Here is a 127473-nt window from a genome sequence, read left to right on the forward strand (position 1 = left end):
ATCAAGAAAAGGGTGGAGGAGTGATCCTTCTCTATTCCCTGTTTGAGAGGAGGCACTGCAGGGTAAAGACCAACTGTCCATTCCTATTGCGCTAGTATGAATGGACAAATCATTTACCTGGGAATCAGATGTGAGGTATTAGAAACTGGTCTGAACTGGCCAGCAAGGCCCTGTGCATTCCATATTCAAGGGAGGGAGAGATGGAGAGGGTATTTGTGATTGAGTGAGGTCAGGATGAACTCACATTCTCTGTCTCCTCCATAATCGCCAAAGTGTAAATGACATGTCAAGGAACATTTTCTTACCCCAGTTCTGTATTACTGATGCCCTGAATTCTTCCGCAGTGAGAGACTAATCCTAGTGACAGTGAGAGTTGTCTGTATCACAACCAAACACACAGGTAATCATTCTATGCAACATCATTGCCATTGTAAATCAGAACAGTGGTTGTCCATCATGGAGAATGGATGAAAAGAAGGGATTTAATTGCTTTCTTTGCATTGATGGCTCATTAACACTTTCACCACCCACTTCCACACCACTTGTCTGCCCGAAATGAAAGAGATAAATTGGGGATGGGGCCTAGCCTGGCTGGGTTGTGATCAGTTCACATGTGCAAACCACAGCATTAGATCTCTACATCAGAGACTGGGAACACACTGGTTGAATCAACCTTGTTTCAACGTAATTTGTCAACGTATTGTGACGTGGAATCAACGTGGAAAAGACATTGGATTTGAAAAAAGTAATCAACCAGTACTGTTTTTATCTCATTTCAAACAGCGTTGTAAACATTGAAATTAAGGTAAAACAAACTTAAATTAATTGGCTTAGCCTGACTAACAGGTTGTTACATCAATCTAATTTCCATATAACCATAAGAACTATGTAGAGTGTGGAGATCAAGTATTTGATACACTGCCGATTTTGCAGGTTTTCCTACTTACAAAGCATGTAAAGGTCTGTAATTTTAATCATAGGTATACTTCAACTGTGAGAGAAAGAATCTAAAACAAAAATCCAGAAAATCACATTGTATGATTTTTAAGTAATTAATTTGCATTTTATTGCATGACATATATTATTTGATCACCTACCAACCAGTAAGAATTCCGGCTCTCACAGACCTGTTAGTTCTTCTTTAAGAAGCCGTCCTGTTCTCGACTCATTACCTGTATTAACTAAACCTGTTTGAACTCGTTACCTGTATAAAAGACAACTGTCCCCACACTCAATCAAACAGACTCTAACCTCTCCACAATGGCCAAGACCAGAGAGCTGTGTAAGGACATCAGGGACAAAATTGTAGACCTGCACAAGGCTGGATTGGGCTACAGGACAAAAGGCAAGCAGCTTGGTGAGAAGGCAACAACTGTTGGCACAATTATTAGAACATGGAAGAAGTTCAAGATGATGGTCAATTACCCTCGGTCCGGGGCTTCATGCAAGATCTCACCTCGTGGGGCATCAATGATCATGAGGGTGAGGGATCAGCCCAGAACAACACGGCAGGACCTGGTCAATGACCTGAAGAGAGCTGGGACCACAGTCTCAAAGAAAACCATTAGTAACACACTACGCCGTCATGGATTAAAATCCTGCAGCGCACGCAAGGTCACCCTGCTCAAGCCAGCGCATGTCCAGGCCCATCTGAAGTTTGCCAATGACCATCTGGATGATCCAGAGGAGGAATGGGAGAAGGTCATGTGGTCTGATGAGACAAAGAGTGTTTTGGTCTAAACTCCACTCGCCGTGTTTGGAGGAAGAAGGATGAGTACAACCCCAAGAACACCATCCCAACCGTGAAGCATGGAGGTGGAAACATTCTTTGGGGATGCATTTCTGCCAAGGGGACAGGACGACTGCACCGTATTGAGGGGAGGATCCATGGTGCCATGTATCGTGAGATCTTGGCCAACAACCTCCTTCCCTCAGTAAGAGCATTGAAGATGGGTTGTGGCTGGGTCTTCCAGCATGACAACGACCTGAAACACACAGCCAGGGCAACTAAAGTGTGGCTCTGTAAGAAACATCTCAAGGTCCTGATTTGATTTGATTCTTTGGCATTTCTGCCAAGGGGACAGGAGCCAGTCTCCAGACCTGAACCCAATAGAAAATCTTTGGAGTGAGCTGAAAGTCCGTATTGCCCAGCGACAGCCCCGAAATCTGGAGAAGGTCTGTATGGAGGAGTGGGCCAAAATCCCTAATGCAGTGTCTGCAAACCTGGTCAAGAACTACAGGAAACATATGCTCTGTAATTGCAAACAAAGGTTTCTGTACCAAATATTAAGTTCTGCTTTTCTGATGTATCAAATACTTATGTCATGCAATAAAATGCAAATTAATTACTTAAAAATCATACAATGTGATTTTCTGGATTTTTGTTTTAGATTCCGTCTCTCACAGTTGAAGTGTACCTATGATAAAAATGACAGACCTCTACATGCTTTGTAAGTAGGAAACACTGCCGATTTTGCAGGTTATCAAATACTTGTTCTCCCCACTGTATGTGTAGAAATTGCATAGAAAATTCTACATAAACGTTTAAAAAAAAAAATCCTATAATCAATTGGGTTGCTGAATTTTAGATTTGATTAGACATCAATGTCATTGTTTCAAGGTCATGCTATAAGCCTCAGCTACAATAATTTGAATAATTCAATGGATGTTTTGTGGCCGTCTATGGGCCAGGCGTCAGTTAAACTGCAGTACAGAAGCAAAACCTTAGGAGCAGTCGAAACCATGCTTCTAGACTGGAACCTTGGTCCACACCCTGCCTCAAGCCTAACCCTAATTTTGGCATAACCCTAACCCATTTGATGAACCCTGGCTCAATCCTTACCCTAACCTGTCATAGGGCTCCCCCACATCCAAATTCCCAATTTAACCCCGAATTACCACATCAATCCAAGAACCACTGCGATGAGACCAATCAGTTCACTCTGGAATCACTGAATCATTTCATTACTTACACCTTTACTTGACCTATCAATTAGTCAACAATGGATAGCTGCAGCCTTAAGGTGGCCAAATGTGAAAGTCCACGTCACTTGCACAATAGCGTGTGCCTTTCTATTATAATTGCATATCACCTGTTGCCACTTTCCCAATGGACGTCCATCATGGCTCAACACTGCAGTCCAGTTTCCACCTTCACACATCTGTGGCTGGGGAGTGTCAGGAAAGTATGAACGTAATTACGCCCTGGTAATGGAGAGGGATCCTTGAGCTAGACCTTCTGCAGTGGATTATAATGAGACCACAGTGATGACAGCTGTCGAACATGTATCTATCAACTGTGATGTTCCCGAAAACGTTTGATTCCGTATTTGACTAAGTTCAACATGACACAGAAATTATTTTCCCAACTGTTTCATACTTAGCACAATGTTCCAGAAAGCTTGTGCTTGTTTGATGCTTCAGCTACGTTCTCTAGCAATCAGTGGGACCATATGATTTTTGCACCTGTTGTGCAATCCTACTTTTGATACAGACCCGGAGGCGAACAGTGAGGACAAGTGGGTAGACGTGTTTTCAATTTATAGGTCTAATATAAGACGGACCCACGTGATGCGCGCGGGAGAAGCCTGAAGCCTCCTTGTACTTTGAGTTCCACAAAGCGCAAGCTGCATTCTAACTCATCAAAGCCATAATGCGAAGAGAGGCCAGTGCATGCATGGTCCCATTTAACGCTCCTCGGGGGTCTAATCCCAAAGCGCCTTACTAAATCTGAGAAACGCACAGCTTGCCCTCATTCTCTGAAACAAGCTGTGCACCTGACACCGGCGCTCTTCCTTCGAGATTTGCTTTGAGGAAACTTTTTTTTAAATTGATTGTAGGCATGTTGTTTACGGACCAGAAATTGCTCAGATATTGTCTAGGCCTAGGATATATCTGTTGGACACCATAAATTGAGCAATTTGACATTTATGGTGGACCTATTCTCTAGGTAGCCTTGATTGCCCATAAACACTAGCAGATAATTATTGGATTCAATCACACTAGAATAACATTAAAGAAAGAGAGAAAATTCCACAGAGAGGCAATAATTCAAGCCTTAACGCCTAGAGTGGTGTCCTCATCTAGCGAGGGAGCCATGCATGAAGTATCCCAGCAAATTACATATGGGAGAGTGTCACTTGCTTTTGTGCTTTAGGCACTGTAGGAAGAGTCAGTCACACAACATTGAGAAACATCCATAAACCCCTCATGTGCATTTAGGCCTAAATATTGAAAAATAGTTTGGCATTTAATTGAATCATGTCAGTTAAGCCTATTTTAAAGATTGCTATTGGTCACAGGTGTAGGTCACTTTTTACTGACAATGAGCTGATCAGTAATCTCATATTAGACTATATTACACAATCTCGTCCTATTCGTGATGGTATTAGAAGGCAATTTATTTCCAAGTGTGCACAAGTTAATTAACATACTTATTCTAACCTGTTGCAAATTAATATGCGTTTATACTAGCCATATTGCAGTTTCCTTCATTCGGGCTGATGCCTATTGAAGAAATGAGAACACCATAAATCATAAAGCATTATTCAGAATGTTGACTTCTCTTATCTAATGTAGCACCATAGCAATATGGTAATATGACAACTTTCAACCTGGACTCAGGGGTAGGCGCAACGTAGTAAATGTAAATCGCTCTCCCTACATTTAGTATTGAGTTTTGTATGGTATGAATTAATTTGTGGATGTACATCATCCATTTCGTATGATATCTTACGAATTACAATTCGTATGATACAGTATGTTTACGAATTGCGATTCATATAATATTTTACGAATTTGCAATACATATAATATATTCCAAATTCCAATTTGTTGTGGCTAGAGTTAGCTAGGTGACTAGCGTTAGCTAGGCAAGGGGTTAGGGGGTTTATAGGTTAAGGTTAGGTGTTAAGGTTACTGTTAAGTTTAGGAGTTAGGGGTAAGGTGAAGGGCTAGCTAACATGCTAAATAGCTAAAAAGTAGTAAGTAGTTTCAAAGTTGCTAATGATCTAAAATTGTCTGTGATGTGATTCGAACACGCAACCTTTGGGTCACTAGATGTTCGTTTTATACGCCTGTCCATCTTTCCAGACAAACCTCCCTCTTTGTTATGTATCCATAACAAAGTAACATACACTAATTTAAGTGGCAGAGATTTACATGTACTATGTTACATCTAGTCTTTGAGGCCAGGCTGCAACTTTGGAGGCACAATATAAACCTGGTGGTCAAGTAGGGTAGTGCTGCAGCACCCCCTGAAAATCATAATAAAAAAATATAAACTACCGTTCAAAAGTTAGGGGTCACTTAGAAATGTCCTTGTTTTTGAAAGAAAAGTACATTTCTTGTGCATTAAAATAACATCAAATTGATCAGAAATACAGTGTAGACATTGTTAATGTTGTAAACGACTATTGTAGCTGGAAATGCCAGATTTGTTATGGAATATCTACATAGGCGAACAGAGGCTCATTATCAGCAGCCATCAATCCTTTGTTCCAATGGCACCTTGTGTTAGCTATTTCAAGTTGATCATTTTAAAAGGCTAATTGATCTTTAGAAAACCCTTTTGCAGTTATGTTAGCACAGCTGAAAGCTGTTGTTCTGATTAAAGAAGTAATAAAAACAATCCTTCTTTAGACAAGTTGAGTATCTGAAGCATCTGCATTTGTGGGTTTGATTACAGGCTCAAAATAGCCAGAAACAAATCACTTTGTTCTGAAACTCGTCAGTCTATTCTTGTTCTGAGAAATTAAGGCTAATCCATGCGGGAAATTGCCAAGAAACTGAAGATCTCGTGCAACGCTGTGTACTACTCCCTTCACAGTACAGCGCAATTTGGCTCTAACCAGAATAGAAAGAGGAGTTGGAAGTCCCGGTGCACAACTGAGCAAGAGGGCAAGTACATTAGAGTGTCTAGTTTGAGAAACAGACACTTCACAAGTCCTCAACTGGCAGCTTCATTAAATAGTACCAGCAAAACACCAGTCTCAACATCAACAGTGAAGACTCCGGGATGCTTGCCTTCAAGGCAGAGTTCCTCTGTCCAGTGTCTGTGTTCTTTTGCCAATCTTAATCTTTTCTTTTTATTGGCCAGTCTGAGATATGGCTTTCCTTTGCAACTCTGCCTAGGAGGTCAGCATCTCGGAGTCGCCTCTTCACTGTTGATGTTGAGACTGGTGTTTTGCGGGTACTATTTAATGAAGCTACCAGCTGTGGATAAGATCGTCTACTAAAATGGAAAATAATATAATAGACCATTTTAGTTTTCACATACAAATAAGTTGCATTGGCAAAGTATTTTTAAAAACTGGAAAACATACAGTACCAGTCAAAAGTTTTCACACCTACTCATTCAAGGGTTTTTCTTTATTTTTACTATTTTCTACATTGTAGAATAATAGTGAAGACATCAAAACTAAGAAATAACACATATGGAATCATGTAGAAATGAAAACAGTGTTAAACATATCAAAATATATGTTATATTTTAGATTATTCAAAGTAGCCACCCTTTGCCTTGATGACAGCTTTGCGCAATCTTGGCATTCTCTCAACCAGCTTCACCTGGAATAGTTTTCCAACAGTCTTGATGGAGTTCCCAAATATGTTGAGCACTTTTTGGCTGCTTTTCCTTCACTCTGCGGTCCAACTCATCCCAAACCATCTACATTTGGTTGAGGTTGGGTGATTGTGGAAGCCAGGTCATCTGATGCATCACTCCATCACTCTCCTTCTTGGTCAAATAGCCCTTACACAGCCTGAAGGTGTTGGGTCATTGTCCTGTTGAAAAACAAATGATAGTCGCACTAAGTGCAAACCAGATGGGATGGCGTATCGCTGCAGAATGCTTTGTGGTAGCCATCATGATTAAGTGTGCCTTGAATTCTAAATAAATCACCAACAGTGTCACCAGCAAAGCACCCCCACACCATCACACCTCCTCCTCCATGCTTCTCTGTGGGAACCACACATGCAGAGATCATCCGTTCAACTACTTTGCGTCTCACAAAGATACGGCGGTTGGAACCAAAAATCTGAAATTTGGACTCCAGACCAAAGGACAGATTTCCAACAGTCTAATGTCCATTGCTCGTGTTTCTTGACCCAAGCAAGTCTCTTTGTATTTTTGGTGTCCTTCAGTATTGGTTTCTTCACAGCAATTTGACCATGAAGGCCTGATTCACACAGTCTCCTTTGAACAGTTGATGTTGAGATGTGTCTGTTACTTGAACTCTGTGGAGCATTTATTCGGGCTGCAACTTCTGAGGCTGGTAACTCTAATTAACCTATCCTCTGCAGCAGAGGTAACTCTGGGTCTTTCTATCCTATGGCAGACCTCATGAGAGACGGTTTCATCATAGCACTTGATGGGTTTGGAGACTGCACTTGAAGAAACTTTAAAAGTTATTGAAATTTGACTGGCCTTCATATCTTAAATGAATGATGGACTGTCGTTTTTCGTTGCTTACTTGAGCTGTTCTTGCCATAATATGGACTTGGTCTTTTACCAAATAAGGCTATCTTCTGTATACCACCTTGAACTTGTCACAACACAACTGATTGGCTTAAGAAGGAAACTAATTCCACAAATGAACTTTTAACAAGGCACACCTGTTAATTGAAATGCATTCCAGGTGACTACCTCATGAAGCTGGTTGAGAGAATGCCAAGAGGGTGCAAAGCTGTCTTCAAGGCAAAGGGTGGCTACTTTGAAATATTCCAGGTGAAGCTGGTTGAGAGAAAGCCAAGAGTGTTCAAAGCTGTCATCAAGACAAAGGTTGGCTACTTTGAAGAATCTAAAATCTAAAATATATTTGAATTTGTTTAACACTTTTTTGGTTACTACATGATTGGATATGTTTTTTTCCATAGTTTTAATGTCTTCACTATTATTCTACAATGTAGAAAATAGCAAAAATAATGAAAAACCCTTGATTGAGTATGTGTTCAAACTTTTGACTGGTACTGTATGTATGTCAAGTATTTTTATATTCCTTAAGCATTATCAGATTAAGTGTTTTGTACATATACTTATCAGACTTGAGTTACACATTTCTATTTATTTAACCTTTATTTAACCAGGTAGGCAAGTTGAGAATCAAATCAAATCAAATCAAATGTATTTATATAGCTCTTCGTACATCAGCTGATATCTCAAAGTGCTGTACAGAAACGCAGCCTAAAACCCCAAACAGCCAGCAATGCAGGTGTAGAAGCACGGTGGCTAGGAAAAACTCCCTAGAAAGGCCAAAACCTAGGAAGAAACCTAGAGAGGAACCAGGCTATGTGGGGTGGCCAGTCCTCTTCTGGCTGTGCCGGGTGGAGATTATAACAGAACATGGCCAAGATGTTCAAATGTTCATAAATGACCAGCATGGTCAAATAATAATAAGGCAAAACCGTTTAAACTGGAGCAGCAGCACAGCCAGGTGGACTGGGGACAGCAAGGAGTCATCATGTCAGGTAGTCCTGAGGCATGGTCCTAGGGCTCAGGTCCTCCGAGAGAGAGAAAGAAAGAGAGAAAGAGAGAATTAGAGAGAGCACACTTAAATTCACACAGGACACCGAATAGGACAGGAGAAGTACTCCAGATATAACAACCTGACCCTAGCCCCCCGACACATAAACTACTGCAGCATAAATACTGGAGGCTGAGAGAGGAGGAGAACAAGTTCTCATTTACAATTGCGACCTGGCCAAGATAAAGCAAAGCAGCAAAGCAGTTCGACATATACAACAACACAGAGTTACACATGGAGTAAAACAAACATACAGTCAATAATACAGTAGAAAAATAAGTAGAAAAATGATGTGAGCAAATGAGGTGACATAAGGGAGGTAAAGGCAAAAAAAAGGCCATGGTGGCGAAGTAAATAAAATATAGCAAGTAAAACTCTGGAATGATAGATTTGCAGTGGAAGAATGTGCGAAGTAGAAATAGAAATAATGGGGTGCAAAGGAGCTAAATTAATAAATACAGTATGGGGTAGAGGTAGTTGTTTGGGCTAAATTATAGATGGGCTATGTGCAAATGCAGTAATCTGTGAGCTGCTCTGACAGCTGGTGCTTAAAGCTAGTGAGGGAGATAAGTGTTACCAGTTTCAGAGATTTTTGTAGTTCGTTCCAGTCATTGGCAACAGAGAACTGGAAGGAGAGGCGGCCAAAGGAAGAATTGGTTTTGGGGGTGACCAGAGAGATATACCTGCTGGAGCACGTGCTACAGGTGTGTGCTGCTATGGTGACTAGCGAGCTGAGATAAGGTGGGTGCTGCTATGGGGGGCTTTACCTAGCAGGGTCTTGTAGATGACCTGGAGCCAATGGGTTTGGCGACGAGTATGAAGCGAGGGCCAGCCACGTGCTACAGGTGGGTGCTGCTATGGTGACTAGCGAGCTGAGATAAGGGGGGCTTTACCTAGCAGGGTCTTGTAGATGACCTGGAGCCAGTGGGTTTGGCGACGAGTATGAAGCGAGGGCCAGCCAATGAGAGCGTACAGGTGGTATGCTGGTAAATGCTGGTAAACACTCAAATACATTAAGTTAAAAAATCATAAAAAGTAGTCCACTGGGCATGCTGTTCTTACCTGCATCCCTACCCCCCACCCTGAAAAATCGCAGCACCCCCAAACTACATCCCACTACTATGGATCGGCTCCTAAAGTTTCACCCTGGTGGTTGAATTCCTTGGAGTGGTGGGAATGTTTAATATCATTGACCGAGATACCCATCTCACCCAATCCGTGCAAAACACGGTCTGAGGAGACCAAGGTGATGACGTTCGAGCGAAATGGGAGCAGCACCGGGCTGGTTCTATATAAATAGAGAAAGTTTCCAAGCAACAACAGAAGCAAGTGCAGCACCCATGAGCAGAAGAGTGAGGACCTGAACTGCAAAATAGAGAGGGAGAGAATAACACCAAAGTCACAGATAGTTGCCAAGAGAACTTTGCTGAAGTACGACTTGTTTCTCATCCACTCAGTTCAAGCGGAAGATTTTCAGCACCATGGACAGCATCAGGGTCCGCGCAGTCTTCTACCTGGGCGTCTGTCTGTCTGTCTTCAGTGTTGATTGCCAGGAGCAGATGTCACCCGATAACATACTCTCTTCACAAGAGGAACAATTTCCACTGGGATATGTCACCAGAAATGTGGTGTGTCAAATGTACTAATTTACTTATTTTTCTGTCCTTTTTGAGGATTTTTAGGAAAAAACAGTTTGTTTCGACTCAAACCAATCCAGAACTTGTTCAAGCATTTATTTATGTTGTACCATCAAATGATGTGTAACTATTCTGTGATGGAGATTGAGGACAGTCTACTTTTACCTTATGTGTTCAAATTAGCTATGTAAGACATCTATTATGTACATTATGCATTTGCGCCCATTCTTGCCCAATGTCAAGTAGCCGATTATATCGTTCCGCCTTCAAGCTAATGTCGAGAAATAGATGCGATGCAATATTTATTTGGGTTGATAGTGAAGATGATTCTAAATATCTTTATTGGCGACTTTTTTCAGGCTGATGTCCTCGAGGGGCTTCTAGAAGGCGGGCAGCAAGACAACATGATAGGTCTATCAGTGGAGAAGAAAGCAAGTCTCATTCCACGGGTAAGTCAAGAATAACCTACGTTCTTTTACATCTACCTTACATATCTCAGTTCCAAAACGCACCTAACGCAAAACTGAATGAGCGCAAAAGGTCGTCCGAGAGTCATATATTTGGAGTGCCAGCAGAGCCTACGGTGCTGTCAGAAGTTGTCTGTTACATTGAATGTGCTTTTATTTGGGAACAGAAATGTGCAAGTAGGACCTAACGAATTTTGCTAACACTCTCTCTCCTCTCATATTTACAGTGTGATGTTGGAGAGCGGTGCGCTATGAAACACGGGCCGCGCATCGGAAGGCTTTGTGACTGTCTGCGAGGCACCGCATGCAACACATTCTTCCTGCGTTGTTACTGACCCCGGTCACAGACCTATCCCCTCAGGCGCACAACATTTCCGAGACCCAGGCTTGTGATACGCCCATGCACCTGTACCGTTACCAATGTAAATGTCAGTCTGCATGTATGACTGTCTTGAATTCCTTTGTCTTCTGGAAGTATAAACAAATGTATTTATTTTCATTTAATAAAACATCTCCATAAAGCTCTACGCATCCTCTTGCATTGTAGACGGGCCCTTTTTGATGTGTCATTAAATCAAAAGTTCACTTCTTATTTTCCTATTGCATTTGTAGCCCTACAGCTGCAATTAAATCCGTTTATTTAGGTTAATCTCCAAATATGTTGCTTATAATGACATTGAAAGTCGAAAAATTAGATGAAGTTGCACACATCAGAAATGCTATCTAAAAAGACGTTTTCATTCAAACACGTTGTCTGAAGATTTCTCACATTTTAGTACGTTGATAAAAGACCAAGGTGATAAACTATACGTTTGGAAGTAATTTTACATTAATGCAATAGGCCTTAATCTTGCCGAGTGATCCAGTCACTGCGTCTTGCTGCAGATGTCTTCGCTCCATAATGACTATTCATATGACTAATTGTGCTGCCATCATTAAGACTTTCCAACCAAATATTAATCCATCTCTCAAGGTTTGAGTTGACCTGGGTGGACAAGTGGTGATCTTTAATACCAGACGGATTTGGAGCCTGACTCCGTAAATGGTTAAGGAAGCGGGTGTACATTAAACAAAATCTATGACGCACTTTTCTATCACATCTTAGATCACCCTGTCTGACCTTTTCGCTGAGATCATACGAATAATGCGTGCGATATGAAGATGAGATATGGCTTTTTGAAATACAGATTTCAGATATTAAAGGACCAGGGCAGTCAAAAGCGCGATTGACCTGTATTTTCTATATATTTCCATACTACAAGGTTGGAATAATACTGTGACATTTTTAAGATGATGATAATGCCCTTTTAGTCTAAGAGCTGTTTGAAAATACCACTTGTTTTGGGTTCACCAGGGGGTAAAATCAGTGGACAGATCAATAAGAAACAGAGTCCTAAACCTCTCTGCCAATTGACAGCTAGTTTCCCCCTCCCCACTCAGACCACTCCCACACAGTCCTAGCGAAATTCTTGCTCTTTGCTAAGCTATTTTTGTTTCTTTTCGGCCATTTTAATTGAAAACAATCACAGAAACCAGGTTTCCATCCAACCTTTTTATGCGAGTAAAGTACTGTGCCTTCAGAAAGTATTCATCCCCTTTGACTTATTCAACATGTTACTACTTTACAGCCTTCAAAATGGATTCAATTGATTTATTTCCTCAACCATCTACACACAATACCCCACAATGACTAAATTAAAACATGTTTTTAGACATGGTTGCAAATGTATTGAAAATGAAATACAGAAACACCTCATTTACATCAAGTACCAGTAAAAAGTTTGCACACACCTACTCATTCAAGGATTTTTCTTTTGTTTGACTGTTTTCTACATCGTAGAATAATAGTGAAGACATCAAAGCTATGAAATAACACACATGGAATCATAGTAGTAGTAGTAAACAAAAAAAAGTGTTCAACAAGCCAAAATATATTTTATATTTGAGATTCTTCAAAGTAGCCACCCTTTGTCTTGACGACAGCCCTTTGCTATGACACTCCAAATTAGAGTTCAGGTGCATCCAATTTCCTTTGATCATCCTTGAGACGTCACTACAACTTTATTAGAGTTCTCCTGTGGCCAAATCAATTGTTTGGACATGCTTTTAGAAAGAAACACACTGGTCTATATAAGGTCCCACAGTTGACAGTGTACAGTATGTCAGAGCAGAAACTATACCCTGAAGTCCCAAGGAACTGTCCATAGAGCTACATTTGTGATGAGGCATACTGTATATCTGGGGAAGGGTATAAAAGTAATATGATCACATTTTTTGGTATTTTATTTTCAAGAAATCTGCAAAACTTTCTAAAAACATGTTTTCACTTTGTCTTTATGGAGTATTGTGTGTAGGTTGGTGAGAAAAACATTTTTCATTCAGGCTGAAACACAACAAAATGTGGAATAAGTTAAGGGGTATGACTACTTTCTGAAGGCTTGTCTGATATTTTTTTTTTACGACAGCTCTGACAGAAAATGCTAATTTGTCTGTAAACTGTCCAACTGTAGACAAAACAAAATATGCTAGACAAGGTAAGATCTTTTAGTGTCAGTAAAATGTATAATGCGAGAAATAGCAGTGGAAACACCTTTATGTGCAAATATTGATATAATAAATCAAAACAAATTGCATTAGTCACATACACATAGTTAGCAGGTGTTAATGCAAGTGTAGCGAAATGCTTGTGCTTCTAGTTCCGACAGTGCAGTCATTTCTAACAAGTAATCTAACAATTCCCCAACAACTACCTAATACACACAAATCTAAAGGGCTAAAATGAGAATATGTACATGTAAGTATATGGATGAGCAATGGCCGAGCGGCATAGGCAAGGTGCAATAGATGGTATAAAATACAGTATATACTGTACATGTGATATGAGTAATGTAAGATATGTAAACGTTATTAAAGTGGCATTATTTCAAGTGTCATTGAATTAAGTGACTAGTGATCAATTTATTAAAGTGGCCAGTGATTGGGTCTCAATGTAGGCAGCAGCCTCTCTGAGTTAGGGATTGCTGTTTAGCAGTCTGATGACCTTGAGATAGAAGCTGTTTTTCAGTCTCTCGGTCCAAGCTTTGATGCACCTGTACTGACCTCCTCTTCTGGATGGTAGCTGTGTGAATAGGCAGTGGCTCGGGTGTTTGATGTCCTTGATTTTTTTTGCCTTCCTGTGACAATGGGTGTTGTAGGTGTCATGGGGGGCAGGTAGTTTGCCCCCGGTGATGTGTTGTGCAGACAGCATCACCCATTGGAGAGCCTTGCGATTGAGGGCGGTGCAGTTGCCGTACCAAGCTGTGATACAGCCCGGCAGTATGCTCTCGATTGTGCATCTGTAAAAGTCTGTCAGGGTTTTTGGTGACAAGCCAAATTTCTTCAGCCTCCTGATGTTGAAGAGGCGCTGCTGCTCCTTCTCAGCTCCTTCTCAGGTGGGTGGACCATTTCAGTTTCTCCGTGATGTGTATGCTGAGAAACTTAAAACTTTCCACTGCTGTCCCTTCGATGTGGATAGGGGGCTTCTCCCTCTGCTGTTTTCTGAAGTCCACGTCCATCTCCTTTATTTTGTTGACGTTGAGTGAGGGGTTGTTTTCCTGACACCACACTCCGAGTGCCCTCACCTCCTCCCTGTAGGTTGTCTCGTCGTTGTTGGTAATCAAGCCCACTATTGTTGTGTCGTCTCCAAACTTGATGATTGAGTTGGAGGCGTGCATGGCCACACAGTCATGGGTGAACAGGGAGTACAGGAGGGGGCTGAGCACGCACCCTTGTGAGGCCCCAGTGTTGAGGGTCAGCGAGGTGGAGATGTTGTTTCCTACCTTCACCACCTGGGGGCAGCCCGTCAGAAAGTCCAGGACCCAGTTGAACAGGGCAGGGTTGAGACCCAGGGTCTCCAGCTTGATGATGAGCTTGGAGGGTACTATGGTGTTGAATGCTGAGCTGTCATCAATTAACAGCATTCTTACATAGGTATTCCTCTTGTCCAGATGGGATAGGGCAGTGTGATGGCGATAGCGTCGTCTGTAAACCTGTTTGGACGGTATGCAATCTGAAGTGGGTCTAAGGTGGCCGGTAAGGTGGAGTTGATATGATCCTTGACTAGTCTCTCAAAGCACTTCATGATGACAGATGTGAGTGCAACAGGGCGGTAGTCATTTAGTTCAGTTATCTTTGCCTTCATGGGTACAGGAACAATGGTAGCCATCTTGAAGCATGTGGGGACAGCAGACTGAGATAGGGAATGATTGAATATGTTTGTAAACACACCAGCCAGCTGGTCTGAGCATGCGCTGAGGACGCGGCTAGGGATGCCGTCTGGGCCAGCAGCCTTGCGGGGGTTAACACGTTTAAATGTTTTACTCACGTCAGACACGGAGAAGGAGGGGGGGGAGCACAGTCCTTGTTAGCAGGCCGCGATGGTGGCACTGTATTCAACCAGAGTTGAATGGTTCTCGTCACTGGTACATTCTGTTTGAGTTTCTTTCTATAAGACGGAAGAAGCAAGATGGCATCGTGGTCAGATTTGCAGAAGGGAGGGCGGGGGAAGTCCTTGCATGCATCAGGGAAGTTAGAGTAGCAGTGGTCAAGGGTATTGCGCATGCGCATGGTGCAATCAATATGCTGGTCGAATTTACGTAGCCTTATTCTCAAATTTGCTTTGTTAAAATCTCCAGTTACAATAAATGCAGCCTCAGGAAGTATGGTTTCCAGTTTGCAAATAGTCTAGTGAAGTTCCTTGATGGCCATCTTGGTGTCTGCTTGAGGGGGAATGTACCCAGCTGTGACTATAACTGACGAGAATTCTCTTGGTAGGTAAAATGGCCGGCATTTGATTGTAAGGAATTCTAGATCGGGTGAGCAGAAGGATTTGAGTTCCTGTATGTTGTTATGATTACACCATGAGTCGTTAATCTTAAAGCATACACCCCCCCTTCCTCTTCCCAGAGAGATGTTTATGTCTGTCGGCGCGATGCATGGAGAAGCCCGGTGGCTGGACCGATTCCGACAACATATCCCGAGAGCCATGTTTCCGTGAAAGAGAGAATGTTAAAATCTCTGATGTCTCTCTGGAAGGCAACCCTTGCTCGAATTTCTTCTACCTCGTCAAGAGACTGGACATTGGCTAGTAGTATACTCGGAGCGGTGGGCGATGTGCAGGTCTACGGAGCCTGGCCAGGTGGCCGCTTCGTCTGCCCCTTCTGCAGCGTCGTTGTTTTGGGTCGACTACTGGAATTAGATCCATTGTCCTGGGTGGTGGTCCGAACAGAGGATCTGCTTTGGGAAAGTCGTATTCCTGGTCGTAATGTTGGTAAATTGGCATTGTTCTTATATCAAATAGTTCTTCCTGGTTGTATATAATAAGACTTAAGATTTCCTGGGGTAACAATGTTAGAAATAATACATAAAAAAACAAAATACTGCATAGTTTCCTAATATTCCGAAGTGAGGCGACCATCTCTGTCAGCGCCATCTAACTGTAAATATCGAAGTAAACTTGGAGGAGTCTCTCGATGATATGTTGTGTGGTCCCTCCCACTATGACTCAGAAAAGCATGCAGTTTTTTAGGCTACAAATTAAATAAATGATAATGAACTTCCGAGTTTGATGAAAGTGCATGGTGATGAGCTTGATGCTCCTTCTTCTGGTCACATAATGATCGATGCTTGGCTGCCATTTGACAAATTATAACACCCCCGATATTTAATCTCATTATGTAACAGGTTATACCGGCATTGTATCTGCAATCTGTTGGCTAGAGCGCACATGCCAAGACCAGAGTGGGCACATTCACTATATAATGCCAAATTTTTTTGGTGCCAAAACCATCAGTAGAGTTGATAATGCAATGGGAATTTAACTGCAACGCATCTTCATGTACACTATGTCATAAAGCTTTAATCCGCAACAAGTCAATTTAATGGAAACACTTGGAAAAATGCACATATTGTTTTATGCAGATGTTTTAAACATTCGCAAGAATATTGAATCGTTGCCAGTTGGAGGGAAACCTGGCTAATAAGGTTGTTATCCAGAAATTATTTGGTTTTGAGATAAAAACGGCTGTATTGGACCTTTAAGAAAATTATCAGACATGTACATGAAGGCGCTGTAGATTAACTAAAGGAAATTGTGTGATAGGCTAATAGGCCATGTTTGCTCTGTCTTGTGGATATAGTCTACACCGTGGTTGGTTCATTTGAGCTAAACGCCAAGGCCTACAGCTTGTGTCAACCTGTCAAAGTGTAATTTGCAACGGACGTCATGTGATCATTAAACCCGTTTAGAAAAGGAAAGATTACCGTGCATCTAGGAGAGTGTTTGCGCACACTGGGCAGTGTGCTTGTTAAAGAGGCTCGGCAATAGCGTCTGCTATTGACTTCGAGACAAAATATTGTTTGTGGACATCGGAGTCAAATTGGTTGAGCTGAAATGCGCTCAGCACCTTGGAGAGCTCTCGCGCGTAGTGAATCACTCGGCCACTCATTCTGAAGCGTACAGATCAAGATCAGCAGTGCCACTGTCAATTTAGTGGAAATCAATTTAGTGGAAATCACGCTATGACGAATTTCACTGTGCTGTTTCTGCTGATGTGTTGTGTTCTATGTGTGCACTTTATGTCTGTCGGAGTAGAGGCAAGATTACCGGACGTTCCGTCGTTGGAAACACGAGACTCACGCAAGCATAAACAGGTGAGTTTGGTTAGATATCCTGGCTATGATTTAAACAGCATAGTCATTTAATATAAGGCTAACTTTATTATATGAATCAATTCCGTCTAGTGAACATAATTGTTTAATGGTACTATGGACTATGATGATTAGGCCTTTGGTCTCGGCCCCAATATAGCCAAGTCATTTTCACTCTTCTATTCTAGTTGGGTGTCCCTGTCCATGATAGGGGACAGCTTCAGAGGGAAATATCTTCCTCAGTTTTGAGAAACAAGTTCAACCGCCTTCCGGGAGTATGTCAACGTCTACGCAGAAGGAGAATCACAATTCTGGTACATTATTGGCTGTAACTAACCACCATTTTTTAATGCTTCCTAGATCTGCTTTTCTGTTGAGCTAATTTGTCAAAAATGCAGTTGGACAACTTATTTTTAGTAGTTGGCCCTTTTTCTAATTTTAGTATTTTATAAACCACGGGCCCAATCAAAACCCAGTTAGGACTACCAGCTTTGATTGAGTAGGGCCCCGAGTTACTCTTGTTAGCCTTCAGTTTGATTGTGGTACCAGTGCGACATCTAGTGGTTAATTGGAAACCCTCAGCAACTACACAGTGCCCTTGTTTGGCATCGGTGCAATCTAGCACACACAAATCAACAATGGAATCAATTTTGTCATGTACTTTTCTTTCAGTGCAATTCCAACGTGGGCAAGTACTGTTCGGTCAAAGATGGAGCTCAACATGGCCATATTTGCCGCTGTCCAAGAGCATCAAAGTGTAAATACTTCTTTCTGAGGAGTCTGTAGAGTTCAATCTAGATTGTCTTTGTCTGTTGTGCTGTTTGTGTCCCATCAAACTGTTTTGACAACTAAATAAATGCACATTTTCAAGAGAAAAATATAAGGAACACTTTCCCAGTACATCACAAATTGTGTCTTTTGACACAAATACAAGTCCAAGTTGACTCTGGGAATCTTCTTTTTCATATTTTATGTTCAACTTGTATCTTACATCCCTGAAAAGTTTGCTTATTTAAGGTAACACTTACCACGCATCATTACACATCATAACCATGCCATAACAGCCTGTCATAATAGGGTCATAAAACTGTCATGAGACCTTTTTGGTCCTGTTGTGACAGATTGCATTACTTTATGACTGGTTATGACACCAACATAAGTGTCAAATCCCACAAAAAAACCTACCACGGTAGTTACTTAATGGCTGGTTATGACACCTACATAAGTTTCAAAACCCATAAAACATACCATTACACCATAGCCTACTTGTCAACAATATGTTTAGAACATTTTCTGAAATTTACCATACTAAATAATCATTGTAATTGCACACACATTGATGTCAGACATGCACCTACCCCAATGCTCTGTTGCTGATGCTGGGATGAATGCAGGAGCAGATATCAGGAGCAGGACAAGACACTTTTTTTTGGACTGATGATTGACATAAGGGCATGTACGTGAGAGGCCCATCTGGCTTACAGCGGCGGTAAGAACTTTAAAGTATTTTTACTTAAGTACCACGTAAGCTGTTTTTCTTTGGGGGGGGGGTCTAAATTTCTAGTTCTACTTTCACTCCACTACATTCCTAAAGAAAATATGTACTTTTTACTCCCATACATTTTACCTGACACCAAAAAGTAGTCATTACATTTTGAATGCTCAGGCAGGAGAGACTTATGATCCAATTCACACACACACCTATCAATATAACATACCTACAGCCTCTGATCTGGCGGACTCACAAAACTCAAATACTACATTCGTAAATGGGTGTTGAAATGTGCCTGTCTGTCCGTAAAGGGGGAAAAAAGGGAGGGATTGTGCCATTAGCGTAATATGAGGAATCTGATGTATAGCTTTTACTTTATACTTTTAGTCAAGTATTTTCTTAGTCCAAGTAAAGTCACACAGGATGGTCATAATGCTTCAAGACAGTGTCATAAAGTGTATTATCTGCAAGTTATTTCAAATGGAGAAAAAAAACACGACTAAAGAATTCATTACAATGAAAACAAAGGACTTAAGAAACAAATGAAAGAAATTCTTGGCGGGGAAAGAAAAACATTTGAATAAATGTGGGTTGACACGTGTCATAACCAGCCATGCAATGTCAGGCGTAAATGTATGCGTCAGGACAGTGTTATGACCATATAACAGATAAACTGTTATGACCGTGTCATGTCGCTGGGTGTGAAGTGTTACCCTATTTAATTACAACAAAAACACAGATTAACTGTTGTCCGATTTTCCATTTATTCTTGCAGAATTCTCAACTCTTTGAGAGCTGCTGAGGCTGGAAAACACATGTCACATAATTCCTAAAAATACATTATTTACAGTTGAAATGTAAAACCATGATGAAATCATGAAAATACTGGCAATCACTGAGCTCAGAGACCAATGTTACTAGGAGCCTACTAGGGGAGTCGATAAAAGTGAATCTCCATCAGCGGAAATGCAACTAAGTTTTTAAATGAATGAAAACAGAAAGAAATATGTGCAGTGTGTTGTTTGTGTGTATTGGATAATGCTATACTCCTATGAAAAAGTAGTCAAAGGTCAGTGTTTGTGTTTAGAACCATGCCTGGAATCTCCAAACACACAAGATTTCACCTTTCACAACCTAGTGATTATAGACTTTTGGCAGAACACCAGTACTGAATCTTGGAAACATGAATCCCATGGAGTTGAAAAACAGCACTGCAGCATGAAACTCATACAACAGTACACAGTAACACTGCAACACTCATCCCCCTATAAGACAGATTCTAGATCCACTTGAGTGACAGATCTAGTTATTAGGCCATGTTTCCAAGTCAGACAGGGCATTTGACACTAGATGAGATTATTGGTTCTCTCAGAGAACAGAAACATGTGCCAGAAACATCTCTGGCATTTGTCAGACAATTCTGTATATTCAAGACAGGTTTCAGTCCACTTTATAACCCCCCACCCAAAAAGACGTCAAAGAAATGTATGTGGCTTGAACTAATCCATCAGTTGTCTGCTACTTAGAATGCAGTCAGTTCCCGTTCATCACTTTGTCCAGATCAAAGTACTGCAAGTTGCCTCATTCCCTTTAGGGTTATTCATTCCATTGACAAAACGCCAGACACTGTTCACCATTTGTGCTTTGGCGGGTTAAAATTAGAGCTGGAGTTTCACTGTCAATCTTGATTTTATAAGCTTGTTACCGTCAGGCCTAATTTCTTCAACAACACCCCCCCCAAAAAAAGTGAAACCGTTTTCTAGTAAGTCTGGCCCATTGAACATTACGTTCTCCAGACCCCCATGCTGTTGAAATGGAGCGGCTGTGGTAATTCTTAACAGTTTGAAATGTTGAGATGAGCCACCGTGGTGAGTTTTACTAGTCTCTTCACTCTAGTGTACTGCGCTAGATGGACTCGATCTGCCTGCGGACTTTCTCGGAGGCAAGCCGGTCCAGCGAACGTTGCCTAGCGACCACTATGAGCGCAAACAGTATGGTGAGGCCCAACGTGGCTCCTTCAAACTTCCAGAAAAGGTGTTCCTCCTTCAGTGTAGAGCGGCAGCTACGAGCAGAAGGGAAACAAGAGTATACATGATGGAAAGCTTGACAGAATCGTTATTATCATGTGTAAAAGCAAACCACAAAAATCTTTATTCAACCTTAAAAATCAGTCTGTGCAGTAGTCTAACATTTGAGCTTGTCTCCTGTAATCTGTTATGAAAAAGCGCTTCATAGTGTTTTCTTAAGATAAGTTCTCTAAAATCTGGTTAATGACATCCAATTCACACAAGATCTAGGTTCAACCTATGAAATCAAGAGACAGCTCGGCATCACAAGATCACAACGAAATGGCAATAGAAGTTGTAGGGGTGGGGACTCACCTCTTGTACTCATCTTTATTAGACTTGGTGCAGTTGATCCTCTCCACATATCCCGTCTGAATACATGCTGCCCACGACTTCTAGAGGGAGGACAGGATGGTTAAGGGCGTCTAGTCTACAAACTGTCGAAAATGATGTATCAGACACAGAAAACAATGTTTTCATGAGAGTAACATGTTGGTGGAAGGGAATTTGATGGGTTTACACTGGATATACAAGCCCAACAGAAAAGTTGGAGAGAGGGTTTGTGTTTAGCTTGGAAGTGTCCTAAACCAGGTTATAATAACAGACTGTGTTTTTCTCTTTCACTGGGCTAGCTTAAACCTGCCTACTTTAAAATCAGATAAGAGTATCCCAGTATTCTCTATAGCTTACAGTTAAAAGGGCTTGTTGCAGCTTGAAGTCCACTGTCATAAGCAACCACGGACTGTGAGGTAGCATAAAACACGACTACATTAATAGCATACATTGAATATACTGCATTCATGTTTAGAGAGATATTCACATCTCCCAATAATAAACTGTCTATTAACCAGATAACTATTGGCGGAAGAAAGGAAATGTAAGGAGAAGTGTGGGGAGGGAGATGACAAAGAGAGATCTCACCGACTGGAAAGTGTTGCACTGGGAGCATTCCACTGCAACCACAAACTCCTCCATCTGCCAACAAGGTGTGGTTACCGGCCTGGCCACTAAAACACAGGCGAAACACAATGCCTTGAATCAGTGTCTGAAAAGGACTGGGAATAGTTTTGACAGAAATTATGGTGAATGACATGACCAGTGACACACTTTTGTTTATACCCCTGACACGAGTGAAGTAAACTGGAGCTTCTATCAGCCCCACACACAAACATGTGCTTCTCTGTGAACTGTGTTGCTAACTTGCTATACAAACGATGTATGAGCAGTCACTGGCATTTATGTTTGCAGCACCACATCAATCCTGTACTCATGTTCTCCAACTCATTCTTATCAAATACTGATAAAGTATAGCACCTGTGGTCTTCTCCTCACTCAGCAGAGCTGCACCAAACACTCTGAAAGAGACAGTAATGAGGGTTAAGCTCTGAAGCAATGTCGAACATAAAGGCTTATCAGCAAGAAGGATGACACCAGCACACTCACCTGAGAGACACCAAAACCCAGAAGAGTGCATGCAAGGCCAGGATTCTGGGCCTCAAGCACGACATGGGGATCCTGCAATCGCTCTCCATCCTCCCCATGCAGGTGCGTGTGGTGTGTGCCACAATTACAACCAAGGCCTGAAGCTTGTCATCGTGGAATTATTCTCTATGGTCCAAAATGGCTGAAACCTGTTACACAATCAAACCACTACCATAATAAGAGACTGAAACATTGGGCAACGGGGAATGCCCATGTTCAACAACCAAACATCAATTTAGCCCATTTATAATTAGCAACCACTAAGACACTTTAACAGAGGTCAAAGAAGCTTATCTAGATGCCACTGTTAATCGCATTAACGTTACATGTTCAATGGAAGCATGCTGGTTCAAGTTCAAATGTGTTTTCCTCCCTAGCCTAGCGCTGGACCTCATACGCGGTCTTCCAGTCATTTAAACTACTCCCCCCAACAGATACGCCATAGGTTGACTGTGGACACCTACCTATGTGGGCAGGGTCTGCTGAACAAGGCATTACGCTAACTAGCTAAACATCTGTAACTGACTTCATGATTAAAAAACGTATCCAGCCATTTCTCTCTGTTCACTCAGCAGTGAATGAGACAATGCAGCAAACCTTCCGCCAGTCAACTGGACTTCAACCTTTATCTCATCTTTCCATTAGTAATAGTAGGTAATTGCTGCATAAACATATTAACAAAGCAGACAATGCGGGTCGCTTTTAGGGAGTGTTGTTGCTAACTAACTAGCGAACAGCTGGCAACAGTTCTAAATCAAGTTATGGAACTTAACTAGCTAACTGTTACCTTAGTTAAAAGGAAACTTAAATAATAGGTTCGTTTGATATCGTGCCACTAATCATTTGATTATAGCTAGTAACGTAGTACTATCATAACTTGGTTTAGGCAATAACTAGCAAGCAAGTTAGCTAGCTACATGACATAGAAAGCAACATGATTAACAGCCGGCTATTTTGTTCCCAGTAGAGTCGCTAGTCTCGTTAGCCTGGCGGGGGTTTAGGTTTACTAGCTAACATAGCGAGAAGACGGCTAACGTTAGTAGCATAACTTAGTCACCGGAACCCCTTCTGATTAGCATGCTGAAAGAATTGACCATACAAATGTAATGTTAGATATTACTCGTTGAAAAGCAAACCTTAACAGATGTCTCACAAAGACTTAGTGTGATTTTGTTGTTTTCGTTCAGTCCCTGAATAGCCGTTTAGTGGAGAAGTGCACCGCCATTTTGAGTCATGTTGAAAACGCTATTGAATACGTAACGGTACGTCTTCAAATGCGTTGCATCCTGGTTGACCCGGTGTCATTAGCGATCGCTCCCTAGTCTAGCGCTTGTCTACAACGCAAACTGACGAACTTGTACACAATCCTGTGTGTTAAACCTATCTGTTCAGGGAAAATAACGTGTGTCTTAGGTCTGCTGATAGTGAAAGAACTGAAAACCTATTTAAATGCCAGAGTCTGGATAACTGAAATGACAAGGGTCCGGTCCGCCCAGGTCCACCATGCCCTATTTTGTCTATATTCTACCTGGCTCTGAGAATAGTGCATTGAACTGCTCACAATATACAGAGAACACTGCAGCACTCCACCCCCTCCAATGAAAATCCTTATAATTCAACAAAATCCTAGCTCACTGGTCCCAGGTCCTCCCTATTGCCACATTTGTTGTCTCATTATCATGTTGACCTACTACTTTATTTCACTTTTGTTCAAATGTATATTTTGGGCTTATGTGTAATATGGTTCTATAGTATCTAACCTGATATTTGTTCATGTCAGATCAAATCTATGCCTACTTAATTTCCAGTTGACTGTAGCCAATGCATGTCCCCAATACCTGATATATAGGTGGGTACAGGAGGGTATTGGGGATACAGGTATACTGTGTCCCCAATACTGTTATTACAGTATAGATACTGGTAGACCATTGCTGTGTCTATTCATAAACAATGGTAGATACACACTTCTATCATACATTATGATCAACACCATCATCCCGGCAACACTAGACCCACTCCAATTCGCATACCACCCCAACAGATCCAAAGATGACGCAATCTCAATCGCACTCCACACTACCCTTTCCAACTGGACAAAAAGAACACCTACAGTGGCAATAAAAAGTATGTGAACCCTTTGGAATTACCTGTATTTCTGCATAAATTGGTCATACAATTATATCTGATCTATATCTAGGTCACAACTATAGATAAACACAGTCTGCTTAAACTAATAACACACAAACAATTACACGTGTTCATGTCTTTATTGAACACACCGTGTAAACATTCACAGTGCAGGGTGGGAAAAGTATGTGAACCCTTGTACATAATAAATGGTTGACCCTGCTTTGGCAGCAATAACCTCAACCAAACGTTTTCTGTAGTTGCGGATCAGACCTGCACAACAGTCAGGAGGAATTTTGGACCATTTTTGGACCATTCCTCTTTACAAACCTGTTTCAGTTCAGCAATATTCTTGAGATGTCTGGTGTGAACTGCTCTATCACCAACAGTGTAACCAGCAAAGCACCATCACACCTCCTCCTCCATGCTTCATGGTGGGAACCACACATACAGAGATCATCCGTTCAACTACTTTGTGTCTCACAAATACACAGTGGTTGGAACCAAAAATCTGAAATTTGGAATCCAGACCAAAGGACAGATTTCAACCAGTCTAATGCCCATTGCTCGTGTTTCTTGACCCAAGCTTGTCTCTTTGTATTTTTGGTGTCCTTCAGTATTGATTTCTTTACAGCAATTTGACCATGAAGGCCTGATTCACATAGTTTCCTCTGAACAGTTGATGTTGAGATGTGTCTGTTATTGAACTCTGTGAAGCATTTATTTGGTCTGCAATCTGAGGCTGGTAACTCTAATGAATTTATCCTCTGCAGCAGAGCTAACTGGGTATTACTTTTCTGTGGCAGTCTTCATGAGAGCCAGTTTCATCATAGCACTTGATGGTTTTTGCAACTGCACTCAAAGAAACTTTCAAGTTCTTGACATTTTCCAGATTGACTGACCTTCATATCTTAAAGTAATGATGGACTGTCATTTCTCGTTGCTTATTTGAGCTGTTCTTGCCATAATATGAACTTGGTCTTTTACCAAATAGGGCTATCTTCTGTATACCACCCCTACCTTTTTACAACACAACTGATTGTCTCAAATGTATTAAAGAAGGAAAGAAATTCCACAAATGAACTTTTAACAAGGCACACCTGTTAATTGAAATGCATTCCAGGTGATTACCTCATGAAGCTGGTTGAGATAATGGCAAGAGTGTGCAAAGCTGTCATCAAGGCAAAGGGTGGCTACTTTGAAGAATCTAAATCTAAAATATACACTGCTCAAAAAAATAAAGGGAACACTTAAACAACACAATGTAACTCCAAGTCAATCACACTTCTGTGAAATCAAACTGTCCACTTAGGAAGCAACACTGATTGACAATAAATTTCACATGCTGTTGTGCAAATGGAATAGACAACAGGTGGAAATTATAGGCAATTAGCAAGACACCCCCAATAAAGGAGTGGTTCTGCAGGTGGTGACCACAGACCACTTCTCAGTTCCTATGCTTCCTGGCTGATGTTTTGGTCACTTTTGAATGCTGGTGGTGCTTTCACTCTAGTGGTAGCATGAGACGGAGTCTACAACCCACACAAGTGGTAGTGCAGCTCATCCAGGATGGAACATCAATGCGAGCTGTGGAAAGAAGGTTTGCTGTGTCTGTCAGCGTAGTGTTCAGAGCATGGAGGCGCTACCAGGAGACAGGCCAGTACATCCGGAGACGTGGAGGAGGCCGTAGGAGGGCAACAACCCAGCAGCAGGACCGCTACCTCCGCCTTTGTGCAAGGAGGAGCAGGAGGAGCACTGCCAGAGCCCTGCAAAATGACCTCCAGCAGGCCACAAATGTGCATGTGTCTGCTCAAACGGTCAGAAACAGACTCCATGAGGGTGGTATGAGGGCCCGACGTCCACAGGTGGGGGTTGTGCTTACAGCCCAACACCGTGCAGGATGTTTGGCATTTGCCAGAGAACACCAAGATTGGCAAATTCACCACTGGCGCCCTGTGCTCTTCACAGATGAAAGCAGGTTCACACTGAGCACGTGACAGACGTGACAGAGCTGGAGACGCAGTGGAGAACGTTCTGCTGCCTGCAACATCCTCCAGCATGACCGGTTTGGCGGTGGGTCAGTCATGGTGTGGGGTGGCATTTCTTTGGGGGGCCGCACAGCCCTCCATGTGCTCGCCAGAGGTAGCCTGACTGCCATTAGGTACCGAGATGAGATCCTCAGACCCCTTGTGAGACCATATGCTGGTGCGGTTGACCCTGGGTTCCTCCTCAGGAGACCATCCGCCACCTCATCAGGAGCATGCCCAGGCGTTGTAGGGAGGTCATACAGGCACATGGAGGCCACACACACTACTGAGCCTCATTTTGACTTGTTTTAAGGACATTACATCAAAGTTGGATCAGCCTGTAGTGTGGTTTTCCACTTTAATTTTGAGTGTGACTCCAAATCCAGACCTCTATGGGTTGAGCAATATGATTTCCATTGATCATTTTTGTGTGATTTTGTTGTCAGCACATTCAACTATGTAAAGAAAAAAGTATTTAATAAGAATATTTCATTCATTCAGATCTAGGATGTGTTATTTTAGTGTTCCCTTTATTTTTTTGAGCAGTGTATTTTTGATTTAATACTTTTTTGGTTACTACATGATTCCATATGTGTCATTTCATAGTTTTGATGTCTTCACTATTATTCTACAATGTAAAAAATAGTACGAATAAAGAAAAACCCTTGAATGAGTAGGTGTGTCCAAACTTTTGACTGGTATATAAACCTTTAATACATTAGCCATAGTTAATTTGTTTTAGAAATGTCAATCTGTGAGAAACTGCAAACATGCACTATAAAAATGGGCTCCCAAGTGGCACAGCGTTCAAAGGCAATGCATCTCAGTGCTAGAGGCATCGCTACAGACCCTGGTTCGATTCCAGGCTGAATCACAACCGGCCGTGATTGGGAGTTTCATAGGGTGGCGCACAATTGGCTGTCGTCCAGATTTGGCAGGTGTAGGCCGTCATTGTAAAGAACAATTTGTTCTTAACTGACTCGCCTAGTTAAATAAAGGTTACTTAAAAAACAAAAAAATGTAATTACAAATTCGTTCCAATGTAATGGGACCCAAAACTACACATCCCACATTCACCAAGTAGTTTGTCTGTGATGAAAAAAATGAAGCATGGGCTTGTAGTTTAATTTTGTTATTTACACTTGTCCCTCTTCGATTAAAGAACACCATATCCCACAATGCCTTTCGAAACGACGTGCATAAAGTGGTCCGTCACGGGTTGCAACTTGTTCTCTCCGGGGGCTTGTGTCTAGATAACTGTACACTAGTTGTGGTCAGTTATGTTTCTTGCAGGCACAGGAAATGGGTGCTGCGGGGCTGGCCAGAGGTCAGGATCTAGTAATGGGTCCTGCAATCCGCGAAAGTTTAGCGAGAAGATAGCACTCCTCACCCAGCGACAAGCTGAGGACACCGCAGCCTTCCAGGAGGTTATGATGGACATCACTTCCACCAGGGTGAGTCAAGAGGACAGGCCTACGAACTTCGTGTTGATAAAACAGGAGACGCCATAAAGCTGTCAAAAATATTCAAACGTCAGTGATGTTGACCACCCGACAGTCAGATCACTTTGTTTTCACTTTTCAGAGGCGCAATCAATTCCAGGCCATATCAAGCATCGCGTTTAATTTTGCACTATAGAGACTTTCACTGCAAATACGCCGGTTGACAAATCTGTTTAATCCAAACTGTCGATATAATTTAACTTCAAAACACTCTTACTGTAATATAACCTTTAAACATAATATGTGCGTTATATTGATTTATACACCATTTATGCTTAACACACCTGTTGATTTGCCATACAGATGCATGGAGTGCAGGCTGCCCACAATCTGCAAGGCTAGAATTACAAATTGCACTCTTTGGGTAGCCTGCGTAATGTGCAGTGGTGTAAAGTACTTAAGTAGACATACTTGCAAGTACTACTTAAGTCGTTTTTTGGGGTATCTGTACTTTACTTTATTATTTATATTTTTTACAACTTTTACTTCATTCCTAAAGAAAATGATGTACTTTTTACTCCATACATTTTCCCTCACACCCAAAGGTAGTTGTTACATTTTGAATGCTTAGCAGGACAGAAAAATGGTCTAATTCCCACACTTAAAAAGAGAACATCCTGGTCATCCCTGCTGCCTCTGATCTGACGGACTCACTAAATACATGCTTCGTGTGTAATAAATTAAATTATGTGTAAGTATAGGAGAGTGCCTTTGGCTATCTGTAAACAAACAAAAAATGCAAGAACACGATGAGGTATGGTTTGCTTAATATAAGGAATTTTAAATGATTTCTACTTGTACTTTTACTTTTGGTACTTAAGTATATTTAAAACCCAATACTTTTAGATTTTTACTCAAGTAGTATTTTTACTGCGAGAATTTCACTTTTACTTGAGTCATTTTCTATTAAGGTATCTTTACTTTTACTCAAGTATGACAATTGGGTAGTTTTTCCACCACTGGTAATGTGAATATGTTAACACTTATGGGATATGCCCCCACGTTGCTATTTATGGGGGTGTCTATTAGGCTAGGGGTTGCCCTGATTTGTTATTGTGCCCATAGGAAATATAAATACTATTCTATTTTTATGCGAGTGTCGTGTCCCACTACACAGTTGGAGTACTACAACCTCACAGTGTAGTGAGTGTATTAAGTAGTGACAAATATGATACTTTAGCATTTTGGAATCTAATTGCCTTCTGTGTATTTGACTCCAGCTTTTTGCCAGGGGTGTAGGGCTGTCCCTGGCAGGGGGGTTATTGTATTAGGCCTAAGTAAGTTATGGTATTAAGACTTAACAGGATGTGCTCTTTGGCCTACAGCTCGATGGTGTTCTCAACACCAATATGCTGGTTAACATTGCTATTATGCACATAGCAACATGGTTGAGGAAAACAGCGCACTGATGTTTCAGAACTGCAGACAGTGACCACTATGCAGCGTGGGAGAAAGTGCATTTGTTCTAAACTAATATTTGTATTAGTGTTGCACCATTGTTCTTGTATAACCATATCGAAATACAGTAGCATGTCTTATTGATGGACTGTGCCATCCCCATGGCCTCCACAATGGATTAGTCCACTCAGACAGGCGCAAATCAATAATAATTATTGTTGTTGTTACTCCTCGACTAAAGAAGTCTCAATCGACCAACAGCCTATCGACCAAACAATCGACCAGTCGACTAAATGGGGTCAACCCTACAGGGGTGTAATAAATATGTTTGAAACATGATAGACATACAGTATGTGTGAAGTGCACAAGTTCGAGTTTCCCTATTCTGCATTATAGAGCGCACCGTCCTTCTCATAGCTCGGCTACATTGCATCTCAATCTTCAATGTTGTGAACACAATGCAGTATCCTATTGATTAAGTCTCTGGTGTCAAGTGAAATGAGGTGCAGCCCCATGCTCTGGCTTGAAACTGAGGAGCCAAGACCTCATGGCACTACGGTAGCACTTTGACCTCTTACATAGCCCACACTTTTCATATCATTAATACCTGAATTCAAAGGCTCTCAAGTCATGTTACCGAACCACCATGCTACACTTTCCTTAAAATACAGTGGCTGTAGGAGATGGTACCCAGCTATACTCATGGTTTATTGCACATGGGCTTTTAAAGTATGCAAGGGTCTTTCTCCTGCAGTATCTGATTCCCATGTTCAGGCCAAGGGTTGGCAGTCAGAGGGTATTCTTTCCGAGATCGAGCCGACAGTCTCCTTGACTCACTCTTATGGTGTCACTATATACGGAATATACTTAGTCTGAGTTATACATTCACCAGTAATTCCATTATACAAGTGAGACTATTATAGAACTGACTGTAAATGCAATTTTTTTTCTTCTGATAATCAACTAAATTAAAGTAGTTGTCGTCTTTATTCACTCCTTCTTTATCCCCCCACTCTTTCCGGGTCTCAGATTCAGGTCCAGAGAGCGCGGCAGGCCAGAAGCCTGGGCACCTATTATGGAGGCTCCCTTCCCAATGTCAACCAGATTGGGAGAAGCATTTCAGATGTACAGGTTAGATTTATTACTTACATTTTACTTATAACTACATTACGTACTACTTATAACTACATTACCTACTACTTAAAACTATATTTATATCTATAAGCCTAATTACATACAGGCTATAGCAATGGTTATATGATGCAGGCTACTGAAAGTCAAATGAACTGTTGATCTGTCTGACTCTGTTAGGGTCAGCTCCCCTGTAGTCCAGACAATGGCTGCCCCACAAAACTTCACCCAATGGCAGAGTGGGCACAAGGAGAGGGGCGGCTCAGTTTTCCGGTCAGGCCAAACAGGAAACATGTATCCTTTATGGTCAGTCAAAGGACAGCCAGTGTGGGTCCCTTAAAGTGAAGTGAGGTCACTGCTAGTGTAACGTCTTTATTGCTTCGTGGCTCCCATGCCTTAAAGTTAATACGGGGGGGGCGGCTAAAGCAGAAACAGATGCTTTTAGGGAAAGGGTTTCTAATGGTAAATGCTAAAGTTAGCCATTTGCAACTGTAGTATAGTAAGCACACAAAAATGACGGTTTTCCTCCATGCTTCCCAGATATCTGACGTGCATGGAGGATGACCATAACAGTGGATGTAAAGCAATAGTTCACCACAATATTGCAATAATGTGTTGAACTATTGCTTTACATCTACAGTAGCCTACTTCCTATTGTCTGTATGGCAAGATGACCAAACAACTATTGTTGGTAAAAGCGTGCAGGGTCAAATGCCATACTACTGTCTAAGGTTAAAGGCCCAGTGCAGTCAAAAAAGTGATTTCCCCGTATACTGCATTAGGTAAGTATTCAGACCCCTTCACTTTTTCCACATTTTGTTACGTTATTGACACTCATATTTGCCAGATCTTCAATTTAAGCCTACTAGAGACCATGTGCCCCCAGGCCTGGAGGGAAGATAAAGCAATTCCACTACCCAAGAATAGTAAAGCCCCCTTTACTGACTCAAATAGCCGACCAATCAGCCTGTTACCAACCCTTAGTACACTTCTGGAAAAAATGGTGTTTGATCAGATACAATGCTATTTTACAGTAAACAAATTGACAACAGAATTTCAGCATGCTTATAGGGAAGGACACTCAACAAGCACATCACTTACACTGACTGATGATTGGCTGAGAGAAATTGATGATAAAATGATTGTGGGGGCTGTCTTGTTAGAATTCAATATAGCTTTTGACATTATTGATTTTATTTTTATTTCACCTTTACTTAACCAGGTAGGCTAGTTGAGAACAAGTTCTCATTTGCAACTGCGACCTGGCCAAGATAAAGCATAGCAGTGTGAACAGACAACAGAGTTACACATGGAGTAAACAATTAACAAGTCAATAACACAGTAGAAAAAAAAGTCTATATACATTGCGTGCAAAAGGCATGAGGAGGTAGGCAAATAATTACAATTTTGCAGATTAACACTGGAGTGATAAATGATCAGATGGTCATGTACAGGTAGAGATATTGGTGTGCAAAAGAGCAGAAAAGTAAATAAATAAAAACAGTATGGGGATGAGGTAGGTAAAAATGGGTGGGCTATTTACCGATGGACTATGTATGTACAGCTGCAGCGATCGGTTAGCTGCTCAGATAGCAGATGTTTGAAGTTGGTGAGGGAGATAAAAGTCTCCAACTTCAGCGATTTTTGCAATTCGTTCCAGTCACAGGCAGCAGAGAACTGGAACGAAAGGCGGCCAAATGAGGTGTTGGCTTTAGGGATGATCAGTGAGATACACCTGCTGGAGCGCGTGCTGTGGGTGGGTGTTGCCATCGTGACCAGTGAACTGAGATAAGGCGGAGCTTTACCTAGCATGGACTTGTAGATGATCATAGTCTGCTGCTGGAAAAATGTATGTGTTATGGCTTTACTCCCCCTGCTATAACGTGGATAAAGAGTTACTTGTCTAACAGAACACAGAGGGTGTTCTTTAATGGAAGCCTATCAAATATAATCCAGTTAGAATCAGGAATTCCCCAGGGAAATTGTTTAGGCCCCTTGCTTTTTTCAATTGTACTAACGACATGCCACTGACTTTGAGTAAAGCCAGAGTTTCTATGTATGCAGATGACTCAACACTACACACGCCAGCTACTACAGCGACTGAAATGACTGCAACACTCAACATAGAGCTGCAGTTAGTTTCAGAGTGGGTGGCAAGGAATAAGTTAGCCCTAAATATTTTTAAAACTAAAAGCATTGTATTTGGAACAAAACTCTCTAAACCTTAACTAATCCTTGTAATAAATAATAGAAATTGAGCAAGTTTTGATGACTAATATGCTTGGAGTAACATTAGATTGTAAACTGTCATGGTCAAAACATATTGATGCAGTAGTAGCTAAGATGGGGAGAAGTCTGTCTACAATAAAGTGATGCTCTGCCTTCTTAACAACACTATCAGCAAGGCAGGTCCTACAGGCCCTAGTTTTGTTGCACCTGGACTACTGTTCAGTCGTGTGGTCAGGTGCCACAAAGAAGGACTTTGGAAAATTGCAATTGGCTCAGAACAGGGCAGCACGGCTGGCCCTTGGATGGACACCGAGAGCAATTATTAATAATATGCATGTCAATCTCTCCTGGCTGAAAGTGGAGGAGAGATTGACTTCATCACTACTTTTATTTATGAGAGGTGCATGTTGAATTGCACCGAGCTGTCTGTCTAAACTACTGGTACACAACTGAACAAAGTGGGTGTCAAAATCAAAAGTAACGGTCAGTATCTGGTGTGGCCAGCAGCTGCATTAAGTACTGCAGTGCATCTCCTCCTCATGGACTGCACCAGATTTGCCAGTTCTCGCTGTGAGATGTTACCCCACTCTTCCACCAAGGCACCTGCAAGTTCCCGGACATCTCTGGGGGGAATGGCCCTAGCCCTCACCCTCCGATCCAACAGGTCCCAGATGTGCTCAATGGGATTGAGATCCGGGCTCTTCGCTGGCCATGGCAGAACACTGTCATTCCTGTCTTGCAAGAAATCACACACAGAACGAGCAGTATGGCTGGTGGCATTGTCATGCTGGAGGGTCATGTCAGGATGAGCCAGCAGGAAGGGTACCACATGAAGGAGGAGGATGTCTTCCCTGTAACGCACAGCGTTGAGATAAGCTCAGTCCGATGATGCTGTGACACACCGCCCCAGACCATGACGGACCCTCCACCTCCAAATCGATCCCGCTCCAGAGTACAGACCTCGGTGTAACGCTCATTCCTTCAACGATAAACGCGGATCCAACCATCGCCCCTGGAGAGACAAAACCGAGACTTGTCAGTGAAGAGCACTTTTTGCCAGTCCTGTCTGGTCCAGCGACGGTGGGTTTGTGCCCATAGGCAACGCTGTTGCCGGTGATGTCTGTTGAGGACCTGCCTTACAACAGGCCTACAAGCCCTCAGTCCAGCCTCTCTCAGCCTATTGCGGACAGTCTGAGCACTGATGGAGGGATTGTGCATTCCTGGTGTAACTCGGGCAGTTGTTGTTGCCATCCTGTACCTGTCCCGCAGGTGTGATGTTTGGATGTACCGATCCTGTGCAGGTGTTGTTACACGTGGTCTGCACTGCGAGGATGATCAGCTGTCCGTCCTGTCTCCCTGTAGTGCTGTCTTTGGCGTCTCACAGTACGGACATTGCAATTTATTGCCCTGGCCACATCTGCAGTCCTCATGCCTCCTTCCAGCATGCTTAAGGTACGTTCACGCACATGAACCGGGTCCCTGGGCATCTTTCTTTTGATGTTTTTCAGAGTCAGTAGAAAGGCTTCTTTAGTGTCCTAAGTTTTCATAACTGACCTTAATTGCCTACCATCTGCAAACTGTTAGTATCTTAATGACCGTTCCACAGGTGCATGTTCATTAATTGTTTATGGTTCATTGAACAAGCATGGGAAACTGTGTTTAAACCCTTTACAATGTAGATCTGTTAAGTTATTTGGATTTTGACTAATTATCTTTGAAAGACAGGGTCCTGAAAAAGGGATGTTTCTTTTTTTGCTGAATTTATAAATTGAAATTATACAGTGAAATAAATAATGACATTAGTGTAAGAGTTTGAAAAGACATGCTGATATTTCAGGCCGTTTTAGTGGGATGGAGTTTTGGCTGCCTGGTGACATCACCAAGCAGTAAATGACTTAATTAACCAATAAGAAAGTGTTCCAAACCTCTGCCAATAACAGCTAGTTTTCAGGTTTCCCCTCACCACTCAAACCATTCCTAGACAGTCCTATTAGAATTCTTGCTTGAGGAATGTCTGTTTGCCAAGAAGCTATGTGTTACTTTCTGACCATTTTAATTGAAAACGATCTTCGTAAGGTATGTTACCCAGAAATGATTTGATATTGAGGTAAAAATAGATGCATTGGACCTTTTTTTTTAAAAATGTTCACTTTTTAAAATTAAACCTTTATTTAACTATGCAAGTCAGTTAAGAACAAATTTTTATTTACAATGACTGCTTACCCCTGCGACGCTGGGCCAATTGTGCGCCGCTCTATGGGACTTCCAATCACGGCCAGATGTGATTCAGCCTGGATTTGACCCAGGGACTGTAGTGGTGCCTTAGACCGCTGCACCACTCGGGAGCCCTTTAACTGTTGATCCACTTAAGTAGCAGATAGAGGGGATTAATCATGTACACACTGTAGAAGAAATGCCCCGTCAACTTTGTGTACCATTGTTTGCCAACAGTCGGCCTATGCCTAGGTTTTCCAAGGGCACTCTGTATAGCCTTAACACTCCCTCACAGATTGACAACTCTCCCTACCGCTCAGTTCACCCGTCTCAACAACTTGAACCCAGCTTGAGAAGGTAAGGGTCGGCGCAATCCAAAATGATACATTTTGTAAACTTAATAATAAACATCCTAATACATATACATATCGACTGATTCTGTCACCCAAAAAGGAACTGGTCTATCAGCTCTCCAGTGGACAAAAGCCACTTGATGCACCCTCCCTTAACAGCACTTAATAGGTGAGCAACGTACCCATCGTGTTTCTCTACTGTTCTTCTACACTCTTGCTTTCCCCTCTGAAATGTGTGCTCTCCTCCCCAGAACTAACTCAGACTCGGCCCTGCACACCAGTGTGAGGAACACCCACGCAGGGGACCAGCAGCCTTTAATCTCACAGAACAGGCACAATGGTAAGTCCACAATGCCAGTTGTATTGATTTAGTCATTGTGTTCAGTGTTTCAGTATTATTCCTTAGGTAATTCTTGCAAATGCCTCCTTGAAAGTGAGTTTTCTTTCCTATATCATGTATTAATCTATTAGATTTTTGCACCTGATGGTTTCCTCTCCATCACCTCAGGTTTTCCATATCCAGTGCCTCTAATTGAGGAGAATGTCCTTGAAGAGGAAAAACCATTAAGGAATACCAAAAAGGTATTATTTCTTGCCAACGTAACCATCCACAATGCTTCATATTTCCTATACGAATGGGTTCAGTATTGCACAATGTGCTCTAGCGGATGGATGACTATTTTTCTCATTGATGTATCCTTGCTAATTGTTTGTCTCATCTTAGCTTCCTGCACTTCCCACTGGAGTCAAATCACATAAAGTCCCTGGTATAAAGTATGTTCTGCTTTTCCAAATGAATATTGTCTAAAAGAAAGGCAAACCCTGTGCCCTGAACCACCTCCCTTTCTCCTATCCTTCTCTCTTGCGGTTTCTCCAGCATCCTGTCCTCGCCAGATCAGCAGTTCAGGGCTCTCAATGTCCATTCCGCTCTCAATGCAAGTGGCTCCTTGCCCGATCTCTCCAGCCTGCACCTCCCCTCCCCACAGCCAGTAGGTGGGGACTCACACAAACCCACTGCCTGCAGTACTGGCCACCTACCTGGAACTCCCGCTCACCTTGAAGCCAGAGATGATGAATTTCCCATGCCAGGTGTGTTTGTCTGTGTGCTAAGTTCTTAGTGTATGTTGGTGTCGGTTTAGGTAGGTTCATATGGTGATGGTGTCCATTCCTTTCCTTGTGTTCTCAGGTTTGTCGTTGTCTCTCCAAGGCTCGTACAGTAACCCATTGCTCCAGTCCTCCCACAGCAACCCCAATATTCAAGCCTCTCTGCGCAGCCACTCCCTTTCCAGCTCTCTAAACTCCACCTCCTTGAACTTGTCACTCAGCAACTCTTCTCTGCAGTCATCCCCTAGCAACCAATCCCTCCAGTCCTTCCTCAGCAGCTCTTCCCTAAGCGGCCTATCCCTGAAATCCGCAACTAGCCACTGTAGCAACAGCAGTGGGATTGGCGGATCTCGCTCTTGCTCCTCCTCTTCCCTATCCTGCTCCCCACGTCCAATTAGCCAGACGCAGGTGCCTTCGTTAAGAAGGCGGACTCCCCTCAGCCCACTGGTCGTTCCCACTGGTGGAGAGTCTCGCTGGCTCCAATCGAAACAGTTTTCACCTGTTGGGTCTCCAAAGTTATCTTCTATAACTCAGGTATATCAAACAAACTGGAATTGAAGTGATGTTTTTGTTAATAAGATGGTTTCATAGAACTCCATATTAAGACATTGTTTGATGTATTGCTCTTATTTCAATTCCAAGGGAGTTCTCCTGAACACCAACCAATTACCACAGGAGTCAAGGCCACCAGGGTATCCTCACTGCCAACCTCAACACGAAGGTACTCCAGCAGCTCAGCAGCATTCTCTGACAGAGGGGCAGCAGCAACCCAGCCAGGAACCACCACCACACCAAGAGAAATCCAGGCATCAACAACAACAAGACCAACAACACCCACAGCTACAGCTCCCACAGACACACAACCTCCAACAACTGCAATATCACCATCGACAACAGTACCAGCACCCAAATCAACTATATCAATGCCAGATCCAGCATGTCCAGACAGAAAGTCAGGACCTGGACATAAAACAGCAATATCAAAGAGGGTCAAACCATTGTGAGAACCCACAGCAACAACACCTACATCAATCACAAGAGGAACAGCATCAAAGACAACAGCAAAAACAACAGAAACAAGTGTACCAAAACCTTCCACAGCACCAGCTAGAAAAGCAAAGGCAACAATACCAGCAACACCCACATCAGCAACATGATCAACAACAAGCGTACCAAAGACAACCTCAGCAAAACCGAGCATGTCGACAAGATGAGCTGCTACTGCAGCAACATCAGCTCCAGCAGGTTCAACTCTACCAACAGCAGCAGACAAATGGCTACCAGCAACAGCAGCATGAGCAACATCAGTGGAATCTCCAGTGTGCATACCCGCCAGCTCAGAGCCTTGACTTGAATGGGCAGAACATGTCAAACCCACAAAAAGTACCAACGATGACTCGTAAGCATCAGACCCAAGCCCAGGGAAGGAGCTGGGCACATCAGAAAGTGCCAAGTCAGAAGGACCAGATTGAGTCGACCAAAATCTTCTCACAGATTAACTCCTTAATGGACAACAATCCAGGCCTCTACAATGTGAGAATATCCCCATCTGTTGCATATTGTGTATGTCTATTTTCACTAGTTTGAGTTTAGTTTGGATAGTGTCAGTGTGTACAGTTTAGGCTACGTTTAGGATCAATAAGAGGCCATTTTATGTTTGGTCTGTCAGAAAGATATGGTAATGTAGGGCTGCACGATATGGGCCAAAAAAAAAAAAGAATAACGATTAAAAAAGAAATAAATCAAATACTGCGATTTGACATGCGATATAGATCAACACTTGGGTGAACTGGATTATTTTCCTGCTGTAGCAAACGGTCTCAAATGAAGATCCTACATCTGTATAAGGAATCTAAGAGAGAAGAGGAACTGTGCTGCTTGAGTGACTGGGTGGTTTTCTTGTGTGTGGGAAGCAGCCGTAAGAGGAGAAAGAAAAACCGAGTAAACTATTAAAAGGACATTACAGGCGACTGAGATGCGTTTCAAAATATTGTAATGCGATATGGATGTTGCACATGTCCATATTTCGATGGGAATTCGATCAATTGTGCAGCCCTATTAATGGTACTTACTTCTTTTCTGCTCTCTCAGGACACTTTCATACTGAACCATTTACAGCAGGAGTCCTACATGGGCCTACATCTCACACCACGCCAGACTCAGGCACTCTCCCAGCAGGTAGTCTAAGACCTAAAACTGTAAATAATCTAACAGTATTGAAAAGGACAACTCCATTTGACCTGTTGATTCACTCACTGTGCATAGTTTCAATCTAATTCTCTAATCTTGTCTGGTTGTCCACACCTCTGCCCAGCTGGGACAGCTCAGTAAGGAGCCTGTCTGGGGAGATTCTGGGCCTCAGGCTGTGGAGGGGAAAGATGGAGGGGTTTACTGTGGGAACCAGGGTCCTCAGATGTCCCTCCACTGCCAGAACCAAACCAGTGCAGACTTTATGACAGGTAGGGCCCACTCTCTCCCCCCTCTTGCACTTTTTTAATTGCTTGCAGCAGTTAGATTGTTTTTGGGGAAGTATTACCTTATTTTCGACTTACACAGGTCGCTGTCGTTTCATCCAGACAATTGTATGTCCATTTGTTGGTTATTCAATACCAACTAATGGACTTACTGTCTGGATGAAACTACACCCTAAGTAAATAATCCCTGAAATGTTAGACCTGGTAATTGAAAAAAACATAAGTTGCACCGCAATTGTAACCTTTTTAAAGCTTATCTTGTCTCTATATATTTTTAAAAAGGGCAAGGATTCAATCCGATGGCGGCTGCTAAAAGCTATTTCTGATTGAGCTGTCATATGCAGCGTTTCCTGTGAATGGGATATCTGTGAACGGGAGCCTTGACTTTAAGTCACAATGCCTATAACCCGCAATCGGATTGAATCCCAGCCTCACTCTTTCGCTCTTATCCACTTTGTCTTTGTTTCCCACTTAGCAGACAAAGCAGCCTATGAGGATTTATCTGGTGTTCTGCCCATGCTGGGATTTGATGCAGACGACTTCACCCTGCATAACCCCCTTAAGATCGATCCGCTAGACCTGGAGGAGCTTAACATACTGGCAGATGGAGACATGGTCGAGGACACTGTGGAAGGACACTGCTCTAACCTACTTAGGTGACCGGGGTAGTTGAATGTATCCAGGAACACTACTTTCAACTAAGATGGCTGTCTTGGTATGGTCTGATGGCAGCAATGTCAGTTGTAGTTTCTGCCCCGGGATCTTTCACTGCTGGACATAATTTGATTGGACATTAATGTTATCTTACAGCATCCTCATGTGATTGGCCAGGTCATGGGATTTAACAAGCATGTAACTATACATCGACTGCCTCACATGAGACTCGTTAGCTGACTGCACTTTTTCTTAGTTGTCATTTAATGCTTGCCTGCAATGGAAAAATGCACCCCAAGAGCTAGCATCCCCTGCACCTTAGTTTAAATGTAGTTGAATAATGAGATTAGATATGTAAAAAATATATTTGTATTGATATGGATTTTTGTAATACAATGATGTACATTCTAATATGAATGGTGTCTTTTCACCCTCTAGTAGTGATGAAAAGTTTTTTAAAAACACATCTTAAACTTTGTGTATTTAATGTGGCCAAGAAACCAGTTATTTACATGTCATTTTTTAAACATCTTATGACATTGTGTACCATTGTTTTAAAAGAAAAATAAATGAGAGCAGGAAATAACTTGCCAGTACATTTCTTCAAGAAAAAGACAATTATGGACAGACCATTACATTACTATTGAAAGGGAGCATTTCCTCAAAATACAAATGAATGTGACCTGTGTATTAGATTCTTGCATAATAATATTTCAGGTACTGGTGTTTTTGCATTAAATTTAGCATTTAGTCCTAAAATTAAGGTAACACATTGTTGCCTAATAGACAAATACAGGTAAATAATCAAGGCCATTTATTCTCTTGTACTGTGATTACAACCAGAATATGACTTTGAAGCTTGTTTTAAATTAATTCCAAAGGAGAACTATAATCAACACGGCCTTAAAAGTAGTAACATTAATTACAATATTATCAAATATTTTGTAATCCCATACCGATTTCTAACTTCATTGACATTAAATCAAACATCGCATTTCAGTTCACTTTGGGTGTAGCACATGGACCCTAACTAGGCTTCCCCTTACCCCAACCAATAACATCCAAGGGGTTGGGAAAGAAAGCAACAAATCTTGTTCCTTTAAGCTTCTTCTCTTGAGATTTATTTTCCTTTCACTGCTCCAGGTATGAGTCTCCTTCAGGTGCAGATCTTGGATTATTTTAGTTTGACCAATTCCTAAACCATTACAGTACAAACTGACCTCAGATCAGTGTTATCGAAGAGAAAAAAAGCCCCTACTCCTTTGTAGCTCTTCTTCTGCCATCAGATATATGCTTGAGTCCATTATTAGTTAGGACTCATGTCAGGTCAGTATATCTAGATAGGCAGTGCCAAACGTGTAACATGTCATCATGTACTAATGTTTGTTGAGCAACAATAAGATAATATACTGTTTTACACAGAACTGGAGGGACAGTGTACGCCGTTTGAGTTTTACAATGAAAAAACATCCTTAACTACAGTAACTAGCCTTTTCACAATTTTCTGGATAAATATGTTCTCACATGGAATGTTAGGTTTGAGATGGGAGCCTTTGGCATTTCCAAGCACAACTAAATCAACTCATTCATGGGCTTTCTCTTCCACAAGATGATTCAGCCCATTCCTAAATTATGCAAGTGGTTAAAAATGTGTTTCTGTCAAAGCCTTAGTGGCCCGTTGTGCCAACAATGGGTGGCCATATTAGACAGTCATGTACCTCATTTTTTATAAATGAGTGACACCTGCCGGACACCAGGGCCCAGTTTTTCAGATAGGATTAAATGCATAGAAATATAAGTAATAGAACAGTTGTCCCCATTCAAGTAAATGATTCATCCATTCTATTTCTATGCATTCAATCCTATCCGATAGGCTAAATCCAGATAACTTTTGGAAAAAAAATGGGCCCAGAGGTGTCTGCTCATTGGCAAGAAACTGGTCAAAGCAGGACTTAAAAGTACACATATCCTGGCTTGGCCTCAGTTGATTGGCTCATAGACCTGTGGTTGGGGCCTGTTCTTGCGGACACACACACATACCCCGCCAAGCAGGATGATCAGCATGGGAGTGCCCAGCCCCACCGCCATGATGACCAGAACCAGGGGAGAGAACGAGTCCACAGGAGGAGAGCCCAGCCCCACCAACACAGTCCTGAAGTACGAAAAGCAAGAGGAAGAATATTACCAGTGCTGACAATTTCATTATCATTTCAGGTAGTTGGTGATGGTGTGAGATATCAACCTCAGCTGCTTGATAGTTGGTTAATGGAGGGGCTATAAACTGCAATTTAGTGTATAATTCAGTTAAAGTTTCTAAAATGCAACCTATTATAGCTAGGATGAACCAACAGGATGTAAACTGCTACCTACCAGCTGAGGTAGTTGGTGGTGTTGTAGAATGGGTCTCCAGTGATACTGAAGGTCATGTTGAGCCCGGTGGTCTGGCGCTCCCCTCCAAAATACGCCCGCACTAGGCCGGAGGGGGGAAGCTGGGCTACGGGGACAGGGGTTGAGTGGCGGCAGGGAGTGGCGTCCTCAAAGACAGGCGATGGCCTGCGGTAGGCCACGGGCTTCCATTGGGCGTAGCCAAGAACAGGAGAGGTGGAGTTGACTGGAGAGGACACCCACTGAGATACCTAAAAGAGAGGAAAGACGAGGACACTGTAGCATCTGAAAGCTTCAGTGACAGTCTACAGAGAGACGAAGGTAAAGAACAGTAAATCAACCACAAAATAATTGTTGAAATATAAACATCTAAATACTGTTATTCAGTAACATTTACTCTAGTATAACCGCAGATGGAACAACGAGACAGATATTTCACAGGATGTGTAAATATGAAGCATCCACTTGGCATTTCCACTCACTACCAAATATGCCAGTGAGAGCATGCCCAGTGGACGGCAGGGGGAGAGGATGGATTTTGGCTGACATTATGCACATTTTCTCAACGATGAAACATTTGCTCTCAATACAGTTTTCTGTTCCCAAAACTATAATCTGTTATGAACAGAATGGACTAAGTTTTGTAGACTTTACCCTTTGCTAAAGTCTTTAAAAATTGCTTTGTTTAGGAGTACAAAGGTAAATTGAGTTATTGCACATGCGCACTTCACAGAGTAGGTGTTCCCTAACGGAAATATGCAGATGTATATTTGAACGGGCCAATACAATCTCGCTAGCTCGTGCTTGGCACTGCCCATCTCATTTCTTGTTTTACCCACATTTGTTCCCAGTTGGAAACGACAGGCTGTGGTCTATCTTAGTTAAGTTATACAAATCTTTGGTACAACTACATGTCTATAACACACAGAGACATCACCTTGAATATGGAGGGTGTGTATTCATCATCTATTGACTGGAGCACGTCCACTCTGCTCATGACCTGGGTGCCGCCCACAACCTGTAGCTCTAGAGAGAAGCGGGAGCGATTGGACCTCGGGACCACACCGTCCAGCACCACCCTCAGCTGGGAGGAGTTTGCGTTGTGGAGGAGGCTGGGCCAGCCTTGGTCCCGCCCCTCAACATCAAAGGCTGAGAACTAGGATAGGAAGATAGTAGTTGAATACAGGCTAGCTAACATGTAATAAAATAAATCATATCGCACTGATCATTAATACTCACTTCAGTAACCAAGTTTAAGTGATAAAATCAAAGTTTGCCCGACATTTTCAGACCTTTAAAAGTGGTCTAATGTAGAGATGAGTCCATGTCCCACTGTATCTGTTGAGTGGATCCAGGCATAGCCTATCTTCACTAGATTCAGACCTATGTCTAATTTCATCACACAGGCTTTAGATGATGCAGTTCCACCTACCTTCAGACAGAGCGAACCGTTGCTGAAGCTCTCGCTGGCGCCTCTTCCACAGAGCAGGGCGGTGTGGGCCATGGGGTCAAGTGTCTTGTTCAGGTCATCCCAGGTGAAGTTCTGCAGATCGTAGGGCTGGAAGAAGCTGGAGGGGGGTAGGTGCTCGGGGACGGCTGTGTCGTTGACATCGTCGTACTCCCACAGCTGACAAGAGACAAATGATGAGTTGGTTTAGTGAGTGAGTTACCTATGGCTTTGCCCAGTCTGAAATCAACTTCTTGTTAATAGCCAGGTGTTTGTTAGAGGTATTACCATATTGATAACAACCATCCAAACATTTAAGATCTACAAGAAATGTCTAGAGCATGAATTTTGGACCTGGAATATTCAATAACCTGGATTATGGATCAAAACCTAGCATCTCGCTCATCTTTATTGCTTATGCATTTGGATGAGATACCTGTATCAGCTACTTAGAATATCACCTCAACAGACACTTATGAACAGGATGACAATCAATTTATGACTCACCCTGGTAAAGACGAGTGCGTTGCTGTACAGAACACTGCTCTCCGGAGTCAATTTCAGGCTGCCTGTGGTATTTTGTACCAAGAAGGCAGGCCAGTCTACCTTCACCTTGGATGAAGTGGAGTTTGTGTGCACCAGTAGTAATGCTGGCGCCCCCTGGCTGCAGAGGAGGTAGTGCAGTGTGTTGTTCTTGCCCAGCGCCCGCACATGGAGCAAGCCAACACCAGGGGGTAGCGGCGTCAGCGAGGAGTTTAGACCAGGGTTAAGCTCCAGGGATAACTGGGAAGAGGTAAGTCACACAGAGACGGTAAATTTTATAATTTTCCCATAGTGACACAGAATGAGATTCTTACAAGCAAACTGAAATTGTAAGCAGAGGTGATTCATACATCATTAACAGATTTGCACAGATTTCCTCCTCAGGCCAACAACCCTCAAAAATATTGTCTGGTGACTGGTCCTGACATGGTCAGAGTCCTACTGAGTACTGACCTATGCAAGGAAGTCTAATGAGACCGTTCATAATCAACACTTAATCCATACATTTGTGGAATCAATAATATTTTATTCATACTTGATATGGAGGGATTGCAGCAGGGTAGCCTAGTGGTTAGAGCGTTGGACTAGTAAGGTTGCAAGTTCAAACCCCTGAGCTGACAAGGTACAAATCTGTCATTCTGCCCCTGAACAGGCAGTTAACCCATTGTTCCTAGGCCGTCATTGAAAATAAAAATTTGTTCTTAACCGACTTGCCTAGTTAAATAAAGATAAAATAAAATAAAAATTGCCAGCACAGAGTAGGGTTTAGATATGTTTCAGCACTATTTGACCTCAGCATCTTCAGTAGAGGGCTCTTGGGTACCGTTATGGCTCTTTAAATCAAATGTTATGCTCCAAATACAAGCCTTAAATGAAATGCTTATAAGCCCTTAACCAAAAATGCTGTTTTTATTTACTAAATAAAATAATGTAAAAAAAGAATAACGATAAAATAATGAAACGAGGTTATAAACAGGGGGTACAGGTTAGTCGAGGTAATATGTACTGTACATGTAGGTAGGGGTAAAGTGACGAATAATAAACAGCGAGAAGCAGCATGGTAAAAAACAAATAAAAATAGTCCAGGTAGTCATTTGATGAGCGTTCAGCAGATTTATGGCTGGGGGTAGAAGCTGTTAAGCCATTTGGACCTAGACTACCATAACAGATTGTGTTTTAATTACCCACCGCTATCAATCACACCAACAAAACACCCACATACTTAGAATTAACTATTTCCCTGGTTTAAAAATCACACCCACAAGGGATTGTGTAATCTGTCGCTACGTTATGCATGAATGGCTGGGGTGAAACAATTGATAAATTATGATTATGATTTTTGATCATCATTCCAATATGGCTCGCGCTACAAAATACAAACACAAAGTGTATATCCAAAATGCTCGAAATCACCAACTAGCTAAAATATGTTAACGTGCTATCTAGCAGTATATCGGGTCAAAATACAGAAATCTGGATCCAAACAGAAGTTAGTTAGCTACAGCTGATGCTATCCCTGAGAAGTTAGTTAGCTACCTTTATAGAACTTTATTACTGTACAACATAAATATAAACAATTTACTATCAAACTCACATTCCGTCGGTAGTTCTCACCATTGCCGATAAAACTAGAAGAACATCGAAGCGTTAAAAGAACAAATAAGACATAAAAGTGGATTGTGTACATATTATCCGCCGCCATCTTTCTTTTCCCGGGAGCAATCACGTGCCTAGTTCCTTATTTGATCAGCTGATTGGTCTTCAGCTGACTCGCCAGTATCGATTTCAGGATGCAGCAAATGTAATGCCACCTTAGCAATTAATGAAACAACATATTTCATCATAGGCTACATCATTAACACAAATTGTGAGAGAATCTGAGATGAGAGAATCAATCACATCTACACACATCATGGGCGTCATCAAAGTGAATAAAACAAATATAGGACTATGGTCATCTGTTTCCAATTTTATTGAGGTTGATACAATCACAGGCAACAGCACCAGGCAAAGGGGTAATGGAGGAAAAAAGTTATGGTGGAGTAACAGGATTCAGAACCATAGTCACCAGTCCAATTTAATAACCCCAACAATTATTTTGGAGAGAGAAAGCATTCTCATTCATTGAAATGCAGTAATGTGTTATGATCCAATCCATATAATACATAATTTAAACATTTAAAAAGGATCTTCAGAAGTGGACATTGCAGGCTCTAAATCATTTACAATGTCTCTTTTTTTTAGTAGTTCATTCAAATGACTTATAAGTAACTTGATTTGGTCACCATCCATTGGCAACTCTTCTTCAACTAAAGTCACACAAAGGAGTTTTACCATACAGAGAAATACCTACAGTGACTAGCTGAGGTAAACTTTGGTCCCAGGAGAACATATTCAGTCATCTTACTCACTGCCATAAATACTGCGCAAACACACACCGTACACACACTGACCAAAGCCAACTGGGGTGCCTTAATACCCAATCTTGTGCATTCATATGTAATGCATGCAACAACACTATCCCAGTCTGCTTATAGTGTCCATACCAAATGTCATATCTGAGTTAGTGGTTTATAGAACAGTGTTGTCACAGCTCAGATTGCCTATTCCTCCATTACCCTCTTCCTGATCCTTGTCTTCTTCTCCTCTACTCAGCACCCTGTCCTCCTCCTGTCTGCTCGTCTCCCTTCTTCTTGTGTCCGGAGACAATGTCGTCGATGCGCAGCAACAAGATGGCCGTCTGGAGAAAGAGTTCAATGGAGGAATGCTGCACATCCAAACATGTACCTAATGAACATTTATGTAGCGTCTCTTAACATTGTATTAAGCAGGCGGTCGCAAGTCTCACCTCTACTGCGGTCTTGTAAGTCTGAGCCTTGACGGCCAGCGGTTCCCAGATGCCCAGGACGGTCATGTCAGCCAGGGTGCCAGTCTCTCCGTTCACCCCCCACGATACACTGTCCTCCTGGGTGTGCTTGGCCTGTAGAGGTATGGAGCTCAGTGAAAAGGCCACTAAAATGTACAGTAAATCCTCCATCTCCCTTTTACCAACACTCTCTCCTTCTTAAGCGTTCTCTCACACAACACACACCCACTCTCCCATCGGGTCTTACTCCAAGATGGTATGAGGTTCTACCTTTGACTCTCTCTCCGTCACTCTCTTACCCTGAGGGAGGTGAGCACACGGATGGTGGAGGCGCCACAGTTCTGGATGAGGGTGCGGGGGATGACTTCCAGGGCCTGGGCAAGGGCGCGATAGGGCCATTGCTCCACGCCAGTGATGGCCTTGGATCGCTCCATCAGCCGCTGGGACACTGCCATCTCGGTGGCGCCGCCGCCAGGCAGCAGGCTGGGCTCCAGCAGAACATTGCGGGTCACCTGCATGGCATCCTGCAGATTACGCTCCACCTCCTGGGAGAGCAGGGAAAATGGTGGAGAGAGAGAGATTTCAGAACAAAAGTAAAATCAGTCATCTTTACTCTGATAACGTACAATAAAAAAATACATGTTCTAGGAGGGGAGTAGAGACTCATCTCACGAACATTATTTTTCCCCATTATCCATCTCTTTTAGTGATTGTTGTACAATAAAAAGCGCATATTATTTTAAATGTTTTATTTTCTCAGTTTCTCACCGCCAGGATTTCCTTGCTGGCTCCTCTCAGCAGGATGGTGCAGGCTTTGGGGTCTTTGCACTCTGTGACGAAAGTGAAGTACTCGTCTCCAATCTTCTTGATCTCAAACAGACCTGCCCCCAGGCCCACGTCCTCCTCGCGCAGCTCATCCGTACGGCTGGCAATACGTGCGCCACACGCTCTGAGGGGTAACAGGGAAAGACGATGGTTGGTTTAGTTAGAGCAGTGGTCGTAAAGAGCATACACCCTAATACGCAATTAAAGTGACCGGCCATTTGCTAGCTATGTACTGTACATAGTAACAAAACGCAGTGAAGACAAGCAAAACAGAACAGCGATAAGCGTCTCCAATAACGATGAAGAGTCAAATAATATTTTTGCTTTCATAGTGTATTGGACTTACCTGGCGATCCTGTTGTTGTCTGTCTTTCTGACACGGCGAATAGCCGTGATGTTAGCCTTCATCAGGTAGTGCTGAGCCAAGTCTGAAGAGAGAGGCAAAATATAGTCACGGTAAAAATGTTAGTTGCATCAGACATGTGCCTTACCAAGAGCATTGCATTTTGAAGCAGTGTGTGTAGTACCTGAGATGCCCTTCTCTGTGAAGATGAGGTCAGGCTTGAGGCGGATGATGTCTTCACAGATCTGCTGGATGTACTCCTCCTCCATCTGCAGGATGCGGGCAAAGTCCTCCTCACGAGTGATCTCAATATCAGTCTGTAGAACAATACACATGGTTTAAAAAATGTTTTATACACACACACAGAACAAAACGCAACATGCAACAATTTCAAAGTTACAGTTCACTTAAGTAAATCAGTCAATTGAAATAAATTAGGTTCTCATCTATGGATTTCACAAGACTGGGAATACAGATACGCATCTATTTGTCACATACACCTAAAAAAAAAGTGCGGCGCAGAAAACCAGTCAGAAGCTGGTTTGACCACCATTTGCCTTATGCAGTGCAACTTCTCCTTCACAGTGTTAATCAGGCTGTTGATAATGGCTGTGTGAAGTTGCTGGAACATGCTGTCGTACACGTAGATCCAGAGCATCCCAAACTTGCTCAACGGGTGACATGTCTAGTGAGTATGCAAGCCATGGAAGAACTGGGACATTTTCAGCTTCCAGGAATTGTGTACAGATCCTTGCAAACTGGGGCCGTGCATTATGCTGAAACAGTCTTTCCTGAGCGCACACTGATTCTGTAACAAGCAAATTGGTTGTCTCTTCTCTCTTCAGTAGCGTGCTGCATTCTGCTATGTGAATGATTGGCGGAGCCTTGGATACAGCCAGTATTGCTCCAAACGCGCATCACTCGTTCACTTACGGTCAGTAGTCATCCAGCCCCCCCCTCCCAAATTCTTCTCATCGGATCTACACAATTCACATGTCACCTATTTTAGATTCAAAATGGCAAATTTTGCCGAAAGGTGGCTAGTTTGCAGTTTGTGCAAATTAGCGCCATCGTGCGCTATCGTGCATAAACCTAGCGCCATCGTGCATAAATTCATTTTGTCCCCCTACACCAAACGTGATCACGACACGCAGGTTAAAATATCAAAACAAACTCTGAACCAATTTCATTAATTTGGGGACAGGTCAAAAAGCATTAAACATGTATGGCAATTTAGCTAGTTAGCTGAGAGTTCCTCTGTGGAGATGGTTGTCCTTCTGGAAGGTTCTCCCATCTCTGCAGCACAACACCATTCAGGTCTTTATGGTAGAGTGGCCAGATGGAAGCCACTCCTCAGTAAAAGGCACATGACAGCCCGCTTGGAGTTTCCCAAAAATTCTCTGGTCTGATGAAACGAAGATGGAACTCTTTGGCCTGAATGCCAAGCATCACGTCTGAAGGAAACCTGGCACCATCCCTACAGTGAAGCATGGTGGTGGCAGGTTGTGGCAGCATGGGGATGTTTTTCAGAGGCAGGGCCTGGGAGACTCGTCAGGATCGAAGGAAAGATGAACGGAGCAAAGTACAGAGAAATCCTTGACTAAATCTGAGTGGCTTGGGGACAAGTCTCTGATCGTCCTTGTGTGGCCCAGCCAGAGCCCGGACTTGAACCCAATCGAACATCTCTGGAGACCTGAAAATAGCTGTGCAGCGACGCTCCCTATTCAACCTGACAGAGCTTGAGAGGATCTGCAGAAAAGAATAGGAGAAACTCCCCAAATACAGGTGTGCTAAAGCTTGTAGCGTCATTCCCAAAAAGACGGGAGGCTGTAATCGCTGCTTCAACAAAGTACTGAGTAAAAGGTCTGAATACTTATGTAAATATCATATCAGTTTTCATTTGCAAAATTTTTTACAAAACTGTTTTTGCTTTGTCATTATGGGGTATTGTGTAGATCGATGAGGGGGGGGAAATGTAATCAGTTTTAGAATAAGGCTGTAACGTAACAAAATGTGGAAAATGTCAAGGGGTCTGAATACTTTCCAAATGCATGGGAAAAAAGAGAAAAAAAACAAACAGGAAACATTTGTTAGTTTTTTTGACAAGTATTTAACCCCATATCTTTGGCATTAAACAGTCTCCATATAGACTTCCATTCCTTTCCCATACCTGGCTTTCTCCCTTCTTGTACTCCAGGGAGCAGTCCAACAGGATAATGCGGGGATCCTTGATCATTCTGCGCATGCGCGGGTGAGTCACGTCCTTGTTAACCATCACACCTCTCAGCACGCACGAGTCCTCGATGATCCCACCGGGAACCTGAACAAACACAGATAATAAAGCAGACGTTGAAGCTGATGCTGATCTGATGCAGAAACTTGGCCTGTATGACATTAACAAGAAGTTAAGCTTTATTTTGATGTATTACATTATTATTATGTATTATTTTGATGTATGATTTTATGAAAGTTAAATATTTATAATTCTGTAGTTTGAATTTCGCGTTCTGAAATTTCACCGGACGTTGGCCAGGTGGGACGCTACCGTCCCACCTGCCCGTAAGAAGTTAACAGACACTTTGACCCTTACCTTTTCTACTTTGGCGTACTTCTTGATGTCGATCTCCTTGCGTCCGTTCTCCTCCATCTCCACGGTTTTGACGGCGTCCAGTGAGATGCTGCAGGCCATGTCAGACCAGCGGCTCAGGGCCTTGGTGTTGATGGCAGAGTGGATGATCTTCAGCATCATCTTCCTGTCGCTAACGTCCACTGGGGTGCTGGGGGGAGGAGGGGATGGAGGAGAGTGTGTTGTTAAACAACTGATGAGTATGAAAGCAGTTGTCATCGAAAACATGCAGTTACCAGAAAAAGTACTTGGACCAATATTCTAGACTTGTGTAAATCAAGTACCAATGCCAATCCCAGATTTTCATAACAAGTGAAATTATGCACAGATGTCAAGTTAGAATTCAGCTCTTAAAGAGCCACTGAATACGCTGATTGTTTTTCTGTTGCTCATTAGATAAACAAGATTTCAGTCTGGGAGACATTTGGTTAATGATGTTTGTCCCCCATGATACACTTTAGACGAAGAAGCCCATTTCACTTCCTCAAAATCCCCAGGATGAATTTACAACAACACAATTTATTACAGATTTATTGAGTTTTTGCTGAAGAGGTTATAGTTTCGCAATTTTACATCTAGCTAAGGTGTTTGGTGCAGTATTTCTCAAATTAAAAAAATGTGCAACGTGTTGTCTTGTGTAAATGAAGTCAGGCTGCTGGGCAGGTCTGTCTCACTGTCTATGCTACTGGATACAGAGCAATCACTGCAGCTGTTCACCCCATGTTAGTGGGCAAATGGACATCATCAAATCCAAACCCAACCTTCATTTACCTGTTGTGACGCACCACGCACACACGGCTGTTCCAAACTCTATTTTAAACGACACAAACTTTGACTAAAGTTATCCTATTTACACTTCGTAGTCAATTTTGACACTAGAATAACCGTTTGACTCATATCGATGCCACGTAGGCCGTTTTCAAAGGGATTTGTTGCTTTTTAAAGGCAGTAGCTCTATAACAATTAAAAGGTTGTGTGTGTGGTTGGGTGGTAGAGGCTGGAAGAGTACCTGATTTCTTTGAGAAGGTTGAGCATATCATCCAGAGCTTGTCTGTAGGCGCTGATGATAACTGTTGGGTGCATTTGCTGCTCCAGGAACTGCTCTGACACAGACAGCATCTCACCCGCTAGAGATGCATAAAATGTATGATGTTTCCCATGTTGAGACACAGCAGTAATAAGAGTAAAACATAAGGAATAGGCTGGATTGGACTACTACAATGAGAATAGACCTGATGGTGCAGTGTATTCACAGTATTGGGCATGTGGTGACTCACCCAGGATGATGACAGAGGTGGTGCCGTCTCCCACCTCCTCGTCCTGAGTGCGACTTATCTCAATCATGGACTTGGCAGCCGGGTGCTGGACCTGGATCTGAGTATGTGGAAGCAGAGATGGAAGGAGTGACATAGGCTTTGCACCGGGGCACTGAACATTGATATTTTCTGCATGGAAGTAGATGTATGGGAATCATAGCAAGTGTGCCCTTCTCACCTCTCTCAGGATAGCATTACCATCGTTGGTCATCACGATCCCACCCATGGGGTCCAACAGCATCTACCAAGACAAAGTATCTTATGGTTCCGGATTCAAGTGCTACCATAAAAGTAAATTCCAGACAAAAGTGACATAATAGAAGACCTATAGCTCACCTTCATCATGGCCCTTGGTCCCAGGCATGTTCTGATGACGTCTGCGATCGTCTATAACACACGAAAAAAAAGTTCTATACGGCGCCAACAGGCAATGCATGATGGTGATCCTACATTCCTCATAGAGCTACAGTAGTAGCTATGACAATAACAGTATCACAATATTTATTACATAAGGAAATATTTCAACAAAGCAGACCTAACTCCTTGGTCCTTTAAAAACTTGCTGTATGTAAAATATTGTGTGCTATAACTTGGAAAATAAATCAAGGTGACTCGATGTCAACATAATGATAATTGTTTCCAACATTAGGGCCACTTTGTGTTTTGTTTCCTTGTTACGATACTAAAGAGTATCGTGATATTGGCATTGTCTCTGCCCTAGTACTGGGCCCCATAGACATAGATTAAACATACAATTATGTTGAAATAACATAGCTAGAAACCAAGTTCATTCTTAAAAAGTTTAAGCCATTGGGGGGTTTCTAAGATGACATGTGCAATTGTTTTAAGATGTTCATACTATGGAACATTTAGTTATTTGATTTTGAACTTTAAGACCCATTTAGGTATCAAAACATTATTTTATAAAATATTGAATTTGGCCTTTACTACTATAGGCCAGAGAAACACATTGAATAACATTCATAAATGGCAACAACAAAAAAAGACAGTCAAAAAATAAGAAACAAGGCATTGAAGTATTTATCCTATATCTAGGAGATATAAGAAAGCTCAGGAAATAAATAAAATATATATATACAGTACCAGTCAAAAGTTGGGACACACCTACTCATTCAAGGGGTTCTCTTTATTTGTACTATTTTCTACATTGTAGAATAATAGTGAAGACATCAAATCTAAGAAACAACACATATGGAATCATGTAGTAACCAAAAAAAGTGTTAAATCAAAATATATTTTATATTTCAGATTCTTCAAAGTAGCCACCCTTTGCCATGATTGCAGCTTTGCACACTGGTGGCACTCTCAACCAGCTTCTTGCCTGCAATGCTTTTCCAACAGTCTTGAAGGAGTTCCCACATATGCTGAGCACTTGTTGGTTGCTTTTGCTTCACTCTGCGGTCCAACTCATCCCAAACCATCTCAATTGGGTTGAGGGATTGTGGAGGCCAGGTCATCTGATGCAGCACTCCATCACTCTCCTTCTTGATCAAATAGCCCTTACACAGCCTGGAGGTGTGTTGGGTCATTGTCCTGTTGAAAAACAAATGATAGTCCCACTAAGCGAAAACCAGATGGGATGAAGTATCACTGCAGAATGCTGTGGTAGCCATGCTGGTTAATCTCTTTGGGCTAGGGGCCAGTATTTTGACGTCCGGATGAAAAGCGTGCCCAAAGTAAACTGCCTGTTACTCATACCCAGAACCTAGGATATGCATATAATTGGTAGATTTGGATAGAAAACACTCTAAAGTTTTGAAAACTGTTAAAATAATGTCTGTGAGTATAACAGAACTGATATGGCAGTCGAAACCCTGAGGACAAACCATCAACAAACAAAAAAAATGTTCAGCCTACCACTGTTTCCAATGCCTGTCATGTTTATTATGAGGCGAAATCCTCCCAGCCTGAAGTTCCTAGGGCTTCCACTAGATGTCAACAGTCTTTAGAAAGAGTTTCAGTTAGTTTTTGGAAAAATTTGCTAGAATTTTTAGTTTTTCTAAGTGGCTCCCATTTTGGCTGTAGGGTTTCCATGAACGTGGATGAGAGCGTGTTCTTTGTTGTTTATCTCTGGTAAAGACAATAACGATTCTCCGTCTTACATTTGATCGTTTATTTACATATTAGGGTACCTGAGGTTTGATTATAAACGTTGTTTTACTTGTTTGGAGAAGTTTATTGGTAACTTTTGGGATTAATTTTGTATGCATTTGAAGGCGGGAAACCGGTGGATTATTGACTGAGGCGCGCCAGCTAAACTGAGTTTTTGGGGATATAAAGGAGGACATTATTCAAATCAAATCAAATTTTATTTGTCACATACACATGGTTAGCAGATGTTAATGCGAGTGTAGCGAAATGCTTGTGCTTCTAGTTCCGACAATGCAGTAATAACCAACAAGTAATCTAACTAACAATTCCAAAACTACTGTCTTATACACAGTGTAAGGGGATAAAGAATATGTACATAAGGATATATGAATGAGTGATGGTACAGAGCAGCATAGGCAAGATACAGTAGCTGATATCAAGTACAGTATATACATATGAGATGAGTATGTAAACAAAGTGGCATAGTTAAAGTGGCTAGTGATACATGTATTACATAAGGATGCAGTCGATGATATAGAGTACAGTATATACGTATGCATATGAGATGAATAATGTAGGGTAAGTAACATTATATAAGGTAGCATTGTTTATATATTTACCTCATTTCCCATCAATTCCCATTATTAAAGTGGCTGGAGTTGAGTCAGTGTCATTGTCAGTGTGTTGGCAGCAGCCACTCAATGTTAGTGGTGGCTGTTTAACAGTCTGATGGCCTTGAGATTGAAAAACAGCTTCTGTCTCTCGGTCCCAGCTTTGATGCACCTGTACTGACCTCGCCTTCTGGATGATAGCGGGGTGAACAGGCAGTGGCTCGGGTGGTTGATGTTCTTGATGATCTTTATGGCCTTCCTGTAACATCGGGTGGTGTCCCCCGGTGATGCGTTGTGCAGACCTCACTACCCTCTGGAGAGCCTTACGGTTGAGGGCGGAGCAGTTGCCGTACCAGGCGGTGATACAGCCCGCCAGGATGCTCTCGATTGTGCATCTGTAGAAGTTTGTGAGTGCTTTTGGTGACAAGCCGAATTTCTTCAGCCTCCTGAGGTTGAAGAGGCGCTGCTGCGCCTTCTTCACGATGCTGTCTGTGTGAGTGGACCAATTCAGTTTGTCTGTGATGTGTATGCCGAGGAACTTAAAACTTGCTACCCTCTCCACTACTGTTCCATCGATGTGGATAGGGGGGTGTTCCCACTACTGTTTCCTGAAGTCCACAATCATCTCCTTAGTTTTGTTGACGTTGAGTGTGAGGTTATTTTCCTGACACCACACTCCGAGGGCCCTATTGCACAAAAAGGAACATTTGTGATGTAGCTGGGACCTTGTGGAGTGCCAACAGAAGAAGATCTTCAAAGGTAAGGTATTTATTATATCGCTATTCCTGAATTTCATGGCACACCTGCCTGGTTGAAATACGTTTTTCATGCTTTTGTATGCGGGGCGCTGTCCTCAGATAATCGCATGGTGTGCTTTCGCCGTAAAGCCCTTTTGAAATCTGACACAGCGGCTGGATTAACAAGAAGTTAAGCTTTATTTTGATGGATGACACTTGTATTTTCATGAATGTTAAATATTTATATTTCTGTAATTTGAATTTCGCGCTCTGCAATTTCACCGGATGTTGGCCAGGTGGGACACTACCGTCCCACCTGTCCGTAAGAAGTGTGCTTTGAATTCTATATAAATCACTGACAGTGTCATCAACAAGCACCCCCACACCATCACACCTCCATGCTTTACGGTGGGCACACATGCGGAGATCATCCGTTCACCTACTCTGCATCTCACAAAGACACGGCGGTTGGGACCAAAATTCTCAAATTTGGACTCATCAGACCAAAGGACAGATTTACACCGGTCTAATGTCCATTGCTCGTGTTTCTTGGCCCAAGCAAGTCTCTTCTTCTTGTTGGTGTCCTTTAGTAGTGGTTTCTTTGCAGAAATTCAACCATGAAGGCTTGATTCACACAGCCTCCTCTGAACAGTTGATGTTGAGATGTGTCTGTTACTTGAACTCTGAAGCATTTATTTAGGCTGCAATCTGAGTTGCAGTTAATTGACCATTTCTGGGGCTGGTAACTCTAATGAACTTATCCTCTGCAGCAGAGGTAACTCTGGGTCTTCCTTTCCTGTGGTGGTCCTCACAACAGCCAGTTTCATCATAGTGCTGGATGGTTTTTGTGACTGCACTTGAAGAAACGTTCAAAGTTCGGGGCAGCAGTGTAGCCTAGTGGTTAGAGCAAGTTCAAATCCCCGAGCTGACAAGGTACAAATCTGTCCTTCTGCCCCCTGAACAGGCACTGTTTCTAGGCCGTCATTGAAAATTAGAATTTGTTCTTAACGGACTTGCCTAGTTAAATAAAGGTTAAAAAATATATATATAAAAAAAAGACATTGACATTTTCCTGACTGACCTTCATGTCTTAAAGTAATGATTGACTGTCATTTCTCTTTGTTTATTTGAGCTGTTCTAGCCATAATATGGGACGATCTTCTGCATTACCACCCCTACCTTGTCACAACACAACTGACTGGCTCAAACGCATTAAGAAGGAAAGACATTTCACAAATTAACTTTTAACGAGGAACACCTGTTAATTGAAATGCATTCCAGGTGACTACCTCATGAAGCTTCCAAAGGTGGGGGAGTGGCAATCTTCACCAAGGATCCCCTTCAGTGCTCGGTTGTCTCCACCAAGTCTGTCCCCAAACAATATGATTTGCTGATATTAAGCATTAAACTTTCAAATAGCTCTTTGTTGACTGTTGTTGGGTGCTATCATCCTCCATCAGCACCAGCCTGTACTAGAGGTAGGGGCCGATTTCAAGTTTTCATAACAAATTTTTTTTTTTACACCTTTATTTAATTTTTATTTAACTAGGCAAGTCCGTTAAGAACACATTCTTATTTTCAATGACGGCCTAGGAGGCAGGACGACAGATTTTTAACCTTGTCAGCTCAGGTGATCCAATCTTGCAACCTTACAGTTAACTAGTCCAATACTCTAACACCTGATTACATTGCACTCCACGAAGAGCCTGCCTGTTAGCGAATGCAGTAAGCTAAGGTAAGTTGCTAGCTAGCATTAAACTTATCTTATAAAGAACAATCAATCAATGACTGTCATTGCTCCAATTTGTACTTAACCATAAACATCAATGCCTTTCTTAAAATCAATACACAAGTATATATTTTTTAAACATGCATATTTAGCTAAAATAAATCCAGGTTAGCATGCAATATTAACCAGGTGAAATTGTGTCATTTCTCTTGCGTTCATTGCACGCAGAGTCAGGGTATATGCAACAGTTTGGGCCGCCTGGCTCTTTGCGAACTAATTTGACAAAATTGTACGTAATTATGACAACATTGAAGGTTGTGCAATGTAAAAGGAATATTTAGACTCATGGATGCCACCCGTTAGATAAAATACGGAACGGAATAAACATTTTGTTTTCGAGGTGATCGTTTCTGGATTAGTCAAAGGTATATGGTTTAGAGAGAAATAGTCGACGCGTTATAATTCCTGTAATAACTTGCGGCTGAACTTGAAAGGGGTTCCTTCGTTATTTTACCGTTCATGTCTTCCATAGAGAATGTCCTGATCTACTTCAAATAAGGTCTGTGTTTCGTGCAGGCTTAAACCGCCTCGGCGTTTTGATACCCGTGTAAATCTCACTAGGATAAGGTAACGTTTGTCAACATATTTTCATAAATCCCTCGACAAAAAAAATGATCTTCGCTTATATTTAGCCAATATTGATCAGAGTTACCTTGTCCTATGGATATCTACACAGTTATAAAATTGGCACGGTGGTGTAAGCCTACACGAAACACAGACCTTATTTTACGTGAATCTAAAAATATCCTATGGAATAAATGAAGGAACCGCTTTTCAGATTTTGCTAGGTGTCATGGGAATTATGACTCGCACTTTGGTTGTCAATTCTTACCATGCCCATTATTAAAATAGGATTTCCTGCATATAGAAATTGAAGTTTTTGTTTTCAACATTCATCACAGGTAACTTAAACTCTATTTTTATTCAAACAGTTGAGAGTATTTGTCTCCTAAGCAGACTCTTCAGTATCATTGTCACTTCAGAGCTGTGTGTGTGTGTGTGTATTTATGTATTATATTAAGTTAAAATAAAAGTGTTCATTGTTCATTCAGTATTGTTGCAATTGTCATTATTACAAAAATGTGTGTGTGTGTGTATGATATATATATATATAAAACATTTTTCTAATAAATCGGCATTGGCTTTTTTTTGTCCTCCAATAAATCGGTATTGGTATCGGCGTTGAAAAATGATAATAGGTCGACCTCTAGCCTGTACCCTACCTGCCCTAAGCGCTCTTCTGGCCCCTTACACTAAGTCTGAATTTGTCCTGTTAGGTGACCTAAACTGGGACATGCTTAAACCACCTGACCAAGTCCTAAAGCAATGGGACTCCCTACATCTTTCTCAGATTATCACCAATCCCACAAGGTATGACTCCAAACACCCAGAAAAGGCTACTCTCCTCAATGTTATCTTCACAAATAATCGTGATATGTATCAGTCTGGTGTTTTCTGTAATGACCTTAGTGATCACTGTTTAACAGCCTGTGTTCATAATAGCTGCTCAGTGAAATGACCTGTCCTGATTTGTCATAGACACTTGCCAAAAAACTTCAATGAGTAAGCCTTCCTTCATGAACTGGCCTCTGTAAAATGGTATAGAATCAGCTTGATCCCCTCTGTCGAAGTCACTTGGATCTTCTTTTTTGACATTTTCAGTGGTATTGTTAACAAACACGCCCCCATAAAGAAAATTAGAATGAAAAACAGGTTCAGCCCCTGGTTCGACCATGAAAGACCGTTACTCCACCTCAAGAATTGCATTTGGCGAAAGGCTCAGCACACGCATACTGAAGCTGACTGGCTATCGTTCAGGCAAATGAGAAATAAGTGCACGCAGGCTATCCGGAAGGCCAAAGTTAGTTACTTTAAGGAGGAGTTCTCTCTCGGTGGGTCCAACCCCAAAAAGTTCTGGAAAACGGTTAAAGATCTGGAGAATAAACCCTCCTCCTCACAGCTGCCCATGTCCCTTAATGTTGATGTGGTTGTTACTGACAAGAAGCACAGGTTGAGCTCTTTAAAAATCACCACTTCATTAAGTCAGGATTCCTATTTGACTCAGTCATGCCTCCTTGCCCATCCAACATTTCCTCATCTCCCACCCCTTCTAATGTGACTATCCCAGATGCTCCTCCTTCTTTTTCCCCTGCCCCGCTACAAAGTTTCTCCATGCAGTCAGTCACTGAGCCCGAGGTACTAAAGGAGCTCCTTAAACTTGACTCCAAAAAACCTTCTGGGTCAGATGGTTTAGACCCTTCTTTAAGGTTGCTGCCCCTATTGTCGCCAAGCCTGTCTCTCCTTTCTGGGGAGGTTCCCATTGCTTGGAAGGCAGCCACAGTTGGTCCTTTATTTAAAGGGGAAGATCAAGCTGATCCTAACTGTTATAGGCCTATTTCTATTTTGCCCTGTTTATCAAAAGTGTTGGAAAGACTTGTCAATAATCAACTGACTGGCTTTCTTGATGTCTATAGTATTCTCTCGTGTATGCAATCTGGTTTCTGCTCAGGTTGCGGATGTGTCACTGCAACCTTAAAGGTCCTCAATGATGTCACCATTGCCCTTGATTCTAAGCAATATTGTGCTGCAATTTTTATTGACTTGGCCAACGCTTTTGATACGGTAGACCATTCCATTCTTGTGGGCCGGCTAAGGAGTATTGGTGTCTCTGAGGGGTCTTTGGCCTGGTTTGCTAACTACCTCTCTCAAAGAGTGCAGTGTATAAAGTCAGAAAATCTGCTGTCTCAGCCACTGCCTGTCACCAAGGGAGTACCCCAAGGCTCAATCCTAGGCCCCATGCGCTTCTTAATTTACATCAACAACATAGCTCAGGCAGTAGGAAGCGCTCTCATCCATTTATATGCAGATGATAGTCTTTTACTCAGCTGGCCCCTCCCCGGATATTGTGCTAAAAGCTTTCTTAGTGTCCAACCCTTAACCCTGTTCTGAACACCTCCAAAACAAAGGTCCTGTGGTTTGGTAAGAATAATGGCCCTCTTCCCACAGGTGTTATTACTGCCTCTGAGGGTTTAGAGCTTGAAGTAGTCACCTCATACAAGTACTTGGGAGTATGGCTAGACGGTGCACTGTTCTTCTCTCAGCACATTACAAAGCTGCAGCCTAAGATGAAATCTAGACTTGGTTTCCCCTATCGTAACCGCTGATTCAGATGACTATTCTACCCATGCTAGGTTACGGAGACATAATTTATAGATCGACAGGTAAGGGTGATCTCGAGCGGCTAGACGTTCTTTACCATTCGGCCATCAGATTTGCCACCAATGCTCCTTATAGAGCAGAGCACATCACGTCACTCTGAGTCATCACTGCAAACGGGTCATCTCTGTATACCTGTCGCAAAGCACACACATCCCTAGGTCGCTCCTATTTTCAATTCGCTGCAGCTAGCGACTAGAACGAGTTGCAACAAACACTCAAACTGGACAGTTTTATCTCAATCTCTTCATTCAAAGACTCAATCAATGACACTCTTACTGACAGTTATGGCTGCTTTGTGCTTCATGCTGTTGACTGTGCCCAATAATGTCTGTACCATGTTTTGTGCTGCTACCATGTTTTGTTGCTACCATGCTATGTTGTCATCTTAGGTCTCTCTTTATGTAGTGTTGTCTCTCTTGTTCTGATGTTTGTTTTGTCCTATATTTATATTGTATTTATTGATTTTTAATCCCAGGCCCCCGTCCCCGCAGGAGGCATTTTGCCATTTGGTAGGCCATCATTGTAAATAAGAATTTGTTCTTAACTGACTTGCCTAGTTAAATACAGTTTAAATAAAAAATGCTGGTTGAGAGAATGCCAAGAGTGTGCAAAGCTGTCAAGGCAAAGGGTGACTAATTGGAAGAAACTCAAATATAAAATTGTGTTGTTTAACACTATTTTGATTACTACATGATTTCATGTGTGTTATTTCCTTGTTTTGATTTCTTCACTATTATTCTACAATATAGAAAAATAGTACAAATTAAGAAAAACCCTGGAATGAGTAGTTGTGTCTAAACTTTTGACTGGTACTGTAAATATTCCAAACACACGCTTGGACAGTTGGGGATGCGATAGATCCCAAGCTAATACAACCACTCCCATCAAAAAAATATTTTAAAGCAATGAGGCTGGTGCAACAGATCAGAACATTTAGCTTAACATTCTAACTATTAGGCTATTTCTTCACATTATAGGCGCAGCAATACGCACACGGCAGTAGGCTATAAGTGCGAATGTTCCAAAATGCAATCAATTAGTGGGAAAAAGTGACCGGAAATGCAATTATGCATGTAACGCTTTATTATTAAAGGTGCATTTTTTATGGTGAACATCATCTTCCCAAATGTGAAACTCTCACCGCCCATGTATTTATGCCAGTTAGGCTCTACACCGGATTAATGTGCTTCATTTTAAGAAGTTATTTGGACACTTAAGTTGTGATACATACTGTACCTTATCGTAATATTAAATATCACTTGTGAATGATGCCCAGCGTGTGCAGTATGGCCTATATGTTTTCACAAGGTACAGTACATCATTAACAAGTGATAGTCTGATGGGTGACAATATTAGCCTATCCTTAATTTAATGTGTTTTTTTACATATACAAAAAAAATGTGTGAAATTAGTTTTGATATAATGGACCATTATCGTGCACCTGTCTCAGAACAGGGGCATGTTAAATAAAAAATAAATAAAAAGTAATCTATGCACTTAAATAGTGAATGGAGGATGCTTTTCCAGTGGTTCATTTTCATGACAGCCAGGTAGGCTATACACCTGTTGTAAAGCAAAGCAACGTACTTATTATTAGGAAAGTTGATAAATAAATATAGTAGACCTAGCGTATAGAAAGCTGATTGGATCCTCTTTCTAATAGAGGCCGTCATAACTATTTTCTCACATAATTGCATAGCCTATTTGAAATGTTACACAACATGAGCTCTCATGAAGTGTGATTTGATTTTCTAAAACATTTGCATTGATGTCAGAGTGATTAGAGGGAGTACCAGGCAGTTAGCAAGTTTGGTAGGCTACTAATGACCATCAGCAGCATCAGAGCTTGGAGAAGCCTGACTAAACGGTCATGTGGAATTTGACTGCGGTCATGACTCGTGACCGCCAGTGTGGCGGTAATAGTCACCAGTACAGCCCTAAGTGGAAGACACCAAAGAATGATAACTCACCTTGGCTGCACTGATATTTCCTGTCTGAACCTTCCGTCCAGACTCCCTCTTCATATTCTGGCCTGTAGTGGAACATGGAAACCAAGTTAAGTCTGTATGTTGTGTAAAATTGTACTGCAAAAACACAGCAGACCAAAACATAATTTCCGCAATTAGTCTAGTTAACTGTGGGATCCAACCAGTCTACGTCTGTTCTGCACCTTTTGATTTCTATGTACAAATTAAGATCCCACATCTGTAGATAACTAGCTACCTGCCTACAGTACGCCATAACAGTAGCTAGCTAGGCGTATCATGTGTGGATTAGGGATGTGTCATATTTTGGAAGGCTGATCTTTTATACTGTACAGTTAATGTTACTAAATTACATACATACATAACTACATCACCCAAGCCAGCTTCATTCATCTGACATGTTAGCTACGGACATGCCTGGAAGCTTCAACGAATAGGTTAAAATGCCATTGATTTGAGTCTTTCTTTGCGCTTCACTAATATGTTGCCGAACAGATGGGCTCCCCTCCCATATTTTTTTTACCCTCATTTGGTCAAACGCTAACTAGCTAAGGTTCCTGTATGTTGTAACTAGTTAACTATTGTAATATGTAACAGTAACGTTACTGCAAAATGTATTCTTGAGAATGGACATTTGAGTTGAGTACTTAGTTATCTAACTAGTTAACGGTGTGTAAATTGCACTATAGCCAGCCAGAGGTTTGTTGTAACATATCTTACGTTACAGCCAATAAAGTCATACAAAGAGCCAGTTCGCTAACGGTAGCTAGTTAACACTGGTGTCAGCTGTCGACAAGGAAGCAGAAGCACATGCTTTGTTGCTGGCTAGAAACAGACGATAACTATGTAGCCTGTATTGGCCCCTTGTCGGGATATTACAAACGACAGAAACAACAAAATGAGTAACATTTCCACAGAAATCTACGTTAAGATGTAACCTTTCTCGTTGCTTATGGGTTTTCTATTTACTTACTCAGCACGAGAACCTGTTGGCCCATCATTTTTGACAGCGCGTGGGACAACCGTCTGGAACCTTCTGGGCTGCCGGAGAGTAAAACGCTCGACATCGGGGGGCTGATTACTCCCAGTATCTTAACCAATAAACTTCGAGGAAAAAATGATGTACAGTGGATTCCACCAATTAGGGAGACGGGATAAACGTAAAAGGATTAAATGGGAGGTGAGTATGTACAGGGCATCATTGTGAGACACACCCTGTACATTCATTGACCTGTACAAAACCAAGCAAGTCCATATACAGTAATCCAACATTGGCTAGACCCTTTCTGAAATGCAAGGATACCCGACAAGGCCCGATAAGACTCGAACAGTCGGACTATTAGCGAGAAGAAAGTCAAAGACACATCGAAGTCAGTAATTTTATTAAATGGTTTCAGCATCTTTTAAGTGAGAAAAATCCAAAGACAAACATTTCTTAGCGGATCAAACATAAACGAAGGATAATGGGTCCTCTGAGTGCCAAACTCTTGCAACAAATCAAATGTACATCAATAAATCAAAAGGCTCTGTCAAAAAAGAGACAATTAAGATTGCAAATATGTTCACACATTATGTACAGTACACAGAAAGTGAATTACTGTATTGCCTATACTATATAATAAATATGATAAATAACACACATCTGGCCTTCATAGTCAAATCCAAACATTGTACATGCCTTTCAGAAGTTACTTGCTCTAAAAAAAAGCTGGGGAAAATGGCATATAATGATAGAAACATAAATAAAAAAACAGAATATTCAAAAACATAAAGTGAAAACATTTGTTTTCAAGGAGACCATGGTGGCTACTTGTCATTTTTGCCACTAATCTGAATATTTCCTTTGCAGTATTTCCAAAATGGTTAATTTGATATTTGCATGGACAAAAAAAAAGGAGAATGGGTGGGGATGTTTTGGGTTTTGTATGCAGTCAGTAGGCAGATAGGTGGTGAGCGGTTGGTTGGTTGTTGGTGCTGTGTGGAATGACACCAACTCTGTAGCTCAAGTACACATAAAAAGACCAGTGGGTACCTTTTGGAACTAGTTAATATGAAGCTATTTCAGACTATTTTACACAAGCAAGGTTAGCTGACCACCTCCTTGCTCCTGCTTTGTGAAATGCCAATGCAAAAGAGAGTGCTCAATATTAGCTGCCAATCTAGGGTTGTTGATGGGTTATCATTGGTGGAATGGATGGTATGGCTTATAGTGGTGAAGAAGACCTATAGTTCTGACATACAGGTAGTAAGTCAAGACCTAGAAACAAATAGGTGTTATTACAGTGTCATTATACAACATCCATTCATTTCATGGTATTTGATGCATGACAAACCTGCACCAAACTGCTCCTTGGTGAGTTGATGCCGTTGATATTCATTTTGATTTTGTCCTTTAATGAAAGTAAATTGGGAAGGTTTGGTTCAGTCTCATGCCAAGACAATCAGCCTCATCTCCCTTCCAAGTCACTTGACATTAGAGATTCGCAGTCCTCAATCTTTGTTCTCTCTTCCTCTGTAGAAATGTTATTTCTCCTCCTGAACAATTACAAGGGGCTCTGTTCCTAGAGAGTCAATTGTGTGACTTTCAAAACTATTGTTTCTAGGAACAAAATTATTGTGAGTAGATTTAGGTTTTTGGAGTGTCATTTCATCAGAAATAAAGAATCTTAGCAGAAGTTGTGAGTATCCACAACTGTAATTCCAGGGGTCTCAAGCTACAATTTCCATAATACACCCCTGCCATCGCCTTACTTCTGTTCACAGGTCTTCTTTCACTCTGCTGACAACAGGAACGTGCGAGGATTCTCTCTTCAAGTACTTGATGAAGTCCTTCACTTCATGGGCTCCCTGGAATTAGAGGAAAACATTGTAAGCTCCCTTTGTAACCAAACATAAAATCTTTCATACATCAATACATGCAGTTTCCCCTAGGATTTTTTTCAGCAGTGGTGGCAAAGGTAGCAGGAGAAGTAGTTTCGCAAGCCATTGCTTCTAGTCATTGCGCTGACGCTAGTTAGCAACTTCCTTCAAACTGTACGCATAGACATAAAAATTGTACCCATGAGTTAATTTCCCTCTGGGTAAGTAGAAAATGTCAATCTGACACTATCCCTTTATAAGCACATCTTGGCAGAAATATATACACTACATGACCAAAAGTATGTGGACCCCTGCTTGTTGAACATCTCATTCCAAAATCATCAGCATTAATACGGAATTGGTCCCCCTTTGTTGCTATAACAGCCTCCACTATTATTGGAAGTCTTTCCACTAGATGTTGGAACATTGCTGCGGGGACTTGCTTCTATTCAGTTACAAGAGCATTCGTGAGGTCGGGCACTAATTTTCGGCAATTAGGCCTGGCTCACAGTCGGTGTTCCAATTCATCCCAAAGGTGTTAGATGGGGTAGTGTGTGCTGAAACAAAGAACAGATGATTTTTACACACTATGCGCTTCAGCACTCGGCTGTCCCGTTCTGTGAGCTTGTGTGGCCTACCACTTTGCGGCTGAGCTGTTGTTGCTCCTAGACGTTTCCACTTCAACAAAATCACTTACAGTTGATCGGGGCAGCTCTAGCAGGGCAGAAATTTAACGAACTGACTTGTTGGAAAGGTGGCATCATATGACAGTGCACATTGAAAATCACTGAGTAAGGCCATTCTACTGCCAATTTTTGTCTATGGAGATTGCATGTCTGGCTGAAATAGCCGAATTCACTCATTTGAAGGGTTGTCCACATACTTTTGTATATAATCTCTATATATATTATTTTTTTGGAGTGGCAGGTTGCTGCTAACTGAATATAGAGGAAACACTGGTATATGACTAGTTTGTGTCTGCTTGTGTAAAATGGTATTAACAGTGTAAGGACACTTCACCTCATATCGCTTGGGCTGGTCCTTCTTGCCTGCCTGAGCAAAGTAGATGGTGGGAAACCTACAGAACGATAAAAGCGAGAGAGAGAGAAACACAATGAATGAATGACCAGAAACATGGGAAAAATAAATGGAAAGATAAGTGAGTCCTGATAGAAGGGAAAGGACAACCAGGTGATGAAATGTGACGTCTCACCCTTGCACATCAAAGCCTTGTGGAACATCATTGGCTGTGGCGTCCATCTTGGCAATTACAATATTAGGGTCAGAGTAGAGCTGAGAAGAAAACAGGAGAATCAACCAATGACTAGGGTTGCATGCACACAATAATGTGGCTAGTCCGACTAATATAATAGTTTGATTGAAACCTTTATATGCTTCACAAGAAGAACGATTTCCCTAATAATCCTTTTTACATGGACACATCTGAAATCAGGCCCCCTGATCAGATTTTGATAAACGCACAAAATCTGCAATCAAAATAAACGTTCTATCACAGTGTTATTTTTGGGAAGTATATTTGATTCTGAGTTCGGATATATAAAGTTTGCATGTGAAAAGACACAGAAATTTGGTTGTTCCAAACTCACTTCCTTCACGCTAAAGAGGGAGGCTTGCGCTACCGGTGCAGATTAAATACACAGCTGGAATGCCGATTAAGGTGTTCAGAAAACCAGGTGTTTTAATCGGCGTATGCTTACTTCGATTTTGACCTGACGCCGATGAAGATAAGCAGAGTAAGGTGTTTACATGACTTTTGCATGATCTGCCTACTGCCAGAATCAGTTTATTATTGAATTATTACTGTGCATATAAAAGTACTCAGTGAGAACAAAGGGCTTAACTTGGCTTTAGCTCTTTCCTTAATTTGACATATTACAATTTTCAAATGGCCCACAAATGTTCTGAGGAAAGCCACAATCGTGAACGGGGCAGTAAATAAATAAAAAATATTTTGTTCCAGAATTGAACAGTTTTAAATAATTTAAATATGGCATTGGTGAGTCTGTATGAGTGCGTGTGTAGTCTTGCTCACCTGTTCTGCCAACTCCTTGTACTTGGGCTCCAGGCTCTTACAGTGACCACACCAGGGGGCATAGAACTCAATCAGCACGTCCTTCTCCGGCTCATTCACAATCTCCTCAAATGACTCCGCTACCACTACCTGCGAGAGAGCGCACACACAAACCCAGAGAAAATCATTCAAATCAAACTATTTGTCACATGCGCCGAATACAAAACTCGACCGTTTCCGTGAAATGCTTACTTACAGTTGATGTCGGAAGTTTACATACACTTAGGTTGGAGTCATTAAAACTCGTTTTTCAACCACAAATTTCTGGTTAACAAACTATAGTTTTGGCAAGTCGGTTAGGACATCTACTTTGTGCATGACACAAGTAATTTTTCCAACAATTGTTTACAGACAGATTATTTCACTTATCATTCACTGTATCACAATTCTAGTGGGTCAGAAGTTTACATACACTAAGTTGACTGTGCCTTTAAACAGCTTGGAAAATTCCAGAAAATGATGGCATGGCTTTAGAAACTATAGGCTAATTGATGTCATTTGAGTCAATTGGAGGTGTACCTGTGGATGTGTATTTCAAGGCCTACCTTCAAACTCAGTGCCTCTTTACTTGACATCATGGAAAAATCAAAAGAAATCAGCCAAGACCTCAGAAAAAAATTGAGACCACCACAAGTCTGGTTCATCCTTGCCGAGCAATTTCCAAACGCCTGAAGGTACCACGTTCATCTGTATAAACAATAGTATGAAAGTATAAACACCATGGGACCACGCAAGCCGTCATACCGCTCAGGAAGGAGACGTGTTCTGTCTCCTAGAGATGAACGTACTTTGGTGGAAAAAGTGCAAATCAATTATAGAACAACAGCAAAAGGACCCTGTGAAGATGCTGGAGGAAACAGGTACAAAAGTATCTATATCCACAGTAAAACGAGTCCTATATCGACATAAAATGAAAGGCCGCTCAGCAAGGAAAAAGCCACTGCTCCAAAACTTCCAGACTAAGGTTTGCAATTGCACATGGGGACAAAGATCATACTTTTTGGAGAAATGTCCTCTGCTCTGATGAAACAAAAATAAAACTGTTTGGACATAATGGCCATCCTTATGTTTGGAGGAAAAAGGGGGAGGCTTGCTGAAAAACACCTTCCCAACCGTGAAGCACGGGAGTGGCAGCATCATGTTGTGGGGGTGCTTTGCTGCAGGAGGGACTTGGTGCACTTCACAAAATAGATGGCATCATGAGGATGGAAAATTATGTGGATATATTGAAGCAACATCTCAAGACATCAGTCAGAAAGTTAAAATTTGGTCGCAAATGGGTCTTCCAAATGGACAATGACCCCAAGCATACATCCAAAGTTGTGGCAAAATGGCTTAAGGACAACAAAGTCAAGATATTGCAGTGGCCATCACAAAGCCCTGACCTTAATCCCATAGAAAATGTGTGGGCAGAACTGAAAAAGCGTGTGCGAGCAAGGAGGCCTACAGACCTGACTCAGTTACACCAGCTCTGTCAGGAAAAATGGGCCAAAATTCACCCAATTTATTGTGGAAAGCTTGTGGAAGGCTACCCGAAATGTTTGACCCAAGTTAAACAATTTGAAGGCAATGCTACCAAATACTAATTGAGTGTATGTAAACTTCTGACCCACTGGGAATGTGATGAAAGAAATAAAAGCTGAAATAAATCACTCTACTATTATGCTGACATTTCACATTCTTAAAATAAAGTGGTGATCCTAACTGACCAAAGACAGGGAATTTTTACTAGCATTAAATGTCAGGAATTGTGAAAAACTGAGTTTAAATGTATTTGACTAAGAGGCATGTAAACTTGCGACTTCAGCCGTACATGTGTGAATTGAATAATAACATAGAAATACACACACACACACCTTGACGGGGCCTTTGTTTTTCTCAGGGATGGGCTCCGACTTGATGTAACGTTTTAGTCGTCCAGCAAAGTAATCCTCCAGGAATCTTTCCAGGGACTTCCCATCTCGCCTGTTAAATAGAATCATTATTTATTGTTGAACCTATGGCATTATCCAACCCACATCGCCCTCTTTGATAAGGGTTAATGTTAGATGATGGTTCGAGTTTGGGTATGGATGAGAGATTGTCTGTGGATAGGGGTCTGATATTTCTGTAACTCACAACCATGTTCTCATGGTTAAAATTAGGATAGTAGGGTTATATGTGGTAGAGCTCAGAAGTTAGGACTTAGTTGAGGTTCCATGCCTGTAACTCACGTGAACTCCTCCCTCATGGTGTACTTGAATCCCTGTTGTGTTCTGATGGTTACGAAGGGTAGATCTCCTCCGTCCGACGCCCCCAGACCAAACTCCTCCTCCAGCTCATCCACAAAGTCCTTGCGATTGGCCACGGCAAAACTCAGGCCCTGGGACGCAAACTGAGAACCCACCTTCATCACCCTGAGGAGAGAGAATGAAAGACACTAAACAATAATAATGGCAAGTGACTTAATATACCACCTTGTATACAATATTTGGGGCTCAGATATTACATGTATTGTTTGAAGGATAAGATCTAAATCAAAATAAATAATCTAAGTGAATATACATACATAATGTTAAATTCATGTTTTAAGTATCCCTATATTTCTATTATTTATACACCTGCGCAGGAGTCTCACTGGAGATGGACCTGGCCTGAGTGTGATGGCAACTATGTACTGTGGTAATACGGTGAAGTAAACGTTGTTAAACTGGAACCTAGTCACTGTGTCATTTTGAGTTAACACATAAGAGATACAGGACCAGTCAAAAGTTTGGACACACCTACTCATTCAAGGGTTTTTCTTTATTTGCAAAAACCATCAAGCGCTATGATGAAAATTGCTCTCGTGAGGACCGCCACAGGAAATAATACAGTGCCTTCGGAAAGTATTCAGACCCCTTCACCTTTTCCACATTTTGTTACGTTGCAGCCATATTCAAAAAATGCTTCTTTTTTAAAAATCATCATCAATTTACACACAACACCCCATAATGACAAAGTGAAAACAGGTTGGTAGAAATGTTTTCAAATGTATTAAAAATGTTTAAAAAAACAGAAATACCTATTTACATAAGTATTCAGACCCTTTGCTATGAGACACAAAATTGAGAGCAGGTGTATCCTGTTTCCATTGATCATCCTTGAGATGTATCTACAACTTGATTGGAGTCCACCTATGGTAAATTCAATTGATTGGACATGATTAGGAAAGGCACACACCTGTCTATATAAGGTCCCACAGTTGACAGTGCAAAAACCAAGGAATGAGGTCGAAGAAATTGTCCATAGAGCTCCGAGACAGGATTGTGTCGAGGCACAGATCTGGGGAAGGGTACCAAAACATTTCTGCAACATTGAAGGTCCCCAAGAACACAGTGGCCTCCATCATTCTTAAATGGAAGAAGTTTGGAACCACAAAGACTCTTCCTAGAACTGGCTGCCCAGCCAAACTGAGCAAATGGGGGAGAATGGCCTTGGTCAGGGAGGTGACTAAGAACCCAATGGTCACTGACAGAGCTCCACAGTTCTTCTGTGGAGATGGGAGAATCTTCCAGAAGGACAAATATCTCTGCAGCACTCCACCAATCAGGCCTTTATGGTAGAGCGGCCAGACGGAAGCCACTCCTCAGTAAAAGGCACATGACAGCCCGCTTGGTCTTTGCCAAAAGGCAAACAAGACTCTCTGGTCTGATTGCCAAGCGTCATGTCTGGAGGAAACCAGGCACCATCCCTACGGTGAAGCATGGGGAGCGGCATCATGCTGTGGGGATGTTTTTCAGTGGCAGGGACTGGGAGACTAGTCAGGATCGAAGCAAAGATGAACGGAGCAAAATACAGAGAGATCTGCTCCAGAGCACTCAAGACCTCAGACTGGGGCGAAGGTTCACCTTCCAACAGGACAGCAATCCTAAGCATACAGCCAAGACAACGCAGGATTGGCATTAGGACAAGTCCTTGATTTGCCCAGCCAGAGCCCGGACTTGAATCCGATCGGACATCTCTGGAGAGACCTGAAAATAGCTGTGCAGAAACACTCCCCATCCAACCTGAGCTTGAGAGGATCTAGAGAAGAATGGGAGAAACTCCCCAAATACAGGTGTGCCAAGCTTGTAGCGTCATACCCAAGAAGACTCAAGGCTGTAATCACTGCCAAAGGTGCTTCAACAAAGTACTGAGTAAAGGGTCTGAATACTTATGTAAATGGTATATTGCGTTTTTTTTTATAAATTAGCAAAAATGTACCAAATAGGATTTCAGTAACAAATGAAAAACAGAACTGAAATAAAAGACAATGTTTAGTTTAATTGTGGGTTATCTAATTTGAGTGTTTTAAAGCAGTGGTTCTCAACAGGTTTTGCCTCAAAAACAAAATTGAACCAGGTTGTCGGAACCCAATATTCACATTGCATTTCGTCAAAAAAAATTGCAATCTGTAAAACTTTTTTTTGTAGCTATATTGACAATAAATGTAGTAATTATATGACAATATTCCCACCCTTTCATTGTAAATAATTCCATTCAACATATTCTTGATGAAGAATATCGGTAAACTCACTGGTTTGAGCCCGACCGCAATATTAACCAAATCTGCTAAATAGCACTGCTAGTAGCTCTATATATATAAAAAAACGTAGATTTTTTTTTGGGGGGGTGAGTCTTTATTATAATTTTTTACTTCAACACCTGTGACCCATCAATTGAGAATCACTGGTTTAAAGTGTTATGGTACCAACCTGTTCCTCCAATAGTTGGTGCCTTTGGGGTTCTGCAGGTAGTCCAAATCATAGTACGCAGTCAACAAGTCCTGCCCCTTCAGCTTATCTCTGTTCTCATTGGTCAGATGGGGGCACATTCCGAAACTGACCAAAAACAGTAAAAAGGGAGACCAACAATGTTAGACAGTCAAGTAGAGGTAGAGGTTAAGAGCGTTCGGCCAGTAACTGAAAGGTCGCTGGTTCGAATCTTCAAGCCGACTAGGTGAAAAATTTCTCAATGTGCCCTTGAGCAAGGCAATTAACCCTAATTGCTCCTGTAAGTCGCTCTGGAGAAAAGCGTCAGCTAAATGACTAACCTGTAAAAGAAAATGTAAATGAAAAGACGAACAGGGATATGATAGGGAGAAAGTGTTAGAAAGAGATGCAGAAAAAAAAGAGACATTAAAGTAACACAGACATTGGAGTAGATGAAGAGTAGACAGAGGGGAGCAGTAGTCTTACATGTTGTCTCTGATGAAGCGCCGCAGTGTGTGGGTGGTGATCGTCTCAGTGAAGCGCAGTACGCTCTCCTCAAACTTACTGCTCAGTCTTGGGGGTCTGAACAGCAGAACACGCCTGGAGAGACACGGGGAAAATAATGTAGTCATTTGGTCACACCATAACAGTGTTTCTCAATCAATTCCTGGATGTACACAATTTTGCTCTAGCCCCGCACCAAGAAACCTGATTGAACTCTACAGGGTTATCTTGATCACGCTCACTTCTTTCCATTCTCTCCCTCCCTCTACCCTATCCTCCCTCTCCCTTGCTCTCACTCAGTGTCCACCCCGTGTTTGAGGCCCAGGGTCATGTCGATGGTGTGGGCGAAGCGGAAGTGCTCCCTCATGACGCTGGCCGCCTTCAGAAACTCTGCCAGCTGACCACTGTCAGGCCCAGAAAAAAATCCTGAGGGAAGAGAGAAGTATGGAGAGAAAGTACATTAGCCCTCTCCAACACATCGAGTGTGTTGGCTTCCACCATGTTGTATTCACCTCTCACAAGCTTTTCAGAGCAGTGGACATGAAATCATTTATAACCCATGTGAAAAGTACAGATTCAGGGAGCCATTTAAAGGGGCAGCGCAGGGGGCTCCTGAGTGGCGCAGCGGTCTAAGGCACTGCATCGCAGTGCTAGAGGCATCACTACAGACCCTGGTTCGATCCAGGGCTGTATCACAACCCTGGAGTCCCATAGCGCGGCGCACAATTCGTTCGGGTTAGGGAAGGGCTTCGTTCGGGTTAGGGAAGGGTTTGGCCACGGGGGGGTTTTACTTGGCTCATTGCGCTCTAGCGACTACTTGTGGCAGGCATGACTCGACCTTCGCCTCCCGAGCCCATTGGGGAGTTGCAGCCATGGGAGAAAAAGGGGCAGTAAAACACGTGATTTTCCTTTGTTTTATAAACACATTTCCACACTATGAGGTAGATTATTATCCACACTATTATATAAATGGCAGCCAATTCTAACCAGGGTTAAACGAGGTAAATGGAATGGAATTCCCTTTTTATGCACTTTTCTCTCTATGCGTATTCTGAACTTGAATGTAAGCATGAGAATAGCATGCTATTCACCTGCTATTTGTTCGGGGTGGAGATCTAAGTAATGAAGGATTGTACAGATACACCGTATTCTGACCTGGACTTTATTCCCTCATAATTCCACCACCGTTACACGCAAGGAAACCATGAATAAGGTTGAGCGAATTTACCGGTTCTACTTTCATTTTCCCCGATAGAAATAACAGCATTCTCCATGCACTGTAATTTCTAAATGGATAAGAGCTACAGATAAGAGCTAGGTAAATGAGTAATCCATTTGGAGAAGATTGTAAATACACATGTTTTAGATAATTTTTCCTTATGATCCCTAGAGACGAATATGAAACCAGTCATATGGAAGCATATGACTGGTTTCATTTGACAATTTGTATCATGTTTAATATTGGCCACTGTCGGCAGCCACCATCAGTATTAAACACATACATTTAGAACTGCCACTTTCGTGTTTGTTTTCTTCAATTTGTAGCTGACATTTTGCATCATCTCATTCCGTTTCTCTTTCTTACCGTTTACCTTTCTTTCACGCCTGTGTAGTTGTTCCTGAGGGTCGCTAGCATTAGGGGATCATATTAGGCTAATGTTGAGCAATAATTTGGGACATGTAGCATATTTAAATCATTATGGAACTCCGACCGCACACAGCAGGTTAAACCTGGAGCACGGTTCACAACGAACTGGACCGTTGTCATACAGTTCCATTAGTAAGGGTAGATTTATAGGACTATTGTTCTATAAATAATTTTAAAAATACATTCTAAATTACAATTATTCAAATCTAAAAGATAAAATTCAACGTGAGCAACCTTAGATCATTGGAACAGGTTGAACTTGAATCATTTTCACAATAAATGGCTACGCTATGAAACCACACACTTGCAGAGACTTTGATATTACTGTCAGCAATTGATATGGTGTAAACAATGTGCTCTCCAAACGGCCGTTAACTGTGAGGGCCAAGATGCCCATTCATGGACTTTTGTTCGCTATACAAGTCGGGGGATGCTATTCACGAGGATATATTGTTGTCTCACGATTCCCGAGCATAAAACAACATAGGCGATGTTCAGTGTGCTGACAAAAAAACTGATTCCATATGGGATTCAAATGGTGGGCTCCATCTATCACAGGATGGCAGGCAGGCCTCTGCCCTCTAGTTATGAATGTGTCTGTCATATGGAGGCATTTTATGATACACTGAAAGCAACTGGCGGCAAAAGAGCTTAGCACAGAACTCGATACGGTATACCGCAGCAGGTAACTTCAAATGTAAACTACATCAAAACACATCCACTGTGCGCACGCCTGTTCGCACAACTATGTGGAGATATGGGATCAGAGCATGACAATGTTCGATCACACACCGAGGCTTGGTGGTTATCGAGGGGGGAGTGTTGGAAAGATTTTTCACATTGAAAGATGAACTGTTGTCATTCAGAATGAACTTGGTTGACTTTCTGAAGAAAATAACAGGACAGCATCAGTAAGTGTCCCACACGAATGTCCCACACAATCCGTTTGACTGTGATCCTGGTTCAGTTGACATGCCAGTAAATGAAATCGAACAGCTGATCAAGCTTTTCATGTGACCAAATGGATTCACGGGTCACTACAGAGGAGTTTTGGTTCCTGATTCAAAGGGAATACCCTCCTGTCTCCCTCTGAGCATTAATGCCGCGTTAAAATCAACTGGGAACTTGGAACTCTGAAATCAATGTCTTCTGACTTCAGTGCGTTCAAGACAACTGGGAACTCCGGAAAGAAATGAGCTCCGACTGGGAAAAATAGTTTTGAACGGTCATCCAACTCGGGAACTCAGGCCTCTTTCTAGAGCTCCAATTGCCAACCCAAAGTGGACCTCATATTTTTCAGAGTTCCCAGTTGTCTTGAAAGCACCATAAAACTCATTGTAGGCTACCCTTTGCCAGCTCATATCTGTGCGATGCTGGATTCTGTGTTCTCATCTGCATTTAAAACCAAATATTGATCCAGGTTGGATGTGACAGCAGAGATGAGTTGCGCACTGTCGACCATGAACACTGACTTTGAGAAGCTCCGACGCGACATGCATCAAGTACACCCATCTCATTAGTGGTGTTGAGATAAGAAACATTATGTCAGACTAATTTGCAATTGATTGCCATCGCCCCAAATAAAGTAAAAATCTGTTAATTACATAATTTCACACGTTTGGGTAGAGAGAATTTTCTGATATCAAAATGGGGTCGTGGGCCAGTTTTTTTTGTAAACCCCTAATCCAGGCTGTAACGCACCCGGGCGTGATTGGGAGACCCATCATTGGCCCAGTATCATCCAGGTTTGGCCGGAGTAGGCCGTCATTGTAAATAAGAATTTGTTCTTATCTGACTTGCCTTGTTAAATAATTTTTATTTTTTTACCTACAAGATCAGAGTATTTTTAAATCTACCAGTTGGTGCTGAAATGGAGATGAATATGCATATTAGGTCAGGGCTATATATTGAATGAATTCGATTCATTTGAATTGATATATTGAATTGAATTGCAATATTCCAAATGCCTCTATCGCAATAAATCTTTTTTGTATTTTTATGAGTTTATGTCCGTTTTTTTTCATGTCTTTTTGGTCTCGTCTCCTTCAATCCTTCTGTGCACCTTCCCATTTACACCAGAGCTCTGAATATAATGACGAGATGCTCACGTCTCTTCCCTAACAATGGGAGTCGTTGTTCCAAAGGCGGGAAGGCAGGAGACAAGCTTAGGGACAAAAAAAAACAGAGAAATGCTTTGGGCTTATTTTGGACAGATTTTAGCGAGATGTTCTCGCTACATCTCTTCCTCTCTGTTTACACACACACACACACACACACACACACACACACACACACACACACACACACACACACACACACACACACACACACACACACACACACACACACACACACACACACAGTTGAGAGATCACTTCTTCCTTTCTGAAAAGCGGTTTCAACTCGATATTTGCATTTGAGGTTTGGTCCAACAGAATGGGTCATATGGAGAAACACATTGAGACATTGTTTTATTGTAATAGAGGAGAAGTTAACCTGTTGAACGATACCCTTTTTAATGTCTCAACTACTCAAATTGCACACAAAGCAGACATTACTAAAAACAGGCGTAACAAGAAACATTGATTCTGGAAAATGAATGCTCAAATATTGCAGCAGCATTTTTGCCAAAGATTGTTATACTAGCTATCTAGTCTGTGTTTTATAATTGTGCAATAAGCATAAAACGCAATTATATAAGGAATTGGCAACTTGTTCTCATTCTGAGAAATAAGGTAGGCCACTTGATTTCAACATCTTAAAAAAGTGGACAGGCTAGCATACTGTTCAAACAATTGGAGAAAGGTGTGTTTAGAACAATTCAACTGTTCTGCCTTGTTAGCAAGCAAATAGATCCAAGTTGGCTAAATTTGAAATAAAGATTAGCTGGCTACTCACCAGCATGCGGGCTTGTGCTTGACAGATTGTTTATAATGCCTGCTACAAGAAGTTAGTCACTATTAGTGAATGTGAATTATGCATGGTTTTAGTTAAATTTGTAACAAAAAGGGCATTTTCATAGACAGACTTGAAAGCAGATCAGTGATTATTGCTAAAAAGCAGGTTAAACTATTTTGATAAAATAATCAAATTATTGTGGCATATATTTAGACTAATTTCATACGCCCTGAATTCATTACATTATTGCAGAGTGTTTGAAATGAAGTGTATTTTATCTTTAAAAAAGTGTACACCAAAGCTTATTGCATTGTTGTTTAAGGGCTTGTATGTAAGCATTTCACTGTAAGGTCTACTACATCTGTTGTATTCGGCGCATGTGACAAATAACACTTGATCAGATTTATATGATATGATTTTTAAGCCATATTGCCCAGCTCTAATGCATATACACCGAGTATACAAAACATTAAGAACACGCGCTCTTATTAACATGAAAAACTGACCAGCTAAATCCAGGTAACTATCCTCTTCTAGAGGACGACTTACCCACGACACTGGCGTCAAAGTGGTTGACAAAGGCCTCGAGATCTGCTTCCCTGCGCAGGGTAACAGAGTTGGGTCCAGCCTGCTTCTTCATGAAGTGGACAATGCCATCTGTGTGTATGCAGACAAATTAATTAGTAGGCCTAACATGATTAGTGTACTCTAACAACATTCAAACCACACACCTGCGGAGCGTGGCCCGTCATAGGACGAGGCATCTTCTCCGTTTCTGAAGATCTTGAGCGTGGGGTACCCTGTGACCCCAAAACGCCCACATGTGTCTGGGCTCGCTGTGCAGTCCACCTGAGGGGTGAGAGATTGAGATGATAGGGAAGGAGGGAGGTAGAGAGAGAAAGAGGAAATGCAAGAGGAGAGAGAAAGGGATAGAAACATATGATGTGATAGAAAGCTATATTTGTGAGAAAAGTAGGGAGAAAGATAATGAAATGGAGATGATAGAAGCAATATAAAGTAGGGCTGAGCAATATATCGATTAATTCTAATTTATGTTTTTGCACAATATTCCAAATGCCTGTATTTTGCTAAAGATTTTATGTCTGCTTGTTCTCATGTTGTATTTTTGGTCTCGTCTCATTCGCCCCTCTGTACTGTGTGAACCTTCCCATTTACACCAGAGATCAGTATATAATGACAAGATGCACGTCTCTGCCCTAACAATGGGAGTAGTTGTCCCAAAGGCGGGAAGGCAGGCGACAAGCTTAGGTCCAAAATAAGCCCATGGAAACGCATTGGCCTTATTTTGGACAGATTTTATCGAGAGTGAAACCTATCGCTTCGTCTCTTCTTCTACGGTTTACACACACACACACCAAGCCCATCCCCCTGCCCCTCACTCCAACCAAGATGAGATCACATCTTCCTCTATGTCAAGCGGTTTCAACTCGCTATTTACATTTGAGTTTTGGTCCAACAGAATGGGTCATATGGACACTAAAACACATTGAGACATTACTGTAATAGAGGAGAAGTCAACTTCTCTAACGATACCCTTTTTATGTCTCAAATACTCAAATTGCACACAGAACAGACATTACTAAAACGAGAGTATCAATGAACATTGATTCTGGAAAATGAATGCTCAGTTTGTTGTGCGCGACAATGGGGGTACCCACGTACCTCTAGCAGCATTTTTGCCAAAGACTGTTATACTAGCTGTCTCGTCTTTGTTTAATATATGTTTTATAGCATAAAACACAATTATATAAGGAATTGACACCTCGTTCTCAATCTGAGAAATAAGGTAGGCCACTTGATCAACATCTGAACAAAGTGGACAGGCTAACATGCTGTTCAAACAGTTGGAGACGGACAGAAGGGTGTTCAACCTTGTTAGCTAGCAAAAAGATCCAAGTTGGCTAAACTTGAAATATAAAGATTAGCTGGCTAATCACTAGCACATGGGCTTGAGAGATTGTTGATGAGACCCGTGTGAATTTTCTAAAGCCTAATGCCTGCTACAAGAAGTTTGTCATTAAAAGTGTTAGGTTCTAAATAAAGAGTAAAACACTCACGGAGGCTTAGCAAATCTTAAACCAAGTGTATTCACCCACGGGGTCATACAGCTGCATAAGACAAAGAACATATTCACACAAGCACAGGTATTGAACCCTTTCTCCTATGCTGAGCCCCTCCTCACACATCTGAACAGCCAATTGTTGTTCTGTTGCTATCTGTTGCTATCCAGAACATTAGTGATATATGTTCTTCCTCACTTCATCTAACCTGACCTCTGCCCAAATTCCTCACTCCTCCCCCAACTCACGGCTGTCATGTTGACCTGTACCAGACTCTCTCTTCTCCTCTCATAGGATCCCTTATGGCTAACAATAACATATCCTGACAGAATGTAAACGTTATACATTCCCCTCTCTCCTCAAGACCCCTTGACTTTTTCCGCATGTTGTTATGTTACAGCCTTATTCTAAGTTGATTTTTTAAAAACTCAATCTACACACAATACTCCATAATGACAAAGCAAAAAAAAGTTGGTAGAAACACCTAATTTACATAAGTATTCAGACCCTTTGCTATGAGACATGAAATTGAGTGCATCCCGTTTCCATTGATCATCCATGACATATTTCTCCAACTTGATTGGAGTCCACCTGTGGTAAATTCACCTGATTGGACATGATTTGGAAAGGCACACACCTGTCTATATGAGGTCCCACAGTTGACAGTGCATCTCAGAGCAAAAACCAAGCCACGAGGTTGAAGGAATTGTCCTTAGAGCTCCGAGACAGGATTGTCTCGAGGCACAGATCTGCGGAAGGGTACCAAAACATTTGCAGCATTGAAGGTCCCCAAGAACACAGTGGCCTCCATCATTCTTAAATGGAAGAAGTTTGGAACCACCAAGACTCCTCCTAGAGCTGGCCGCCAGCCAAACTGTACAATCAGGGGAGAAGGGCCTTGGTCAGGGAGGTGACCAAGAACCTGATGGTCACTTTGAAAGTACTCTAGAGTTCCTCAGTGGAGATGGGAGAACCTTCCAGAAGGACAACCATCTCTGCAGCCACTCCTCAGTAAGATACACATGACAGCCTGCTTGGAATTTGCCAAAAGGCCCATAAACTCTCAGACCATAAGAAACTAGATTCTCTGGTCTGATGAAACCAAAACGGAACTCTTTGACCTGAATGCCAAGCGTCACGCCTAGAGGAAACCTGGCACCATCCCTACGGTGAAGAATGGTGGTGGCAGCATCATGCTGTAGGAATGTTTTTCAGCAGTAGGGACTGGGGAACTAGTCAGGATCAAGGAAAAGATTAACAGAGCAAAGTACAGAGAGATCCTTGATGAAAACCTGCTCCAGAGCACTCAGGACCTCAGACTGGGGCGAAGGTTCACCTTCCAACAGGACAATGACCCTAAGCACACAGCCAAGACAATGCAGGAGTGGCTTCGGGACAAGTCTTTGAATGTCTTTGAGTGGCCCAACCAGAGCCCAGACTTGAACCCTATCGGACATCTCTGGAGAGACCTGAAAATAGCTGTGCAGCAATGCTTCCCATCCAACCTGACAGAGCTTGAGAGGATCTGCAGAGAAGAATGGGAGAAACTCCCCAAATACCGGTGTGCCAAGTTTGTACCGTCATACCAAAGATGACTTAATGCTGTAATCGCTGCCAAAAGTGCTTCAAGAAAGTACTGAGTAAAGGGTCTGAATACTTATGTAAATGGTATATTTCCAGTTTACATTTTTTTAAACAAATTAGCTAACATTTCTAAAAAACTGTTTTTGCTTTTTCATTATGCGGTATTGTGTGTGGATTGATGAATTTTAGAATAAGGCTGTAATGGAACAAAGATGTGGAGAAAAAAAATCAAGGTCTGAATACTTTCCGAAGGCACTGTATATCATGAATTCCCATAAGTTTGAAAGAAAAGCGTTGTGATTTTCAGGCCATATCGCCCAACCCTAACAAAGTACATTAGCCGTTTCACCTCAAATTGTCACGGATCCCCCCCATACCGTTGCTGATTCCATGCACCGGTTCCGGAGGTCTACTGTACGTCACCGGCCTCTAGGCGTCACTGAACTGTCTCCTTACGCACACCTGGCTCCATTTCCTCTGATTAGTAATTGTATAAATTGTGCCCGTTGTTCACCATCGTCTTGGTCAGTTATTATTCCCATGTCCGTTGGTCTTGTGAGGACAATTACACATTTCCAGTACATATGTGCCCATTACACATTTCGTAGTAGTCAGCAGGATAAGTGTACTCTAAATGTGTGTCTAGGTCATTAGGCCCCATTAGACATGCACCTGTCTGGGGAGTGGGCATGTCTGTTTATTTTTGTACCATTGCTATGGCTCTGTTTCTATGCCCTAATATGAAACCAAACTCAAATTAGTGCAAGGCAAAAAGACAATGGTGGATGAAACATTAACATAAAGAGGAGTTACGATGTGTGTGGCGTAAGGATGAAACCTGTATAAAAAAAAGTGTGTGCCAAGGCTGGAAAGGGAGTTCCTTCATGAACAAGCTCGGCTTATATTACTTTGTAATAAAGTCTTATTGAACTCACAGGCTCCGCTATTCCGTGTATGGTCATTACGGGTCTCGTCCCGTGTATTTATTAGAGGTTTAACCTCGCTCTTTTTTTGGGGTTACATCCCTGTCTTGGTGGTTCCAAACTTCTTCCATTTAAGAAATGGTATAGAGGGAAATAGTCCTATAATTCCTACAACCTAAAACTTCTTACCTGGAAATATTGAAGACTCATGTTCAAAGGAACCACCAGCTTTCATATGTTCTCATGTTCTGAGCAAGGAACTGAAACGTTAGCTTTCTTACATGGCACATATTGCACTTTTACTTTCTTCTCCAACACTTTGTTTTTGCATTATTTAAACCAAATTGAACATGTTTCATTATTTACTTGAGGTTAAATTGATTCTATTGATGTATTATATTAAGTTAAGTGTTCATTCAGTATTGTTTAATTGTCATTATTACAAATAAATAAATGTTTTTTTAAAATTGTTATTATTATTTTTAATCAGCCGATTGATCGGTATCGTCTTTTTTGGTCCAATAAATCGGTATCGGCGTTGAAAATCATAATCAGTCGACCTCTAATTAAAACCCCCATTTACGTATTCCTGTACCTGTTTCCAATCATTTATACAACGTGACACATATCCCATGGGTTATGGGCAATTCCACAGTTAGAGTGATGCTGAGACTCAGATGTTTTACTTTAAAATGTATGCCAAACAAAAAACAATTATTTGTGAAGTTAAATAAACCATACAAATCTATGCACACGGTACACTTAACTTCCACAGAGAATTTTACAAAAACACTTTTTGTGTGTGGTATGTTTCGACCCTTTTATCTCCCCAATTTCGTGGTATCCAATTGGTAGTAGTTACAGTACAGTCTTACCTCATCTGCAACTCCTGTACAGTCTCAGGAGAGGCGAAGGTCGAGAGCCATGCGTCCTCCGAAACGAAACACAACCCAACCAAGCCGCACTGCTTCTTGACACCGTACACCTGGCGACTGTTTCAGCACGTACTGCATCCGGCCCACCACAGGAGTCGCTAGTGCGCGATGAGACAAGGATATCCCTGCCGGCAAAACCCTCCCTAACCCGGACGACGATGGGCCAATTGAGCGCCGCCCCATGGGCCTCTCAGTTGCGGCCGGCTGCGACAGAGCCTGGGCTCGAACCCAGAATCTCCAGTGGCACAGCTAGCACTACGATGCAGTGCCTTAGACTACTGTGCCACTCGGGAGGCACTACAAAAACACTTGACGAACAGGTCAGATGCAAATTTGGTAACAGAATGATGGTTTGTGCTGTCATTCTGAAAACAAAGTTTACACTATGCCGGTGCAATGAGAGTGGGCCATGCAGGACATGCAACTACCAATTAACATTGTGTAACCCTGGATGACGGCAAGAGTTCAAACACCTGGTCATTTTGTTATGCATTATTATGCATTCATAAGTACCTTAGCAAGTGGAACTGTCCCCTTCAGTCGAGTGGCTGCGGTCTCAAAATCTGGGGCTAGTTTCTTACAATGTCCACACCTGAAGAGCAAATAAACATACAGCAGATTAAGGTAGATATAACACAAGGAACAGAATCAGAATCAAGAAACAGGCAATGCAATTGATAACATAGTTATGTGTGGGTAGAAATGTGTTATACCTGTAAAAGGCATAAGCAAATTGGGGTTTAAAAGAAATCTTCCTCACCAAGGTAAGCCAATTTTGAAGAATCATATCAATAGCTCAGCCTCAAATACAGTGACGTGTATTCATGGATGCCAAGGGAAGCCAGGCTTCCCCCCAAAAAACGTACAAAGAAAAATGTTTAAAAACGTAAAATCATTTATCTATCGTCTCTCTGTGTTTCATCATTTTCCTTAAATTTGCAAGAGGCTGAATGTATCGCACAGGAGAAAGCATCCGAGCGATTGAAACAGCACCACTCTGTCTCTCTATGTGTAGGCCATCTGATTATGTCTGGTCCAAACAAGTATGACATTGTTGCTGCCTGTAGCATTAAAGGCAAGGGAAGTGTTAGAGGTTCACCTAGGGGTCATGATAGGGGCTGTACCAAATGTGTGATGTATTATAATAATTGATTATGCTTATGTTGTATTAATAGAAGGGGAGGGGTTATAAGACCCCGCCCTCCTTACATTTATAGGGTCATAGACTACAGATGAACAATATATTCATTATAGAGGTTTAGTATTGTTCCATAGTTGTTTTCTGGTCTTTGCCTTTTATAAAAGAGACCCCTCTGAGAAATGTGTGACTGTGAAGACAGAACTCTGCAGGGGAGTGTAAGAGATAAGAGATTAGTCAGACATTCCACTATAAATCAACTTGAACATTTACTGTTAATCTTTTAGATAGTTACATAAATAAGAGTTTTAGTGTTGAGTAGGCATGGTTTTGGTGAGTAAAAGATAATGACGTAGGCAGTGACATCACTAGGGCTGGACTTCGGGTTTAATAAAATAACATGGGACCTTTTCTTTGATGCAGAACTTACTTGGAAACATGCGTTATGTTCCTGTTGTCAACTTCTGGTCTGCAATTGCATTAATAAAGGTTTTGAATGATTTAATTAAAGATATTGTCATAATGCTAATTTCACCAATGAGCCAATGATTGACAAGGAACAAGGAAACGAACCCCAACAGAAGCCATCAAGCATATGGCCTCCCCTTGACAAAAAAAGAGGACAAATTTGCCAATCAGCATTGAGCTAAACTGAGTGAGCTCAACTTAAAATTGGCAATTTTTCCAAATTAGCCATGGATGGAGATAGGGATTTGGACTTGTGGTTTTACTTAATTCTGTACTGGCCAATGCTTATAAATGGTGATTCTGATCCAACCAATAAGTCATACATTGTTGTTCCCCTGGCCTGAGAGGATGTAAGTTCAATATAGCTAAATGTAGAAGGTTCATGTTAACTAGGCTAGCTAACGTTGCCCATGAATGGAAGTTAGGCTAGCGAGCAAGCATTTTAGACAGGTAGCCTAGTAGGAAAACAAAAAAAATAAGTGTGTACTGTATGACAAAGTGATCACGTTTAGCCAACATGAAAAAGGAGGATGGCATTAGCAGATCTCTACAAATCGAACGCACACAGAAATCAGAACCATAGACAGCCACATCATATTTAGCTAATGTTGAGTAGAGACTAAATCGTTTTTGGTATCTTTAAGATGTCACTGTATTAGACTAAGCAGAGATGATTATGTTGAAGTTGAAACGGCGCTCTAATAGTGGGGGCAGCTCCTGTTTTCTTTGCGACTTGCGGTAACTCTGTGTGGTTCTAAATCAATAACGTTAGTTGTTTGGTTGTCCGAAAATGTCGGAAACATTAACTTGCTCGGCCATGCTGTAGGTCATATAACTGTATGATACTCTACATGCAATATGCTTTGTAGACTTCACTGCGTCTTCTTGTCTCGGAACTAACCAGGTTTATGGAGCAAACAAACGCAATTGTCACAACAGGTTGTAATTTGGGGGGGGGCTCGACTTCCCAGTGACGGCCACTGCTCAAATACTGTTTGCAAATATGGCCAACTGCAAGCTAGTTGCCAACAGTTTGGCAGATGATGGCCGATACTGAGAATATAACTACTCTAACATTAGCTGATGGCTGACTAACGTAACATATCTTGGACAGTTGCCTAGCTGATAAGTCACTATCATTAGATATTTGCCTAAAATGACATTACATGTGTAGAAATTACAATGGATTGACATAAAATAATGTTTCATTTGTATTTTCTCTCACCATGGAGCGTAGAATTTCACTAGCATGGTCTCGTGCTCCGCTGCCAGGTAATCGAAATCTGCGTCCCCTAACTCGAGCACATCACCCCGTGCGACTACCGCTCCAGAAAATATGAGAACCGATAACAAGAAAGGAGGGATGACCGACAAAAAGGAAGCCATATTTCTAAATACTTCAAGTGAACAAAATCTTCAAATTAAATACAGAAACATAAAATGGCACCTATGCTGTAAAGAAGACCCTCACTGTCACCTGCCGGCTCCTCTCCGGAAAACCACGATAGAGTAGACAGAGTAGACAATTGAGAGGTGGGATATAAACAGAATATGCCGGGAAATGACCTTGTCATTGGTCGAGGAGGACATACATTGATGCCATGTAAGTAGTACATTGGTCCACTTCGACGTCAATCATAGTACATCCCTAGCCTACCATAACAGGACAGTAGCTAATCATCAAGGCGTTTGCTTTCTTAAGAGAGGTGTCCGGGGTATAAATCCCAGATCAATGCTACAATGCTACACTTGTGACTTTTGAGGAGGGATACCGATCTCAAAACAGATGGTATATGACATGGCCATGGAAATATCACGTTCAAATATCAAACAAATAATTATTTCACTATAAATTATAGAAAAAACATGTGAAGTGCACATCACACCCATTGTTCTGATTACAGGATCGTGGATGTGAGGAGGGGTCCTAATTTCTGTGTGCAGACATGTTGTCAAAGGTTTTGGTGGGGTGATCAAGGGGTTATTGTATTGGGGCCTATGGTGACATGGTGGGGGTTTGTGTGATTGGTTAGTATTTTCTGAAGTATCTGTTCTATATCTGAGAGATATAGTAAGAAATATCAGGAAATTGTATTTCGTTTTTTTTTAATCGCTTTGGTACTATTTTCACAAGTATGTGGTAAAATTTCACAACTCTTAGTACCAAACTCAATACAGATCATCAAAAAGGCCATTTCTTTCAAAACGTTAAGCACATTTTCAATGGACTAATTACACACAAAATCAGTTACCTTTTCACCAAACCTAAGTGTTTCATCTAGAATCAACTTTTGACATGTACTTTACTCATGCTACTTTCATAGAGTATTATTTCAGTGTCAGTAGCATTATATATTGTAGTGATGTGGAAAATGTAAGCGATACAACACATGTGAAAGGTCCTTAACCGTAACACTCGTGGGAGTTGGCCTATATGGATAGGGCTAAACTGAAATGTTTTTTTTTTATAGAAGAAATAGGAAATGCATAAGCACGGTCACAATTCAGCTATCATAGCAGTGCCGTTGAAGAACAAGAGCATGCACACTTGTGTCTCAACATAAATTGCATTCTCGGTCAGGTGGGCATCATTTGAAAGCTTGTTATATTGCCAACATAACTAGACTAGGTAAATTATAAAATACGATCTTACAGTGTTAGGCTTTCACAAGGCAATTCTGACCAAACCGTTTAATTTTGGTGCGCAAAGAAAGGAGTCATGTGCGCATTCAGGTGTTTGTCCTGCAGCAAATTTTCTTCACAATAGACAAACGTGCCCTTCTGTAACTGTACATAAAACATAGTATTCAAAAACGTTGACACTGTTTATGAAATTAGATTTATGATATGGAAATGTGAAGTGCACTTTTGTTTGGCTTGCTTGTGTGACATCAAAGCGGTATTTATTATAATCCTCAACGTCTCATCTTTCAAAATGTATTGTGTCCTCTTAAATTGACAGTATTTCCCTCCCTCAGACAACAAAACATGTTCAAAAGTCGCCCAATTAGCGAGAGGGAGGGGGGGCAACTTCTTGTCAAGTGCAGTGCTCAAGTTCAGAATGGCAGCGCTGTGAAGCGCAGAGCCTGGGCTCTGACGTCATTTATATCATGTTACTGTACACAGTTTATGGCAGAGCCCAAATCTGCCATTTTCAACACGTATACGAGTGTAAAGGGTTACCATCTTGGATAGTAGTACAGTAGTAGTATGTTACATTGTGGTATTAGTGTAGTGGTACAGTCCTGACAACTAAAATGTACATTGTAACATCTTTTAAAAGCTACATTACTTGTTAGTTGTCGAACAAGCCTCCTGGATAGGTATAGTAACATCAGTGTCTCCCCGTTTTACCAGAGGTTATTTTTCGCATCAGTTTAACATAAACAATATTTCACTCCCCTGTAAAAACATATTCTTAGAGTACAAACGTGTAATGGGGCTGCTAAAATATCCAATGTATTGTCATGTTATATCCATTAAAAACCAAGGGTGGGTCAAAATTCTTCCCAGGATATGGAAAACCTTAAGTACTAAGTCACACAAATATAAATCACATCAGTAAAATCTTTCAGAAAAGTGCATATACAGTTGAAGTCGGAAGTTTACATACACCTTAGCCAAGTACATTTAAACTCAGTTCCACAATTCCTGAAGTTTAGACACTCAATTAGTATTTGGTAGCATTGCCTTTAAAGTGTTTAACTTGGGTCAAACGTTTTGGGTAGCCTTCCCGCAAGCTTCCCACAATAAGTTGGGTGAATTTTGGCCCGTTCCTCCTGACAGAGCTGGTGTAACTGAGTCAGGTTTGTAGGCCTCCTTGCTCTTTGCTCGCACATGCTTTTGTAGGCCTCCTTGCTCGCATATGCTTTTTCAGTTCTGCCCACAAATTTTCTATGGGATTGAGGTCAGGGCTTTGTGACGGCCACTCCAATACCTTGACTTTGTTGTCCTTAAGCCATTTTGCCACAACTTTGGAAGTATGCTTGGGGTCATTGTCCATTTGGAAGACCCATTTGCGATCAAGCTTTAACTTCCTGACTGATATCTTGAGATGTGGATATATTGAAGCAACATCATTTTCCAGCCTCATGATGACATCTATTTTGTGAAGTGCACCAGTCCCTTCTGCAGCAAAGCAGCCCCACAACATGATGCTGCCACGGTTGGGATGGTGTTCTTTGGCTTGCAAGCCTCCCCCTTTTTCCTCCAAACATAACAATGGTCATTATGGCCGAACAGTTCTATTTTTATTTCATCAGACCAGAGGACATTTCTTCAAAAAGTACGATATTTGTCCCCATGTGCAGTTGCAAACCGTAGTCTGGCTTTTTTAATGGAGGTTTTGGAGCAGTGACTGCTTCCTTGCTGAGAGGACTTTCAGGTTATGCCAATATAGGACTAGTTTTACTGTGGGTATAGATACTTTTGTACCGGTTTCCTCCAGCATCTTCACAAGGTCCTTTGCTGTTGTTCTGGGATTGATTTGCACTTCTCGTCCCAAAGTACGTTCATCTCTAGGAGACATAACGTGTCTCCTTCCTGAGTGGTATGACGGCTGCGTGGTCCCATGGTGTTTATACATACGTACTATTGTTTGTACAGATGAACGTGGTACCTTCAGGCATTTGGAAATTGCTCCCAAGGATGAACCAGTCTAAAAGTCTTTACAGGGGCAGCAGGTAGCCTAGCGGTCAAGTGCATTGGGCCAGTAACCCTAACAGTCATTGGTTCAATCCCCCGAGCTGATGTGCCCTTGGGCACACCTGGGTGTGTTATTAAAATCCTAGCCCCTCACAACAATGGGTGTGACATTTCCATCCTAGGAGGAAATCCCACCCAGCTCATCAATCAACTAGGTGTGAAAAATAATTTGACAGAAGCCACCCTGCAATTACTACTATTATTAGCTAATCACACCCCTTTAGTACAGTATGTCATACATTTGATGATTCCCTAGATTAAGTGGTGTCTAAAAAGGAAAATAAATTACATTGTGCACAAAATGATACATTATTTGTTAAAGCATCTGTGGCCTCCATTTAAGAAAATGCTGAATGAACTAAAATGTGTCATTGGTGTTACTCCTCCTACTGGTGACAAAATGTTATCATAATAGTAAAAATTATTCAAAGTCATTAAGCTGCTAAATTAGTTGATTTTAGAATGGAAAGATGCAACCAAATACATAGTCACCAAGTTGTCTATGAGAACCAAATCGGATTCAAACAAACAAAGATCGCACACACACGAAAGAACCATTTCTGAAAATGGTTCATGCCAACTTTAGAATGCCGCTGAAATAGTTTCTATACAAAAGTGCTCAACGCTTTAGACCTTATAAAACCCTTGAAATAGAAATACATATTTGATGATTTCATATAACTATTTTAAGCTATCCCTGTGACATTTGTGTAAATTCATAGTTGTTCTGTTCAGATCAAAGAAAATAAGACCAGAATCGCCTACAATAAGCGGTCTTTCTATGAGTGACAGCTCAATGCCCAAACCAATCTGCTTCAAACAAGGACCATGCTCAGACAAAACAAGGTCATGAATGTGTTATGAACAGTTATGACAACTTTAATGTTGCTTAAATAGTTGCCCCACACACACACACACACACACACACACACACACACACACACAGAACAAAAATAAAAGCAACAATTTCAACGACTTTACTGAGTAAGTCAATTTAAATAACTTCATTATGATGTAATCTACAGACGTTACATGACTGGGCAGGGGCAGAGCCATGTGTGGGCATAAGCCCACCCACTTAGGAGCCAGGCCCACCCACAGGTTAGCCAGCCAATACTTTTTCCCACACAAACGGGACTTAATACAGACAGAAATAGTCCTCAGCCCCTTTGAAATAGAAGTTTATAATGACATCTGTTTATAGAAACATGACACACTGCCATTTAAAGTTGCACACAAATACAGAACTAATAATCCATACTGAACAAAAATATAAACATGTAAAGTGTTGGTCCCATGAAATAAGATCAGACATTTTCCATACTCAAAAAACATATTTCTCTTAACTTTTGTGCACAAATTAGTTTACATCCCGGTTAGTGAGCATTTCTCCATTGCCAAGATAATCCATCCACCTGACAGCCATGGCATACCAAGAAGCTAATTAAACAGCATGATCATTACTCAGGTGCACCATGTGCTGGGGCAATAAAAGGCTACTGTAAAATGTGCAATTCCACAGATGTCTCAAGTTGAGGGAGAGTGCAATTGGCATGCTGACTGCAGGAATGTCCACCAGAGATGTTGCCAGGTATTTTAATGTTTATCTACCATAAGCCGCCTCCAAAGTCATTTTAGAGAATTTGGCAGGTGGTCCAACCGGCAACACACAAAAATAAATGTTATTTGTCACGTGCCGAATACAACAGGTGTAGACCTTGAAATGCTTACTTACAGGCCCTTTACCAAATGCAGACCACGTGTAACCACGCCAGCCCAGCACCTCCAATCCGGCTTCACCAGCAGGATTGTCTGAGACCAGTCACCTGGATAGCTGATGAAACTGTGGGTTTGCACAACCGAAGACTTTCTGCACAAACTGTCAGAAACGAACTCAAGGAAGCTCGTCTGCCTGCTCGTCGTCCTCACCAGTGTCTTGACCTGACTGCAGTTCGGCGTCGTAACAAACTTCAACTGGAAAATAACCATCGATGGCCACTGGCATGCTGGAGAAGTGTGCTCTTCACAGATGAATCCCGGTTTCAACTGTACCTGGCAGATGGCAAAAAGCGCAGTGTTGGCGAGTGGCTTGCTGATGTCAACATTGTGAACAGAGTGCCCCATGGCGGCGGTGGGGTTATGGTACGGGCAGGCATCAGCTACGGACAACAAACATTGTATTTTATCGATTTGAATGCACAATTTGAATGCATTTTGATACCGTGACAAGATTGAGGCCCATTGTCAAGCAGTTCATCCACCATCATCATGTATCATAATGATAATACACTGCCCCATGATGCAAGGATCTGTACACAATTCCTGGAAACTGAAAATGTCTCAGTTCTTCCACGGCCTGCATACGCAGACATGTCACCCATTGAGCATGCACAGGATGCTCTAGATCGACGTGTACGACAGTGTGTTCCAGTTCCCACCAATATCCAGCAACTTCGCACAGGGACAACATTCCACCGGCCACAATCAACAGCCTGATCAACTCTATGTGAAAGAGGTGTGTCGCGCTGCATGAGGCAAATGGTGGTCACACCAGATACCGACTGGTTTTCTGATCCACGACCCTGCCTTTAAGGCATCCGTGGCCAACAGATACATACCTGTATTCCCAGTCATGTGAAATCCATAGATTAGGGCCCAATGCATTTATTTCAATTGACTGATATGAAGTGTAAATCAGAAAAATCTTTGCAATTGTTGTACATTGCATTTATATTTTTGTTCAGTGTACAATGTATTATTGATCATGGCCAGCTGAAGATACAGCTCATTTTCTGCATCATTATGTTTTATTCTGCTAGATTCTGACAAACAGAGTTAATGCAAACAGACAACAATAAAAAGCTCAAACCAACTTTATTCACCCACTGAGTTCAAACAGCCGAAAAGACAAAGATATGTTTACACAGGCCCATATATTTCTAGCCTCTACTGGGCGGAGTCAACACCTTGCACACCTAGACAGCCAATAAAGCTCTGTTGCTAGGCAGGAACTTAACTGGTTCCTCTCATTGGTGTAGTCATGGCCCTGTCTCCTGTGTGTGTGTCATAGGACTGGTCTTTCTCCCTTCATCTGACCTGACCTCGGCCCACATTCCTCACTCCTCCCCAACTCTTGGCTGTCCTACCTCATCAATGACTGAAACCAGACTGTTGCCCTTCTCCTCTCCATAGGATACATGAGATTTAACCATAACATGTTCAGATAGGGGATGGCAGAAAGTTTACATTCTTTCCCGCTCAGTAGATTTCCATCCACTCAGCTCTAATAGTGTAAGATTTTTCAAGTTAGAAGTTCAAATCCAACAGTTCACAGGGAAAAGAAGTCACCAAACGGTCTGTCCATGAAGTGACAGCTCAATGCTTGAACCAAATCGGGTTCAAACAAGGACCGTGCACAGACACAAGGTCTGCAGTGGACTGAGTGCAGTCCATATAAAGAAAATGTGGGCAAACACACTGTAAAAGCATTGAAGAATTACTGTAAAAAAAAAAAAAAGAACATAAATGATTGTCAACTTTTGCACCTACGTGCACTCATACAGTGAATGTAAATATGTATTTTGCAGTACACATGTTTTTTTATTTTTTATATTTAGTTATGTAAAGCTCAGTTTGAGATAATTGTCATGTTATATTCACTGGGCAAACAGGGAAAGTGTGAAGCCAGACTGCTCAGAAATGCTTGAGGACCCAGTACTCCTAGCAGCCCAAAAAGAGATGAAGGCAAAACTAAGAGAGGCATCAACACATGCCAGAAATACTTTCAAAGCAAGACAAACAAGCTTCTTTAAAATGACATTTACACAGAGCCTTACCTAATAGGAGGGTGGAAGTAGAGGTATTAACAATGAACATGAAGTGAGGCAGATTGAGGCGGCATCCAAGAAACAAACCACACGAGAGAGACCCATCAAATGCAAAGACATCTTCCAGCCTTTACCTGGACAAGACAAACCTATCAGAACTGTATTGACAAATGGCATTGCTGGCATCAGGAAAACAGCTTCTGTGCAGAAATTCATCATTGACTGGGCAGAGTGAAAAAACATTCAAGATGTTCATTTCATGTGTCCGCTTCCATTCCGGGATCTAAATCGTAAAGCAGGGGAAAATTGCAGTCTAGTGCAACTTCTTCACCACTACTTTCCAGAAATGAAAGCAATTGATAGCATTGACAGTGACAAAATCAAGATTGGGTTCATATTTGATGGCCTAGATGAATGTAGACTCCTTCTGGATCTCCAGAACAATAACATCTTACACGATGTAACTGAGCCAACCTCAGTGGATGTCCTACTGACAAACCTCCTCCAAGGAAATCTGCTTCCCTCTGCTCTCCTCTGGATAACCTCCCGACCTGCAGCAGCCAATCAGATCCCTCCAGAGTGTGTTCACAAGATGAGAGATTCGAGGATTCACGGATTTGCAGAAATAACAATATTTCGAGAAGAAAATCACAGACCAGAAGCTGGTTAGAAGAATCAATCAATCAATCACATAGACATCAAGGAGCCTTACCATCATGTGTTACATACCAGTCTTCTGTTGGATATTGGCCACTGTCCTTGAGTATATATTGGATGAAGCAGACCGTGAGGATGTTCCCAAGCCACAGAGACAAACCCAAAGGAACTGTCTCAGTCAGACAAAGAGATGATCCTGAATGTTGGCTTTTCAACAGCTGGATAGGGTCAAATTGATAGTCTATGAAAAGGACCTGAGAGAGAGTGGCATTGACATCAGCGAGGCATCAGTTTTTTCTGAAGTGTGCACAGAGATCTTTAAAGAAGAGTCTTGGTTGTGCAGAGATAAGGTGTTCTGCTTTGTGCATCCAGGAGTTTATTGCGGCAGTCTATTAGGTTCACTAGTGTTGACAATACATGCCATGTCTGATCTACACCAGAGTGTCATCTCTGAAGCCCTGGACCTGTTCCTCCGCTTCCGTCTCAGCCTCTCATTGGAGGCCAATCAGGCTCTCCTCGGTAGACTCCCGTCACAGCCCAAGAACACTTCACAGACCACCAATGAGACAGTTGAGTACATCAAAGACAAGATTAAGGAGGAATGTTCTGCAGATAGAACATGTTAAGTGTCCTATTGTCTGAATGAACTGGGTTTACAACTCTCTATTGGAGGAGATCCAGGATTCCCTGAGATGGGGAACTCTTTCAGTCAAGGAGTTGGAGCCACACCAATGCTTAGCCCTAACCTATGTGCTGCTGATGTCTGAGAAGAGGATGGATGGATGCATTTGACCTGAAGAGTTACAACACCTCAGCAGCCCGGGTCAACAGCGGCTGATACCTGTCCTGAAGAACATCAGGAGTGCCAGGCGAGTACTGCTGCATGGGATGAAGACATTGTATTGCCTTAAATCGTGCTTCCACTATTCAAAATTCATAGTCATTAATGCACTCCTATCACCCATATGTTTAGTCTGGACAAATGTCATCTTAATGAGGAGTGCTGTGAAACTCTGGCCTCAGCTCTCCAGTCACCCGACTGAGACCTGCGAGAGCTGGACCTCCGCTACAATGACATGGGAGACCCAGGTGTTCTGTGTCTTGATGCTGGACTGATGAGTCCACACTGCAAAGTGGAGAAACTGGCATGAGTCATTTATAATTCCCAGCCATAAGCATTTACAGTTGTTGCCAATAAAAAGACCAGTAGTATTAAACATGGTGCTACTGCCGCTACACTATGGTGGTATGAAATATTTAATCTATTGTACACTATTCATGACTAACCATGTGGAAGGTGTGATTGTTTTTTTTCTAGCAATCTGTAGAAAATTGACAAGTACAGTTTTAACATCCGGTAACAAAGTTTATATTGATATATAAACCTCTTGACTTGCTGGCTGCAAGCACACAGATAAATCATTTGAAGTTGTGGCCTTTGCTTTAATATCTGGGCACTCAAACTTGAGGTGGATTTGAGCTACAATGTGGGTGATTCAGGAATACAGCTGATCTGTGATGGACTGGTCTGCCTTCACTGCAAACACTAAGGTAAGTGGCGATGTCTGGACCAGATTGACTGAATATGTACCAGTCATTTTCAGTGGGGTATAAAACAGAACATGAAAAGCTAAATCAAGTTTGGGAATAATTATTGCTTTATTCTTCCAAACAGGCTTGCTGGCTATAATATATCCAGAGAATCTTGTGACACTCTGGCCTCAGCTCTCCCGTTGGCAGATCCACGGCTAACAAAACTGAGCCTCAGCGACAATAACGTTGGGAGGTCAGTGATGAAGAAGTCGTGTGCTGCTGGACAGAGCTGTCCACTTTGGGAACTAGACTTCAACGATTTGGAGGAATCTGGAGCGTGGGTCCTCAATGGATGTCTGGGCCAATAATGTAGCCTAGAGAAACTAGCGTGAGTGGAGATGTTTGCTTATCATCATCCTGACTTCATATTTTCAGATTTTGCGACCACATTTCTGTTAGCAGTGAAAGTAATGTATTTTGTTTGCTTTGAAACATGTAAATAAATGATCCTCAGTATCGCTAACATCCCTCCCTCTTCCTAATAGATCGTCTGGCTGTAATCTGACACACAAATCCCTAGAAACTCTGGCCTCAGCTCTCCAGTCACCATCTGATTGAGCTGAACCTCAGCTACAATGACGTGGGTGACAGATTCAATTGCTGGGAAATGGCCTAAGTCCACATTGGAAACTAGCCAACCTAGGGTAAGTGCTGTTACAGTTTATTCAATAATTCCAGTAGTGATGTTGCCATTTGTGGAGTTTATCAATAGTATGGGTGAACTAGCAGTACCAATACATGTTTTGAATAAATATGCAACACCTCACTAACATTTATGCAAGGGTACCATTATACTAAATAAACTAATTACTACAGATTGGCTGGCTGTTATCTTTCAAATGGATGTTGTGAAAATCGGGTTCAAATCAGCAATCATGCCTCAAAACGCATGCCCGAGAGAGCTGGACATCAGCTACAACAACCTTGGGGACTGTGGAGTGAAACTGCTCTGTGCTGGACTGACGAGTCCACTCTGTCATATGGAGATACTGCAGTGAGTATTGTTGTGTGTACCATACAGACAAGGCTAAATGTTCAATGAAGGCAAAAAAAAAATATCAATTTAGAAACATTTTTGTAGTGTCAATTTTATAACAAGTAATTGTTGCCTCAGCGTGCAATGCCTCACTTTATAGCTTTTCTGGGCCTGTGCAGGTTTGATATAACCTGTATATTCTACCTCGTCTCTTTCTCTTAGTCTGAGGGAGTGTAATATGACAGGTGTATTCTGTTCAGATTTGTCCACAGTTTTGTGTTCATCCAACTCAAAGCTGAAAGAATTGGAACTACGAGACAATAACCTGCAAAACTCAGGAGTTGCACTTCTCTCTGCTGTGCTCAGAGACATACATTGTGAAGTAAAGTGATTGGGGTAAAAGCAGCTTTGCGGTGCAGCATTTTAGTAATGATAGATACTGATTACGCAAAATGGCAGGGTGAAACTGTACTGCATTATTATTTTTAAAAATGTACCCCAATTTTGTGATAGCCAATTGGTAGTTACAGTCTTGTGCCATTGCTGCAACTCCCGTACGGGTCGATAGCCACGCGCCCCCCGAAACACGACCCTGCCAAGCCGCACTGCTTCTTAACCCGGAAGCCAGCCGCACCAATGTGTCGGATGAAACACCGTACAGCTGGCAACCGAAGTCAGCGTGCATGCACCCAGCACGCCACACGGAGTCGCTAGAGCGCGATGGGACACGGACATCCCGGCCGGCCAAACTCTCCCCTCACCCAGAAGTCCCCTAACCCGCAAATTGTACATTTAAAAACTCCCTGGATTTACAAAAGAAAATTCATTGATTGCAGGTTGTCTGGCTGTAGAACCACAGAGGAAGGCTGTATTTATCTGGTTTCGGCTCTGAGATCCAACCCTTCACACCTGAAAGAGCTGGACCTGAGTTACAATCACCCAGGCGACTCTGGAGTGAAGCAGCTCTCTGCTGTACTAGAAGATCCACACAGTATGCTGAAGAAACTCGGGTAAACTCAAAAGAACGAGCAAAACCTTGATACTGAAGAAAATATTTTTACCATCTCGGGGTTTCTGAGCTTCTGTAACCAACTATATTGACTGAATATAAATCACTGACCGGGCCTTCGATTTTCTCCACAGAGTGGATCATGGTGGGGAATGCAGGGCCAAAGCAGGGCTGAGAAAATGTCATTCTGTGCTAGATAGGAATTACAATAAAATGTGGGCTACAAGTAGTCAAACAAAACATTTTACACATTAAGAGAATGAGAGTGAGAGAATTTGTACACTTGTATAAAGTAATTAAACTGGCTCAGTTGTGTTCCGTTTACCCAAACACAAAGCCTGACACTAGCCATTTTTCTTAAACTTGTCTGTAGATGCCTGTCTGCTCAGTCTGGACCCAAACAGTGCACCCACACCTGTCACGCTCAAAGGGGAACCGAGAGGTGACACGAAACGTAGAGAACCAGCAGAACCTCTTGATCACCCAGAAATACTTCAGCACTGTCGCCAAGTTCTGGGCAAAGAGTTTCTGACTTCACGCTGTTACTGGGAAATAGAGTGGAGCAGGATGAACGTTGACATCGGAGCCACATGTAAAAAGAATCAACAGGAAAGGCGAGGGCTCGGAAAGCATGATCGGGATGAATAACAAGTCCTTTAGCTTGGTCTGTCATCGTGAAGGAAATCACTTCTGTCACAATGGGAGGATCATTAAAATAGCCACTCCACTTTCTCCCTCAAAAAGATTTGGGGTGTGTCTGGACTGGCCGGCTGGCACTCTAGCCTTCTACATTGTCGCCAGTGACCCACCTGCATACATTCCACACCACGTTTACCGAGCCCCTCCATCCCGCGTTTGGAGTTTACATGGGCTCAAAGCTGACACTTTGCCAGTTTGACTAGAGAGTCAATCAGCATATATTCAGTGCATACAGAGTAGTATATTACATATGAGATGTGATAGTAAAATGTGTGTCTACTGTAGTCCATCTGCTGCATTGCATTGTACCAATTGTGTATATAGTAGTTTAAGTTACTGCTGACCTCACAATCTTTTGGATATTGTTAGGTTCTAATTCTCAGAGTAAACTCACACTATGAAAGCTTAAACCAAGTTAATTATTCCCAATCAATACAGCTGCATTAGACAACGACATTTCACACAAGCACTGATATTAACCCTTTCTCATAGGTCGAGTCTCTTCCTACACATCGCTGTTGCTAGACAGAACCTTAGTGATAACGGTTCTTCCTCACTTCATCTGACCTCTACCCCAAAGTGCTCACTCCCCAATTCAAGGCTCTCATGGTGATTGGTACCAGACTGTGTGTCTCTTCTCCTCTCATAGGATCCCTGATGGCTAACAATAACAGATCCTGACAATGTAAACGTTATACATTACCCTCTCTCCCTCAGTGACATGAATAAGTACATTTCATTCTCAGAACCCAACAATTCAGATAATAAAACTACTGTATAGTATATGAATGTTATTTTTCAGTCTGTTCTGGAAACTACAACTTTCAATTTTTTTTTTAAATAGTCAAAACACTGCTCTTGAACCATTCACAATAAGGCCTACTTAATGGTTGGTGTCATAGTACTGCAAATAAAAGATCCCTGAATGCAAAAAAACAGTCTGGTTGTCCATTATGTAAAACAATTATGTATACTTTATTCAAACAGTCATACTAGCAACCAGCAAAGCACCTGACTGTCCAGTATCAGTCAATCCGTGTCATAATGAAAACACTACAGTTGGCAATCAATTGTCCATTTTCATCCCTTTTTTTTTACATTTCAGCAGAATTGAATTCAACATGATTGTGCTATAGTCTACACTGATTCTTACTGTGCAATGTGTTTCTCTTAATTGTGATTTGGAAGGCCCTCAGGAGCTCTTCCAATATTACTTGTAGCCGGATACAGCTCTAAGACCTCTTGCACATCTTATGCGCTTTTCTCCTTCATACATTCAAGAGGGGTTGGATTTCACATTTTAGCACCTCATAACACAAGGAACCTCATGTCCTGAACATATTAACACATTTGGAACCCTTGCACTTTGTCTATGCATACTAGCACAGAAACGAGTCCTGGCCGTGTCTTAATGGCCCCTGCATCTGCGCCATCAACGGGAGACTTACCCATATTTCTGCACCTTCAGTAGTGTTGAGTCAGAGAGGAAGCACAGTCAAGTGCCAACCAAGTTTTTAGAGATTGGTCAAGCGCTATTCCTTTTCTGTGGCTTAGACTGCAGTCTTGTCAATCCTGCTGACTAAGTGTTATTACGGTATTGTTCCACTGGTGTTGGGTCCTGCTCAGTCCGGGTCTGGCTCTCTGCTGCTGGTTGGCTCTGTGTCACTGACCTCCTCGTCAGAGTACACCCGCTCGGTGGAGGAGCGGAAAAGGCGCATGAGATCCTGGAAACGGGCACAAACCTAGAGGGAACACATTTAGGAGAGTTACGGTAAAGGAATAATGAAAAAAAATTTTTTTTTAAAGAGTTAGCTCCTCCAACATGACGAGGTAATGTTTCGTAGACGGAGGTGGTGCCATAACTAAGTGGAAAAGGACCCATGACAGATCAGACTATTACTCTGTTGCAGCCGCTCTATAAAAAGACGCTACGCTTCTCTCTCTCACCTCATTGGCTGTCTTGTTGCCAAGTTGGGCGGAGACGGCTTCAAAAGTTATTTTATTTGCTCCCTTCTGCTGACAGGCGGTCAAGATGGCACGGTCCGCCTCCCTGTTACAAACAACGAAAACAAAGCAAGATTGAACACAACAAATTTAAATTGTGAAATATCTATTTGGCAATATACCAGAATGATACAATACACTTTGCATCCCACTCCTTAAAGTGGTAAGCAGAAGTCAAAACAATAACAAAGCGTTTTCCATGCCACTGTTTTGGGAAAAAGCTACAGGATGGGCCTGGAGAAATGTAACCACTCAAATTCATTGACAAAGCTATGGATGCAAGAACTAAAAACCAATGAGAACATAGTAGTTGTAATGATGTTTTGAGGCTATACCGTGTTTGTTTACATTTACTTTGTTTACAAACATTGGCGTAAACAAGTTTCTATTTTGGGTTCTGAGGATGGATGACCGTTGAACTCAGCTCGTGGCATTTCTAAGTTATAGTCTTCAAGAATCAAATGGGTACATATTCATTTACAAGTCAAAAAAGTTGATGTAGCAACTGCAGATTGCCCCTTTAAATGAGCATACAACAGAAGGACAGTGGCTCTAACCTGGTCCAGAGGATGACTTTCTCTCCACTGGGTGTAAGTGAGATGTTTTTGGCACAGACTGAGGACTCAGGGTGGGTGTAGTGATCCCCCTCTTTCTCCTTCACTTGTGTGGCTTTCGTGGTTTTAGTGCCTTGGCATCTCTTAGGTTTATTTGCTGCTGATGACTTCTGGGAAGTGGAGATTGTGTTGGTCACATCACCACGGCCTCTTTTCTCAGTCTGACACTGCAGCGAGGGCCGTAAGTGGAGCTCGTTGAAAAACACCCAGAATTCACCCTGCAGGTGGGTGTGACCTCGGAGAAGGTTGGCTATCTGGGCCTTCACCTGAAAGATAAAGAGAGACATTTAATGTTCTAATCTACCATCTCTCGAATCTGAAAAATAACTACGATACTTCCCTCCTTTCTGCTTGGCTAGATTTGATAATAATGATGTTATACTGCTGTTTTCCACAACTGTTAGAACAGTCTGCTCATGTGAGTGTGAAATCAATGTAGCACTTCCTAGCACACCTCCTTGATGCCAGCAGGACTGAGAGTAGGGCCTCCTTGAAGGACGCTCACTATCTTGCGGTAGTGGGAGGAGTTTTCCCCAAAGCTCAGCTCCAGTTGTCGCAGGAAGTGCCGGCTACGCTCAAACGCCTGCTGCTCTGACAGCTACGGCAGGGGGAGGAGAAGGAATATTAACACCCTGACCTCGGTCTGTCACACACAAATAAGAGTTAGTTTTGATGTAATCACAGCCAAACACAGGTAATGGACGAGTTTCAAAGTGTATATTATCAAAGTGTATAGGAGGCCAAGCCAGCACATACCAGTCCACACTCCTGGGCTTGTTCGGGATGGAGGAAGGCAGCAAAGTCTCGGAGAAGCTCCGGCCACTCATTCAGAACAGGTTTAAGCCTCATGAAGAGTTCCACGGAGGTGTGCCCATCTCCGTCCTGCTCAAACTCATAGAGTACCTCCAGAAACTCCTCCACGCGCCCCGGCACCTCCTGCAGGGCATGGCAAACCTGGTCATAGAGCAGAAGAGAGTTATATAGTAGGATATACAGAAAGTTATATTTGCAGTAGGACTAAGGATTTCTTAAATCCTCTTAGGTGGTTAAATTCCCTATATAGAGGATGTGGGGCGGTTCTGGACCCGTTCCAACTGACATTTTGGTATACAAAGCACTCTGTGAATGTCGTAGGATCCCGTTCCTTATAGCGCCCCCCCACTCTCTCAGCGGAGCGGACTTGAAGTGTCAGGTTTCAGACCCCACATTTGCATAGGGAGTGACACGTCACATCTTCGGGCCTATCCAGACAAAGAACTCATTTGCTCTTCCTCTAAGTAACTGATATTCTCAGCCGGATTTAGAGCTCGCATACATGTACTAACTCATTTCAAAGAATTGAAACAAGACCACATTCTCTTGGTCACAGGAGGACGAAATTACTGTTTAAAAGTCAAAGCTGTAATGAATCTGCACACATTTGAACGACGTCTCTGCGCCACTCAGTGAACGTTTGGGAGAAATGTATCCGTCGTCAGTTATATGAAATTGTGGCAATATTGTCCTGTCACTAAGTATGGTCATGTTTATTTGACTGTTGTAAAAAAAGCAAAATCTTATAGCAAGTTGTTTCTAATTTGCTATTATATTTAGAAAGCATGTTAGTCATTCAAGCCCTATTGCCTCACTTTTGTTGAATAGGGGGGTAAATCATGATTTTTTCATAATATTTGAGTATGGGTCCTCAAAGTGACTACAGCTCAGCAATTTATAAAACAACATGTACCAGAAAGATGTTCCAGACCTTTCTAAAACCACACAACAGTTATTGTTTATGACCAACCCATGAAAATAATGAAGTTTGGGTATGTCTATTTAGGCAGAAATATAAATTATGTTGACGAGAGGGTGGCTATAACTGTGAATAGCGCCACAATGTATTGCATGGTGATGCACTGCATTCAATCGGAAGCTGCCTTCATCCGATGTAGTTTCGCAATGAATGCCACCCAGTACAATTCAACTCATTTTTTGGGCCAACTTCACCCAATTAGAGGGCTGTTCATCAGACAGAAAATGTAGCCCAAAGCCTTTGCAGCCTTTTAAGCACCTTGGGTGCGAGAAATGCGCTTTATAAATAAAATGAATCATCATCATCATTATTTACCCTGTTGAGATAATGCTGAGCGAAGCCTATTTCCTTCTTCTCCCTCAGGGGGTCGCTGTCAAGTAGGTTGTCATGGTCGTAGATGATCGGTAGGCTTTTGGATAACCCCTTGCTGCCGACTACTCCAGTGTGATGCTGCTCGTGCCTCGAGCTAGGAGGGTTGGAACTACTACTACGGCATTCTGGGAAGGACAAATCAAATCCAGCAGGTGTGGTTAGATGGGAGAAGAGGAGGACTCCCTAATTCCAAATAGACCCCTAGGACATTGTAGAAATCTGAAAGGATTTAATAGCATTGACATATTTCATGAACCTATGTGCAGGGTTTCCCCCTTACGCATTTAGCAGCGGAGCACCGCCGCCGGCAAATCGTGGCCGCCACTGCTAGAAATGTAAAAGTTTTATTTACAATGCAGATATATAGATGTATGCCCCTGGAAGACCCAAAATCAGCCACCCCGCATAGGAAGACCCACCCTCGCTAACTCTGCCACTGCTGCTGAAAAAAAAAACAAGGGGGAAAAAAAGAAGTGTCCATCCATGTTGTGGCGTTTAAAGATTGGTGGGAAGCTAACCTGAGGATGTGCCTGATTGTTCACCCTCTTCCAAGTCCTCTGACCTCCCCCCTGACGCCAGCCATGACAGTTTCTCCATCGTCTCCTACAAGGAAAGATAACACACAAACCCAACCGATGAGACGTGTGACATGTAAATAACTTGGCAAATAAAATTTATTCATATGTTCATGTAATATCAACGTCTCGCATGACCTCACTCACCTGCAGCTCTGGCACGGACAACGTGGACTCCTCAGAAGCCGGTGACATCACTTCCTCTACCTCCTGATCTCTGTCTCCCCTTCCCTCTTCACCCTCCCACTCTCCGTCCCCCATGTCCGACGGCCCGGGCGATAGGTTCAGCGTTATCGCCTGCCCCTCGGACTCCTCAGCGGGGTCAACGGAGTCAACGCTCCCCAAGGGGCTGGCAGAGGACTCCGACAGGGCCAGGAGGGGCATATCATAATCACCTCCATCCTCATCCCTCTCATCCACCCCCTCTTCCTCCGTTACAACTGTGACGTAGTCGTATGGGGTCAGAGCCTGGTCCAGGGCAGGTGGTTCCGTGGAGGCTGAAGGCTGGGGCTTCCCCTCACTCTTCAGGCTGCTTTTAGGTTTCTTTGTCACCCGCCGCAGGCTCATCCTGGAGGATTTTCTCTTGAATTGTTCGATAGGAGTCGTAGTAGAGACCGAGGTTTGGGTTTCGGTAACAGTGGATGCTGTTCTACTACTCATGTGGGGCAACAAAAGGAGGTTTGCGCAACTGTTGGGGGCCACGGTATTCAGGTTTGTTTGGGGAGGGATCTTGTTGTTGGGTGGAGGGGCTGGCAGCAGCCTGGGCAGCCTGCGGAGGTTGGCGAATGTGCTGAACTTCCGAGCAACCAGGTCTTTGGCCAATGGAGTGAAATGTGACAACCGAGGGGCCAACACCCTGGTGGATGGGGCAGGACAAAGGACAGCTGCGGGCACTGGGGCAGGCAAATTGAGGATGACGTGCAGGGGCTTCTGGGAAGGTTTGGGTTGAGGCTTGAGGGGACGTTTCAGATGAGGCTTGGTGGGATGCTGAAGAGAAGGAGGTTTGGATGTTGCAGGCTGGATGGGCTGCAGTTTGTGGTGGGCCATGCACTGCTGAATCACAGCACCTGTCTGGGAATTATTTTCAGAGCATGTAGTTCCACTTCCCAGACTCTGGGTGGCGTTGTGCGATACAGCCAGGGACAGTGAGAGGTCACAGGGTGGTGGACGGTGCCAGCGCCTGAAGCCGCAGCGCTGGAATGAAAGGCTGTCGGGGAGTTGGGACGGGTAGCGAGTCCCGGGAGGGAAGCTGTAGTCCAAAGTTCTGGAGGAACTGAAGAGAAGAGTGACGAGTGGGGCTTTCTTTGATTGACAGGCCGACATGGCTTCTGTATCCGGTGAGCTGTTGAGTTCCCTGATTGCCTCGTAGATATAAGGCAAACTTCTCTGTAGGAACAGAACATTTATTTAAATCAATATGAACTATTTAGCTGGTTCCTGAAATGTTATCCTTTATCCAAAATAAATGTACTTTCATCTTCACTGAAATAAAAAAAACTTCCAGTCCAAAACAACCTTTATTGTTAGAATATCTGACAATAATAAGCCTAGGCAATATGGTGGAATCTCTCCTAGGACAAATGGAAGGCTAGGTGGCCAACAATATACAGTGGCAAGAAAAAGTGAACCCTTTGGAATGACCTGGATTTCTGCATAAATTGGTCATAGATGAAGATCAGATCAAATGTTAAGTCACAACAATAGACAGAGTCTGCTTAAGAGGTTAAACTAAAACACACAAATTATTGTATTTTTCTTGCCTATATTGAATACATAATTTAAACATTATGTGTAGGTCGGGAAAAGTATGTGAAACCCTTGGCTAATTACTTCTTCAAAAGCTAATTGGAGTCGGGAGTCCGCTAACCTGAAGTCCAATCAAAGAGACGAGATGTTGATTAGAACTGCCCTGCCCCATTAAAAAAAATAAAAAATAAAAAAACACCTCACAAAATTTGAGTTTGCTATTCACAAAAAGCATTGCCTGATGTGAACCATGCCTTGAACAAAGGAGATATCAGAAGACCTAAGATTAAGAATTGTTGACTTTGATAAAGCTGGAAAGGGTTACAAAAGTATCTCTAAAAGGCTTGATGTTCATCAGTCCATCAGCACTGTTGCTACTCTCCCTAGGAGTGGCCGTCCTGCAAAGATGACTGCAAGAGCACAGTGCAGAATGCTCAATGAGGTTAAGAAGAATCCTAGTGTCAGCTAATGACTTACAGAAATCTCTAAAACATGCAAACATCTCTGTTGACGAGTCTACGATACGTAAAACACTGAACAAGAATGGTGTTCATGGGAGGACACCACGGAAGAAGCCTAGTGTCAGCTAATGACTTACAGAAATCTCTAAAACATGCAAACATCTCTGTTGACGAGTCTACGATACGTAAAACACTGAACAAGAATGGTGTTCATGGGAGGACACCACGGAAGAAGCCACTGCTGTCCCCCCCCCAAAAAAACACTGCTGCACGTCTGAAGTTCGCAAAAGGACACCTGAATGTTCCACAGCGTTACTGGCTAAATATTTTTTGGACAGATGAAACTACAGTTGAGTTGTTTAGAAGGAACACACAATACTATGTGTGGAGAAAAAAAAGGCACATCAAAACCTCATCCAAACTGTAAAGTATGGTGGAGGGAGCATCATGGTTTGGGGCTAATTTGCTACCTCAGGGTCTGGACAGCTTGGTAATCATTGACGGGAAAATTATTTCCAAAGTTTATCAAGACATTTTGCAATGGAATGTTAGGCTGTCTGCGAATTGAAACTCAACAGAAGTTGGGTGATGTAACAGGACAAGGACCCAAAACACAGAAGTAAATCAACAACGGAATGGCTTCAACAGAAGAAAGTACGCCTTCTGGAGTGGCCCAGTCAGAGTCCTGACCTCAACCCGATTGAGATGCTGTGGCATGACCTCAAGAGAGCAGTTCACACCAGACATCCCAAGAATATTGCTGAACTGAAACAGGTTTGTAAAGAGGAATAGTACAAAATTCCTCCTGCCCGTTGTGCAGGTCTGATCCGTAACTACAGAAAATATTTGGTTGAGGTTATTGCTGCCAAAGCAGGGTCAATCAGTTATTAAATCCAAGGGTTCACATACTTTTCCCACCCTGCACTGTGAATGTTTACACAGTGTGTTCAATAAAGACATGAACACGTATAGTTTGTGTGTTATTAGTTTAAGCAGACTGTGTTTGTCTATTGTTGTGACTTAGGTGATGATAACACATTTTATGACCAATTTATGCAGAAATCCAGGTAATTCCAAAGGGTTCACATACTTTTTCTTGCCACTGTAGGTACTAACTATCATAGGTGTTGATTTGGGATTGGGATCAGGCAGTAGTATTCTATATGTAGTTGGTACCCTCAGCCATCCGGGCATGGCTCTCTCCTCTCTCTCCACTGAAGGGCGCAGGTCACCCGGCTTCACTCGGTCACAGGCCACCGGCATGGGAAGGACCACTTTCTGGAGCTGGTAGGCCTTTTAGTAAAAAATTATTATAATAATTGTTTAAAAAAAGACGTGGGGAGAGGCGCTTTTTGAGGTCCATTCGTTCATATTGTTTATGGTCAACGCTAATGTTAGTTGAGTATTAGTTCATGTTAGTGGATATGTGGACAAATATGTGGATCACTCCCTCTCCTGGATAAAAGAACAGGTCCCAGTTAAGGAAGCAACTAACTAGAAACTAGTAATTTACAACTAACCCAAACTATAAACAGTCGCCCTAATACATTTACTTTCGTAATAGTGTATATAATTTGTATATCTGGGTCCTACCTTGATGACGTTGTTGGGATGGGTGTGTTTACACTTCTCCATAATGTGGTCACGGAGCTGAGAGACCCTCTTGGCGCGGAGCAGGTAGTGACACAGCAGTTCCTTGGGCTGGAGGGTCTCCCCCAGGTTTCTCAGGCCCAGGACGATCAGGCTGGGAAAACAAGATGGCAGAGAGTAAAGGACTCAGCCTACGGACTTAGTTCATTTGTCAGCGAGTTATTAACACATAAAAAGCATGCAGAAATCAAATTTATTTTAGATTTCAAGTTAACGTACTACGGAAACAAAATGTGTTTAGGACAAGGTGTGCATTTAAAAGAGCATACACAGTACACTGAATAAAAATATAACCGCAACAATTAAGTGTTGGTCCCATGTTTCATGAGCTGAAATAAAATATCCCAGAAAAAGCTAATTTCTCAAAAATGGTGTGCACAAATTTGTTTACATCCCTTTTATTGAGCATTTCTCCTTTGCCAAGATAATTTATCCAGCTGACAGGTGTGGCATATCAAGAAGCTGATTAAACAGCATGTTCATTACACAGGTGCACCTTGTGCTGGGGACAATAAAAAGGCCACTAAAATGTGCATTTTTGTCACAACACAATGTCAAAGATGTAAGAAGTTGAGGGAGTGTGCAATTGGCTTGCTGACTGCAGAAATGTCTACCAGAGCTGTTGCCAGAGAATGTAATGTTCATTTCTCTACCATATGCTGCCTCCAATGTCATTTTAGAGAATTTGGAAGTATGTTCAAACGGCCTCACAACCGCAGACCACGTGTATATCGCGTTGTGTGGGCCAGCGGTTTGCTGATGTTAACCTTATGAACAGAGTGCCCTATGGTGGCGATGGGGTTATGGTTTGGGCAGGCATAAGCTACTAACAAAAACTGCATTTTTTTAATGTAAATTTGAATGCCCATTGTCGTGCCATTCATCCACTGCCATGACCTCATGTTTCAGGATGATAATGCACAGCCACATGTCGCAAGGATCTGTAAACTATTCCTGGAAGCTGAAAATGTCCCAGTTCTTCCATGGACTGCATACTCACCAGAAATGTCACACATTGATCATGTTTGTGATGCTCTGGATCGACAACATGTTCCAGTTCCTGACCAATATCCAGCAACTTCGCATAGCCATTGAAGAGGAGTGGTACAACATTCCACAGGCCACAATCAACAACCTGATCAACTTATATGTGAAAGAGATGTGTCACGCTGCATGAGGCAACACCAGATACTGACTGGTTTTCTGATCCACACCGCTACCTTTTTCTAATGGCATCTTTGACCAACAGATGCATATCTGTATTCCAAGTCATGTGAAATCCATAGATTAGGGCCTAATGCATTTATTTCAATTGACTGATTTACTTATATTAAGTGTAACTCAGTAAAATATTTGAATTTTTTGCATGTTGTGTTCATATTTTTGTCCAGTATAATATGGGTATTCTATGAGGAATCAGATACAATATGGGCATTAAAAGGAGGTTATAACATTTGGGCATTATATTGGAATTCTAAAAAGGTCCTTCTTACCAGTCCTCTCCTGCAGTGAACATGCTGACTGAGCGGGCGGAGTGCAGGGCTGGGTCCAGGCTGACATGGGGCAGTAGCTCAGGGTACAGGAACACCGGCCGTGTGGCAAACAGCCATGCCAGCTGGGGTGGCATCGACGGGTGCTTCCGGACTGGCAAAGTGGTAACACACAACAAACCAGTTAGAGTGAGAGAGATGAATTAAACATGAATTAGGCCTACATCCTGAATGAGTTCAAACATTTTCAACTGAGAAGGGTACATTGTAATTCAATTTAGTAAATTAGAAATCATCTTTACCTCATCGATTTGACTATCATCATGGCTCTCATGCTTACCTCTCCTGCATGTTCGTGGCTCGTTAGGGGCTTCCTGGTAAGGGATTGGGGACAGTCTGAGCTCCTCCAGTAGTGACAGTGCCCCCTGTAGGTTACAGGCTCTGAACACACTGGTAAAGCATGTCTCCACTGGGCCCTGGGTCAACTCCCCACGCTGGGTCAACTCCCCACGCTGGGCAAACATCTGTAACTCCATCTGTGAGTGATGAGAGTTTGATGTAGAGAGTGATGGAGAGTTAGCGAGAGAGACAGAGATATGGTGGGAGTATCAGAGAGAGAGAGAACTAAAGTATATTTAGAAGTTGGTGCAGCTAAAGGCACTAGTGAAAGTGGGTTTGTCAGTATGTTTCTCTCTCACCAGGAACTGCTTGGTGGTGGCTGCTTCGCTCTGCAGTGCAGCCACCGGGCTGGTTAACATATGGACCTGGGTCAGGAGCTGGACGTGCTGCAGACGGAGAAAAATACAGTAATTACCGAGCGAAAGACAAAGGTTGTCTTCATTGTGGATCCTTGACCAGGATCTCACTACCTAGGTTTTGATTTAGATGTTTGTTTTGACTAGGTTTGGCTCAGCAAGATAAAAGCTCAATTACAAAATATTGAGCATAAAGCAGGGTCCGGATTAATTCCAATTTCATTTGAAATTCCAATTGAATTCTTGAATTCACTCATGGAGTGGAGAATTTGCATTGAATTCAATTTTGGGTTAGAATTGAATTTGTAAAATAGTTTAACCTTTGGAATTGAATAATTGTACATTTCCCAGATAATGGAATTAATGCACTTAGTATATGAAATGTACTGCAGTATTTGTTTTTAATTAGTTAAACGTGCATTCCTATATTTCCAGCTAGGCTGTCTGAACAGTCACATGATCAGCCTGAAAGCCTGAGGGAATTTAATTTGATTTGTGGAATTGTTGGGGATAATATTGAATTGGGAATAGAATTCTTAGAATTTACCCAGCATTGGAATTGAATTCTCTGAAATCAAAGACTGATCTGGAATTTGAATTGAATGAATTTACAGGGAGAGGGAATTTAATTTGTGGAATTAACCCTAACACAAAGCCAAGGACCCCAGACCTGCTGGACTTGCTGCTGCAGCTGGAGTCTCTGGTGGTGGGAGAGGGTGGGGGTGAATGGAGGCGGGGGCTCCCGGGGCTTGGTGATGAGGGCCCTGGGGACCAACAGGCCCTGGCTCTCCAGCAGGGCCCGGCGACGCCGGATGGCGTCCAGCTGCTCCTTCACCGTACGGTAGCGCCCTGCCGTCACCTCCGCCATGGGGTCCTCCAACCTAGGGATCAAAGGTCAAACTGGGTCAGCTATACATAGGTCAAATCAGAGGAGGTTGAAAGTTGTCACTGTGTGGGTGTGTAGACGGTATAAAGGTTGTGATTAGAGGTTGAAATCAATATACAGAATTCAGTTTCGCAACTGAACTGATAGAATGTTATTCACTATTTATTCCTCGTGTCACCATTTCTATTTTTGTACCTTTATCTCTGCATTGTTGAAAAAGGACCCGTAAGTAAGCATTTCACTGTTAGTCTACACACCTGTCGTTTACAAAGCATGTTACAATTAAAACAGTATTTGATAAATGGAATTATTTACTTGGGAAGATGCCAGTGTAACAAACAACATCAGAACAGTGTGTATAGGAAGTGGATACACCTACGGGATATCTGGCGGGGTGTTGAATGTGGGTGTCCCCAGGGCAGGTGCCTCTTCCTCCCTCTCCTCCTCTTCCTCGTGTCCCTCCCCATCTTGCTCCTGAGCAGTCAGCTCATCCTGGAACTGGAGCACACACACACACAGAGATAAACGATACATAGACAACCACACAACATACCAAACACAGAGGGGTAAAGAAAGGACACATAGAAGGGGTGTTTGGAGGGAAAGAGAGAGGGGAGACAAAAGAAACAGACAAACACAGATCCTCTCTTACTGTCTCAAACAACTCCTCCATCAACTGGTTCACTTCCTTTTCTGTGGGAAAAAAAAGGGAGATGAGGGTCAATACCTGACAGTCACAGCCTAGATAAATTGACTCCATCTCATCACCATGGTAACTCACTGGTGATGCGGACGGCTCGGTCATTACGGTAATCCTCCACGTCGGGTTCGTCGATCTCCGCCAGGAAGTTATACTCAGGATCGTCATCATCATCATCGCCTTCCTCTAAAAAAAACAAGTAAAAAAGAAGGAGAGAACATCGAGAAAGAGGATCAGAGTGCAAGAGTGAGAGTAAGTGAGAAGAAGCAACTCAATATTAGGAAGGTGCCCTTAACGTTTTGTACACTCAGTCTAGATCAAGGATGGACAACTCCAGCCCTCAGGGGTCTGGTTGGCGTCACTTTTCCCTCAGCCCTACAGTGGCGCAAAAAAAGTATTTAGTCAGCCACCAATTGTGCAAGTTCTCCCACTTAAAAAGATGAGGCCTGTAATTTTCATCATAGGTACACTTCAACTATGACAGACAAAATGAGAAGAAAAAAAATCCAGAAAATCACATTGTAGGATTATTTATGAATTTATTTGCAAATGATGGTGGAAAATAAGTATTTGGTCACCTACAAACAAGCAAGATTTCTGGCTCTCACAGACCTGTAACTTCTTCTTTAAGAGGCTCCTCTGTCCTCCACTCGTAACCTGTATTAATGGCACCTGTTTGAACTTGTTATCAGTATAAAAGACAGCTGTCCACAACCTCAAACAGTCACACTCCAAACTCCACTATGGCCAAGACCAAAGAGCTGTCAAAGGACACCAGAAACAAAATTGTAGACCTGCACCAGGCTGGGAAGACTGAATCTGCAATAGGTAAGCAGCTTGGTTTGAAGAAATCAACTGTGGGAGCAATTATTAGGAAATGGAAGACATTCAAGACCACTGATAATCTCCCTCAATCTGGGGCTCCACACAAGATCTCTCCCCGTGGGGTCAAAATGATCACAAGAACAGTGAGCAAAAATCCCAGAACCACACGGGGGGACCTAGTGAATGACCTGCAGAGAGCTGGGACCAAAGTAACAGAGCCTACCATCAGTAACACACTAGGCCGCCAGGGACTCAAATCCTGCAGTGCCAGACGTGTCCCCCTTGCTTAAGCCAGTACATGTCCAGGCCCATCTGAAGTTTGCTAGAGAGCATTTGGATGATCCAGAAGAAGATTGGGAGAATGTCATATGGTCAGATGAAACCAAAATATAACTTTTTGGTAAAAACTCGTCATGTTCGGAGGACAAAGAATGCTGAGTTGCATCCAAAGAACACCATACCTACTGTGAAGCATGGGGGTGGAAACATCATGCTTTGGGGCTGTTTTTCTGCAAACGGACCAGGACGACTGATCCGTGTAAAGGAAAGAATGAATGGGGCCATGTATCGTGAGATTTTGAGTGAAAACCTCCTTCCATCAATCAGCAAGGGCATTGAAGATGAAACGTGGCTGGGTCTTTCAGCATGACAATGATCCCAAACACACCGCCTGGGCAACGAAGGAGTGGCTTCGTAAGAAGCATTTCAAGGTCCTGGAGTGGCCTAGCCATTCTCCAGATCTCAACCACATAGAAAATCTTTGGAGGGAGTTGAAAGTCCGTGTTACCCAGCAACAGCCCCAAAACATCACTGCTCTAGAGGAGATCTGCATGGAGGAATGGGCCAAAACACCAGCAACAGTGTGTGAAAACCTTGTGAAGACTTACAGAAAACGTTTGACCTCTGTCATTGCCAACAAAGGGTATATAAAAAAGTATTGAGATAAACTTTTGTTATTTACCAAATACTTCATTTTCCACCATAATTTGTAAATCAATTCATTAAAAATCCTACAATGTGATTTTCTGGATTTTTTTTTCTCATTTGTCTGTCATAGTTGAAGTGTACCTATGATGAAAATTACAGGCCTCTCATCTTTTTAAGTGGGAGAACTTGCACAATTGGTGGCTGACTAAATACTTTTTTGCCCCACTGTATATCTAACACAAACTAAAGACCAGGGATAGGTGATTATTACTCTAACGGCCGAGGGTAGTTGCTAGGCGTGGATTTGAGCCGCGCACACACACACACGCACCACCCCCTCACCATCGTTGTACATGTCAGAGGTCATGATGCCCTGCAGCCAGTGGGTCCACTCGGGGTCCTCGGGGGCGGAGTCACACCCGTACATGTCGGGCGTGATGTCAGGGGCACAGAGCTCTGCCTCCAGTTGGCCCATGGGGACGTCCCGGAGGGGCCTCTTGGAGCGGGTACGACACGCCATCAGACCGTCCGCCAGGGGTGGCTGTGAGAGTGGTAGAGAGAGAACGGGGATGAAGGAAGAGGGGGAACAGAGAGCGAAAGCTTGAGGTTAGCAGTGCAAAGTCAGGTAAATCTCCAAGCATGTCTTTGGACAGGTAGTTCAGGTAGCACCTCCGGTTTCACGTTTCAAAATGTTTTCCCTGTTTCAAGCCTACTGAACAGGACCCGGAAAGCAGAAATCTCTACCGCATTCCATTCTAAATCTATGAGCACTGCATTGATGGGTTGCGTCTAGCAGGAGCCATTATCTGGAATGGGTGGTGGGCGATTCCACGCCAGGATAGGCCGAAAATATTTCAGATTGTTCTGTCAATTCTCAAATAGAAACGTCATTGGGAGGAAAGATGTTAGATGTTCATCCCCCTTGGGTTGTGCCGTGGCGGAGATCTTTGTGGGCTATACTCGGCCTCGTCTCAGGTTGGTGGTTGGTGGTTGAAGATATCCCTCTAGTGGTGTGGGGGCTGTGCTTTGGCAAAGTGGGTGGGGTTATATCCTTCCTGTTTGGCCCTGTCCGGGGGTGTCCTCGGATGGGGCCATAGTGTCTCCTGACCCCTCCTGTCTCAGCCTCCAGTATTTATGCTGCAGTAGTTTATGTGTCGCGGGGCTAGGGTCAGTTTGTTATATCTGGAGTACTTCTCTTGTCCTATCCGGTGTCCTGTGTGAATTTAAGTATGCTCTCTCTAATTCTCTCTTTCGGAGGACCTGAGCCCTAGGACCATGCCTCAAGACTACCTGACATGATGACTCCTTGCTGTCCCCAGTCCACCTGGCCATGCTGCTGCTCCAGTTTCAACTGTTCTGCCTGTGATTATTATTATTTGACCATGCTGGTCATTTATGAACATTTGAACATCTTGGCCATGTTCCATTATAATCTACACAGCCAGAAGAGGACTGGCCACCTCACATAGCCTGGTTCCTCTCTAGGTTTTGGCCTTTCTAGGGAGTTTTTCCTAGCCACCGTGCTTCTACACCTGCATTGCTTGCTGTTTAGGGTTTTAGGCTGGGTTTCTGTACAGCACTTTGAGATATCAGCTGATGTACGAAGGGCTATATAAATTTGATTTAGACATTATTTTTTACCTTGGTATCAATTTCTTTTTGAAAATCATGAGAAAGTGGCCATTTTAAGCACTTTTTAGACCTATGCATGGACCCTATGATGCGTGAACCATACATGACACAGACATCTTGGTGTCATTATACTCCTTATAGTGTGCTCTAAAATATGGAGTATGTCTATATTCTGAAAAATATTTATGTTCAAAATAGTTTGTGTTGAATAAATGTTCAAAAGTACCTTTTTGATTTTGCTTATTTTTAGACGTACTGTTTGTAACAATATACTCCTCTAACATCTCATATTTCCAGAGTGGGCTCTCTGGTACTTTCGAAGGGCTGAAACATTTCATACATAGAAATTGACAGGTCATTAACCAATTACAGCCCACTGCACATTCAGCAAATCACCAGTAGAGGGAGTTCCCTTTGAATCCATTTTCCCATTCACTGTGTTGGGGGTGCTCATAAAATTAAATCATAACTTCAAAATTATGCTAGCACAAGCCCACTCTGGAAATTTGATGTACTTGTACAGTATATTGTTCCAATGAATATGTTTTAAAATGACAGAATCAAAATGGGTACTTTAGAGATATTAATATTCACATGTTTAATGTATGTGAAAATGTGTATTTCAGAATATAGACACTTCATATTGTAGAGCACACAATGAGTTTAATGACACCGATGTCGTCTGTATCATGTACGGTTCACGGATTATAAGGTCTTACAGAAAGTATGTACAGTATAGGCCTAAAAATAGCCACTTTAATCATGATTTTCAACAACAAAAAAGTTTGTGATACAAATGTAAAAAAACAATTTTTTTAAACATGTCAAACATCATTCCTCCCAATTAAGTTTCTATGTGAGAATTGCCAGAACAATCTGAGATATGGCCCTGGTACCTGGTAGGGCTCCAGGCAGACTGTGCCGATGGCCAGCTCCTCCTCCACAGCATGAAGCTTCTCCAGGAAGCTGAATTCTGGAGGGGCCCTGGTGGTATAGAATCCCTGTGGTCCAGAGGAGGAGGAGGGCTGGGGGGGAGGGGGAGGGCCCATGGGGACAACCTCCACCTTTAGGTGTCTGGACCTGCTATGATTGACCTGGGAGGAAATGAGTTTCATGAGATATCAACATTGAAATGTATCTCACAAGAATATAACAATAACAAGAGCATATTATGCCACTTACAAAAGGCAATATTCTGTATATTATTCATTTTTACATGAAAAACAAAATGCTTATACATATGTTATTGCTTGAGGCAAAAATACAAATATTTTAAATTGTATTGAAGTGTGTCACCTGCATGGGGCTGCAGCTCCTGTCGTCGTCCCACTCTGTGTGTATTTTCCTGTGGAAGCCTCCTCTGATTCCCCTTGGAGACGAGGCCGTGCTCTCCATGTCACTTTCCTGAAATGTCTACACACACACACACAAAGTCCAATACAGTCATTTCAATATATAGAGATACAGAGAAACACGAATGATTTTCTATTTATTTAAAGTATTGGCACATCCAATCATAATGTATCTATGACCACTTACAATCATTTACTGTTGCCATTCTAAAGTTGATAAAGCTACTTTGTTTTGCTTTTTTAACCACACAATTGTGTACGCACGATGAACGCCTCCCAATGTATGCAACAACAAAATAAAACATGTTCAGTCCACAAGCTAACACAGAGCCCAATCCTATGAATCTCTTACATCTTCCACTGTCTCGTCCTCCTCCTCTTCATCGGGGCAGTACTCTTCATCAGAGGAGTCTTCCTCCGCTAATTGAATGTCCACAAACTGTGGTGCCTGAAAACGGAGAAAGAGAAAAGAAACAGACAAGCACTTCAGCCCTTTCTAGTTGGGAGCCACACTTTTCAGTCAGGTAATGAGTGTTTAATACTACTTTCATAGCAGTACAATGGTGGTACCTTCTCTTTATTGACCTTTTTGATGGGGGAGATGTTCCAAGTGGGAATGACCTGAAATAACAAAGACTGAATTACAAGAGACTCAATTGCAAAACATAAATCTAAATGTAGGTTAAAAAACAAACAAACACTAAAATGCAGTGAACTCACCACTCCTTTTTCTACCACCTCCTTGAATTTGGAACGTGTCATCTTGGGCTCCTAAGAGGTAGATGAGAAAGATGTTGAATGAAAGTGCACACAGAGACTTGAACGTGTCAATTCTCAACTGGAAAAGTCTTCATTAGGACATGGATATGCAATGGTTGACACTCACAAAGACAGGCACAGCCTCCGTCTCGTTGATGGCAGCTTTCATCATGGCCACCACATGCTCATTGGTGATCACTTCCTGTGGTTCAAAAGGTAAAAAAGGTTTCAAACCAGGCTTACAATCAGCCTGTCTGTATTTGTCTGTCAGTCTATGTGTACTATATGCGAGGTTGTAGGCAAATTGCTATTGTAGGAAATTGACGCGTCCACAGTCCACACTAACTGTGTAAGAAACATTGGCTAGGTTGCAGCTATTGGCTCCCCTCTGCACTCACGTGAATGATGTTGCGGACATTGGCGGTGGTCAGGTTATGTTGTCTGGACTTGTTCTCCAGCTCACGGTCCAGCTCTCTGTCAATCTCCACCTCGGGATCGGCCACTTCTTGCCGTCTTTCTCCCACCTCTCTGTCCGCAGCTCTCTTCTTCCGCTTAACCGCTCCCTTCTTCCTGCTGCCCTTGTGTCCCCCGCCATGCCTTTCATCTGACAGAAAGAGAGAGTCAATCAGTCTTGAACTCCAACAGTATGCTTTACACACGCCCCCTACCTGGGGCGGCAGGCAGCCTAGTGGTTAGAGCATTGGGCCAGTAACCGAAAGGTTGGTGGATCGAATCCCCGAGCTGCCGTTCTGCCCCTGAACAAGGCAGTTAACCCACTGTTCCTAGGCTGTCATTGTAAATAAGAATTTGTTCTTTACTGACTTGCCTAGTTAAATAAAGGTTTTTAAAAAATCAAAGGAAAATAGTTAGCTGAGGGGTCATTTTGTACACTGTTCCTAACCTTGTTCATGTTGTATACAAGATGTGAGTACCGTTTCAGGATCAGATGCTAAGGGTGGCCAGTTAATAGATATAGGTTTTCCTCACCCATAGTGATGACCAGGTCAGTGTCTGTATCCTCTTCTGTCTGAGGGGGGCACTGTGCAGGGCTGCACTGGACAGCATCCTCTTCATTCGCTACCTGACCTGGAGATCCTGCAAAGACAAGAGACTCCCTAATTTACCTATATATCAATTGCTTAGGTAGGACACACAAAACGTATCATGAAAGCTAAGTGTGATGCGAGATCTACTCTCCTTTGCCCCCTACTTACCCTCAGCAACAAGAAGGTCCACGCTGGGAACCTGGCCAAGCAGGCTTTGACTCTTGAACCTGGGAGACCGTCTCCATGGCGATGATGTCCCATGGACCTCCAGGCCGCTCTCCTCCTTGGAAGTGGTAACAATGCCACTGGCCTCTGTTGTGAGTGGTGATGATGATGCATTGTGGGATGCTGGTGGTCTTATAGACTGTGGTTTCTCTGTCCTAATAGATTTGTCAGGGCCACCTTTGAGAGAGCTGGAGTTACGTTTGCGGACCAGATTCATCATGTAGTACCACCTGTGAGATTAATTGAGAACAAGCATGATAAGGGTTTATGGTTGGGCATGTATTACTAGTCTAAAGTGTCTTCCTATCCTTGTGTCATATGGACCCTTTGATTGGCACTGGTCGGACAATATGTGGGGGAAGCCATACGGCAGAATAGAATATCCTTGCTAGTCAGTATACGATTATTAGATTTTACCTGTTCAGTTGTCAGCTCAGATTGGACGAGGGAGAGGAATGAGATGCACACTGTTTTTATACACATATGGGCACTACTCCTACTAATATGAGCTAACACTCAAAGCTAACATGTCAATACTTATCTGCTCAGCTCCTTTTGTGAAGCACTTACGTTAACTATCAGACCTCGCTATGAAACATAGCTAGTTAGAGGTAGTATGTATGAAGACGTTTGCATACCGTTAGCTTTAGTTGAAAGATGTTAGCTGTTACTGAGTGAGTGGTGTTGGCCATGGCACTGTCAGTGGCATCAATCATCATCACGCTTGTTGTTGTGGTGTGAAGGCAAGCAAGCTAAGCTAGCTAGCTAGGTAGCTAACAAACTACCCTCGCTAATAGCCTGGCAATTATTCTCAACAGGACAACACGTCAACAAACTAATTTTACACATAGCGAATACTATGTTGAAATGAATTGGTGAATATGAATTTACAAAACATTATCTTACCCGCCACAACACTGCTAGCTCCATCAGCGGTAAACGATGAAACCTGCAACAAACGTCCTCTTTCCTTCCTTCTTCTTCTTCGTCATCGATAAGGTTTAACTGTGGTTGACGTCCCAAAAATATTGCATTACCGCCACCTACTAGACTGCCCTTATATTTTGCTTGAAAAATAAATAATTAAACAAATACCCTACCATTTAACACTACACTCATAAAAATAACTTGAATTAATAAAAACACTTTAAATCTATTTAGTCCTATCTCAGATCAACAACCTGTAACTCTTCTGATGTCAAGTCTCGCACACTCAAATACCTCTCTGCAGCTGCCACCACAATCTCAATTTTCTGCGACTTACGTTCCATCCCTGCAGTACAGTTGATAACCATTGCTATAAATGCTAAAAATCCAATCTTACATATATCACTTGTTGGCCTATCTCTCTGTACTGGTAGAGATCTACTATTCACACCACTCCTCACAGGATCCCTCCCCTTGACCCAACTCAACCTGCCTCTCTCACACAGGACATTTCTGATTCTCAGGCCAATGGGCATCCTTACAATTAACACATACCACTACTTTCCCCAATGCCACACATTCCTTTGTCTCATGCCCTTCTGCGCACAACATTATGTTTCCAGGTGTAACACAATAATTTTCTTCTTCTTCTTCTTCTTCTTCTTCTTCTTCTTCTTCTATGATATCATCGTGTAAGTACATGCTGCCACCTACTGTGCTGGAATGTACGATCAATCATGACCTGTCCAATTCTGTACTTCCATGAAAATAAAATACAAATAAATCCCAACTAACTTCTTCCCCTCACCAACCCCATTAACCTTTATCTATATCATACTGAAACATTCCACCCATAGGATTGTTCAGCATGTCAACAACCATTTCAACAGTAACATTGTTACCCCCAATATCTCTTTTGCAGTCTCCACAATAACCTTCAAACTGGCATTTCTGCTTTCCACAACCCGAGTCATATTGATAACCTTACCAATAAAAGCTATGAAGTCAACTTTATTTATTATCAAAGTGTCATTTGACACCACACATTCATAACAAGATTTCTGAACAGGCCACGAAACCACGCCAGGACCATCAGAAGCACCTACCCGGACAGTAGGTCCACCTAGTACAGGAGCAGTCATGGAAGCTTCATCAGTCTGACAGTAGGTCCACCTAGTACAGGAGCAGTCATGGAAGCTTCATCAGTCTGACAGTAGGTCCACCTAGTACAGGAGCAGTCATGGAAGCTTCATCAGTCTGACAGTAGGTCCACCTAGTACAGGAGCAGTCATGGAAGCTTCATCAGTCTGACAGTAGGTCCACCTAGTACAGGAGCAGTCATGGAAGCTTCATCATTCCACATTGTAGTTACACAAATCTGTCTTACAGCCTCTGCATATGATACATCATGACATCATGACCCCCCACACACACACACACACACACACACATTCACCATAATCATGTTCCCCTCCACACTTGGCACATATTTTCCTTCCTTTACATTGAACAGCTACATGTCCCATTCTTTGGCATTGAAAACACTGCAATGGGGATGGAGACCAATTCTCTGACATTGAAACTAAGGAATCCTATCTGTACTTTCCCAGGCATAACCTTCTCAAACCTCAACAGCACTGATAGGCTTCCACTTCTTTGACCCTCTTTCCTACTGATCAACCTTTTGGTCTCAATCACTCTTCCTCCCTTCACATGTTCTTTAATATCATCTGTGGACATAGATATTGGGACCCCAGTGATGACTCCCTTCAATCTAGCGTAAAAAACCAGGGACATGGCTTTTAATTTTCTTCCCATTAAGCTTTTCCATTTTCACAATCTTCTATTGCTAAGCCTGGCTACCACAAAATATTAACAATATACCATTTCCAAGGAACCCAGCTAATTTGACTTCACCTCTTTCTCTATGGCATTAGTTATTCGGATAGGGTGTAAATGAGGCCCTGTGGTCTCATCATTTCTATTGTGTTATTGACAGTATGTTTGTTTATCCCATGTGTAACTCTGTGTTGTTTGTGTCGCACTGCTTTGCTTTATCTTGGCCAGGTCACAGTTGTAAATGAGAACTTGTTCTCAACTGGCCTACCTGGTTAAATAAAGGTGAAATAAAACAAGTTTAAAAATATCACCACTTTCTACTCCAACACATCATACCCTCTTGCTTCCTACCTTGGACCTCTTCATGCTTTCTTTAGAAGGTGCTCCACTGCGTTCTGTATCATGACCTCTCTTCTTCCGGTCTTTCTACTTTCCGACCATTCCGATCCTTGACCCTCACGCGTATAACTCTTCTTCTTCTTCTTCTTCTTCTTCTTCTTCTTCTTCTTCATCATCATCATCATCATCTTCATCATCATCATCTTCATCTTCATCATCATCATCATCATCATCTTCTTCTTCTTCTTCTTCTTCTTCTTCATCATCATCATCATCATCTTCATCATCATCATCATCATCATCATCTTCTTCTTCTTCTTCTTCTTCTTCTTCTTCTTCTTCTTCGTCGTCATTAGAGTTTAACGGCAGTTGGCATTCAATATGTTGCATTAAAGCCCCCAACTGAACTATAGTATAAATGGGGAAACGGGAAATATAAAATACAAATATAATTTTAATTACGCTACCAACTAACCCTACACTCGTTAAAATCTACCCACTTATTCCACTACTTTAACCCCATCTGATCCTACCCCAGGCTAAAGTCCTGAGAGGACGGGACACTACCAGTCCACACACCCTGTAACTTCTGAAGTCAAATCTCGTACCCCCAGGTAGTTCTCTGCAGATGACACCAACAACATATATTTCTGTGACTTACATTCCATCTCTGTGGTACAGTTGATAACCATTGCTATGAACGCTAAGAAGCCAACCTTACTGAAACATACAGTGCCTTCGGAAATTATTCAGACCCCTTGACTTATTCCACATTTTGTTACGTTACGTCATTTTTCTAAAATGGATTAAATATACATAAATCCTCAGCAATCTACACACAATTCACCATAATGACAAAGCGAAAACAGTTTTTTTGAAATTTTAGCAAATGTATACAATATAAAAACAGAAATTCCGTATTTACACAAGTATTCAGGCACTTTGCTATAACTCAAAATTGAGCTCAGATGCATCCTGTATTCATTGATCATCCTTGAGATGTTTCTACAACTTGATTGGAGTCCACCTATTGTAAATTCAATTGATTGGACATGATTTGGAAAGGCATACACCTGTCTATATAAGGTCCCACAGTTGACAGTGCATGTCCAGAGCACTCAGGACCTCCAACCGGGGTGAAGGTTTACCTTCCAACAGGACAACGGCCCTAAGCACAGCCAAAACAACACAGGATTGGCTTCGAGACAAGTCTCTGAATGTCCTTGAGTGGCCCAGCCAGAGCCCGGACTTGAACCCGATCGAACATCTCTGGAGAGACCTGAAAATAGCAGTGCAGCGATGCTCCCTATTCAACTTGACAGAGATTGAGAGGATCTGCAGAGAAGAATGCAAGAAACTCCCAAAATACAGGTGTGCCAAACTTGTAGCGTCATATCCAAGAAGACTCAATGCTGTAATCGCTGCCAAAAGGTACTTCAACAAAGTACTGAATAAAGGGTCTGAATACTTATGCAAATGTGATTTCAGTTTTGTATTTTTTATAAATTAGCAAAAAAATGTAAACCTGTTTTTGCTTTGTCATTCTAGGGTATTGTGTGTAGATTGATGAGGGAAAATAAATGTCTTTTTGAGCCCCTAAAATAGGGGGGCTATGTATAAAATTGGTTGTAATTCCTACACGGTTCACACAATAATTGACAAAACCCTGAAATTAAAGATGAAAGTCTACACTTAAAGCACACCTTGATTGTTTCCTTTCAAATCCATTGTTGTGGTGTACAGAGACAAAATTATGCAGATTGTATCACTGTCCAAATACTTATGGATCTGACTGTATGAACTGTAACTCAGTAAAATCTTTGAAATTGTTGTATGTTGCATTTATATTTTTGTTCAGTATAGATATGTGCCAGAACAGAGGGATAGGCAAGTTAGTGATATACAGTGCTTTCGGAAAGTATTCAGCCCCTGGAATTTTTCCACATGTTGTTACGTTACAGCCTTATTCTAAAATGTATTAAATTGTTTTGTTTTTCCTCATCAATCTACACATGAATCTTCTGTCATCCCCCACAGTTGTGTTCTGTGGTCTTTCGGGCCTTTCGGTGTTCTTGCGCTCACCAGTGTATTCTTTCTTTTTCAGCCTAATGATGGCTTGATTCACTGGCAGTGACAGCTCTTTGGACTTCAACTCTAGACCTTTTATCTGCTTACTTGCAAATGAACTAATGAGGGAATAACACACACCTGGCCATGGAACAGCTGAGCAGCCAATTGTCCAATTACTTTTGGTCCCTTAAAAAGGGGGGGGGGGCACATATAAAAGTGCTGTAATTCCCACACCCTTCACCCAATTTGGATGTAAATACCCTCAATATTCATATTCAGTTTCAACTCCAATATGCTGTGGTAGACAGCTAAATTAATAATAACTTGGTCAATGTCCAAATATTTATGGACCTGACTGTACGTATAAGTAAATCAGTCAATTTAAATAAATACATTAGGCCCTAATCTATGGATTTTACATTGCCTCATGCAGCACGATATCTCCTTTGCATAGAGTTGATCAAGCTGTTGATTGTGGCCTGTGGAATGATGTCCCACTCCTCTTCAATGTCCGTGTGAAGTTGCTGGATATTGGCGGGAACTGGAACACACTGTCGTACACGTCGATCCAGAGCATCCTAAACATGCTCTATGGGTGACATCTCTGGTGTGTATGCAGGCCATGGAAGAACTTGGAAACTTTCAGCATCCAGGAATTGTGGACAGATCCTTGCGACATGGAGCCATGCATTACCATGCTGAAACATGTGGTGATGGCGGTTGATGAATGGCGCAACAATGATCTCGTCACGGTATCTGTGTATTCAAATTGCCATTGATAAAATGCAATTGTGTTTGTTGTCCGTAGCTTAGGCCTGCCCATACCATAACTCCACTGCCACCATGGGGCACTCTGTTTACAACATTGACGTTAGCAAATCGCTCGCCCACACAACACCATACACGTGGTCTGCCATCTGCCTGGTACAGATGAAACCAGGATTCATCCGTGAAGAGCACACTACTCCAGCGTGCCAGTGGCCATCGAAGGTGAGCATTTGACCACTTAAGTCAGTTACAACGCCTTATGAGGACTGACAAGCATGCCGATGAGCTTCCCTAAGACGGTTTCTGTCAGTTTATGCAGAAATTCTTTGGTTGTGAAAATCCACAGTTTCATCAGCTGTCCGGGTGGCTGGTCTCAGATGATCCCGCAGGTGAATAAGACAGATGTGGAGGTCCTGGGCTGGCGTGGTTACACGGGGTCTGCGATTGTGAGGCCGGTTGGACGTACTGCCAAATTTTATAAAATAACATAACAATTCTCTGGCAACAGCTCTGGTGGACATTCCTGCAGTCAGCATGCCAATTGCTTGAGACATCTGTGGCATTGTGCTGTGTGACAAAACTACACATTTTAGAGTGGCCTCTTATTATCCCCAGCAGAAGGTGATCATGCTGTTTAATCAGCTTCTTGATATGCCACACCTGTCAGGTGGATGAGAAATGCTCACTAACAGGGATGTAAACAAATTTGTGCACAACATTTGAGAGAAATAAGCTTTTTGTGCATATGGAACATTTTTGGGATATTTTATTTCAGCTCATGACACATGGGACCAAAACTTTACATGTTGCATTTATAAACTCAGCAAAAAAAGAAACATTCTTTTTTTAGGACCCTGTCTTTCAAAGATAATTCGTAAAAATCCAAATAACTTCACAGATCTTCATTGTAAAGGGTTTAAACACTGTTTACCATGCTTGTTCAATGAACCATGAACAATGAATGAACATACACGTGCTTATATACGTGCTTCTACACCTGCATTGCTTGCTGTTTGGGGTTTTAGGCTGGGTTTCTGTACAGCACTTTGAGATATCAGCTGATGTACGAAGGGCTATATAAATAAATTTGATTTGATTTGATTTGATACACCTATGGAACGGTCGTTAAGACACTAACAGTTCAAAACGGTAGGCCATTAAGGTCACAGTTATGAAAACTTAGGACACTAAAGAGGCCTTTCTACTGACTCTGAAAAACACCAAAAGAAAGATGCCCAGGGTCGCTGCTCATCTGCGTGAACGTGCCTTAGGCATGCTGCAAGGAGGCATGAGGACTGTAGATGTGGCCAGGGCGATAAATTGCAATGTCCGTACTGTGAGACGCCTCAGACAGTGCTACAGGGAGACAGGAGACGTGTAACAACACCTGCACAGGATCGGTACATCCGAACATCACACCTGCAGGACAAGTACAGGATGGCAACAACAACTGCCCGAGTTACACCAGGAACGCATAATCCCTCCATCAGTGCTCAGACTGTCCGCAATAGGCTGAGAGAGGCTGGACTGAGGGCTTGTAGGCTTGTTGTAAGGCAGGTCCTCATCAGACATTACCGGCAACAACGTTGTCTATGGGCACAAAACCACCGTCGCTGGACCAGACAGGACTGGCAAAAAGTGCTCTTCACTGACGAGTCGCGGTTTTGTCTCACCGGGGGTGATTGTCAGATACACGTTTATCGTCGAAGGAATGAGCGTTACACGAGGCCTGTAAAATGGAGCGGCATCGATTTGGAGGTGGAGGGTCCGTCATGGTCTGGGGCGGTGTGTCACAGCATCATCGAACTGAGCTTGTCGTCATTGCAGGCAATCTCAATGCTGTGCGTTACAGGGAAGACACCCTCCTCCTTCATGTGGTACCCTCCTGCAGGCTCATCCTGACATGACCCTCCAGCATGACAATGCCACCAGCCATACTGCTCGTTCGGTGCATGATTTCCTGCAAGACAAGAATGTCAGTGTTCTGCCATGGCCAGCGAAGAACCCGGATCTCAATCCCATTGAGCACATCCGAGACCTGTTGAACCGGAGGGTGAGGGCTAGGGCCATTCCCCCCAGAAATGTCCGGGAACTTGCAGGTGCCTTGGTGGAAGAGTGGGGTAACATCTCAAAGCAAGAACTAGCAAATCTGGTGCAGTCCATGAGGAGGAGATGCACTGCAGTACTTAATGCAGCTGGTGGCCACACCAGATACTGACTGTTGCTTTTGATTTTAACCCTCCCCCTTTGTTCAATTTCAACTGGCACACATGTTGGTGTGATACAGTTGAAGTCGTACGTTTACATACACTTAGGTTGGAGTCATTAAAACTCGTTTTTCAACCACTCTACAATTTTCTTGTTAACAAACTATAGTTTTGGCAAGTCGGGTAGGACATCTACTTTGTGCATGACACAAGTAATTTTTCCAACAATTGTTACCAGACATTATTTCACTTATAATTCACTGTATCACAATTCCAGTGGGTCAGAAGTTTACATACGCTAAGATGACTGTGCGTGGAGCTTGGAAGATTCCTGAAAATGATGACATGGCTTTGGAAGCTTCTGATAGGCTAATTAACATAATTTGAGTTAATTGGAGGTGTACCTGTGGATGTATTTCAAGACCTACCTTCAAACTGTGCCTATTTGCTTGACATCATGGGAAAATCTAAAGAAATCAGCCAAGACCTCAGAACTTTTTGGAGACCTCTGCAAGTCTGGTTCATCCTCGGGAGCAATTTCCAAACGCCTGAAGGTACCACGTTCATCTGTACAAACAATAGTTTGCAAGAATAAACACCATGGGACCATGCAGCCGTCATACCGCTCAGGAAGGAGATGCATTCTGTCTCCTAGAGATGAACGTACTTTGGTGCAAAAACTACAAATCAATCCCAGAACAACAGCAAAGGACCTTGTGAAGATGCTGGAGGAAACAGGTGCAAAAGTATTTATATCCACAGTAATACGAGTCCTATATCGACATAACCTGAAGGGCCGCATAGCAAGGAAAACCACCATTAAAAAGCCAGACTACGGTTTGCAACTGCACATGGGGACAGGTCGTACTTTTTGGAGAAATGTCCTCTGGTCTGATGAAACAAAAATGGAACTGTTTGGCCATCATGGCCATCGTTATGTTTGGAGGAAAAAGGGGGGGCTTGCAAGCCGAAGAACACCATCCCAACTGTGAAGCACGGGGGTGGCAGCATCATGTTATGGGGGTGCTTTGCTGCAGGAGGGATTGGTGCACTTCACAAAATAGATGGCACCATGAGGATGGAAAATTATGTGGCTATATTGAAGCAAAATCTCAAGACATCAGTCAGGAAGTTAAAGCTTGGTCACAAATGGGACTTCCAAATGGACAATGACCCCAAGCATACTTCAAAAGTTGTGTCAAAATGGATTAAGGACAACAAACTCAAGGTATTGGAGTGGCCTTCACAAAGCCCTGACCTCAATCCTATCAAACATTTATGGGCAGAACTGAAAAGCGTGTGCGAGCAAGGAGGCCTACAAACCTGATTCAGTTACACCAGCTCTGTCAGGAGGAATGGGCCAACATTCACCCAACTTATTGTGGGAAGCTTGTGGAAGGCTGCCCGAAACCTTTGACCCAAGTTAAACCATTTAAAGGCAATGCTACCGAATAAGCTGACCAAGCTGACTCCACACTCCAAGACTGCTTCCATCACGTGGACTGGGAGATGTTTCGTATTGCGTCAGACAACAACATTGACGAATATCCTGATACGGTGTGCGAGTTCATTAGAACGTGCGTTGAAGATGTCGTTCCCATAGCAACGATTAAAACATTCCCTAACCAGAAACCGTGGATTGATGGCAGCATTCGTGTGAAACTGATGGCGCGAACCACTGCTTTTAATCAGGGCAAGGTGTCTGGTAACATGACTGAATACAAACAGTGCAGCTATTCCCTCCGCAAGGCTATCAAACAAGCTAAGCGCCAGTACAGAGACAAAATAGAATCTCAATTCAACGGCTCAGACACAAGAGGCATGTGGCAGGGTCT

At 42.3% G+C, this 127473-nt stretch overlaps 8 protein-coding genes across 15 annotated transcripts; 3 read left to right on the top strand and 5 right to left on the bottom strand.

Moving 5' to 3' along the window:
• Positions 1 to 9857: 9857 nt before the first annotated feature.
• On the top strand, positions 9858 to 11162 carry LOC112229749 (niq CART3-like). The gene is made up of 3 exons (XM_024395763.1): positions 9858 to 10150; positions 10519 to 10608; positions 10854 to 11162. Exons 1-3 carry the CDS (start codon positions 10004 to 10006, stop codon positions 10959 to 10961), a joined length of 345 nt encoding a protein of 114 aa, XP_024251531.1. The 5' UTR covers positions 9858 to 10003; the 3' UTR covers positions 10962 to 11162.
• Positions 11163 to 16750: 5588 nt separating this feature from the next.
• Positions 16751 to 18844, top strand: si:ch211-191i18.4 (uncharacterized protein LOC799350 homolog). Its single transcript, XM_024395766.2, has 3 exons — positions 16751 to 17316; positions 17502 to 17627; positions 17986 to 18844. The coding sequence occupies exons 1-3, from the start codon at positions 17185 to 17187 to the stop codon at positions 18097 to 18099; spliced, it is 372 nt and encodes a 123-aa protein (XP_024251534.1). The 5' UTR covers positions 16751 to 17184; the 3' UTR covers positions 18100 to 18844.
• Positions 18845 to 19545: 701 nt separating this feature from the next.
• On the bottom strand, positions 19546 to 23841 carry LOC112229747 (protein JTB). 2 transcript variants are annotated; one of them, XM_024395760.2, is made up of 6 exons: positions 23490 to 23841; positions 22315 to 22502; positions 22186 to 22226; positions 21793 to 21878; positions 21187 to 21263; positions 19546 to 20867 (listed from the first exon to the last, which is right to left on the bottom strand). In XM_024395760.2, the coding sequence occupies exons 2-6, from the start codon at positions 22410 to 22412 to the stop codon at positions 20711 to 20713; spliced, it is 459 nt and encodes a 152-aa protein (XP_024251528.1). In that variant the 5' UTR covers positions 22413 to 22502; positions 23490 to 23841; the 3' UTR covers positions 19546 to 20710. The 2 variants fall into 2 exon arrangements, with proteins under 2 accessions (XP_024251528.1, XP_024251527.1); XM_024395759.2 differs by having other exon boundaries at positions 21187 to 21266; positions 23490 to 23839.
• A 3854-nt stretch (positions 23842 to 27695) lies between these two features.
• Positions 27696 to 40149, top strand: crtc2 (CREB regulated transcription coactivator 2). Of its 3 annotated transcripts, none has more exons than XM_024395744.2 (14): positions 27696 to 27961; positions 30437 to 30538; positions 30719 to 30832; positions 35277 to 35338; positions 35435 to 35503; positions 35586 to 35674; positions 35843 to 35916; positions 36059 to 36108; positions 36212 to 36423; positions 36521 to 36972; positions 37081 to 38001; positions 38530 to 38616; positions 38753 to 38897; positions 39388 to 40149. In XM_024395744.2, the coding sequence occupies exons 1-14, from the start codon at positions 27788 to 27790 to the stop codon at positions 39570 to 39572; spliced, it is 2736 nt and encodes a 911-aa protein (XP_024251512.1). In that variant the 5' UTR covers positions 27696 to 27787; the 3' UTR covers positions 39573 to 40149. The 3 variants fall into 3 exon arrangements, with proteins under 3 accessions (XP_024251512.1, XP_024251513.1, XP_024251514.1); XM_024395745.2 differs by having other exon boundaries at positions 39391 to 40149; XM_024395746.2 differs by having other exon boundaries at positions 37081 to 37971.
• LOC112229743 (glycosylated lysosomal membrane protein) lies at positions 39920 to 45688 on the bottom strand. The gene is made up of 6 exons (XM_024395754.2): positions 45536 to 45688; positions 43906 to 44181; positions 43384 to 43578; positions 42889 to 43107; positions 41937 to 42202; positions 39920 to 41718 (listed from the first exon to the last, which is right to left on the bottom strand). Exons 1-6 carry the CDS (start codon positions 45641 to 45643, stop codon positions 41547 to 41549), a joined length of 1236 nt encoding a protein of 411 aa, XP_024251522.1. The 5' UTR covers positions 45644 to 45688; the 3' UTR covers positions 39920 to 41546.
• A 209-nt stretch (positions 45689 to 45897) lies between these two features.
• Positions 45898 to 63467, bottom strand: LOC112229741 (T-complex protein 1 subunit gamma). The gene is made up of 14 exons (XM_024395751.2): positions 63344 to 63467; positions 62356 to 62417; positions 52254 to 52304; positions 52096 to 52158; positions 51879 to 51975; positions 51611 to 51728; positions 50566 to 50752; positions 50146 to 50295; positions 48160 to 48292; positions 47979 to 48060; positions 47576 to 47756; positions 47107 to 47352; positions 46790 to 46921; positions 45898 to 46681 (listed from the first exon to the last, which is right to left on the bottom strand). The coding sequence occupies exons 1-14, from the start codon at positions 63435 to 63437 to the stop codon at positions 46589 to 46591; spliced, it is 1689 nt and encodes a 562-aa protein (XP_024251519.1). The 5' UTR covers positions 63438 to 63467; the 3' UTR covers positions 45898 to 46588.
• A 268-nt stretch (positions 63468 to 63735) lies between these two features.
• LOC112229742 (protein disulfide-isomerase A3) lies at positions 63736 to 85724 on the bottom strand. Of its 4 annotated transcripts, XR_006080516.1 has the most exons (15): positions 85438 to 85724; positions 83120 to 83198; positions 77815 to 77932; positions 77633 to 77740; positions 72834 to 72963; positions 72520 to 72633; positions 72037 to 72162; positions 69535 to 69717; positions 69178 to 69286; positions 67283 to 67411; positions 66443 to 66522; positions 66250 to 66307; positions 65122 to 65217; positions 64704 to 64760; positions 63736 to 64627 (listed from the first exon to the last, which is right to left on the bottom strand). XR_006080516.1 is itself a non-coding variant. In XM_024395753.2 (14 exons), exons 1-13 carry the CDS (start codon positions 85596 to 85598, stop codon positions 65128 to 65130), a joined length of 1485 nt encoding a protein of 494 aa, XP_024251521.1. In that variant the 5' UTR covers positions 85599 to 85724; the 3' UTR covers positions 63736 to 64760; positions 65122 to 65127. The 4 variants fall into 4 exon arrangements, 2 of the variants coding, with proteins under 2 accessions (XP_024251521.1, XP_024251520.1); XR_006080515.1 differs by having other exon boundaries at positions 64704 to 65217; XM_024395753.2 differs by having other exon boundaries at positions 63736 to 64760.
• Positions 85725 to 98633: 12909 nt separating this feature from the next.
• Positions 98634 to 119030, bottom strand: LOC112229737 (GON-4-like protein). 2 transcript variants are annotated; one of them, XM_024395737.2, is made up of 29 exons: positions 118971 to 119030; positions 118395 to 118493; positions 117432 to 117718; positions 117205 to 117312; positions 116616 to 116821; positions 116345 to 116419; positions 116179 to 116229; positions 116029 to 116079; positions 115811 to 115906; positions 115403 to 115519; positions 115003 to 115200; positions 112817 to 113015; positions 110804 to 110908; positions 110675 to 110715; positions 110402 to 110520; positions 109807 to 110017; positions 109080 to 109166; positions 108722 to 108917; positions 108385 to 108535; positions 106835 to 106985; positions 106418 to 106534; positions 103182 to 104420; positions 102978 to 103062; positions 102403 to 102584; positions 101052 to 101249; positions 100750 to 100893; positions 100239 to 100561; positions 99625 to 99727; positions 98634 to 99419 (listed from the first exon to the last, which is right to left on the bottom strand). In XM_024395737.2, exons 3-29 carry the CDS (start codon positions 117706 to 117708, stop codon positions 99300 to 99302), a joined length of 4950 nt encoding a protein of 1649 aa, XP_024251505.1. In that variant the 5' UTR covers positions 117709 to 117718; positions 118395 to 118493; positions 118971 to 119030; the 3' UTR covers positions 98634 to 99299. The 2 variants fall into 2 exon arrangements, with proteins under 2 accessions (XP_024251505.1, XP_024251506.1); XM_024395738.2 differs by lacking the exon at positions 118971 to 119030 and having other exon boundaries at positions 116044 to 116079; positions 118395 to 118893.
• Positions 119031 to 127473: the final 8443 nt, after the last annotated feature.

This window comes from Oncorhynchus tshawytscha, linkage group LG31, assembly GCF_018296145.1.
Source record: "Oncorhynchus tshawytscha isolate Ot180627B linkage group LG31, Otsh_v2.0, whole genome shotgun sequence".
Classification (NCBI taxonomy): Eukaryota; Metazoa; Chordata; class Actinopteri; order Salmoniformes; family Salmonidae; genus Oncorhynchus; species Oncorhynchus tshawytscha.

Bases quoted from the DNA above. Each gene is read 5' to 3' on its own strand.
- si:ch211-191i18.4 (XM_024395766.2), top strand. From the start codon at position 17,185: ATGACGAATTTCACTGTGCTGTTTCTGCTGATGTGTTGTGTTCTATGT. The intron at 17,317-17,501 runs GTGAGTTTGGTT...CTTCTATTCTAG, and splicing joins ACTCACGCAAGCATAAACAG to TTGGGTGTCCCTGTCCATGA. The intron at 17,628-17,985 runs GTACATTATTGG...CTTTTCTTTCAG, and splicing joins GAAGGAGAATCACAATTCTG to TGCAATTCCAACGTGGGCAA.
- LOC112229737 (XM_024395737.2), bottom strand. From the start codon at position 117,708: ATGATGAATCTGGTCCGCAAACGTAACTCCAGCTCTCTCAAAGGTGGC. The intron at 116,230-116,344 runs GTGAGTGTCAAC...TCTACCTCTTAG, and splicing joins CGGAGGCTGTGCCTGTCTTT to GAGCCCAAGATGACACGTTC. The intron at 110,521-110,674 runs GTAAGAGAGGAT...TGTGTGCTCCAG, and splicing joins TGGAGGAGTTGTTTGAGACA to TTCCAGGATGAGCTGACTGC.
- LOC112229742 (XM_024395753.2), bottom strand. From the start codon at position 85,598: ATGGCTTCCTTTTTGTCGGTCATCCCTCCTTTCTTGTTATCGGTTCTC. The intron at 69,718-72,036 runs GTTGGTACCATA...CTCTCTCCTCAG, and splicing joins ACCAACTATTGGAGGAACAG to GGTGATGAAGGTGGGTTCTC. The intron at 69,287-69,534 runs GTGAGTTACAGG...TCTATTTAACAG, and splicing joins ACCATGAGGGAGGAGTTCAC to GCGAGATGGGAAGTCCCTGG.
- crtc2 (XM_024395744.2), top strand. From the start codon at position 27,788: ATGTTTCTTGCAGGCACAGGAAATGGGTGCTGCGGGGCTGGCCAGAGG. The intron at 35,675-35,842 runs GTAAGTCCACAA...CCATCACCTCAG, and splicing joins CTCACAGAACAGGCACAATG to GTTTTCCATATCCAGTGCCT. The intron at 36,109-36,211 runs GTATGTTCTGCT...CGGTTTCTCCAG, and splicing joins CATAAAGTCCCTGGTATAAA to CATCCTGTCCTCGCCAGATC.
- LOC112229749 (XM_024395763.1), top strand. From the start codon at position 10,004: ATGGACAGCATCAGGGTCCGCGCAGTCTTCTACCTGGGCGTCTGTCTG. The intron at 10,151-10,518 runs GTGTGTCAAATG...GACTTTTTTCAG, and splicing joins GATATGTCACCAGAAATGTG to GCTGATGTCCTCGAGGGGCT. The intron at 10,609-10,853 runs GTAAGTCAAGAA...TCATATTTACAG, and splicing joins AAGCAAGTCTCATTCCACGG to TGTGATGTTGGAGAGCGGTG.
- LOC112229747 (XM_024395759.2), bottom strand. From the start codon at position 22,412: ATGGGGAGGATGGAGAGCGATTGCAGGATCCCCATGTCGTGCTTGAGG. The intron at 22,227-22,314 runs GTGAGTGTGCTG...TGTCTCTTTCAG, and splicing joins TGGGTTTTGGTGTCTCTCAG to AGTGTTTGGTGCAGCTCTGC. The intron at 20,868-21,186 runs GTGAGTCCCCAC...TTCTGCTCGTAG, and splicing joins AATAAAGATGAGTACAAGAG to CTGCCGCTCTACACTGAAGG.
- LOC112229741 (XM_024395751.2), bottom strand. From the start codon at position 63,437: ATGTCGAGCGTTTTACTCTCCGGCAGCCCAGAAGGTTCCAGACGGTTG. The intron at 51,976-52,095 runs GTGAGAAGGGCA...CCACATACTCAG, and splicing joins GTAATGCTATCCTGAGAGAG to ATCCAGGTCCAGCACCCGGC. The intron at 51,729-51,878 runs GTGAGTCACCAC...ATGCATCTCTAG, and splicing joins CACCTCTGTCATCATCCTGG to CGGGTGAGATGCTGTCTGTG.
- LOC112229743 (XM_024395754.2), bottom strand. From the start codon at position 45,643: ATGGCGGCGGATAATATGTACACAATCCACTTTTATGTCTTATTTGTT. The intron at 43,579-43,905 runs GTGAGTCATAAA...GTCTCTTGTCAG, and splicing joins ACGCACTCGTCTTTACCAGG to CTGTGGGAGTACGACGATGT. The intron at 42,203-42,888 runs GTGATGTCTCTG...CCTCTCTTTTAG, and splicing joins ACACACCCTCCATATTCAAG to GTATCTCAGTGGGTGTCCTC.